General features: G+C 37.8%; 2 protein-coding genes across 6 annotated transcripts; one reads left to right on the top strand and one right to left on the bottom strand.

Moving 5' to 3' along the window:
• Positions 1 to 43,569: 43,569 nt before the first annotated feature.
• SGK1 (serum/glucocorticoid regulated kinase 1) lies at positions 43,570 to 142,497 on the bottom strand. Of its 4 annotated transcripts, XM_019732732.3 has the most exons (14): positions 142,360 to 142,497; positions 103,139 to 103,351; positions 71,740 to 71,815; positions 48,869 to 48,944; positions 48,361 to 48,436; positions 47,840 to 47,944; positions 47,650 to 47,733; positions 47,401 to 47,532; positions 47,021 to 47,133; positions 46,558 to 46,681; positions 46,007 to 46,102; positions 45,386 to 45,541; positions 45,187 to 45,276; positions 43,570 to 44,770 (listed from the first exon to the last, which is right to left on the bottom strand). In XM_019732732.3, the coding sequence occupies exons 1-14, from the start codon at positions 142,426 to 142,428 to the stop codon at positions 44,603 to 44,605; spliced, it is 1,578 nt and encodes a 525-aa protein (XP_019588291.2). In that variant the 5' UTR covers positions 142,429 to 142,497; the 3' UTR covers positions 43,570 to 44,602. The 4 variants fall into 4 exon arrangements, with proteins under 4 accessions (XP_019588291.2, XP_019588294.1, XP_019588292.3 ...); XM_019732735.3 differs by lacking the exons at positions 71,740 to 71,815; positions 103,139 to 103,351; positions 142,360 to 142,497 and adding an exon at positions 51,811 to 51,994; XM_019732733.3 differs by lacking the exons at positions 71,740 to 71,815; positions 103,139 to 103,351; positions 142,360 to 142,497 and adding an exon at positions 49,995 to 51,551.
• Positions 112,224 to 142,860, top strand: LOC148758756 (uncharacterized). 2 transcript variants are annotated; one of them, XM_088795451.1, is made up of 3 exons: positions 112,224 to 112,354; positions 141,847 to 141,959; positions 142,438 to 142,860. In XM_088795451.1, exons 2-3 carry the CDS (start codon positions 141,906 to 141,908, stop codon positions 142,858 to 142,860), a joined length of 477 nt encoding a protein of 158 aa, XP_088651577.1. In that variant the 5' UTR covers positions 112,224 to 112,354; positions 141,847 to 141,905. The 2 variants fall into 2 exon arrangements, with proteins under 2 accessions (XP_088651577.1, XP_088651576.1); XM_088795450.1 differs by lacking the exon at positions 112,224 to 112,354 and having other exon boundaries at positions 141,753 to 141,959.
• Positions 142,861 to 144,179: the final 1,319 nt, after the last annotated feature.

Here is a 144,179-nt window from a genome sequence, read left to right as displayed (position 1 = left end):
CTTCTCACCTTGTTAAAATAAATAGCATTTGCAATTTAAATAATAGGCATTTTGAGTTGATTTGTTCACAATTCAGCATTGACAAAGGAGGAGAAAGATAACATAAAGTTTAATTCTTCCTTCCCCTCGTGCATCATTGAAGATTTAGCACTGGAGCTCAGTAATTCTATGTTGACAGAAAGAAGTCTTTTTTGGAAAGATGGGACTCTGGCCAGTTATAAAATAGTCAATTCTTAATGTTCCTCTTCCGAGTAGGCCTTCTGGTGGTACAGGCAGCTGCCTGCTGAAAGATAAGTCTGACTCAATATGACTTTCAAAACAGTTCTGCTTTGAAAGGAAGAATCAAAAAACCAGATTAAACTATAACTACAAATAAACCATGACAGGCTTTTTCCCTGGGCGTGGATGAAGAAACAGGTCACCCAGATATCATTTGCCACAATCTTGTGAACACAAAGGGGAGCCAGATTTAGGTAGAATACTGAGAGAAGACATGCTGGGTTCTTAATGACATCTTTGAACTAGCAAATCAAACTAATCCTATCCTACCTCTGAAATGTTGAATTATAGAAGTGTACAAAACATCTCTCTTATTTGAACCAATAAGTAGAAAAATTTTTTAAAGGAGAGCTAATATCTTTAGCTATTTTTTCACCATGAATCTGACTTTTTAAATGATATTCAGTCCCTAGGTAGCCTTTGAAGAAATATAGCACAAAGCAGTTGTGTTTTGATAACAGGGAATGAAAGAAAAAAAAAGGAGGAGGAGGAAAAGGAGGAGGTGGAAAAGGAGAGAAATAAAAGCACAAAGTTATTTTTAAAGCCAGCCTTTGGACATGCAAATTTTTACGAGACTGAAACAAAAGGAGAAAAATAAAAACCATCCAGAGAGTTTTTCATGAAGGTAAAAATCACTCAGTTTAAAGGACTTTTCTTTATTCTGAGATTATGTTCTTCCAACTATGTCCTTCACAAAACATGAATGGTGGTGATAATAGATAATAGCTGAACTAAATTCTCCATTTGAACTAAAAATTGGGCAGCTTTATTATGCCCACCTTATTAAATAAAAAAAAAAAAAAAAGGGTTACCGGTCCAAAATTTAAGACCTACTTCACTAGAGGAAAAGTCGGAGGCCAAGGGTACATGAGCTCCACAGGATCCGTGTTGAGATAATGTCGGAGCAGGCTCGGTGTGAAAGGCAAAGGAATGAGAACACAGGAAAGCTGAGGCAAAAGGATGGCGAGGCCCATGGAAAGAGCAGAAAGGAGCTGGTAAAAGTGAGAATTCAGGAGGGCCCTTCCCATACCCTTCCTTTACGTGATCTTTGACCACTGAAGTGAAATATATGTTTCATAGTGCCTAGTGCAATGAGGACTATGTGTTTTCCGTTGTAGGATTAGTAATTAATCCATACTTATGTAAAGGAAGAAGAAGAAAACTGATATTCAATATTTGATGTTCCACTTTCTCATTGGATCCTCACACACTATCTTTTTAGCCCCACTTTATACATGAGGAACTGGGGTGTCTGAAAAATTATCTAAGTCCGTAGAGACTGTAAAGGATGAAAACCTAATTTGCATGAAGGACATGTTATTTCACCTACATCACACTGCTCAGCATTATCCTTAATGCTAAGAATATCCAAAACATAAAGCACAAAACCACTTATGTTAACATTTAGATTATATTATGATTTTAAGACTTTTACTGCAGAATATTAACCATCCCTATTGTATTTAATTCAGACCAACGGTAAAATGAATCTATCAATTCTGGGCTCATACACCTAATGTTGGTAAAATATTTAAGGGTTGTCCAGTGGGAATGGGGTGATTAAGGTTAGGATTTTCAGAATCTTGCTTGTATTTTGGAATTTAAATTTATTAGCCACAGAAGTATATAGCAGAAGATTATAAAAGAGTTTGGCTTCTCAAAACTCTTTTACAAAATTTCCTTAGAGGGGTGGGGAAGTGGGAGTAGAAGAAAGGGGTGGGATTCAATAAACAAACTATATTTCTATATTTACTAAAGTGGTACCAGGTCTTTAATTAGTAATAATATGAAAGGAATACAACATAAGTGAAGAAGCCTGAGAATTGATTTTTAGATTTTAATAGAATTCATCCTCGCTATACATTTTAAAGGAATACTAAGCACAACTCAACAAAACAATAACTTGACTCTAGAAACAGTGTCTCATTTATGAATGTTCTTTAATCCTGAACTTTGCCATAGTTCCATGTTGATAAATCTCATGATCAGATCAGAAAATTTTTGTCAAAAATTATATATTTTCGTGCAATCTATTGCTGAAACATGATGAAGCAGCAGATGCAGCACTTAGTAAGAAAATAAAACTCATTCCCCCATCCCGATTTAGAATAGATTTATATATCCTTTGGCTACTTATAAATCTGGAGATTTGCAGTTCTTATTTAAGTTCCTCGACAACAACCAAACCCAGCATCTAGCCCTTCATCTTTGCTGAAACACTTGAAAGGAATAATTTTCACCATCACAGTAATTCAGAATTTCTTTCATGAAACAAAAATATTTGGAGCTTTCGAAAACTCCATATATCCGAGGGACAGGTAAACAGAGCTTTCTGCCCTTCACTCTCTATGGAATGGAATCAGCCTTTCTCTTTTTATAAACAGAGGAATTGATTACTTCATATATTTGGAAAGGACACATTCTAGATTGTCTTTCTACTGCCAATTCTTAAACTAGGGTAAAGTTGGCTTTTTTTTTAACAAAAAAAAAATTTTCACACTGCTCAAAGGAGAGTTGTATAAGAGCTAAATTTGAAGAGTAAGTTCCAATATAGAAATAGGGACTATGTTCTCTGGAAAACCTCCTAATCAGCAACATTTTGGCCATGGTGGAAATCTGGAAATCACAGGTTAATATTCTGTGACCTGATTTCATCTGCCCTTGATCAAAATGGTAGACTGGGAATGAGAAAAGCAGCCCCTGGTTGCAGGGAGCTGGCCTGGAACTATCAATGAGGTCTTGGTTTTGTTAGCACTCACCGCTGGCACTCACAGCTAAGTTTTGTCCTTTTCTGTTGAACAAGAACAGTTTCACAGAACATTAACACCAGACAAGGCCATCTGTGACCATGATGGATCAGGACAAAAACAAATCCACTCTGTATTCATGCCTGAGAACAGACCAAAACATAAACGTTCTTCAAACTACAAAAATGACTAAACATCCGCCTCGCCTGGCTAGGAGAAGTGACTGTTTGCTTCTTTACCAGTTATAGATTTAGCCTCGTTCTATCCTCTTTCTAGATAAGATTCACTAAGATACCTGTTAGGGATAGAATTGTGCCTCCCCCATCCATATATTGAAGTCCTAGCTCCTAATATCACAGAATGTGACCTCGATTGGAAATGGTTTGTTGGAAATAGTTACATTGAGATGTGGTCACACTGAGGTAGGGTGGGCCCGTAATCCAATGTGACTGGTGTCCTTACAGAGAGGAGAAATTTGGACACAGACACAGCTACACAGGGAGAACACCATGTGGAGATTAGTATTATGCAGCCACATGCCAAGGAATTACCTGGAAGCCAAGAGAAGGGTCTGAACAGAGACTTCCCTAATACCTTCAGAGGGAGCACTGCCCTGCTGACACCGTGAATTTGAACTTCTAGTCTCCAGAACCATGAGATCATAAATTTAAGACACCCAGTTTTTGCTACATTGTTATAGCACCCCTAAGAAACTAATGAATACCAATTATAGAATGACCCTTTTTTCTGACAGCATCAAATCCAGAGTGAAACTTTACTTCTTTGAACTCTCCTCAAAATCACCTAACAGCCAAAATCCTATGTCCTTTCTCGCTTCCTCTTATCACAGTTCCCCATGCTATGTATTATCCTCGCTGCAATAAGTCAATAAAACCAACCTTGGATAACTGCAAATGTGTCCCTGATGGCCTTTGGCTGAAGGGCATTGACACAATTCAGGAAACTTTTTTTTCAATAATGGGTATTGTATAATTATTGCTTGAGCTTTTTGCAGGGAACCCTTAAATTCACGTCATGAATGTCTAATCTCGACCACCTCCTCTACATTATAAAAAGACACATACACATCACTGGTAGGACTTTATCCATTATCAAGCGTGCTCTTGATTGCTTTAAATGTGAATTTTTCATTGTTTCTGCGTTTTTAAAGATCATTTAAAATGTTTTGCTATCTTTCTACTTTCATTGTCTTAACATACTTTTTTTTTTTTAAATTCAGCTTTTTCTCTCCTTATACTTTCTGGTCTTATTTCATATAGACTATGTTATTTTGAGTCTTATTGAAAATTTTGGTCTGGCCCGGTGGCTCACGTGGTTGGAGCTCCATGGTCCTAAGTCCGAGGGCTGCTGGTTCGATTCCCACGTGGACCAGTGGGCTCTCAACCACAAGGTTGCCAGTTTGACTCCTGCAGGGGATGGTGGGCTGTGCCCCCTGCAGCTGGCAGCGACGGCTGGACCTGGAGCTGGGCTGCGCCCGCCACAGCTAAGGCTGAAAGGACAACAACTTGAAGCTGAATAGCACCCTCCACAACTAGGATTGGAGGGACAACAACTTGACTTGGGAAAAAAAAAGTCCTGGGGGTGCACACTGTTCCCCAATAAAATCCTGTTCCCCTTCCCCAATTAAAAAAAAAAATTCAAAGAGTTTTCTCAATTTTTCTTCTGGGTTCTGTAATAAATTATTTTTAGAGGTTCTCTCTTTTATTTTGAGTCTTCAATATTATAAATCTTTTCTGTTGTTTTGTAATACATTTTCAAAATCTCTGTGATTATTGTTTGTGTATATAGTAGATGAGGTTATCGCTAAAAAATATTCACTTCTATGGAGAAATATATGAGTCCAGCCTAGATCAGCCAATCCCTAGCTGACCCACAGATCCATGAAAGTATTTATTGCTATACATCACTAAGATTTTGTGGTTGTTTATTATGCATTAGTAGACAAGGAATATACCCTGTTTTTTCATTTATTTGCTTGCATATTAGCCCATTCATTGATGATGGGCTAACTATCAAGATCCGGAATTTGCCAAGTTGGATGGATAGATGCCCTTGATTTCACCTTCTGACAATTGGATGCTGGCTAAATTTTCTTTTTAGATCTGTAACTGTTTAGTATATTTGGCTCTTAACCCAAATTCTAGCAGCTGACAAATTACATCATCTAACTTTGTTCTGTGGAACCCATGGAATTTTGTTCCACCCCCTAGCAGTTTTCTGACATTGAACACAAAGAGAATATGAAAAATGATTCCCTTTAGAACTGGCACTCTCTGTATATAGCACTTTAGTTTTGGAAATTACTTATCTCCAGATTCAATGCACTCCCTCCTTGTCCAGTTGTCCTTAAGTGGACATGAAAAGAAAGGCTCATAGAAATGGTGGATAGAGGTAGGAATAGCAATGTGACAGTCTAACAAAGCAATAGCCACAGAGGAGAGAGAGAGTGGTCTGGTTTTCTTTTCCATCTAGGCCTTACATTTCTGGGCCAGGGGCAAATGGTTTGGAAGATATTAGGGTTGTTCAGTTTCCTGTCACAGCACGGGCTAGGTGTTTCAAACCAAGTCATCCACTGGAGTTAAGAAACATGTCTCTTAGAGTCTTAATTTTCAGTGTTATATGCTTTCATAGACTTCTTTTTTCCCCATATAATTCTCTTAAGAATTTTAATAAGAAGCAGAGAGAGGATGGATCCAAAGCTCCTCAGCAGATAGAATTTTAAATTAGGGAATAAATATGAATATAATGTATAATCAGAATATATGTTCCTTATGGGCAGAGACTAATTTTACATTTCATAACTCATTTATAGCATAGTGTTGGCACATGGTAGTTGTTCAATAAATTTTCTTTGGTGGATAAAATCAGGTTGATCTAAACCATATATAATTCCTAATTATTCAGTTAGCATTTCTTGAGAACTGTAAAAGAAATTTCATACCCATTTCCAAGGTGAAAATATCCTGCTGCTCAGATACTAAGCCAATTCACTATTTACTTGATATAAATTAGTATCAACCCCATAAATTTATAGTGAAGGTTTAAAGACTATTGGTTAAAGTAGTTACTATAATGTTACTATAAAAGCAAATGTGTTTTACAATTAATTTAAATGTTAGCTTTTATTACATGCCACTCAGAATATATGTTCCTTAATAGTAGTGCTTTAATAGTTTTCTTCAACCCTGTAACATTAGCACCTAGTTGCTTAATATACATTCATTGAATGAATGAGTGAATGAATGAATGAATGAATGAGCAAATAAAGTCACACCGAGTCCTAAGTTCCTGCTTTGGAAGACGAATCAATGGTTCCTATTACCTATATTAGAAACTGACAAGTCATTATATAAGTTTATCATTTGTTGACACCAACCCAGGTAATGAAAACCCCAGAATGATTAACCTCAACATAGGTACAATCAGCTAAAAAGAAATTATTCCTAAGTAAAACAAGATATTTCTTGTCTAAACTTGTTCATGATTAAAATGGTTATGACAGGCATTAACAGCAGGTGGTTCCATATAAATTCATACTTGCTCCTTATACCAAAGCTGCTTAGAGAAATTTCCTTTAATTATGGTGCAGCAACTCCCTGAAATATTCAGCATTTATAGCAATGTTGACATGGGTTCATTCCAAAGCTGATTTTAGCTACTATTAGTGGAAAACATAGGTTGAACAATGAAACCAAGTACCTTGGAGACATTAGCAAGTAAATATTTACAAAAATATTTACATTACATAAGACAAATGATTTAAGGAATTCTGTATTAAACGATTTTATTTATCTTATTTTATGGGGCTTTACCTCAGTGAATCAGCAATATAATGAAGAATTTAAAATTTAATTACCGTCTAGCTTTTAAATCTTAGGATTTTACAGTTCTTATGTCCTGTATTTTGCTTTTCAAGGAAATAAGATAAAAATGAATGTTTTAAGTTTTTGAAATGACATAAAAAGGTACTTTATTTTTATTCTCATGGATGCATTGTTTCTCTCTCATCATGTGAGTACAACCAAAATGGTATTTCAGAAATTTTGTGAATTTAAGTTTTCTATACTTTTCCTTCAGTTTAATTCTAAATTTTGTGTTTGAAGGTTAGAGAGAAATCATAAAACAATAAAGCAACAGCATCACTATGTAAACAAAAGCAAAAATCCTCTTTGAAAAAGCGGCTTGTTTCAGTGCCAGAACTTTCTATAAGGATCATTTGTAGTGCTGCCCAGGCTTTTCCCAGCCAACATTGCCATCTATTGGTAATGTTATTACAGTATCTTACAAAATGAAATTTTGGTTGATAAATGATGAAGCCTTTGTTTACGCTTTTGCTTTGTCAGTTTTGTGAATTTTATTCAAATTTGCATGGCTGGAAGGAGGTTTCTTCTACTTCTTGAACAAATGACAGAGTTTGGTGTGGTGACTAAGAACCCTGGCTTTCATGGCTGCACTCTTTCCTATCTGTGTGACCTGGCAAGTTACTTATAGCTTCCTGGGTCTTTGCTTTCTCTTCCATAAAATACTTAGAACAGTGCCTGGCACATAATATGTGCTCAATTAATATTAACTATCATTATTACTTTCTTCTTAAGGCAAACATGAACAAAACCTTGTCGATTATTTTCTGGGAACGTTCTTAATTTCTAAGCTATTTCCCATGCGTTTGTTTTAATAGCCCTACAATAGCAGAACATAACGGAATGTCTAAAATTGTACTAAAGTTTTATTTTCAACTCAGTGGCTTAAATGTATTTAATTGAGAGTCACTTCAGCTTGCAACCTCTTTTTTCTTTAATAGGCAGCACTGGTTTTATTTAGAATTTTTACATTTTTCTATAAACCCAATTTATTATGGTGACAAAATCTGAAAAAAAGATAACTATGAAAAAATGAAAAATCAACAATGCTTTAGAAATGCACCATATACTTATTAAGAATGGTTTCTAAAATACAAATATTGCAGAAGACCAACAGCTAGGCATTCCCTGCAATCTCAGATAAGAAATTCACTGAGGGCTACTGTGACCTTCCCATGCTGCTTCTTTTCTCCCATCAGCCAATGTGTCCCCTTTCTTCACTTTAAGATGTATTCAGTAGGCTCCTGCCTTTCCAATGTAAATTTGCCTCTCTTTTCTCAGCTCCTACCAACTCTCTTCATCGAGTCTCTGGATCAATATGAAAAAGGCCCAGGAACATAGCAGGTGCCTTCAGAGTCCTCCTCAGAAGGTCATGGGGAGAAGGCACGGAGACGCTTCCATCATAGTATCTGTGACTGGGTCACAGACATCTTTTATAAGTCGCAATTAACACACAGTGCAGTTTAAATAATAACCCACATTCCTTCTCACCAGAGACTTGGTAAAACTGCTACCAGCTGTTTCTGCCTCAGTCCTGTGAGGATCCAATTCTTTGGTCATTTGACTTCCTCATTGCCTCCTTTCTTGACTTGTACTCTTGTTAAATCTGAATGGTCACTTTTCTCGTATCAGGACTTTCATATTAATTGCAGAGAACTCCTGCAACACATCCAGATCTAGTGTTTGGATTACCACACAGACTCCTGTCCTACACCAACCGGCTCTGCTTTGTTCTCACCCCATCTTCATAAATGACACTCACCTTTCATCTTATTGCTCAGGTCCAAAGTCTAAGATATACGTTTCTTTTCTCTTTTTGTCTTGCATCTCAATTGCATTTCACAGATAACTCATCAGCTCAACCTTCACAATACATCTTGAATCTGACCTTTTCTAACCTCCTTCACTGCTAACACCCCCAGGTCAAGCAACCCTATTCTCTCCCTGGACTGCTGAAATGCCTTGGAATTGATCTTTTAAAATGTAAGCCAGATCATGGCCTTCTCTGCTTTCACACGTCCATGTTCTCCCATCATATTTAGGATACAATCCACTCCTTACCATGAGCTCCAGGCCCTGCAGAAATTGGCCAGGGATGACCTCACCCATTTTCTTCCAGATTTCTTCTCCCACACTCTGCCTGGGCTCACTAGTTTCTGTCTCTCTTCGAACTTTCCAAGTCCATCCCGCCTCAGAGCCTCTGCACTTGTTGTTTCATCCACCTGAAGTACTCTTCCCCCAGATGGTGCAATGATGTGCTCCCTCACGCCATTCATACCTCTGCTCAAAGGTGACTTCACTGCAAGGCCTCCACTAAACGTGCTAACTAAAGCAGCCACCCTCTTCCTTATCCCTGTGCCATTACTCTCATCCCTGAACCAGCTCTATGTTCATTTGGAGCACGAATTACTCCCTGGAATTGTGTATTTATTTATTGGTTGTGGGTCTCCATCCTAAGGTGTATACTTCTGCAAGGCAGGGTCTTTCTGTTGTTCACTGCTATGCCCCCAGTGCCTACCATATAGGAGAACTTTTTAAAAATTGAATTCATGTGAAAATTAAATTCATGTGAAAATCATTCAGTAAAGGAAACTTCAGGGTCATATTAACTATTTCTCAGACATTACATTTAATTATTAAAAATAATAAGTACCACTTAGAGAACTTACCAAGTGACAGGTACTACACTAAGCACTTCACACATGTTGTCTGATTTAATTTTCACAGTAATGTGAAAAGAATCCTGTGTATTGCAGATGGCAAACAGACACATGAAAAGGTGCTCAACTTCACTAATCATCAGGAAAATGCAGGTAAAAACCACAATGATATCACCTCATACCTATCAGAATGGCTATCATCAAAAAGTCAAGAAACAAGTGTTGGTGAGAATATGGAGAAAAGGGAACCCTTGTGCATTGTTGGTGGGATTGTAAATTGGTGCAGCCACTAGAAAACAGTATGGCGGTTCCTCAAAAAATTAAAAATATAACTACCATACAATTCAGCAATTCCAGTTCTGGGCATGTATCCTAAGAAAATGAAAAAATAATTTGAAAAGATATATGCACTCTTATGTTCACTGCAGCATTATGTACAATAGCCATGATATGGAAGCAACCTAGGTGTCCATCAATAGATGAACGAATAAAGAAGATGTGAGATATATATATATATATATATATATATATATATATATATATATATATATAATGGAATATTACTTAGACATAAAAAGAATGAAATCTTACTATTTGCAACAACATGGATGGACCAAGAGGGTATTATACTAAGTGAAATAAGTCAGGGAAAGACAAATATTTCACTTATATGTGGAATGTAAACTCAACAAATGAACAAAACAAAATAAACAGACTCATAGATACAGAGAACAAACTGATAGTTGCCAGAGGGCTGGGCAGTGGGTGGAATGGACAAAAAAGGTGAAGGGGATTAAGAGGTACAAACTTATAACATAAATAAGTCATGGGGTGTAATGTACAGCCTAGGGAATACAGTCAATAATATTGCCATAACTTTGTATAGTGACAGATGGTGGCTAGATTTCTCGTGGTGATCACCTTGTAAGGTATATAAATCTCAAATCACTATGTATGAAGCTAACATAATATTGGATGTCAACTATATATTTCTTTTTTATTACATTTATTGGGGTGACAATTGTTAGTAAAATTACATAGATTTCAGGTGTACAATTCTGTATTACATCATCTATAAATCCCATTGTGTGTTCATCACCCAGAGTCAGTTCTCCTTCCATCACCATATATTTGATCCCCCTTACCCTCATCTCCCACCCCCCACCCCCCACCCCCCTTACCCTCTGGCAACCACCAAACCATTGTCTGTGTACTATATTTTTATTAAAAAGTGCTTCACATTCTAGAATAAAACAAACAGAATCTTACGTATTTTTTTAACTGCCTGATGACCTTGGTTATATATGAATTTTCATAAATTAAGAATGTTGTTGATTAATATTGATAAGTGGCATAGATTTTCTCAGATATTGTGTAGACATGTTTCTAAAACAAGTCTTACTCCTTGATTTACGTTGCCCTAAACTAATCTGTCCATTTGAGATTCTTTTTGAGACATGTCGGTAGTGTCCAGGGACTAACAGGTAGGAAGAGAGTCAGAGGACCATTACACAACCTTACTATCAGTATATGTTACAATAAAAGCAAGACTCAGATTGAATTATGTCCTACAAACAGCTTTTAGCAAGGCAGTACAGTAACAGCTATGCAATCTAGTTTTAAAAGCTCAGTGACGGCCCCGCTCGGTGGCTCAGGCAGTTGGAGCTCCGTGCTTCTAAATCCGAAGGCTGCCGGTTGGATTCTCACACGGGCCAGTGGGCTCTCAACCACAAGGTTGCCAGTTCAATTCATTGAGTCCCACAAGGGATGGTGGGCTCCGCCCCCTGCAACTAAGATTGAACATGGCACCTTGAGCTGAGCTGCTGGTGAGCTGCCACTGAGCTCCTGGATGGTTCAGTTGGTTGGAGCGCATTCTGTCAACTACAAGGTTGCCGGTTCCACTCCCTCCAAGGGATGGTGGGCTGCGTTCCCTGTAACCAGCAACGGTAACTGGACCTGGAGCTGAGCTGCACCCTCCACAGCTAAGATCGAAAGGACAACAACTTGACTTGGAAAAAAAGTCCTGGAAGTACACACTGTTCTCCTTCCCCAAAAAAAATCTTAAAAAAAAAAAGAAGAAAAAAAAAAAGCTCAGTGACTACTTTGCACGAAAGGGTCACTACGGGTCACTACGTGTAACAATATTTCGGCAGCAGGATTTAGCTAATGTAGTCAAATCAGGTGATTTTATAAACTGGTGCCACCAGGTATTATTTGGCTTCTTAGAAAAAGAGTTCTGAAGGATACAGGCAGCCGCTGTCTTCATCAGATTCTTATAGCGCAGTTCATGCAAGGACAAATGTTCCTGTACAATATTTCTAAGCAAACCACATAACTTGAACATCATTCCTTTTATCAATACAAAATTAACTCTAACAGCTCTTCTGCTGATTAACAGTCCTTATGGTGTAGATGGAAATAGTTGAAGCCTGTAGCAATAACCTCTGGAATAAGGTCTCCTGATTAAAGTGTTTCAAATGATAACAAACTACTTAAGGAGTGTGTATTCTTGATTAGGGAAAATATACTTCAAATAGCAAGTAACCTATCCTCAAGTGTTCATACTTGATACCCACACCACACTGCCCAAGCTGAAGCATTTAAGGGGAGACTACACACCATGCAACAGTCTAAATGGGAGGGCCAATTCTAGGGCTGCCTGAATGATGGGCAGGCTGGGCAGACGGCCAGAAGCACCTCCATGACGCCTTCGTGGATAACAAGCAGACGGAATGAAGCCCTCGCAGTTGCTAAAGAAAGACTTCTCTGAAGGGGAGGGCTTTACTGCAGTCAACTGTTGGGTGAAGCTATCTCTATTTTATTCCCACGGGGCCTGTGGTACAGTGGGAAGTTAACTTGGGCTTTCATCTACTACTCTTAGCCTCCTTTGGGAGCTCTGTGAAGCAGGCACCCATTTATCTAGGAGAGCTGTTTTGGGATTGTGGAAATAAACTAGGACCAACAAAATGAAAAATACTAAAGATTATTTATTCATAGCTGTGAGGGAGTTAGCCACTGTCAAATGGGCTTTGACAGGACTTAAGGCAAGCAGAGGAGTGGAAAAGCTTTATAATGGAAAAAGAGAAGGCTTCAGATATGCCCTGATTGGGGACTATTGGAGTGGGGAAGCAGTTGGTGCGATAACTAGAAGTGGGGAGTCCCATGTGATTGATTAGGGGTACATATTTACCTTTCTCTGATAGGTCCTAAGTTGAAAGCAGGGACAAACATTAGAGAAGCTGTCAGTTGTTATTCAAGTCCTGGCCATTTGAACCCAAGCTGTTACAGAATTTATTGTTTAGCTTCCTGGATTGTTACTAGACATAGCAGTTTGACTTCCTTCAACTCTGACTTCTAGCTGACTGGCTTCCTGCGTGGGTTACTATAAGTTATGGGTCAGAATTCTATTTTTAAATATGGTCTGGCCATTGTCTTTGGTATAGTCAGTCTCTTGGGGTAGTGGGCAAGTGGGTTGAGGTGACTAGCCAGTGCCAGGTTTTTTCATGACCTGTGGCTGCACCTAAGCCTGCCCATAAGGCTGGGAGCTGTGGGTTCCACTATTAGGGAAAACTGCTCCAATCTTTGTAAATGTCTTCTCACACAGCTACATCTGTTGGCCTGTGGCTTCTCTTTACTACCGTGTTTCCCCAAAAATAAGACGGGGTCTTATATTAATTTTTGCTCCAAAAGACTCAGTAGGGCTTATGTTCAGGGGATGTCATCCTGAAAAATCATGCTAGGGCTTGTCTTCCGGTTAGGTCTTATTTTCGGGGAAATATGGTAAGTGCTTCATCAGTATAAGTGCATCTGATTTCTGTCTTTCAGGAACTCCTCTAAATTTCTGTTTCATTGATGGTACCCTTCTTTATATATCATTTTCTTATATCTTTTCTGTTGTTTTGATGGCATTTTGGTAGCAAGAGGAACTAAATTTTTTCATTGCAGGATAATCTATAGTGCTTTTTATAGCAGAATAGAAAGAAGAAACTGTATTTTTCTACCCCTATTGCCACTTTTTGGAAAAAAGTCAAGGCTCTGATTTCAGGGGACATTTTCTTTTGCACTGCCCCCCGGGTTTCAACAAACATAAAACTACTTTTAAGCTTCTTTATTTTCTAGGAATATTGCTGAAGAAAACCCTACCCCATTTTGTTTGGATAATTAGGCCATCAAAGAATTAAGTTGGAGCTGCCACAGATATAGACAGGAGGGTGGAGGTGGGAGGGTGAAGAATGAGATGATAATAATTGTAAAAATAATAATAATAATAAAGTCATTCTGTATGTTTTATGTAAATCAAGTCAATTAACATAAAATCTAAATTTAATTTGGAATATAATAAATTTATTATAAAATTATTACACATAGTCCTTTCATAGAAAGGAAATTCATTTTGATAGTTTCAACATTTACTTGCTCCAATATCTTTTTTCTGCAGAAATGGTTACTATATTAGATATTCATGTCACATTGTAGATATTATGTCATTTTTGATAAATTTAATTTTGAGAAGCCACATTCGTCATTGCTGACCAATTTTGGCAAAGTTACATATATTATGTAATATTAAAAGGAAGTTTTCAGAAATGCATCCAGGAAATTATCTCTGAAAATTTTGCTGTATTACAATAGGACTTAAAATAGATTTTAGGAAAAAAACTTATATGTTGCTACTCATCAATATCACATTCTTTACTATGGTTAGCATTTCAGTTCAACTGGAAATTTTACAGAGTTACAATAGTTCTGCACATCACTTCGGTCATCGAGCATTAGAAAGACCATAATTTTTTTTTTTTTTGATATAGTGACTCTTTCTTTTAAAAAATAGTGCTGTTATATTCTATGTAGAAAAATAATTGATTTTGAAATTTTGTTTTGGCTCATAAATGGGACAGACTCTGTGATTTACAGTTGAAATAAGTCTTCTTAATATTTCTAGTGTTTTCTATGTAGATAAGTCGGCATTAATATCAATACACTCTGTTATTTGTTTGGTCTCAATTACACATTTTGCAAAAACACAGTTTCTTTTTCTTCAAAACTTTCTTAGTGCTTTTGATGATTTCAAAAGCTTTATGTACACTGAATTTTGTTTTCTGACTTCTTTTGCTTATAACATTAATTTCATTTAAAATATTGCATCAAAGTAATAGAGATTAAATAAATTTAATAGCATTTATTTTTCAAAAGTATATTTTTGCTTGTATTCTAGAATGTATTAGTGCATCATTAATTTCTAAAAGATCATCTCATCTGTCACTGTTTTAGTTGTGTTGACTTTCCAACTGTGTTTTAGATAGTTTTCAAACATATGTTTGTTAAAAGTAGTCTTACATACATTACATTGTTTCAGTGTAGTCTAAAATTAATAATTTTAAAATATCTCTTATTGAAATCTATTGTTTTGCTTTTTACATCTCCAGCACAAATATATGTAAATTTATTTTTATATGTAAATTTATTTTAAATATAAATTTATATATATATGGAAAGAGTTAACATAGATTTGGTTGCTTACTCTTTACATGCCTTCAAGAGAACCTGGAACCATGATTGACGCCTGGCCAACCCCTGGGAATGTAACCTTTGGAATGATCTTTATGTTAGTGATTGATGATTGTTGCTTACATCTGGAGCAATGGCCCATGCTCTACCAACTTGTCAGGTTGCTTTGCACAAACATCAAGATTGATAAGCTGCACCTATTTGCATTGTTGGGAGTCTGAGTTTCAGTTACCATGGCTGGTTGAATAGCAGGATATGCCTACATGATCAGCACCCCATAGAAGCCTGCGACCCTGAGGCCTGAACAGGCTTTCCTAGGCATAGATACTCCACACACATCAGTGTAGTTCTTTGTCAAACTAGTTCCATGATCTTAAACAAGTTATTCAATGGCTTTAAGACTCACTTTCTAAATCTGTAAAACGAGGCTAAATATACCTACCTATATTTAGGTTGTAATGATTAAATGAGAGACAAACATACATAAAATAATTGTAATTATCATTATTATTGTTTTATAAAGGAAGTGTTCATATTCAAAGATGACACATTTGATTATTTTAGGTGCTGTGAATTAGGTTGTGAGTATGAAATTGCCAAGACCCAAAAATATAAAAGACTTGTAAATGTAGAATAAATGAGATAAAGTGAAGTCTTAAAAAAATTAATTAATGCAACATGAAATGGTATGGTGTGACTTTCCATCAAACAGGACCACCCTTAAGGCAAAGAGCTAAAGATTTTTTTTTTTTTTACCCATCTCCAGCTTTGAATGCTCCCTACACCAGGAATCTAACCAATAATTTCTACATGTGTCTGGCACCAAAGCTCTGCCTAGGCAAGAGTGTCTGCATTACATGGTGACACCCTCAGACAATTAGAGCCCCTCCTTTGAGGTGCCTGAATGGGAGACATTCCGAATGGACACAGTAAGTTACACAGAAGAGGAAAACACAAAGAAGTGCTGTAAGCAGAAACCAAGAGGCGTAGAATCGATGAATAAACAAGACTCGTGCTGTAGCAGAGAAGGCAGAGTTCATCATGAACCACAGGAGGAGAAGCTACCAGAGGAGGAATTTGCTGAAGCAAAACCCTGGCGCAAGAAGCAAATGACAGCAGCTTCTGTAGGGATATCACGTGGAGCTGCAGCTGGGTTCCAGAGAGACCAGGAGAGTTCTGTTGTGTGCTCAACAAGGGCCTCCTTCTCCTGGCATAGCTGTGCAGCTGTTTACAGGGCTTCCTCTCTCCCTCTCTTCTCAAAGCATCCTTACCACAAGCCCCCGAAACTGAGACATGCTGAATGTGCCTCTAGAAATATGTAGTTAACATCCTCTCCTAATTGCACCATGGAGAACTTAGGCTTGAGTGACACAAGGAAGCTCATTCCTATCAGCTAACACCTCACAGCAACTCAAGAAAACCATTTCTGCTCCCACTGACTCATGTTTTCTCTACTTTCCCTTACCAGTGTCTTTTTATTTGTGTAAATGTATCATTTTTAAACACTGTCACACTCATTATCTCATTTTATTCTCATGATGATTTGGGTGGGGGTGGGGGGGCAAAAGAGCAATGAACGGATTGCCCTTGTATGGTTGAGGTAGATTTAGAGATTTGCACAAAGTCAAGGGGTTAGTTCCAGATTTCCTAAGCTCAGAAAGTTGTTTATTACAGCAAACCTTCAAGGACGGAGGAAAGCAGTAAGAACACTGGGCCAAACTAATTTCAAGGAGACACCAACCAATGGAGGATGGGATGTCTATATGGCACTTTATGGTCAATGTAATCAGAGGCGTCCAGGTGAATTCCACTCGTAATCATGACAAGAATACATCTCGATTATCCACAAGTCTGAGGCCTCCTGTGGTCCATTCGGTCTAGCATTTGTCCCACCTCCTTTCACTCTCAAAATTGTCCCAATTTGAAGAATAGGCTACATGGTCCACTCTATGAATTTGAGGTATTGTTAGTGAACAAGTTGAGGAAAGATAAAAATACACTTTTCTTTATAACTAGGACAGAAAAGCATATTTAGAAAAAGTATCTTTTAGAAAATTGTCAATGATATATGTTTCTAAAACAAAAGATTTCTTTTAAGATTTTAATTAAAAATATAGTTAGCATAAAATATTATATTGGTTTCAGGTGCACACAATAGTTCTTCAACACTTATATACCTAAAGAAGTGATCACCATGATAAGTCCAGCAACCATCTGACACTGTACTATGCTATCACAACATTATTGACTATATTCCCTATGTTGTACATCACATCCCTATGACTTACTTGTTTTATATCTGGAAACTTGGACGACTTATTGCCCTTTGCCTTTCCCCCCTTTTAAATTTTTCAGTTACAGTTGACATTCAATATTATTTTATATTAATTTCAGGTGTATAACATATGGTTGGACACTTACATAATTTAAGAAAAGACCCTCTGACTAGTCTAGTACCCACCTGGCACTATACATAGTAATTACCATGTTATTAACTATATTCCCCATGCTTTACTTTACATCCCCATGATTATTTTGTAACTACCAATTTGTATTTTTTAATCCCTTCATCTCTTACACCCTGCCCCCAACTCCCTCCCATGTATCACCCTGATAAATCTAGTATCCATCTGACACCATACATAGCTATTACAATATTATTGACTATAATCCTTATGCTATACCCTACATTCCCATGACTACTTTGTAACAACCAATTTGTATTTCTTAATCACTTCCGCTTTTTCTATGTTTCTATGTATTAGGTGGGGCAGTTATGTCTCCCAGTCTTGCCCAGTGGACTTATGTAGTAGGTACCCTGTGGTGTCCAGTGTCACAGTCTCTGTGGTCACCTAAGCCGGGTGCTCCAGGAGTGTCCCTTGTGTGGGTTGTGTGTGCTCTCCTGTTATAGTTGAGCCTTGATTGCTGTTGGCATGTCAGTGGGTAGTATTGACCCTCAGGCTGTCTGGCTGTGAGGTTTGGCCACATCCAGAGCTCATGGGCTGATGTGCAAGGGACTTACCCCATGCAGCGGGATTACCCCCAGAGGGCTCTGGTGCCTGTGGAGACCGCTCTTTGTGTGTGCCACTTGTGAGGCTAATTGGGTGATGCTCTGCTGTAGTCTGAAGCCAACCCAGGTATGTTGCTTTTGGGGCCTCTTGGGAGGGGCCCTGGTACAGGCCCAGGTCAGCCTGTGACTGGCCAGGGACTATCTGGTAGGAGCCACAAAGTGATTCATGGTTGGTCGCTGCCTGGAGGCAGGTGGAAGAGGCCATGTGTGAACCGAGGACAGCTGCCACTAGTACTGAGTCTGGGGTAGCTCTGCAAAAAGCCAGGACATTCTGAGGCATGCTACCACCTCCAGCTCCCATAAGGTTCAGCTGCTGATAAAACCTCCTGCGGTTTGCAAGTTGGGCAAGAGTCTCAGTAAGTCAGAAGGGTGGAGTGGCAGGTCTCACCAGGCCAATCAGATTCAGATATGGCCTGTGGGGGCGGGCTCAACACAGGAAAGATGGCGCCCTCCTGCCAGCTGCATGGAAGGAAGGCTCCATACAGGGAAAATGGGGACTGTCCCGCTAGTTCTTGCCCCGAAGTTACACGACTCAGTCTCTCCTCATATGTCGCCGATGCCCCAAGAGTCACCATTCCTCCACTGGAGCCCAAGGTGAGTGTCTGCCCAAGCCCTTGGAGAGGATGTCTGGGTTTCCTGTAGCCTTCTATCCCACCCAGATGGTCGGAATCCCCACTGTTTTGTAAAGTCAGAGTTGTGGGGAATCCTCTTCCTGGCACCAGTACTCTGGGCTGGGGAGACTGGTGTGGGGTTTGGTGTCCCTCTCTCCTACATGGGGAACCTCTGTGGCTAAGATATCTCTCCTGATTTTCAACTGCCACACATGGGTATGGGACCAGCTCTTTTTGCGTCTCTGCCCCTCCTACCAGTCTCGACGTGGCTTCTTCTTTTTAGCCTTAGTTATAAAACTTCTGTGCAGCTAGACTTCAGATGGTTCTCCAGGTTGATTGCTATACTATAATTTATCTGTAATTCTGATGTGTTCACAGGATGAGGCAAGCACAGTGTTTATCTATTCCATCATCTTAGATCTCCTTTCAATATGTTTTGTTTTTATTTAAACATTTCTTGAGCATTTCAGTCCATGTTTCTGCAGGCTGAGTAAATGAATCAATTGCATTTGTGGTATGGGGTCAAGATTCTGTTCTGACCCAGTCTTTCATATGAGATTGGAACTACTTACAGTTGCTTTTTGTTATTTGGACAATATTTAATCGTGATGTCTTGAACTACTAATATATGTAGAAGGACAATTTTTCAATAGGTGGAGATAAAATAACTTCAAAGTGTGATTTTTTTAGCAGCCTAAGTTATACATAAAGGAGTGACTGAGATTGTATGATTGTAGGAGCAGATGTTGGTTATGGGCATTGTGGGGGCAGAGTCCCAGGAGAGCAGTTTCTAGGCTCTCAGTGTCACATGAAAAGGTGCCGGCTCAGTTATTAGATAGCCATCAACTGTAATCAGATGGCCATCCACTGTGGCTGGGTAGCCATCAGCTGTTACCGGTTAGCCATTAGCCACTAATACAACTGCCATGGCTCCGCTAAGGGGGTTGGTTGGTTGGCAAAGAAGCAGACGGCGGATTGCAGCTAGCAAGTGGGGTTGGTTGGCAGAAAAGTGGACGGCAGATTGTGGTTCTTGCTTCCTGTGTCTCCAACTCAGCTGCCAGCGAGAATATAGTGATATGACCCTCCTATCTGTGGCTCCGTTGGTGTTCCTTTTTGGCCTCACCGTATCCTGAATTCTTGTGTGGGGAGTGGGACTGGAGTCCCTGCAGGATAAGCACACATACTCATTTATCCATTTTTACAGAAACACATATTTTCTTCATGTGAGTCACAGAATAGAAGTCTAATATAATCACTTTTGCCAAGTTGACTGGTAATTCTACTTATTTTGGAATCAAGTCAGTCCAGAGCCTTATCATCCCAGGTGTAAATAATTACAGCATCCTAATAATTCTTTCTTCTTCAGTTCATCCTCAAACCAATACATCCTATATATTACCAGAAAGTTAATTTTCCTAGAATACTGGCTTTATTATCACTATATGCTCAAACTTTCAGAGCTTCCGCCTACCCCACATCATTAAAAGAAATTCCACTCACTCCTTTGAATGACTTTCCAAGAGTTCCATTAATCTCATCCTATCACTTCCAGCACTCCTTTGGCTGTACTATTGGTAGTTTTCATTTTTGCATTTGATTATATACCAGTCTTGTACTGACATTTCAATTTATCTTGGTGGTAGATCTCTTTTTCTTAATAGAATTGAAAGGTCCATGGTCATAATGTCGTGTTTTTTTCTGTCTCAGGCACAGATAGTTTGCAGCTGAGGTGCTAGACGCTAAGCTTCTTGAGCACAGGAATTAATCACTTTGCCCACAGAATTTAGCAAAGCATCTGATACCAAATTCATGGTCAATAAATTATTGAACTGAATACACTTAAGATAGGTTTTTAGTATACGAGTTGAATAATTCACCTTTCTCCCAGCAGATGTCACTAAACTTAAGGCATTGAACTCTTAGTTTAGCTGTCAAACTGACATTCGTATTTTCAAACTGTGAAGTTCTACTGTATGTTATTATAAATTTCTGAAATTTATTTTCACCACTTTTACGTGTAGTTCTTTGGCTAGTCTCAAATTGTGCATTTCCTGCTGATTTCTTTCCATTCATAATTTTTTGTTTGCTGTACTCACAGATGATAATAGTAATAACAATGGCTGACATTTATAGAGTGCTTACTATGTGCCAGGTGCAGGGCTGAGCACTTCACGTGTATTACCTCCTTTATAAGGCTTCTGCATCTTCTAATAACATGTGTTTAGAGCTGCCAGGAATTAAAAAAAAAATTTTTTTTTTAATGTGTAGAGAGACAGAGCAACTGGTCTACCCCAATTTCCTCAATGTAGTCATCTAAATAACAATAACAACAACCACGGCATCAGCTTTAGCAGCAAGTTATGTAATAACAATGTCATTTAAGAAGGGAATTTTCTACGTCAGTCTCTTGCTGCTCCTCTCCTGCAGACAGAGGCTGCATCCTTTCCTGGCTGGTAGAAGAGCAGTGATGGCCTAAAAGGGAAACCTAAGAGGATTAGAATGAATTTTGTGAACTCAAAATGCAAGCAGCTAAATCCTCTTAGAACACTTCATCTCATGGGAAACTTGTTAACCCACTTTGCTACTGTCGGAATACTAAAAACTTGCCAAAGAGAATGAAGAAACATTCTCAGCAGCTGCAAGTCAAGAGGAGGATCATGAAAATGCACTGGCCTATTATAGAAGGAAGCCCTGAGAACAGTAAATGGTCTCTTAAGGGACCACTTGGGAAGCACTGGAAGAATTGAATCGAATTGAACTCCCTTTGAGGTGAAGAGACCAGTTTAAAGTAAGAGTAGTAATTTTAGTTCAACGGCCCTGCGACTGTCCTCACTTGGTGACACAAAATTACCCTCAGGATCCCCTGAGGACTAGGCACTTTTTTCATCCCATAGAAGCATTTCCTTGATCATGTCCTGGTCTAATTAGGTTTCTCTTCTTCAATCTTCCTTCTTCCCCCCTCTAAACACAGAAATATGGTAGACACCCTTTCCCAGTCCCTTATAGAAAAAGTGATTGCTGATCTAAATAAATGTTTCCAAAGTTTATTCATTGACAGGTCTCCTCCTGCTCAGGACTTTTCAGGTCTCCCCAACAATCTAGTGCACTCAGTTACTGTTCCCAAGCCTATCTACTAGCCAGCCTCCTAGAGCAAATTCATCAAAGAACTGCATACATATGTTGTGTTCAGATGCAATGTGTTCACAGCTTTTGTATGTTCCTGTTATTTTATGTACATCATTCTCTCTCCAAGCACTTTTTATTTAAAGAAAACTTATCAGCAAGTTATTTAAAAATATTTGTGATTCTGACCTAATTACTGTTCTCCTGAAGAGAAAAGTATCTCCATTACGGAAAAAAAAATAATAATAATTCTACTTTTGCACTAAAAACTGGCCAGAAAAGCTATTAAATTAAGAGTTCACAAGTGATCATTAGCATAACTTAAATTAATGTCAAATCCTTCCAGTGGAACATTTAGCTACTGTAGAACGGTAGTAACAATTTCATTCTAATTTATTTTCGTAGTCATGGCAAAGATTCAAATCACTTGATATTCTTGACTAGAATTCCTTTTTTTTTTTTGCCTTTGGAAGATCATGAGGACATTATGTTGGGAATGGGGAGCTGTAGGCCACATCTGTCCTCTGAGATGTGGGTACCGCTTCAGAGAGGCCAGATGTCTTTACACCAGAGGAACATGGTGTATACCTGTTTGAGCAAATAAGATAGTCTCTCTGTGAGGAGCAAGAGGGCAACCAATATGTAATACACTGTCTCTCTATCTTATAAACTGTGAATGACTGACCCTCCCCATGAATCATGGGGATGGAGTGACTTACATTTCTCAGACACTCCATAAACCATTACAAGTGTACTTTCTGAAATACATGGCTTCACATGAATATTTTAGCAGACACAAAAGAGTTCTGGAAAACAAGCTGGGGGTGGGACACTAAGAAATACTTGGACAGGAATGTAGCCTGGGAAATGTTGGGAACAGAGCAATGTGAAAGGAGATAAAGTTACCTTCATGGGAAAACTAAATGTTTATAATAAAGACATCAGGAAGCAAGATTCCAAAAAATCCACAGTGATACAAATAGACTGAATTCTGGATTGCCAGGACTGCCTGGGACTATTGTTGCTATTACTGTTTTAGAAGGTCTATAGGTCTGAAAAAGGCACAAGAATTCATTAAATTAATTCAAAATGCCAGAGATCATTTTTAGCTGTAGCTAACTTAAATGTAGCTTTTCTCACACAACCGAGAGAGAGAGAGAGAGAGAGAGAGAGAGAGAAATTGACAGCTGAAATACTCAAACCAAAACTCACTCTTAAAATTACACACCACTCTTCCTCTTCTTTATCTGAACAATTTGGTCCAAAACCATCAGGTGAGGTGAAGCAAGGTACATGTCCACACAGGTTAGGATTGGGTGCATAGTAGGGGTGTCAGAGCCTGACCATTTATGCAGGTTGTCCACGTGAGGAGTGATAGCTTGGTGTGAGTGTTGAGCCAGTGTGAGGCTAGAAGGGTGTCCCTGTAGGAGGGGGGCCCATCTTGGGGTGTCAGTGCCTGAGGAAGGTGAGAAGGACATCCATGCAGGGAAGAGGGCAGCAGGAGCAACAGGAAATAGCTTATGTACAGGAAACTGATCAAATGAATAAATACTTGAAAGATAAAGAGAGCAGGTCTCTCACTGTTGGAGCACGCAATTACAATTATGATAGGGAGGTAACAAGGATGAAGTGAATTGAAATTAGTGATATTAGTGTAAATTTGTGTTTTAATCTAGATAGGGGAGAGAGAGAGAGAGAGAGAGAGAGAGAGAGAGAGAGAGAGAGAGAGAGAGAGAGAGAGAGAGAAACAGAGAGAGGGACAGTCTCTAGTTCTGTTTACAGACAGGTCCTGGGAGCAGTGACACCTCAAAACCTAGCAAAACACTGAGCACACCTAGCACCCATTCTAGTCTCTAAATACCATGGACTGCCCAGAAGATAAGCAGGAAAGCTTGATTAAAATAGGTTTGATCAGATCTTACAAGTTAAGTACCTGGTTTTAAAGACTCAGATCAACCTCTTCAGTGAGGACAGATTTGCTCATGCTCTGAGTTGCCTTGGGTTCCCTGCAAAGTTTCTAACCTAAAGTCTTTTCATCTCTTTACCTAATTCTATATCACACAGGTAACAATGGAACAATTTCTCTTTCCTTTATTTTGCCAAGATATGAGACCTGCTTTGCCCAGGCCAGACTGATCGGCTATGATTAGGAAGACAATTTTTCAAACTGAAAAACAAAAAGTCTCCACGTATAGTTTAATAAGATTGGTAAACTCAATGAAAGTAAATAGATTTCCACTTTTTAAGTAGCAAACACACATGAGTTGGAAAATAATAAAGATCATACTATATAAGAAGTAGAGTGTCTTGGATAAGAAAGAGCCCAGAGTCTAGAGGAAGACTTCCAGGGAACAAATCCTGATTCTGTCACTTTCTAGTTACGTGACCTGGGGACAGTTACTCACCCTTGCCATGTCTCAGTGTTTTCATCTGTAAAAATGTTTAAGATTAATACTCTCTTAATAGAGTTAATAAATGTAAAGTGCTTAGAATAGCAACTGGTAGATAGTAACTCTTCAATAAGTATTAACTATTATTAGTATTATCACTTAAAATTAAAAATATCTATACCTTATGATCTAGCAATTCTCCTCTGAGCTTCACCTCAGAGAAACAGAGGAACACCCATGTACAGGAATGTCCATTACAGCAATATTTATAATGGAGAAAAATGTAATAACTGAAATATCCATAAATCAAAGGTTAGCTAAAACTTAATAACATATTCCTACCATAATTTTTTATACTGAAATTTTAGAAAGTAATATTGATGCCATATTGTGCAGTGAAAAAGGAAGTTGGTACACACATTATGCTGTGGAAAATACACTAAATAATGCTATATATTTTTGTAGGTCTATATAAATTCATGTAATGCTTTAAAAATATCTGGAAGGATACACAAAAAATTGTTAACCATTTGTTCCCTTTTGGGGAAAGCAACTAGATTAGAGCTATGATCAAAGGGAATTTAGCTTTACCTGTAATCCTAAGTTTCTACGAAGAGAACATGTTTGTATATTATCTATGTAATTAAATATTGGTAATAAAAATCATGTTACAGTATTCCATGCCAGGGATATAAATCTTTTAAGCACATGATCAATTATTGATTAGCGTCATAAAGGGAAGGGAAAAAATACTTCACTCCAAAACATTGAGTTAGAGGAAAATTCAACATATTTTACTCTGGGAAATAATAAATGTTATTTGCTTGTCTGTGGAGGGCGCAGCTCAGCTCCAAGCCCAGTCGCCGTTTTCTATCTAGTTGTAGGGGGGCACAGCCCACCCAAGCGGCAGCTCAGTGGCAGCTTGTTGTCTTCAATCTAGTTGTGGAGGGTGCATCTCACTGGCCCGTGTAGGAATCGAACCTGCAACCCTATTGCTAAGAGCTCACCCTCTAACCAACTGAGCCATCCAGCTGCCCCTGCTTGTTTGCTTTTCCTCTAGATGATTTACAGCTCTCTGTTTTATAGAGACTAGGAATAAAAGTTGTCTTCATTTCCTAACTGAATGCAAACAGATGATCTCTAGTTCTGCTGGAAAGGGACATTGGAGGGGGTGTGTATATAAAACTGGCTGAAGCTTTAGCTGAAAGGTGACAATTTCTTTCTGGGCTTTTTTGTTTTTGTTGCTGCTGTCACAACCTAAAGTGCTGAGCTAGTAAAGCTTTTGTGTCTGGGGTGGTTGCAATGAATGACCTTCAGAAGTGAATAGGTTTGATTTTCTCAGAGAGACTTTTTCTCCCTGTGCTCTTTGTCAAGTGAGTTCGCTTTTCATTATGTGGAGCCAACTTGGGGTCATGAAGGATGAAAGCTCATACCTAGTCATATATATAGAGTACTCACACCAGCTGTCCTTGTGCAGATTCTGCACCAACAGCAAAAGTTCACTTATACCAAAGAAGAGGGGAATGACCTTATTGGTGAGAAGGAGATGGGTAGTCAACACAGACGGCCTCAGGTCCTGGCTTGACAGACTACTTGCACTTTAGCTCTAGGACACTTAACCTCTCAATTTTTCCACTTATAAAATAGGAATAATAGCACCAACAAATGTAACTCAATGCCACATTTACACAGCACTTAAGACTCTTGGATAAAAAGCAACTTAGAAAATGCCTCTGCATTACTCATTGGGATAATGGACCGGGAATACGCTTCCTTTGAAAAAGTTAAACTAATAACATTTTTACTAGTTATTTGATCTCCACATTTGTGCCAAATGCAATGGAGATAATACAATTTCTCATGCTGCTCACATTTTTATTGCTCAGCCACAGAAAAGTTCAAGATCAAACCTCTACTTATTTTTGGATATGGAGGAAAGCAAAATAAAGCAACCATCCATATATCCACAATAAAGTCAAAAACTTTGACTTAAAAGAAAATACAATGCTTATATCCATTTAGTCAAATGCCTTAATATAAGACTGTTTCAAAGGGCACGAAGTTAAGAAGTTGGCAAAAATTTGAGACAAGTAGGATGCCAGATTTCCTGATAAGCTGTAAGGAGAATATAGGATAGAAGGAGCCAGAAGCCAGAGGCTTCAGTATGAAGCAGAAACAATCCATCCACAATTAGACCTCAGAAAAACAGAGCTTGAGGGACAGCAGCCAGTCTCTTCTGTGGGTCTGGACGTCACACTGTGTCCAGGATCTTCTAGCTCTGCCTCTCCCCGACCCTAAGGAATTATCCTCGATTCCTGGGAATTTGCGTCTGGAAAATTAGCTCTAGGTTTGGACTTGGAAATTAGTTCTCATTAGCTAAGGGTCACTTACAGTTCCTTTTATTTTTTTCTATTTAGAATTTGGGTGTGATTCAGTGCAGTTGGCCTGTAATTTCAGGCAAGCCCAAGTGCCGGCATGAACTTTCTCCAGAAAGGTTATGAATTTGTCATGTACTCACATGCGAACAAAGGGGAGGCCTTGGTCTCCACCTGAAGACTCAACTGCCTCCACATTCGCATCAACACAGATTTGAACCCACAGGGACTTAGTCTATTCTAACAGGGTGATCCTAGATTTGAGTGACTTTTACCTGAGCAACCCTGATGTAGGTGCTAGTCGTAGGTGTGTCCTGGGTGCTCTGGGTGGCACAGAAGTGACCCTGCCCTCACTGACTGCTTTAAATGGCCCTGAACAAATGAGAGCCTATCCTATTTGTTTTAATTATCACTTCTAAGGAAGGATGATATTTGCAGCCCTCAGGTCTCCTTAGATTGCTTCCAAGTCAGCCTCCCTTTGTTGCCACCTAGTTCTAGTTCTGTCTCGAATACAGCACAGAAAGATAAGGCTAATTCCTCTTCTGTATGATGTATTTGTGGACAGTTATCACTCCCCTCTTAGGCTAAATACCACCCCCAAACTCCTCCTTTCCCAGCTAGACATTCACAGTTTCTGCTTATGGATCCTGCTTTCAGTACCTTTCCCATCTCATTCATTTTAACTTGAATGGTTTTCTTGGAAAATTGTTCCAGAAACAAAACCATCTTCTGCTGATATTGCCTCATCAGTAAAAAACTGGGACTGAACTGTTTTTTTTTTGGACAGTCTTTTTGTTAATCAGCACATTTGATTTTCATAAGCTTCATTTGCACTTGACTCATATTGAAATTGCAATAATTTAAACTGTCTAATTTTCACATGTACTATTGAGCCCAATTTTTTCAATTTTATAGTTGTGAACTTGATTCTTTGGACTTTTATCTGAAGATATATATATATATATATATATATATATATATTATATATATATATAATGTATATATATATATATATATATATTTTTTTTTTTTTAACCAGTTTTCATCTTGTTTGAGTCCTTCAGTAAACTTTTTGAATTCTGACTCTATTATATATCAGGTGATAGCTCCTTTTTTAGCCTCAAGTTTTAATTTCAGGCTATTGATTTTTATTCATTTATTTTGTTTATTTGTTTTGACTAATTGACCAGTTGTCATTGATCCAAATATTATCATCCTTGCTTTTCTAGCAGAGTTTTTTTAAATGTCTTGAAAGTATTATACTACCAATTATTCATTCAGTCAACAAAAACTTATTGAGTACTTATGACATAATATACTTGTATGCCAGGTATGTGGGTGCTAGGGATTTAACAGAGATCAGATAAAGTCTCTGCTCTCAGGGAGCTCATATTCTTAGAGGAGACATAAATAAATAATTGCAGAGTGTAGTGTGATGAAGAAAATAAACATATTGAAGAGACAGAATAATTTACTGAGGAGCTGCTTTAGGGAGGGTGAAGGGAGTATACTTCACCAAAGGTAGAGTAGGTGAAGCAACCTTTCAGGAAGAGGGAATAGCAAATGGAAAGCCCGAAACAGGTGAGAGCTTGACCAGTATGTCTAGCTCCCGAGATGTGTGATATGGTTTGGTTTTTGTCTGTCTGGTTCTGACTCTGACCTTGGACCCCAGCACAGAACTTCTTGGGCTTGCCATAGCTACACAGACCAGAGCATAGCCTGAGGAATGATGCTGGTCACTCAGCCTGGCCCTGACCAGCCCTCACATGGCAAATGTGGGACTCCTCTCTTATGGACTATCTCACAGGGATTGTCATTTGAAAGAGCACATGGAATCAGGAATTACAGGCTGAGCAGGCACAGAAATGATGCAAAGTACATAGTCCCTTTTGACAAATCCCATTTGCCATTAGAACGCAGTACATGTATGCATATGAGTACAAACGCTTGTGCACTATTCCTACCTTACAGTATGTGTGTGTCCTTGCAGGCATAGTCCCTCCACTAACCTACTTTCAATCTTCTAATGTCACACAGTAATGCCAACTCAGCCACAAAGTCATCTGGAAAATTAATACCCAGGTCTAGTGACACCAGCCTCTTGCCCAGATTAGCTTGGCTTCCATTTTCCTTTTTCCTGAATCATATTAAATGATGAGACCATGAGCCAAGGAGAAACCATTCAGTGGGCTCTTCTCAGACATCCATTATGCAGGGAGAAAAATTACAAAAATGTGGTCAGAATAAGCTTCAGAATATTTCCCAAAAGCAGAGACAATAAGACAACATGCACTTCATTAAACAGACCTGTCTTGATTTTAGGAATGTTCTAAGAAGGATCTTAACTTCCCTAACTTCCTCTGTAAAAACAAAGAGGTTGACGTTAGCCATCTTCAATTTCCTGATGCCACACAGAGGTTTGTGACTGCCGTTGACTGGATATCATGAAGAGTGAAATATATTCAGGTCTGAAAGGAACATGTTCTGTTTTCATTGGTCAGCCTACTGACTGGCAAGTGATGGAAATATGAGGGCCCCTGGGGTCAGCAAGACACGACACAAATTCTGTCTCTGCCATTCATGAGCTCTGTGAAAAAGTTGCTTATCCTTGCTAGCCTCAGGGTCTCCTCCTAACTCAGGGACAACAATCCTTATCCAATTAAATAAGGTAACGTAGCTCAAACTCCAAACACACATGTAGATTTCAACAGGTGTTAGCTCTTTACTCTTTCTCTCCTTTCTGAGATATTTTGAGTTGTGTGTATGCATGTGTATGTACTTAATAGGACAGTAAACTCTTAATACTGGAACAACATTTGATACCTTTCCTTTGCTCATACATAAAAGTGTATTATCTGAAAGACAATCTTCACGGCAAGACTGCCAACAATATTGGAAGTCTTTCTGTGAATAATGTTTAGAGAGTCAGAAGTATACATTCTTTTCAATGGTATCTAAAGAGACACAGCCTGAAGAGTTAGGAGTCATTGATTTTACGTCCATGTCTCCTTTTCAGTCGACATAAAACCTAAGCTAGCCAATTAAACTTTGCTTCCTCCTTCATCTGATCAATTGGTTTTATAACATCCACCTTAGTCCAATTTTCAGGGTTAGTAAATGAGAATTTATATGTAGTCACTGGATGTCTTTGAAATGTGAATAGCTTGTACTTGCATTCAAACAAAATAATGTCATACACTATAGTCTCAAAATTACTAATTTCTCTTGTTTTTTATCCACTTTTATATATTTTTTCTCATTGTTTCAAACTTTATGTATCACTTTAGTGGTCAGGGAATATGAGTGATGCATTAAAAATCATGTTACCTTTGATCACATGATGCTTTAGGCAATGTAATTATTAATTACCTATTATATATCATGCTCTGTGTCATGACTTTCCCCTTTCATGATAGGCATTTTTTTTTAAAAGATTTTTTTTTGTTGTTGGGGAAGGGGAACAGGACTTTATTGGGGAACAGTGTGTACTTCCAGACCTTTCTTTCCAAGTCAAATTGTTGTCCTTTCAATCTTAGTTGTGGAGGGTGCCGTTCAGCTTCAAGTTGTTGTCCTTTCAGTCTTAGATGTGGAGGGCGCAGCTCAGCTCCAGGTCCAATTGCCGTTTTTCTAGTTGCAGGGGGCACAGGCCACCATCCCTTGTGGGAGTCGAACCGGCAACCTTGTGGTTGAGAGTACGCATTCCAACCAACTGAGCCATCCAGGAGCTCAGCGGCAGCTCAGCTCAAGGTGCCGTGTTCAATTTTAGTTGCAGGGGGCACTGCCCACCAACCCTTGTGGTACTCAAGGAATTGAACTGGCAACCTTGTGGTTGAGAGCCCACTGGCCCATGTGGGAATCGAACCGGCAGCCTTCGGAGTTAGGAGCATGGAGCTCTAACCGCCTGAGCCACCGGGCCGGCCCCATGATATGCATTATTATTATTTCTATTTTACAGAAAATAAAACGTGAGTGACAGGGAGATAAAATTATTTGCTGAACATCACAAGACTTCGAGCATCTGAAGACAAATTAGACTCTTGGTCTTTTGCAAAAAACCAAAACAAAAACAACAACAATTAAAAAAACTCAAAGAAAAAAAACAAGGAAACAAATACTAAGTGAGGCAACGACATGTGTGTACTTACTTAATTATTGTGTATCTTTCTGACTAGATTTGCAAACTCCATAAAGGCAGGGACCACATTTCTTTTTGCTCATCATTGTATCTGAAGTATTAGGCACGATGTGTACCAGTGAAAATATGCACTAGATTTTTATTGAAGCAATGATATATGTATGAATGAGTGAGCTGTAACAAGAAAAGTTTCAGATGTGGACTCACCAATTTTAAGTACAATTTGTGGGTGAATCATGAAGGGCACAGACTCCAAAAGCACCCCCAGCTGTTCCTCCTGCGTTAAGTAACAGCTGGTTTATAAGACAAACACCTGGGTTGCTATAATGACAAGGATAACTATGTAGGGTGAAGCGTTACAGGTATTAACACGTTGCGTCCGGCGGGGTTTAAATCCCTCATGAAGATTCTCGTGATCCGTACGCAACGTGTTAATAAAATGAGTTTGTGCTCTGTAATTAGGCTTTTTTTTTTTTTTTTTTGGTCATAATTTATGAAAGTAAAATCCAGTGGCAAAACCACATATAAACAATTTTTATAAATTTAAAATCTGAAAGAAACATACTGAGTGTGAGCAAACGACCTGAGTAACAGATACGTAATACAGGTAATACTTAACCACCTGAAAACGAGAAGACAAATAAAAGTAGCCAGCATTAATTGTATCCACTGGGTGGCGCTGCAGACCGATGTTGATGTTATTCCACAAATTGTTAAAGAGTGTCAGCAAATAAAAAAGTTGGAACAGTGATTCCTTATACGGAGAAAGTCCTTCTTTCATTTGATTCTCACAACAGCTCTATGAGGAATGTAGAGTGTATATTACTACCGTGTTTCACCGAAAATAAGACCTAACTGGAAAATAAGCCATAGCATGATTTTTCAGGATGCTTATAATATAAAATAAGCCCTAATGCATCTTTTGGAACAAAAATTAATATAAGTTGACCCGGTCTTATTTTCCGGGAAATACGGTAGGGTTTATTTTATATTATGAGCATCCTGACAAATCATGCTAGGACTTATTTTCCAGTTAGATCTTATTTTTGGGGAAACGGTATCACACACAGACCTTAGACAGCATTAAACAGAAGAAACCACCTCTCAGGAGATTTGTAACAAATTTTAATGGAGCTGTAAAATGGCCCGTTCACATTTAAGCTACATATTCCAAAGTTATTTACTGGTGACTTCAGTTGCTTCCTCCAGTTTCAAGTGTCTCTCATGAAAAGGCAATCTGCATGGAAGGGAGATAAAAATTGCTGGCCTACCCACTCCTCGTGGTGGTTCTTTTGCTCACTGCTCAGTAAATATGCCAGGATGCCCAAAGGAGGCTGTGAAAAGAGTCTCTATTGTCACAAGCAGTGGTTTCAAGTTTGACTCTGCCACTTACTCCTGGGCATCTGTCTATTCATCAGAGCCTCAATTTTAGCATATGTAAAAGAGAACAGAAATGTTTTACCCCATCAGCCTCACCCTCCTGATAAGGTAAAATGAGTTAACATGGAGTAGTGCAAAGTGTTCTGTGAATGCAGCTTATTTTCTCTGGGTGCTTACTCTGCAATCATTAAAATCCTTCCCATTCCTTTAATCCTGCTCAAATCCATGATCCCCATACAGAAGACTCTCTTAGCCTCTCAAACCAAACGGTGACCACCAATTCCTCTCAACTTGATGCATCTGTTCATTAATTAGCTAATCAACAACTTGATATTCTTTAATATTTTCTATTAGCTTTTCAGTTTTACTTTTCATATTTAGGTCTTCAATCTGTTTGACATTTATTTTTAAATGTTGTGTGAAATAGAGATCCAACTTATTGTTCTTCATAATGAGCTAAAGTCCCTAACATGATTTTCTAAATAATCTAGTTTCTCCATTGATTTGTGGTGTCACCGATCTCATATTCTATATACCATCTCTTCTGTCCCATTTGGTTGTCCACAAGCCAATAACATCCTGTTCTAATACTGTTTAATGTCTTTGTAATATGTTTTAAGATCTGATAGTTCTGGTTTCCCCTCTTTACTCATCATTTTCTATTATAGTGGATCAATTCCTTCGTATATATTTTATACAAAATATTAGTGGATTTTATTCTTTTACACACAGCTTGCAATTAATTTTTCAATTCCCACTCCCCAAATAAAATCCTTTAAAGATTTTCATTGTAAATTTACTGAAAGCTATTGATACATTTTGGAAGAATCAACATCTTTGCTAAGTTATGACATCCATTCACTAACATACTCCTTTTAAAGAGTTAATTTTTTTCTCTACAAAATTCTTGTGCATTCTGTAATTAGGTTAATTAATTCCTAGATACTTTATAAATTTTGCTTTAACTATAAACAAAATCTTTTTTTCTATTTTCCTGTTATATTTTCTAACATTCATTGATGGGTAGAGGAACATAACTGAATTGTGTAAGCAGATACAGAATGTGGTATTTCATTCTGAACTCCTCAGTTAGGTCTTATAGTTTGTTGATCTCCTTGCTGTTTTTGCATAAATTATATCATCAGCATCAAAGACAACTTTGTCTTTTCTTTCCTGATACTTACACCTCTGATTTCTTTTTCTGGTCTTTTTATGTGGCTGGGACCTCATTCAGTGACAATGATTCATATTATCAAGGTATCTCTCCTTCTTCTAGCATTCTCTCTTTCTCTGTCACCTGTCTCCCTATCTCTCTATCTCTATCTCCAATGTGTGATTTTCATTTACATGCAGCTTTAAGAATAATGAAATCATGATTTGGATATTTTTTATTTAGTAATATCCTTTATACCTCATATTTTAAATTGCTTGTTCACATATAAGATTTCATCAGGTTAAGAATTAGCAAAAGGAAAACAATTTTTAATCTGCATTTGAACATTTAATTCCTTGAAAAAGCTTCCTGCTTTTAAATGGGAAAGAATTTTCAAATTCCATTAAAATAAATATATGCATTGAGATGGGTTTAAAAACTGACTTTTACTAGGTGACAAAATTCTCAATAGGGCAATCTTCTAGCTGTTTTAGAAAAGTCATAAATCATTCCTAGAGGTCTCAGGTCTTAAAATAAATGACTGTGTAAATTGGTACCCTTGAATGGATGGTGGTTTTGGGGAAGGATCTGAAACTAGTTGGTCTCTTCGTGGTCAACAAAGTCCATTCTCATACAATGTCTCTCTTGATGGAACTTTGCATCGGCCTCTGAAGAAAGTAGAATAGTTACTAACATCCCCCATTGAAAAGCGGATTTACAGAAGACAACAGAGGTAGAACCTGAACCCAAATCTTCAGGTTTATATCCAGATATGCCCCCCAAAACCTAGGTTTCTTCCACAGATTTGACCATACTGCTGTTAGCAATGATGAAAAAGTAAAGAACAAAGCTTTTGTGAGAGCATCACTCATCCCTTTTCTCTTTAAAGAAAAGGTTAACATGGTGTAATGTCAAACTATTGTAGCCCCTCTGTTTTTGTGTGAATAAAGCAGTACAAGTCACACTTATTTTATGGTGTGTGTTTAAGAAACCTAAACTTAATTTAATTTACTATGCTGCCTCCTCAACATATCTTTTCTTGGTTTCCTGTTCACTGTAACTCAGGATAGCTTGGCCAAGTTGATTCCTTATCCTTTAATGGAAGACAGAAAATTCTTCATATTATTATAAACAATGTGTGATCCATTTTCCCTTGTGAGTGAGTGAGAGTTCTGCTAAAAAGAAGGCCTCTTAAATGCTTCTAGATGATACACTGAAAAGGCTGCCTGCTTCCTTTCTAAAGCTGGTTACAAAGTTCTGATGTCCTTTGGAACCACCAGGTGTGTGAATATGATTAGACACTGGGGACAGTCTCTATCGTCCTGAAGGGCTGGGTGTTGTTATCTAATGAAAACTACTGTCCTTGTAAGCCCATTGCTTCCTCACTGTTGCATAGTTGGGAGAAGCATAGATCTCAATTCTTAATATTTGTGGTTTTGTTTTTTGTTGTATTGCTCATAGATAAGGACTGGACACGAATGAAAAAGAGAAGGCAGCTCATTAAAATTTACAGAATTGCATATGAGGTTATAGACTAGAAAATTTGCAGATGTTTCTGGCTGTAGACTCATTTTATGTGGTCAACACAGTGGGTTTTGTTCTTGATATTAATTATTATTTTAATTTCAATACTTTTAAGAGAAAATGCATTGTCTATGACTCCTATTGTCTTATTCTAACATGATTTACAAGCCTGGATCCTGAAGGCCCTGAGTTTATGACCCCTGGACGTACTAATCTTTCACACCCTGGTGTTGTTATGATTCTATGAAACTGGAAACAACAGGATAGTTGTCAGGGAGAGTCACTTAAAGGAATGTCGGAATGGTTGAAAAGGAAAGTATTATTCTCTAATCAGGTAACTTTTGTGAAAACATTCAGGTTTGCCCTAAGTATGAAACAACTAGCTAGTGACGGGAAACTCAAGATGGTTTCTAGCTGTTTTAGAAAGTATGTAGCTAGAATGACATTGCTGAGGTGTTAGGTTCTAAAGACTGGGCCAGGCAAAGAGCATACATAGTTGCAAAGGGCAACCTTGAAAGCCACTATTATGTCTCAGTGAGTCCACCTGTTTGTTCTGCAACATGAAACCAGATTGTTGTGTCTTCATTCAGCAGCAGAGGAAAAAGTTGACATTCAGTATGAGTTATGTTGCACCAAAAAACTTTAAATACCAGAGTCACACAAGTGAGATTTTAAACTTTTTAAAAATATGAACAATTAAGAATTAATTTTAAAAAATCAACCAGCAATCAAGAGACCTGTTCTGCTCTCTCCTTTAAAATTTGAATTCTGTATTATTGGGAGCCTTTATGCTTATATACACATAATAAATTTCTAAAAGAATACACAAAAAAAGCTTTCTATTGGTTATCTCCAGAGAGAGAAAAATGGAGTGGAAAGAGCTCAGTGAGGCAATTGTGAAATTATTACTCATTTTGACTTTTTATGTTTTTATTTATTTATTTTACCATGCACATGTTATTCATTTATAAATAAAAGAAAAATGTAAAGAAACATCATTACTTTTACATTCTTTCCTCCTCTCGAATTATTTCATCTTTTGTTTATGTTTTAAAAGAGTTGTCAAATATATGTTTGGTTTTAAAAATTATATCTTCCATAAATTTATCCCAAATTGTCCATTATTATTAAGTAGCATGTAATTTACTTCAAGCATCACATCATTACTGTATCTCTTTTTCATGATCTTTTAGAGGTAAACATAATCATTGTTTTCAATTTGGAACCTAAATTGTCTCATTTATCTTCAATTAATCTAATTAAATAAACTTTGATTGAATTAGTTGTGGTCAAAACAAATAGGTCTGTGCTAGCCTTTGCTAAAAGCACTGCAACACATTTGGAATCAGAGGGTCCGGTCAGGGCAGCAGTGACTTTGGCCTCTGGAATGCTACAATGTCTTGAGAAATTGCACAATCTAGAAAAAATGGATAAATTCCTAGAAACATACAATCTTTTAAGACTGACTCAGAGAAGTAAAAAAGAAAGAAAATCTGAACAGAGTAATTACTAGTAACAAAATTGAATCAGTAATAAAAATCTCCTAACAAACAAAAGTCCAGAACCAGACTTCACAGGTGAGTTCTATCAAACATTTAGAGAAGAATTAATACCTATCCTTCTTAAATTATTTCAAAAAGTTGAAGAGGAAAGAATTGTTTCCAAACTCACTCTATGAGGCCAGCATTGCCCGGATAACCAAAACGGAAGACACCGAAAAAAACAAAAATACAAAAAAAAAAAAAAATTACAGACCAATATCTCCGATGAACATAGATGCAAAAATTCTCAACAAAATATTAGCAAACAAAATTCCATGATAGATTAAAAGTATCATACACACCATGATCAAGTGGGATTTATTCCAGGAATGCAAAAATGGTTCAATATCTGTAAATTATTTAACATAATATACCCCATCAAAATAAAAGATAAAAATCATATGACAGTAGAGTCAAAAAGCATTTGACAGTAGACAACATTCATTGGATAAAAACTCTCAACAAAGTAGAAATGGAGGGAACACATCACAACATAATAAAGACCATACGTGACAAACCCACAACTAGCATCATGCTCAGTGGTGAAAAGCCAAAAACTTTTCCACTAAGAACAAGAAAAAGGTACCCACTCTACCATTTTTACTTAGCATAGTATTGTAAGTCCTAGCCACAGCAATCAGAAGACAAAAAATTTTGGAAGAGGTAAAGCTACCATTATTTGCAGTTTACATGATGCTCTATATAGAAAACCCTAAAGACTCCATGAAACAATTACTAGTATTAATAAATGAATTCAGTAAAGTTGCAGGATACAAAATTAATATATAGAAATCAATGATGTTTCTATACACTAATAATGAATTATGAGAAAGAGAAATTAAGAAAACAATCCAATTTACAATTGCATAAAAAATTAAAATATCTAGGAATAAATTGAACCAAGGAGACAAAGAACTGTACTCTGAAAACTGTAAGAACTTGATGGAAGAAATTGAAGAACATGACACAAATATATCATGCTCATTCATGGATTGGAAGAATTAACATCATTAAAATGATATTACTACCCAAAGCAAGCTACAGATTCGATGCAATCTCTATCAAAATACCAGTGTCATTTTTCACAAAACTAGAACAAATAATCCTAAAATTTATATGAAACCACAAAAGACCTCGAATAGCCAACACAATCTTGAGATAGAAGAGCAAAGCTGGAGGTATCACACTCCCTGATTTCTACAAGCTGTAATAATCAAAACAGTATGGTACTGGCACAAAAACAGAAACATAGATTAGTGGAACAGAATATAAAACCCTCAAATTAAACCAAGCTTATATGGTTAATTAGTCTGCAACAAAAGAGGCAGGAATATACAATGGGGGAAAGACAGTCTCTTCAATGTATGGCGTTGGAAAAACTGGACAGATACTTGCAAAAATATAAAGCTGGACCACTTTTTTTTACACCATATAGAAAAATAAACTCAAAATAGATTAAAGACTTAAATGTAAGACCTGAAACCATAAAATTTCTAGAGGAAAATATAGGCAGTAAACTCTTTGATACCTCTTTTAGCAACATTTTTCTGGGTGTTCGTCCTCAGGCAAGAGTAATAAAAGCAAAAATAAACAAATGGGACTACATCAAACTGAAAAACTTTTGTACAGTGAAAGAAACCATCAAAAAAAAAAAAAAAAGACAGCCTACCGAATGGAATAAGATATGCACAAATGATATACCCGATAAAAGGTTAATATCTAAAATACATATTTACATGTAACTCAATATCACAAAAAACAAACAATCTAATTTAAAAATGGGCAGAGAGTCTGAATAGACATTTCTCCAAACAAGACCTACAGATGGCCAAAAGACTTACGAAAAGATGCTCAACATCACTAATCATCAGGGAAATGCAAATCAAAATCACAATGAGTTATCACCTCATACCTGTCAGATGGCTATTATCAAAAAGACAGAAAAAAAAAGTGTTGGTAAAGATGTGGAGAAAAGGCAATCCTTGTGCACTGGTGGACTTGTGAATTGGTGCTGCTACTATGGTAAAGAGTGTGGAGACTCCTCAAAAAATTAAAAATAGAACTACTATACAATCTAGGAATTCAACTTCTGGGTATTTATCTGAAGAAAACAAAAATGCAAATGCAAAAAGACATGGGCACTCTTATGTTTATTAAAGCATTATTTGCGATAGCCAAGATAAAGAAGCAACCTAGGTGTCCATCGATGAATGAAATGAATGGGCAAAGAAGCTGAGGTATATATACATACACACAATGGAATATTATTCAGCCATAAAAAGAATAAAATCTTGCCATTTGTGACAACATGGATGAGCCTGCAGGGTATTGTGCTAGTTAAATAAGTCAGACAGGGAAATAAAACTACCATATGATTTCACTGGTATGTGGAATCTAAACACATGGAACAAAAGTAATGATCAAATAAAACAAAAGAGAAACAAACTCCTAGATATGGACAACAAACTGATTGCTGCTAGAGGGGAGATGGGTGGGGGGATGGGTTAAAAATAAATGAAGGGAATAAGATACAAACCTCTAGTTATTAAAAAAAGAAAAAAAAAGTAAGTCACGGTGATGTAACATATAGCATAGGGAAAATTGTCAGTATTATCGTAATAACTTTGTATGGTGACAGATGGTCACTACACTTATTGTGGTGATCACATTGTAAGGAATATAAATGTCGAGTCACCGTGTTGTACACCTGAAACTAATATAATATTGTATGTCAACTGTACTTTAACTAAAAAAGAGATTCTGTACTTATCCAGAGAGGCAATAAATTAAGATTGAGCAGAATTGTGTTTAAATCATCTAGGTGTCATGCCACTCATCTGTTTTATATATGGGATGTAAAGTGACACTTTGTCTTTATGTGTATGACCCTTGGTCTACTGTTCACAAGAAGTGATTGGCTGCATGTATATTTTCTTGTGAACAAGCTGTACCTTGTATATTGCTTCAGTAGCATCATCATACGTTCCATGATACCCTAGGTGGAGCACAGAACACACAACACAGAAAAGAGGAAATCAAGAACCCTGCCCATTGAAGTTCATAGTTTCCAAGATTTCCAAATATACAAATACATCTATTGGAACACAATGTTATAGGTAAACACAAATACATCTATTGGAACACAATGTTATAGGTAAACATTGCTCCTAGTCTTGATGCTAAAGTCCTCACAGAAAAGATGTGGAAAGCAGAGAAAACATATGTAGATTAAATGTGTTCTTAAATAGCAAGTATGTACTGACCAAAACAGATCCTCTGTAAGCCACAAGTGAAGTCTACACAATAGTAATTCAGTTGTTGTTTTTGGTGATTGGTTAACAATTTTCTTGTCATATTAGAAAATACAAAAACCAAAAATTTAAAAAATTTCTCAAAGTAGGCTTAATGAAATTGGAGGAGTGTGTTTTTCTTAACGGAAGTGTTGTTCTGATTAACACCATCTTAAGTTTAACATCATTATGCTCCTGTTACAAGGCTCAAGGCATATGGAATAGGATTTTAGGGGCTTTTTGATGGATGAAAGGAGAAATTTCTTAGCAGGATGGGGTAGAGATTGATTACAGTGTGTAACGTCTTGCTTTGCCAAGAACCCTGATTGATTATTGACTGGCTGTTCCGTTATATCCTGGGAATGTTGAAGAAACTGGTGCATGGTCTTTGTGCTAGATGCTATTACTACAGCTGTAACAACCACTTCAATAAATTAAGTCAGTTATTAATACAGTAAAGAAATACACTACATTAAATGTGCTTTGCTTTGGATGCTTCCTTCTTCTCCCTCCATTCCCAATAACTCACTTAACCCCATTGATCTGGGGCTTTCAAACTCTCTTTTCTCTACCCTTGTCTCACTACCACCACTGGGTGACTGTCAGAGTCTCCTAATTGGCTTGTTTTGTTTTTAAATTTCAAAGCTCTCCCCACAATGACAACTCTTGGCAAGAGCCACCAGAATACTCCCTTTGATCACTTCATTTTCTTTATGAAAAAATCTCCAAGTGCTTCTTTTTGCCACTTTGTAACATCTAAACTTCTCTGTGAGACTTTCAAGAACATCAATGACAAGGTCTATTTCCCTATTCAAAATGATTTGTCACTGCTTTTAATATATTTTTTTCTCCTGTAATCCAGTAAAGAGGAGGGGAAATTGAGAAAGGTACTGATGAGGGACAGAAGATATTAGTTAGTGTTCTTTGAATTCCAGTTCCTTCTGACCGTGTCTCATGGATAACTGTGATAAGATAAGCACATGCATTTCTCCATCCAAAAAACTGAAGTTAGGAGAGGTTTGCCCAAGTGACAACTTACCCAAAGCTAGAAAGCTAATCAGTAGAGCTCGGATTCCAACCTGGGTCTGTCTGAAGCCTTCCTTTTTCCAATATCCCCCTCACTCCCTACTTCTACCAGCCAGCACCTGGATTACCCTTCTTTCTACCCCTTTTTCACAATCCAGTTTCATTATACCCTTCATTATACCCTTGGGGTATAAACCATGGAGTGGAACTAACTGGGTAATAAGTTATATGTATGCTCATCTTCAGTAGATAGTGCCAAACCAATTTCCAAAATGGTTGTACTAACTTACACTCCCATACAATGTGTATTTCTAGCTTCTCTTCATCATCAACTAATAGTGTCTATATTATAATTGCAGATTTTTTCTCTCTCTTTCTCTAGCATGACACCTGGACTGTATCTTTAGTAAAAGTCTGATGAAATAATAAATGAATAACTAACAGCACACAATTGTTTGCTTCCATATCCTGTTGTTACCTGTTAGGCAGGATACATAATGGTTATAAGCATAGGCTTTGGGGTCAGAACGTCATGATTTGACCCCTAACTTCATATTACTTTGCTGTGCTAGTTTCTTTACTTTCATTATCACGGAGTTGTTCTGAAGATTAAATAAATTGAGTATAAAATACTTAGAACAATGCCTGGCATACAGTGAGCGCTCAATAGTCTTAGCTATTACTATTATCTAATCTTCACGGCCTGCATCCCTTTAGGCTCCCTAGAAATAGAATTGGTTAGTACAAATCTTTGGCATCTCCTCTGTGAAGCCTGCTCTAGGCAGCCAACCCCACAGAGAGCCTCTGGACTTCTGAAGTTCTCTTTGCCCCGCATTCACCACCTGTCATATACCATAGGGGAGTGCCTTGTCTCTCCAGGTAGATAGCAAATTCCCTAAGCAGAGTGATTTGACATATTCCTCATGGTAGCAGTGGTTTCAGATTCCCATTTTAATTTGTGGGGATCTTAGCTCAAATAACTTCATCTGAACCCATAGTTAAGCAGATTCACAGCTGGGGAGCTATGGAGAAAGGGATTATCCCCTTTTGCAACCACCATGCTCAAATGTAGTTTCGAATGCTGGCAAGAATGAGCACCACTCCTCTAGATAAAAAATACCTCTATGTGAATGCTATCTGACATCACTAGAATCATTTGACATCAGTGCTTAGTAAATATTTGCCCTTTTTTATTGATCACTTGTCCTTTCTTGACTTCCCTGTTCTTACCTTGTTCCCTTCCACCCGTGTTTGATGTAATCTCCTCCCATTTGTGTGACAACATTTGGGACTCCTCTGGCTCCTTTCAGTTTTCAAATAATATGAATAAGTTCTTATATAGTGATTGACTGTACCCAATAAACCAAATTCCTACCCTTAAAAAAATGAATAAGCTTTGTTCATCCATGACTGGCTCCTTTGAGTTATTTATAATCAGATTATAGATTCCCAGCCTTCAAGAACTGTGTTTAAATAAAAATGTGATTTAAGAACTTTTTGTTCAAGGGGGAATTCATAACTGTTATTGAAAACGAGAATGAGAGGGAGATATGCAAATAATCTCCCTGTCAGAGCTAGCCTCGATCTTTCCTAGGAAAATGCAGGCTTTAAATTCTCGGTCATGTAGTTGATTTTGGCATTTGGGGTTGGTAGGGGATTTAATCTGGAGCTATTGTCTGTAAGTAGAGCAGCAACTGAAATGCAGACCTTGACCAGGAAGCCACCTTCTGCAGGAAATCATTGATTCATTTTGATCCCATTCCTTCAGTGGATTATGAGGAACAAGGACTAAGTGATCTCCAAACATCGGTTCAGCCCTTAGGAACCTTGGGAGGATGGGGGCAGGATTGAGATATAAAGAGCCATGATGAAAGGGGAAGAGATGACAGCTTTCCCTGGGGAAATCCTTGTGCAAACAGAGAGGTCAGAGTACACGGAGTGCAGTAGGCTTAGAGGTTAAGGCAGCAGCCAGATCAACTGTTAGGGGACTCCTTGTTTGCTGGGAATTTGTGTGAAAAGCCTAGAAAAGTGAAAAAATCCAAACCATTTGGATGCAAGAGAATAATCTAATATCACGCCACATTTTCCTCCACTGTAAATGTTCCAGTAGGATAAGTTCTTGGAGTGGCCTCTGTACACCACACCCAGAGTGTGCTGGGTCTATGCAGTGTTGGGTGCACACGACCAGTTCCAAAGACTCGTTGCCTAAGTCAGGGATGTGCTGCTCCTTGGGGACCCTTCTCTGAGCTGACACCACTCAGTTCAGCTCTGGGTACTCTCTGAAACCAGAAGTCCCACCAGCTCAGCTTTGTGGGAATATCCATTTATGACGAACGTCCTCACCTTCTTTAGTGGTATTCTCCTACACCTGCAGACTGTTACCTTGATTTCCCTTTCAATCAACTGCTTAATTTAAAAAGTCTGCCTTTTCTATCAGGCTCTATGAAGGCAGAGATTTGTCTGCTTTGCTCACTGCTATATCCCCAGCACTCAGAATAGAGCCTCGCCCAAAGTAGGCCCTCAGATGTTGAAAGAATTACCTATTACTTCAGATGAGCTAAATGTCTGGACAAACAACAGTCAACATCAGAGGGCAGGCAATAAATATAGGGAACATTACTTCGTGCCTGTCCTTGTGAGACCAGTAAATTGAAAAGGATTTGTTTGGATAGATTTATGAATAACTGACATCACAAAATGCTGCTAAGAAGACCTGGAATATAAATAACTTGCCTTTAAGACCACCCTATACTTCTCTGGAGTCAGAAGCTGCTATTAGAAGCTGGAAATAACAGTATTTTCCTGGATTTAGATTTTAAACAGACCTCTTATTGCCCCCCTTAACCGAAATATACAAAAGAACACGCATGACACAATTTATGTAAATATTTTTCAAGGTTTTATTGCAAACCAAAATTGGTTTATCACACACAAAAAAAAGTTGTGTGGTGGGGAGGGGTAGGAATTGTACATATTATAACCATGTTAATTACAGTACATTAAAATGGTGGTTTACATTACAAATAAGCCTGTAAGTTTAAATATACTAGTGTTATAACCCAATGTACAGACTTTCTTTATACAATACATACAATTATCAGGAATGCAAAAAAAAACACCATAAATAATGCCCATTTTACAGGTGACATTTTAAACAATGAAAACATCAGGCTTGACTGACAACTGGGGCATTGGTCCATAAAAACCCTTTCTAAAAATAGAAATATTTGTAGCAGCAATGCTCTCTTTAAGCATCTGAATACAAGTCATTGCAAGACCATTTCAATAAATTTTAGTTATTAACTATATCTTACAAAAAACAGTCTACACATAAATTTATCTTCCAAATATGGAAGAAACAAACAATGTCCCACATTGTAGTGTCCTGCAAGTGTCACATTGATGCTTATAACTAAATCTATCTGTGATCAAGCATACCACACTCATACCACTGTTCGCAGTAAATCCACAAGGAAAAACAAAGAACTGAAACACTGCAATAGGAAAAGCTTTGGAGCTAACACGATCTCATCAGAAAAGGCACATTTCGTAAGATTCGTGATCACGGCCCGGACAGACCTTCAGGAGGAGTTCCTTCTTAGAAAAGCGACCTCCTTCTAATCAGACTACTGCATCTGTCTAAGGCGGCACTCTGATACGCATTTCAGAGATAGCACCACGTTGGAAGGAAGAATAAAAACGAAAACCTCATGAGCTCGTTAAGAAGAGGATGTGCTCTTTGAAAAGCTTCCAGCAAACAGTGTGCAATACGATTGCCAAGATGTGCAAGCTCCCAGAGGTGTGCAAATTCTCTTTTAAGATGTCCTGTCGCCTGGCAGCTCTGCCAAAAGGCTAACTGAAACATTTAAAAACACACATAGATTCCTTGGAAACCAACCCTAAGACTGTTCAGAGAAAAGAGTCCACAGGAGGTGCATAGGAAAAGCCTAGGAAGGCCTCGGCTGCTTCCTTGACGCTGGCCGTGAGAAGGATGCTATCCGGAGACCTGCCAATGGAGTTGGGAACTGGCTCTTCAGTAAACTCAGGATCAAAGTGCCTCAGATCGCTGGGTCCGCTCTACAGCAGGAAGGAAAAATCATACTCTGTCAAGAATTCACACTGGATACAAGGCAGGGAAATCCTCATTTGGGCTTTAAATCCTGGAGCTCAAGTCTTCAGAGCACAATATGGAAGCTCCCATAATAATCTTCCATTTCAAGCACAAAACCCAGAGGCCTCCCTGAATTTAAGTGATGAGGACGGTCCATTCTTTATCTTTTGGTACTTTCATTGATAAATGTGCTGAAATATTATGGGAGGTTTGTTGGGACAAAAATTCTACTTTTTTCTATGTAAAATAATGGTCCATGAACAAAATATCAGCTAATTTGTTCCTTGAGGGCCTTCCTTCCTCCACCACCACCACCACCAACTCTGACTTAAAGAAATGCCCTTTGGACCTCCCTATACTTAGAAGAGAAAAAGACACTCACCACATTTGGGTTAAAAGGGGGAGTAATCTTCTTATTGATAAGATCATCCCAGTTAATCACAGAGAAGAAGACATGATTCTTAATCTCCATCTGTTGAGAAGAAAAACAAGATTAATTTAGACAGGCAGAATGCAAGAAGGGCAATGAGATCCCGTGCACTTCCCGGACAACCCAGGAAAACAGGAAAAAAATGACTCACAAAGTCATCCTTGGCACCCAGCCTCTTTGTCCGGTCCTTCTGCAGGAGGCCCTCCAGGAGGTGTCTTGCAGAATTTGTAATATTTGGCTTCAGCTGGAGGGGCTTGTTTAGAATGTTGTCGTACATCTCAGCTGTGTTTCGGCTGTAAAAAGGAGGCTGAAAGAAGAGAGAAAATTGCTTAGCATTTAATTGGCAGTTTTGTACAGCATATATTACCAAGAGAAAAAGACAAACTACAATATATTAAGCTGGATTTGAGTCTTTTCCCCTTGATGGGTTTTCTTTGTCCTGGATTTTTAAGTATGTATTTTGCAACTCTTATCAGGGGTAGATACTAATAAAGCCTCTCACCCACATAGATTAAGTGTAGTCACATTTAGTAAGATGTGAATTTACAAAAGAAAAACCCACTAAGTAAGGGTTTACCCTAAAATATTTATAAAATAACCAATATTCCTCTCGATAGCATTGCCTAAGCTTATTGGTAAAGGGCAAGACACAATAACCAGGTCTGCAATGGGGCCCATCTGCTCAGAAGAGTCTGGATATTAAGAAGATTGCTTTCTAGGGAGCATTATCAAACCAGGGGCAATATTTTGTGATTCTCAATGTGCTACTCACCAGGCCATACAGCATCTCATATAAGACGGCCCCCAGGCACCACCAGTCCACCGTCCTGTCATATGGCTGCTTATGAAGCACCTCAGGTGCAAGATACTGAAAGACAGACCAAGAAAACAGAGTTAGAACCCATGAAACCAGCCAATACCAAGTCCAGGCATGCACTTTTAAAGGGTTGAGGAGAAACCATGGGTCCACTTGGAGAACATATTTCTTTAGATTACTTCCTGATAAAGCTGCTGGCCTTTGAGGCTGACTGACCACTTACATATACTGATAATCAGGAAGCTTTTGGGCACCCAATAGTATTGTCCTTAGAGATTTAGAAATCTTTTATGTCATGGATCTTACAAACAACTAGTTTCAATTAAAGCAACATAGGCCTTGGACTAGCTCATGTTGCGTCAAAGAGCAAATTTATTTTACTTGCACTGAATTGGACGAAGAAATCTTGCAGAACAGTTGACTCCTTTGGTAGTTAAAAGCATTATTGCACTTATCTCTCTGGGAAGGAGGGGGTAGAGCAGGCACCAAATCAAGAATGCTCTTACCTCTGGCGTGCCACAGAAGGTGGATGTCGTGCCGTTGTGTTCAATGTTCTCCTTGCAGAGCCCAAAGTCAGTAAGGACGATGTGTCCCTGTGAATCCAGCAGAATATTCTCTGGTTTTAAGTCTCTGTAAAAAATGAACAGAAAAATAGTTGCATAAGTTAATTTCACTTTGTAAGACGTCCTCTCTAATAATTGCTGGGGTATGAGAAGCATTTTAAATTCACTGTAGTTGTACAGTGAATACAAAAGGGAGTCCTTGTTCTGCTAATCTATTCTGGATTAGGCACAATCCTAATTGGCTAGCTCCCTAGTGGCAGGGAGTCAAGGCAGCTCGCATGCCGGGAGATCTGGTTTTAGGTGACCAACTTGTACATAAACAAAGATTATTTTAAGGCCCTGTCCAAGGCTAGGACTATGTCTCCTTCATCCCGAGGGGGGTAGCCTGAAAAACGTTTCAGCTCACCTATAGACGATGTTTAGAGAGTGAAGGTAACCCAAGGCACTGGCTATTTCAGCAGCATAGAAACGGGCCCGTGGTTCCAGGAAGCAACGCTCCCTCTGGAGATGATAGAACAACTGCAGGAGACAGAACAAAGTTAATCGGGATTGCCAAAGCCTGATAACAATGCATTTAATTAGTACTGACTTATATAGCTAAAGAGAACAATTGCAGGAAGTGGCCCTAAATAGTCTATTAGCTATTTGAAACCTGGCAGGTTAAAGGAAATGCTAATTCTGGTAACTTTTCCCCCCTAAGTGTCTTTTAAAAACTTTCTTCTCAAACTAAAACCAAGTAGGCAATGCAGACACCCCCAAGGTTTGCTCATCTTCCCTTCTGCTCACCTCTCCACCGTTAATGTAGTCAAGGACAAAGTACAATTTGTCAGCAGTCTGGAAAGAGAAGTGAAGGCCGACCAGGAAAGGGTGTTTCACATTCTTCAGTAGAACATTCCTCTCTGACATAATATGCTTTTCCTAGGAAAAGGACAATTAAGATTTAGTGGCAAACTTGAATGTGGTACCAAAATCCCAAGGTGAAACTACTGAATGAAACTCTATCTCCAACCTCAACTCGTCAAGCACATCTCATACCTCCTTCTTTTTCAGGATGGCTTTCTTCTGTAAAACTTTGACTGCATAGAATGCTTCTTCTGCTTTGTGTCTTGCTAGAAGAACCTGAAATTTCAATTGAAAAAAAATAAATTTTTGCTATTCACATCCAGGGAGAATGTAAAATGCGTGCATGAACAACTGTAAGAGAGGTATTCAGATTTAAGATTACCTTTCCAAAACTGCCTTTTCCAATCACTTTCAAGAAGTGAAAGTCAGATGGTTTAGCATGAGGATTAGATGATGGACCAAGGTTGATTTGCTGAGAAGGACTTGGCTGGAAAATAAAATGTTTTCTTTTAATACTTTTGTTTCAAAGGAAGACACCAATAATAAAATACAGCCAATGTCAAAGACGTTACATCTGCAAATGACTGAGGCAAGTCATCATATATCTATAAACACAGTCAAAACTACTTTTCATGTTAATACATGTTTATATGTCAAATTAGAGTATGAAAACTATACAGTGTTATTGTAAGCAGATAAAACTTTTATGAAACATACCTTTTAAAATATCCCACTCACTCAGTACTTAAGTGCTTATGTCATGTGTTATGCTCTGAACTAAAGAGGCATTCCTGCCTTGATACTAATTTCTAGAAATGCCATTTTAATTCATCAGTGTAGGAATACTAACTGACTCATTTACAAGATTCCTGCAGAGGTGCACCACAAATAGAGAATACTTACTGGAGGAGAAGGGTTGGCATTCATAAGCTCAGGCTCCTGAGGTTGGGAGATTTTCAAAATGGACTGAACTTCAGGACTGCAAAGAAGAAACGATTTAGAACTTCTTAATTTGCCACCAGGGGGCACATCGACACCAACAGTGAGTTTCTGGATCAACTTTTCCAGAATTTCGTATATAAACTAAAAACACCCAACTAAATTACTCAGTGAAAGAAAATAATAGCCAAAGACAATAATAAACCCAGCTAAATAAAGATGAGGGATGTTCTTTATGGAGATGGATGAATTAGACAAACATGAAAATTTTATCTTACAGCTCTAGAACACACCCAATCCGCAAATTAATTTTAATGTTTAAAATGTTTTAAATAAATTGTAACATGTAAAGGGATCTCCATCCCCGGGTAAGTCTTCGGCTTCCTGATCAACACACTGATGAGACTGTCTTTACCGCTGGTAAACTGAAACTATACTAATTTTTCTTTCCCCAAATACCCCCCAAACTTACTGTTTGCATGCATAGGAGTTATTGGCAATCTTCTGAATAAAGTCGTTCAGACCCATCCTCCTCTGCTTCATGAAAGCTGAGAATTAGAGAGGACAAATAAACGTTTAAATGCCTTCATAACATCCAATGCACTAATCTGACGCGGAACCTTCAAAAATTTTCCACTTCCCATACCCTAGAAATCCAATCTTATAAGTACACTCACCGATTAGAATTGCTACCATTCCCCTCATTCTGGAGTAGGTGAGGGTGCCTCTAGCAGCCTCGGTTTTCACTGTCATCGCCTCAGAGAGCACAGAGGAGGCACAGGCGGCAGTTATTGAAACAGACCCGCTGAGCCAACACTGCTCTAGGGCCGTGCCGCCCGTCTTATAAGTTCTGAGCCGCTGCGGGGGCGGGGCCGTGCGACAATAAGGACGTCGCGCTGCCAGGCCCCGCCCTCCTCCCTGCCCAGGCCCCACCCCCGGCTGCCGCACAGCTCCGCAGGCAGCAAAACTACTGGCGGCTGGCAGTTACTGGCCAGCCGGGGGTGGGGGGCGCGGGGACCGCCCTGGGGGACCTGGCGCGGGGCGGCAATCTACCTCTCTTGCTCTAGGGCCTGAGAGAGGGGAACCGCAGGCGGAGCGGGTGGGAGGGAAGGAAGGAGGGAGAGCCCGGAGTAATTTTCCACTTTTCTCATTTATCCTGCCCTGCGAGAAAATCAGAGTCGCAGCACCGAGGTGCTTTCCACAGGGTGCGCAGCGACCGGGTGGCTTTGTGCCTTCTCTGGTTTCTCAAACCCTGATTTCGGATTCACTCCCGGCCCCCGCGCCTATCCTCTTTCCAAATTCATACGGCAGCCTCCCCTGCCCTCGCCCGGCAGCCGCGCGCCACCAGCGGGGGTTAGCTGTCGAGAGCAGAGTGGCTGCGCCGGAGGGGGCCGGGGGAGCGCCCCGCGCGCCCTCATCTGCGGGGTCAGCGTAGGGCCAAGGCGCCCGGCCAGTCACCCCTCTCCCGCCGTCCCCTCCCCGCTACCCAGACTTCATCCGTCCACTCTCAGAACGGTCACAAACACCCAGTCCCTCTCGTCGGAGCCGAGCAACTAGTGGGGGAGTGACACAAGTACCCGCGTGCCGGTGGCGCTTACCCAGTCCGGTTAGCAGGAAGGACTCGCTCCTTTTCTGCGCCTCGGCCCTCTTTTTGTGGCGGGGCCGGAGCAGGGACTCAAGCCGGGCCCTGGCTAGCGCGCCCTGCATCTCCCCCATGGAAAGCGACGGCGGGGCGCACAGCCGGCGAGGGCGACAAGAGAACACTGACGTTTCCTTGAAGGAGCCGCCGTGACTCAGGCCGGGCAAGATTTCCTGCCCCGAGTCCCAAAACAAACAAATGGCCCTTGTGCAGTGCCGAGCCGCTTCCGAAAACGCCTTTTTTGTGCTTTTGGCCAAAGCCAAGCAAGGCTGAAAAATCCCAGAACTTGGAAGAGGAGGAAGGAAAGAAAAAGAGAAGGGGGAGGGAGAGGTCAGGAATGTGTAGGGGAGGGGGCGGAAATAAAATTCGTCTCTGCACTAAAGGGGGAAAAGTATAATCTGCATCGTACTTTTTTTACCCCTAATCTCTGAGAACATTCTGTCCTTTCCGCATGTAGTTTTTTTCCTTGCATTTTTAATCCCCGCCATACAAAAACACGTGAGGAAGTGGCAAATTAGGGGAGCAGTGGCTCCGCGCAAGGGGCCGTCCTGGCGTGACCCCACAGCCGCGACGGCGGCGCGGGATCCGCGTGTTGCGGCATCGTCCCCTCGGCCGATTCTTTCTCCCGCTATCCCACTAGAAAACTGTCCCGCTATCCGCAAGGTCATATTACATTGTCTTAAAAATCCCTTATCTTTGTCCTCTTCTTCCCTACTTCTCCCTCGGTTTATTTCAAGGACTGTCCGTGTCTTCTTACAGTTTTACCACCTGGCTCTTTCTCTCAAGTCCCAGATCATCTGTGACTCTTTAGCTCCTGAAAGATTAGCGAGGAGCCTCGACTCGAGAAAGCAGAGTAGAGAAGGGAGTTCAGCAGAGTAGCGGCTCGGTGCCTTCCCGTAACCCCGTGAGATGCCTGGAAGCTGCAATCTGACCGCTGGCGCGAGAAGTCGCGCCAGAGCTGGCGGGGAAGCTGCAAGCACCGCCACTGGGCTAGGAGCTAGCAGATGGCTGCAAGTTACTAAGATTTGCAGGGCCCGGTACCTGGCACTCCCTGGTGCTGTCGGCAGTGGTTGCCCCGCCGTGACCCCTTACTGCTAAGAGCCCTACTATTTCAGAGTTGCCTACTGACTCCGAAATACCAGCTGTCAAACCAAGAATAGCATTGAAGCGGTTTTCTTTGGTCCTGGACAAGGATTTGTTTTGCAGGAACCACCACCTCACTTGCCCTAATATGATTTGTGGCCTCAATTTTTCTTGGTTTGCTCAGTTACCACAGCCCCACAATGGGAGAAGAGAGCATGCATCATTTCTCTTGGAGACGGGCTGAGAAAGTTGGCTCAGTATCCAGTCGTAAAAAAAGCGCTTACTTTTGCCTGAAATTGATGCCCCAACCAACCTAAAGCAAGGTTTAGGAAACTCCAAATCATAGTCACTGACCCACTTCTGCTTCTTCTTGCGTGGATTCTTCATATAATGATTTGTTATTGCCAGTGCCCCCGCGTACCATTTCAACTAGCCTAGCCCAGCCCAGTCATGCTCCCACACCATTCCTTCCCCTTTTGAGAGAGCAAATTTTGCAAAGACTGCTCAGAAACACCAACTTGCACAAAGATTTCTGCTTGTTTGCTTTTAAAGCATTAAATGAAGAAATCTTCCATCAGAGACACTTACCCCCCTACATCCTGTGCCTTCCCCATGCCAAGTAACCCCAAATCCTCTGAATCATCTTTGTTTTATTCATTTCATCCAAATCATAGTAGTAAAAGCAGACACACCTTTCAAAGGGGATTTTATAGCCTCCTCTTTCATTCTTCAGGTTGCCTAGGATATGAAGGTTGGAGATTACTTCCTGGAGGCTGGAGGTAGTAGGTAGAGCTCAGTTAGGGCTGGAGCAGCCTCCTGGTCTGTGCCTGATAAGGCTAGAGGCTGAGATGACATGGGAGCACGAGTCAGAGGCGGCTGTCCCTGCTCTGTTATCAACCCCACTTTATATAAAGGCAATTTACATACAGGAAGGGAGCAAGCTGCAAAGTTCAACACTGGACCGTTTATTCCCTCCATTGCAACATCACCCAGAAAATTATAGTCATCAGCATCCTGGGTTTATTATACCCCCAGCAAGCCACACAAAAAAATGTAAGTTGACTGATTATCATCACAAATCAGTCCAGAAAATCAAACACATGCATAGAGTTCATTTTCTCAAAGAAGCTCTGCCGCTCCAGCATGCATTCCAGGAAGAACTTGGAATTCAAGTTAAAGAGCTCTAGGTGGAATAGAGAAGAGGCACAACCATATGATTTGTGGTTGGAACAGAAAAGGACTGTCTGATGTGTTTCCTCCTCCCCCTGCCCTAACGTTCAGCAATTGGAGACGAATGGTCTGCAAAACTTATCATTTAATGGAGAGAATCAAGTTGTTGAGACTGGCTTTTCTTCCAACCGGATACCTGATGGGTGGAGCAGGCGCCCCCTGTTCTGTCCCAGCAACCTACTAAGACTTCCGAACAGGAAGGTGACACACGGCGGCGGGTGTATGGGGTAGTGGGGAGGTAGGCTAGGGAACTGCGTGTGACGCGAGCCTGGTAACCGCACAGGCTTTAGGTTGCCCTGTGGCCACTATTCAAATGCTTGATCTGTTTCTTCCTTCCCGTCGCCAGCCTCTTTCTTAGGTCCGACTGTCCTCCTATGAGGAGGAATCCGTCCCCTTGTCTCTTACTTCCTGGTGGCGAAGCGGCCAGAATTGCATCACAAAACTCTGCTTGTAAATGCAGCCTAGGGGGCGATCGCGTTCTCTGGGAGAACCCCTCCGGAATGCGGGATTATCCCCCTTCTCTCCTGAGGTTTAGTCAGTTCCAGATAATTTCTCTACAACACCTTGTGCAGCCATAGAAAATACAGACAGTTTGATATGAGATAGGTTAATTGCCTCTTCACTCCGCCAAGCCAGTCCTCTCACATTTAGACCTCATACTGGGCAAACTGCAATCAAAACTCTCATATGGAAATGATTCATCAAAATGGAAAGTTTGCACTGAAACAAAACATTTTCTAGTGCATGTGTATTTTAATACTTCAGAAAATCATTTTAGCTCTTCTACTTTATTTTTCCTTAATGATGGACTATAAAAACTAAACCCTGAGACTTTTACTAAGATATGACCCTTTTCATTTAATTTAAAGGTTCAGAAAGCAAATAACTGGTATTTCTCAACATATTAGAGGAAATATTTTGAAAAATATTTTTATAAGGACTTAGCTGTATCCCCACTTGGACTATTTCTTAACTGTATCAGCTGTGTTAGTCTCCCTTCCCTAGACACAATACCAGATTGGTAATAGGGCAATACCGCATTTCCCGGAAAATAAGACCAAGCCGGACCATCAGCTCTAATGCGTCTTTTGGAGCAAAAATTAACATAAGACCCAGTATTATATTATATTACATTATATTATATTATATTATATTATATTATATTATATTATATTATATTATGTTATATTAATTTTATATAAGACCCAGTCTTATATTATATTAAAATAAGACTGGGTCTTATATTAATTTTTGCTCCAAAAGATGCATTAGAGCTGATGGTCTGGCTAGGTTTTATTTTCACGGAAACATGGTATAATTGTTTTGTATAGCTCAAAGTGTTACACATTCTAGAACAATCCTGTGTAGTTTAGTTTCCCACACTTATTGATTCATTAGTTGATGCTTATGGAATTCTTTCCCTGGCACATCACCAAAAATGTACATAGAAATGCCAGAAAATGTAATTTTACTCTAGAGAGCAACTAAATGGATGTTTTTGTTTGTTTTGTTTTTAATTTTTATTGGGGAATATTGGGGAACCGTGTGTGTTTCCAGGCCCCATTAGCTCCATGTCAAGTCATTGTTTTCACTCTAGTTGTGGAGGGCTCAGTTCACTGGCCCATGTGGGAATCGAACCGGTGACCTTGGTGTTAAGAGAACCGCGCTCTACCCATTGAGACTAAATGGATCTGTTTTTACTGAAGGTTGTCACCAAGTGCATGTTTTTTACAGTATTCATCAAACAGGAAATGATGACAGATGAGTTTATTCAGGATAGCTATTATAGAAAAGTAACTAGCAATGGTAATTAAATAAATAGCTCCTTATAGAACACAGGTTCTTTGGTGATTATTACCTTCCATATTCATAATTGTCAAAGTTGACATGCATAATAGAGATAAGAATGTGATACAGTAGGCAACTAAGAGAAGAACATGTTATCTAGAATAATAGTGTTAAGAGTTATTTAAACCCACAAAACTATATCCTTTCTATACACTGGGCTTATTTATATTTTCTAAGACAGTAGTTTTGAAAAAACAACACTATACACATAAGACTTTTGGAATAGGGTTTTGTTAGATAATGTACGAGTACATGTAGCTGTCTAGTATGGAGGCCTTGTGTTATTTTCCCTAACTGCATTTTTTAACTATTTCAAGAAATTATTATTTTTTCTGGGTTGGGCAGATGATAGGCAAAATTGTGATGTAACAAAACTTGCTTTTAGGACCAAATTTATCTTTTTATACTCCTTTTTTGTCACTTTAGTTGACTCCTGTGCCTCTCCCACCTCCCACCCAGAGCCCTGGTACACTGTGCAGTCCCCCACTCTTAACTATTGCCTCGCACCATACTTCCCACTAATGCCAACTGCCTCAAAGACACACACTCAGCTAATCACCACTGTAGACCTTGCCCAGATCTATCTTTCCTCCTTTCCTTCTTTCTTTCCTTCTTTTTTGCCCTCTTCCTTCCTTTCCTTCCTTCCTTCTTTCCTTCCTCCCTCCCTCTCTCCTTCCCTTCCTCCCTCCCTCCTTCCCTTCCTGTCTTCCTTCCTTCTTTTCTTTCTTCCTTCCTTTCTTCTCTTCTCCCTCTCACCCTCTTTCCCTCCCTCCTTCTCTTCTTTCCTCCCTTCCATTCATTCATGCAAGCATTTAATAAGCACTTTTTAAGTACAAATATTAGGATCAAGGTACATAAATATGAGTAATCCAGTTATCTCACTTCACAGATGCTCTCATTTTAAGTGGGGATACATACACGTAAATTATGTACGTATCCACAACAAGTGTTAAAACAGAAGTTCAGCCAGAGTAGAACAGAGACATTTTCTACTGGAGAGAGGCAGCAGGCATGGAATTGTTGAGGAAAGTCTCCACAAAGAAATTACATGTGGGCTGATCTTGGAAAGATCAGCTTGGTACAAAAGAGGAAAATTTTAAGCAGAGCAGTAGCATGAGTACCAAACTCTAAGGTGCTGTATGGCACCTGTGGAATAATTTGGAAATATGTTCCTTACTCAGACCTTACACACAAGCAAAGTGTATATGGCCATGTTGCCACTATTGCTGAAGTAAGAAAACAGCACTTTCAAGTGAAATTAAAAAGATTTTAGCTGGCACAAATTTGCCTCTCTCTCTTACTGCCCCCTTCCCCCCCAATAAATATGGAATTCACAATGTCTTAAATATATATCCAGGGGCGGCTGGGTGATTCAGTTGGTTAGAGCACAAGCTCTGAATGACAGGGTTGCCGGTTCGATTCCCACATGGGCCAGTGAGCTGTGCCCTCCACAACTAGACTGAAGGACAACGACTTGGAGCTGATGGGCCCTGGAGAAACACACTGTTTCCCAATATTCCCCAATAAAATGTATACACACACACACACACACACACACACACACACACACATATATGAAAGAAACAATCGCTTAACAAAGAAAGATACAGAGATTTCAAAAAGACATTTTAAAAATATATATACATCCATGTCAAGGACTGACAATTATTAGCCAGCACGGGTACCTCTGTGTCTGGTACAGCTCTAGTCATTGTTGGAGTTCATTCATCCATTCATCAACAGATTCTTCTAGAACTATGCATCAGACATTGTGCTAGATGCAGGAGATACAGCAATAAACATGAGTTCACAGGATGAGGGATAGTTGGGGAATTGCCTGTAAAGGTAGATTGAGCCCGAGCATCAAGAGATCTAAAAGCCACCTGAAGAAATCCCTCCACCAAGGCTGTTAAAGTGACACATTCCAATGTGTTTTGGGGAGTTAATTCAAACCAAAATGTGGTAGATAACTATTAATCTTTCTATTAAGGGTATTTGCTTTTTTTTTTTTACTACCCCTATCTCATTAAAAATGAACAAATTTACATACACAAACACATGAGGGAGTGTTGGAAGTTGGAATGGAGGAATTTGTGTAGTTGGAAGACGGTTGCAAGTTTAGACAAGCACAGGGATTAGCAATTTTTCTGGGGGGATAACACCATTGTTCTATACCCATCCCTTCTGGAGAATGAGGCCACAGGAAAGTGGGCAGGGTGGGTGAGGACATGGTTTGGTAGTAAACCTTTTATTTCAATCATGGGATAAATGAAAGAAGGAAGGCCAGTGACGTCTCTTGATGTGGGTGGAATGGAACTCTAGCTAGCAACAAACCAATGGGTCTGTGACGGGCTGAAAACTCACCTTATCCCCGTCTTTGGAATGTCGTCAATGTCTGATGTAGCATAATCAAATGAACAATAAATAAAAATATAACTGACAACTAGAATACAACATGAAGGGTAAGGAATAGCACATATCTGACAGCTTTGTTTGGCTCTCAGGATTGACCTGGAAAATGACATCCAGGGAACCTTCTTCGTGATTATGAAAAATAACACACAAGCAAAAATTTTTGGAAAAAAATTAAAGGTCAAAATGCAGTATTATTGGTGACTTTCTAAACACAAGAGGACAATGACCTTACTGAAAGTTTTTTATATTATTGACATAGATTTAGTGTTAGGCATTTATTGCTAGGCATTTATGTATTATGAGGCATTTGCATTTTAAAAGACCTTTCAGTTCAATTCCAAACAATCACTTTGTAATGACAAAACATCTGACATTGTAGGAAAGCCAGAGAGCTTTGGAACCAAGGATCCTCTCCCTTCACTCTGTCCAGGGCAAACCCACATGCCCACCTACTTCTTTCCCCTACTAGTCCTGTGGCCCAGCATTCAGGCAATGCAGGGCTTGGAATTTCTTCACAGGCTGAATCCCGGGGACACACATATTAAAGATGTGACCTACACAAAGACACTATAAAGAGCTCTTTCACCCTCACTTTATTTACAAAGTGCCAATAGTAAATAAGGAGCCTGGATTTCTGGCAGACATCTGTACCAAACTAAAGTGAAACCTGAAAGATTTAATTGGTTCATTGTAAATCTTTCCCCCAACTGCTCCCATTTCTGACCCTATCATCAATCTAGTAAGAAACAACAGAAGCTCAGGCCACCCCTACGGACTGTTTCCTGTAAACACTGCCTACAAATTGCAGCAACAAAATAAGGGGTAGTTGGGGAACCAGTAGTATATTAACCAGTAGTGGGAAAACAGACAGGCAGAAGGTCGATTGGCATCATTTTAATGTAAAGCAACTTAGGGAGTTTCCATTTGGTTTCAACCCTGAAGATAAGCTACGTAAATGTTTATGTCACCCCCCAAGCAAGCTCAGGAGTATCAGTAACAGGTTGAAGGTATACTTTAGTCGGCTACATCTGAGGCTCGTTACCTGAGACATAGACAAGGTATTCTCTAAACCTTAATCTATTCATCTGTATGATGGAGATACTACTACTTAATATAAATTGTGAAAAATAGTTGAAATAAAGAATTTATGTTTAAGGACCACGCTCAAGTTGGAATCTCACGTAGAAAATAAATCTATGTTCATTAACCCCACTGTACACATATTACCACTACAAGCAGAATGAATCATACAACACAAAGGCTCCAACAAGTCAAAATGATAATGGTATGTGCCGTGTTTAATGTGCATCAACACTATAGGCCACTTACTCAGCTGAGCAGGGGATGGACCAAGCAAGGATAAACCTGTATTCTTCAAACTTCCTACCTCTCCCCTGGTCTCCCTACAGACAATGCTCCAGAATGAACTGTATCAAAGAACTAAATGCCATGATAACAGAATAAAGACTTGTTTACCGTGTGTTTGAAGTAAAGGCTTAAGTTTTGGGTGAAAAAGGAGAGAGGAAGCCAAAAGCTAACCCAAAGGAATTTGCAATTGCTCATGGTGGATGGGAAACAATGGAATGTAAATATGGGCCTATTGAAAGGTCAGACTCATTGAAAGAGGGTCAGAGAAGGCCAGCTAGCACAGGAGATGCCTTTTCTAGATCATTTAGCTTATCTTTCAGTTAGGGAAAGAGGAGCAAGCTCCAAAATGATCGTGGCCTGTTACTTGTAATCATGCAGACCTCTATCGAGCACCTCTTTTGTGCCAGGCACTGTGCTACACCCTGGATCCAACAAGGAAAGCTGAGATAGGCTGCACTCAGGGAGGGCGGGGTCTATGTTTATTTTGTGAAATTGAACAGCACTTTCCCCAAAGGAAAGGGAAGCTTACAGATAGTTACTTTTCCTAAGACCCAGTTAAGCCTCAATACCATTAAAGCACAGCCTTGGGTGTGTTTAACCATTTAGAATATTCACTTTTTCAAATGAGGAATGAGTCCACCTACAGCTCTAATATTGTACAGTTCTGTGATATATGGGAAAAGAAATCTAAAAGGAACTTCTGAAAGCCCAGAACCACTTCACGTGGCTTCCTGTAATAATGCCCCACACCCAGAAAATCCTTCGGATCCCACCCTGCCTCTCTGCCTCCCCGCATTGTAACCTTTAGTCAGGGATTTTGTGCTCTCAGTTATTTAAATCTCAGGGGCCAATCTGAACCTCTAGTTCCTTGAACACCGGACAGCACATTTCATGTTTCTCACTTACCCAACATCCTCCAACTACATCCCTCTACAACTCCCTCTCTTTCCACTCGCCCCTTTGTCCCCCATGCTGGCACCATCTGGGCTCTCTGTTGCATTAGCAGATCAAGCCTGTGTCTCTGCCTTGGGGACTTTGTGGGTGCCATGCCCTCTACCTGGAAAGCTTTCCTTCTGACACTCATCCGGCTGGATCTTTCCTGACATTCAGACCTCAGAGTAAACATCACTTGCACAGTGGACCTAAAGTAATCAGCCGACCATCCTTTGTCACGCACCCTATCTCAATTATCTGCATATTAGTTTTATTATCTGACATGCTTCTTGGGTTTATTTTTTGGCTCCCAAACTAGAAAGTAGCCTCTGTGAAACAGGGATAAGATCTGTCTTATTCTCCGTAGAATCCCTGGTACTCAGAAGAGTGCGTGGCCCATAGGAAGTGCTTAACAAATGAAAAAGTTTAATATCGCCCCTATATATGTCCAGGCACATAATTGCTTCTCAACCAAATTTAGAATGCTCCCCTTCACCTAATTAATAATCAAGGGTACATTTCCTAGCAGTCACTTTACAACTCACTATAAAAAGCAAAACAAGATGAAAGCAAACAAAAAAACCCTTGGATTTAGTGATTTTATTTCATGTTACATATTATGCTACTCAATTGCTTCGGAAAACTGAGGGAGTAGATTTTATGAATGATGTACAATGACAAAATTGAAATTAAGACTGTTATTTTGGTCCAAAAGGGATTATTAAACAATCATATTGAATGACCATTTTTCAAGAAAACTAATGCTTTTTTTTACAGACAATGTTTAATGGATAGTTTGCAAGTTCAGCCTTTGTCAAGGTTTTCATTTGCTTGGTTAAAACGCCAAGTTAGCCTCTTGTTCCAAGGACCACAGATAATCTTCTAATGAGTCAGAAAAAAATGTATCCTTTATTTCTCTCCTTTTAACATTGCCCCCCAAATTCTCTTTTGCCTCAAATTCCTTGCTGTCTATAAAGATAGGATTTAAAAATGAGCAGCCCATTAGGTCCCATGATCTTTTACCTCCGTTTTCAGCTGAAGGCCCTCTGGCCTGTTCTGTTTATGAACCTCCACAGTTTTGCAGGTATGGAACGATCACGTTCACAAAGCACTGGCAGTTGACTGAGAAGAATTGCCTTTTCTTTAAAGAAAGTGACAGCAAGCTACCTTTCCAGGAGTGTCAGAGTTCAGGGAGGCAGCCTTGGTGCTTTCAATGTCTCTTCCCAGCATTCTATGATTGCCTGGCATAGTCTGTAAAAGTATCTGAAGGTAATGTCAGCAAAATGTCACACAGGATTTGCAGACACATAGGAATAAAGGGAGGGAAAACCCTCTTCATTAATGATACCATATGAGTTTGGTTGGTAGAAAAGAATGCTGCCATAACCTGTTTAACTTCTGTCATATACCAACTTTGCCCATGCGCGTCAGAACCTGTCGTCCAGCCTGAAGACACAGAGGATAACATGGCCGCTTCACAGAGTATTTTCTTTCTGTTTTGCAATCATAGAGTTCTTCCATAACTTTCATACTGTCACAAATCCTGAATAAACATTTAATACAAAACACTTCTACTTTATTTTCTTTTACAATGTCCTTCTTATACAATGACAAGAACTTGATAAAAAGAACTCTTATCGTGCAGTGCCTAATGTGTAGTTTAAAGCCATAGCAGAATGACCATTTTGTTGTCAGAAGTGGCAAGAGCCACAGCATATGTGTAGGTGCTGCAAATGCTTACTACCAAGTTGGTGGATAATTGCATTTTTATATCTGTGATTATATAAGCATGTGCATGTATTAGTCAGGGTTCTCCAGAAAAACATAACCAATAGTGTGTGTGTGTGTGTGTGTGTGTGTGTGTGTGTGTGTGTGTATAGAGAGACAGAGAGACAGGAACAGAGAGATATTGTAAGGAATTTGTTCATACAATTATGGAGGCTGTCAGGTCCAAAATCTGCAGGGTGGGCCTGAAGACTGGACACCAAAGGAAGAACCAATGTTGCAGTCCAAAGGCTATCTAAGTCCAAAGTCCAAGTCCAAAGGCTATCTGTAGGAAGAATACCTCTTGCTCACAGTAGATCAGTTTTTGTTCTATTAAGACCTTCATCTGATTGGATGAGGCCCTTCACATTATGGGGAGCAATCTGCTTTACCCAAAATTCACACATTTAAATGTCAATCTCATACAAAAAACACCCTCACGTAAACATCCAGAATCTCTGGGCACTTTGGCCCAGCCAAATTGATACATTATATTAACTATCACAAGTCCACCCCTTGTCAACTTGGCACCCATCTGCATCTTCTTCTACTTAAGCTTCATATAAAGACAACAACAAGGTCATACTTCCAACTAACATGATATAACTTCCACCTAACATGATACAACAGAAAACCTACTAACCCTTTTGCCAGAAGAGGATACAAAATTCTTGTGGGATGTTTACTTTTCTTGATATCCTATCATTTAAATACTATGATGTAAAGTTCATAAATCTTAAATACCTTTTATGTTACATGACAAGGGGGTAAGAGAGGGAAGAAAACAAAAATATTTACTTCATTCATACCCACAAATGTTCAGTAAATATTCGATGTAGTTGATGAATATTTCTCTGTGCTGGGCTCACAATAATTTTTTTCTACTTTATTTCTCAGCTTTAAAACCCTCAGATGAACATTAAAAGCCTTGGCCCTTGGCTTGTGACACATTTCAGTGGGAGATGTTTATTCTAGACTAGTTAATAGGAATAAATTAATTTTTGTATTTACGATTATATCCTGGATCGGAACTTCTATGATTAGCTGTCACTGCCTAATTTTCTAAGAGCAAGTGGTCATACCATCAGACACATATGACAGTATTATTTGCTTTTGAGTTGTGATTATAGAATCCTTTTGACAAATAAGATTAGTTATATGAAAAGAACAGTTTGGTGGTTGGGCTAAGAGTTTCAGATATATCAACAACAACTTCTGTTATTTCTTAGTGTGAGTGATAACACCAACCTTGTTTCATCATCACCATTTCACATAAGACATAAATGAAATCTAAAAGAATGAAAATAAGCTTTTGTATAAGACCACAAGAAAATTAAAGAGAGGAAATTAAACAGATGTGAATGAAAGATAGGGGTCATGAAGAATGCCTCACTTTCTAAACTAAATAAATATGGTCACTTTAAAGAAGTTACTACAATGCTGTTCATAAAACTTTATGTTTAAAATTGAAAGGAGACTAACTATCCTCAGTATCTACAATGATTCCATTTCACAATTCATAAAATGTTGCTTAAAAATCTAAAGCCTTAGATCACAAACATAAATCATCAGGATAGACCTATTTGAAATTCATTCTTCAAATCATGTTGTTTATATACATTTTTATGTACCAATATAAATCCAGTTTGCCAAGTTCTGTTTAATAAGCCTTGAATTTACCTTTTAAAAGCAAAATAATTTTCTTTTTCTCTTTACCACATTGTAAATACTGTACTTTAATGTCCACAAGCTGCTCTTGTAAGCATCACTAGGGTCCACTGCCTTCTGCCTTTTCTTTTTATAATGGGAACAAATAACCAAAGGGCAGAAATAAGTGCAACAAACATAGTTTCCATCTAAGCCCCATTTGCCACTCTCCTCTTCCCACTTCTTCCTATTTTTTCACAGTTCCCAGTTACCATTTTCTTTTCTTAGGATTTTTCATTTTCTTTAGGATTATTCGTTTTTGTAAGGATGACAGGAAACTTGTGACTTCCCAGCACTGTTATTCCTTTTCTTAAAACAGTTACAGAAAATTATAATTAATATTACACACAGTATATTATGTGCATATATACATTATATGTAATATGCATTACATATTACATATTATTAAAATATCAATATTGAAAAAACATTAGAAAGCACATTTACATAAAAATTGTCAAAGAGGAATGAATACACTAGACATAACTAGATTACTTCCAAGAATAACAGTAAAAGTGTCTAACACAAGTAGCCTTGTTAGAACATGCTACTTCTGGATCTAACATCTTATGTACCCCATATGAGACAATTATTTTTCCTTATAGAGCAATCCTTTCTGATTTTCACAGGTGGCTTTCTGACAATTTGCTTCACAAAGAGACTGAGTGAAGGCGTGTGGCTGGATCATTGTAGACTCATTGCCATTTCTAAAAATAATTCAACAACTCACTTCAGACAGTCCATAGACCGTGCATTAAATGCCCTTTTCTCTTTGTTTTAAAGCTTGAAGCTATTGTATATACATGAAAGTTGGAGGGGGTGTGTGTGGTTTTATAATAGCACTGCCAGACTTACTTCATGTGTTTCATAAAATTGTGAACAGATTCTATTAGTGTTAAAAGAACTTTAGGAACTATGAACCTCCTTACAATATTCCCGATGACCATTTATTGAGTTCTATCTTTAATTTTTACTAAAATCACCTCTACTTCCAAGGTTATCTCTAGCATTGCCAACTAGCATCAGTTGGTGATGTTCTTCCTGAGACCATATTCAAATATTCTTATGAAGTTTTTTAAGGAATAGCATTTCTGCACATTCCAAAGCCAGGCACAGTGGTGATGCTGAGAACACACTGATCAACAAAGAAGATGTGTCTCTCTGGAACAGCCACAGTTCAGTGCATCTATCATAATAGCTAGCATCCGAATAAGTGGCAGACACTATGCTTTAGTGCTTTTTATGCAATAATTTTTCTTCAGATTTTGAAAATGATGTTTATATGTGACCAAATAAAATACTTCTGTTATTAAGGGCAAAAAAATCTAAAATTCCTTTTTCATATTTAAATTTCTCATTTAATCTTCATAATTACCTTATAAAAAACTGTTACTATCTCCTTACACATTCTTAAGATCTGAGGCTTAAAAAGGTAAACAGTTGTGTGAGACAACATAGTTAGTAATGGCAAAACCAGAATGTAAATCTAGGTTTTTCCGACACCAAAACCTCTGCTTTTCACCAGTAAAATAATTTGCCTCTCCATCTGTTCCAAATGACAGTCCTTCACATATCTGTAGGCAGCAATCTTTATTTTAACTTATATTTACACTATTTTATTCATGTCTACTTGTGTTTTTCCAGTTTATCTCTCTGAGTTTTCAATGGCAAAAACTTGTCATCTCTTCCATAGAACATTGAGCAAAAAGGGACACAATATGTCTCACACCTATAAAACAAACCCTTCATTTGCCTCAATGTTCTCCTTTTTCCACCTCCCCCTGCCTAATGGCAAGACCACACCTCAATTTGAATCTCATCCTTTACTTGTTCTTTCCCTAAACAATTGTGTCCACATTCAAGCTACTTTCATTGCAAAGCTTTACTCTTAGCTTTTTGAAACTGTAGAAAGAGAACTGGAGGAGTTTCCAGGAAATCTGCCTTCAGTTCTGTGGATTAGCTTTTGTAACTCATTGTGTGGCTTTGGGCAAAGCACTTAACACTTTCGAGTATCCTGAGGGTTAACAACCATTTTGTTAATCTAAAACCCGCAGGGCATTTTGAAAAGATCAGATAAAACGAGATATGAGAGAATAATTTGAAAACTCACGTGTGTTATGTAATTAAATACCTATAAGAACAGTGCAGCTGAACTATTAATATAAAATTGTCCTCTAAAAGCCAAAATTTTGATCAGGGGGAAGAGCTAATTGCTGCATATTTCTGTAGAGGGAGGGTCCATGGTTCCCAGAGCTACACTTCTGGTAGCAGTCTGTTCCAAAGGCTTCAGCTCACCCTGAGATAATTTTTTTTTTCTAAATCCTTTTAATTTTCTTTTTACAGTCACTGAACACCTTCATAAAAAAAGCGAGTTTCGGAATAAGAATCTTAGAGTTGATTTACTTCAAGGAACTCTTATTTTACAAATGGGTTTGCTGGGGGTTCCCTGGCCTATATTCGAATTCTGTTCTGTCTCTGAGTCTCCCAGGTTTGCTAGGACCTCCATCTCCCTATGCTCCTCCTACCCTCATATGTCCCACCCCTCCATTCCTAATCCCTCACTTTCTATCCTGCCCCTGCCTCTCTCGCTGTGCCATTTCATTCTTGGGATAGCGTTTTTATTATTAATCATTGGTCTATTCTACCTATTATATAGTTTACAATTTTAAACTTGTAAAATAATTTTTTTCCCAGAATTTGAAAATTATGTTTATATGTGACCAGATAAAATACTTCTGTTATTAAGGGCAAAAATCCACAATTCTTTTTTTCATTTACTTTTCCTATGATAGACATGTAACCTCCTGAAATATTGTCTTATGTATTATGCATCATGTATTATGGGCAAAAAGAAAGCTGTCAAAGGCTGAATATTTCAGCACCTTTAAAGTAATAAAAGTACATTCTGACATTAGCTGCAACTAAAAGCCACTACGCTTAAAAAAATCTGCTGTCCTTTTAGTCTGAGGTAAACTAATAAAATGAGAAAAGATTTATTAAAATACGAGAAAAATAACTTTTTAAAAATTACGAGGTTGTGTTTAATCTATTTTCCTTGTATTTTTTTTTTTTAAGTGAGAAATTTTCCTTTTACCATTTTAACCATGATAAAATGTCCTTTAATACTCTGGAAATCAAAGATCTTAGACACGAAATGAATGATTTGGATAAAATGGGTAGAAGGAAATACTCTGAAAATATTTTAAAAGAACCCCAGGGAATCAGAAAAATCAGGCATTGTGAAACACTGTTAGTTTAGCCTTGAGTAAAACAGCAGAAATAACAAGTAATTTTGGTCATAACATAGAGAAAGAGAAATTTTTGAGTTCAACAAAGGCAGAAACAGATTTTGCTCCAACTCTAAAGTTGAACTCTGAATTTACACCATCTGAGGGAACTAGAGGGGGCTTCTCTGCGCTGAGCTAAACTGAGTCTGTAGTCACACATTCACACACTTGGGAGCCAGACAATCAGGATTGGATTTGACAAACTCTGCTGTCAAACACACTTAAATGCTACATCAGCATGACTCAGATTCTTTAAACAGAGGAGTTTTGAAATGACATTTTGCTCCTCACTGAAATAAATACCTATCCATGAAGTTGGAAACCTCTAAACCATTGTAATGGTTAAAGCCATGTAAAACTTTACGATCTTTGCTTAAGAAGGCGATATTTTGTCTATATGACTAGGCAATTTCTTAAGTTCTCTCTAGCTTGAGGATATTATGTCCAGTCATATGTCTATTTTTCAGGAAGCTTATCAGTCTTGTGTCTGGAGACTGAGACAACAGAAGACAGAGAATGATGAGCTTCATGGTTCAGAGAGAAAAAAAACAAGCTATAGATCTGGTAAAGTATGAAATAATCACAGTAATGACAAAATAAAATGTGGTATTCTTTCAACCTGTAGTTTGTAACCCTATTATAAAGCAGGGGGATCTGTTCAGGCTTGTATAAATGATATAATTCTTTCTCCAGGTAAAAAGAACTAACAAAAACTGACCACTAACTATACTCCAGATATAGTTCTAAGCACTTTTACCAGTATTATTTCCTTTAATCCTCACAAACCTCTATGACCTATTATACATATTCCATTTTTGCAGGTAAGAGAGATAGAAGCACAGAAGGGTGAAATCATTTATCCAAAGTGACACAGGTAATAAGCATTGAAGCTTGTGGCAAACTCAGGCATCCTTGACCCAAGAGTTCACAGCACTAACCACAACAGATGGTAAACTGTTGAGCACTTCCTGCTGCTCCATCCAGGACTCACTGGGAAGCATGGCCAAATGGAAGGCTGGTCAGCTGTGAGGTGAGTCCAGGTTACTGCAAAAGATGTGGTTCAGGAAACTGAGGATGATTGTGGCTACCTGATCTAAGATGGAGGGAATGAGTACCAAATTCTATTTTGAAAAGTGAGTTGGAGAGATCGGGGAAGTCAAAAGCAGCATGAATGCATTGTTCTTATGATTGTGCCCTGTCCTTTCCAAAGCCTACCTTCATTCTGGCAGCATTATGTGATCTTTGGAATTCTTCATTGTGGGTAAGGTGATTTTTATTACTGAGATAGCTATCTTTTCTTTCGGTTAGAACCTGAGTAAATGAGGCCAGTCCACTTAAAAGATTTTCATGTATCCATTGGTTTTTAATAAATGGTTTATCTCTGATAGCAAGAGGCAAAGTCTACGGTGGCCACCATATATCAGATGAAAAATTTCCATATAAGCAGATTGTGTTTACCTTTCATAAAATTTTTCTTTTTGGTTAGATAACGAGGTACTTTGTGGGATGAAGCAACTGTTTTCTAGATATAAATATGCGAGTGTTTTTGCTTTTTAAGAAAAAAAAATCTAGAAATTTTTTTTGTTCATGTAAAACAATCTATATAATGAAGTCCCTTCCTTTCCTTACATTAATTCGGTGATATAATTTTATATATTGTCTAAAGTACTAAAATATTTCTGGGGCCCATATGCTTTCAAACTGTGAATCATTTCATTTCTACATTTTGTACATAAACTATTACTGCTCTTAAATAAATATGATTCTATATTTTAATATCACTTTATATGTTTATTTAATACTTCTTTATAGTGATTTCTACATCTCCAGAAATTTTTGCTGAATTTTAAAATGTGATGAATCATTAGAAAATATGAAGAAATAATGCATAATCCTGAAAATATAAGGGGAAGGAAATTAAATTTTCTCTGTGGGAATAAATTTGCACAATAATGATTCTTTCTCTTTAATTTTTGCTCGAAAGAAATCTAGACATTTTGAACATCCCAAGGCATGGCAAAATGAGTGCCCGGTGAAAATCATGGCCCTTGCAAAAAAAAAATCTTTATTGTTTAACCACTTCATTATCTGACTTTCTTTAAGCAAAGAACACTATCTGTGTCACCAATAATAGTACTGGGGAAAACACACATTCTGAAAGCATAGGGAAACTCATCCGACTCTGAAATTCTAATTTAATAGGATGTTACAGACCACCGCAGGACCAGCAATTGAAAAATGAAGATGTGCAAAAACAACTCAAGTATCAAAGCCGGAAAGAAAAGAGAATAGAAAAGAGCCTAAACTTGTGCAGTTTTTTTGCTGATTGTCAGAACAAATGCTGGGAGTGCATGAGGGAGTCAAGTCCAGTGAAAAAATGGATGGGTGGCAGGGTTGTGGGTGATTAATTTTCTTCCCTTCTCTATTTTCATTTCTTTCCTGTGATGAACATAGGCTACTTTTATATTATGTTCAGAAAAAGCTTTTTAAAAATTACTTTCGTTCCTCCAACTGTCCATAGCTATCCAACTGAGCATGGCAGTCCTGTCCTCTGGCTGTAACGCAAAAAGACAGCAAGTATGAAAATCTAGGCATTCTCACTAGATTCAGGGCGAGCTAACCCTCAGTGATTCCTTACATCAAAACAAAACAACTTTTAAATTTAAATTCCTTTTCTATCAAGTAAAAGTGCTTAGTTACGCCTAATATTTAACTCTTCTTAAGCTTATATCAAGAGACGACATACATTAGATTAAATAAGTAAAATGCACTGAGGATGGCTGGCTTTGAATGAAAATATTCCATTCACTGAAATGTATTTTCCATGGGAAATTATGGAATAATTTTATCACAATTATTTCAGGAATTGGTAAAGGTTACCATAATAAAATTCATACTGTGACAAGAATATTGCCTTTGCAAAGAATCCATTTCCAAGCTCATAAATTTGCATGTTGCACAAGGATGCTTTAGCTTGTGTTTATGCTTAACAGAATGGAAGGCATTTAGAATAAATTTTAGTTAGAGTGCTGACATTCTGAAGAAGAAAGGGCACAGTGCAGTGCAGAAACAATTGCATCCCTCAGATTCAAATTCTAAGAAAACTACTAATAGACTAGAAGAATGTTTAACTTCCTAAACATCTTAAAGTACATAGATTCTAGTCTAGACACATCATAGTCAAACTGATAAAACCAAAGATTTTTTAAAAAATTTAAAACAACCAGTGAACAGCAACACATTACATTCAGGATAACAATAATTTAAATAATCACTGATTTCTCTTAGAAACTGTAGAGACCAGAACACCATGGACCAACATCTTTAAAGTGAAGAAAGAAAGAAAGAAAGAAAGAAAGAAAGAAAGAAAGAAAGAAAGAAAGAAAGAAAGAAAGAAAGAAAGAAAGAACAAAAAAAACCATATCTAGGAAGAATATCATTCAAGAAAGAAATAAAGATATTTTCATTCATGAAGGCATATCATGAAAATAAAAGAGAACCAAGAGATATCATTGCCAGAGAATCACTGCATTATAAGAAATGTTAAAAGAAGATTTTCCAGGCTAAAAGAAAAAATTATCCGTGAGGGAAACTTGGATCTTCAAGAAGAAATGAGGAACATCATAGATAGTAAATATCAAGGTAATCATAAAAGATGTTTTCTTCAAAATACATTGCACTTGTAGGCTTTATTTCACATGTAGAAGTAATATTTTTGACAACCATAATGTAACGGAAAGGAGGGGCAGTGTGGAAAATAGAACTATACTATTTCAAGATTTCTACACTGGCCTGTGAAAATTTAAAAGTTATTTTTTGTAATCCCTAGAGCCATCACTAGGTATCACAGATACCTAGCCATCACAGATAAATTAATATTGAATTCTAAACAACATTCAAATAATCCTAGAGAAGTCAGGAAAAGAAGAATGGGCAAAAAAAAGAAGAGAAGGCACATGAGGAAAATAAATAGCCAGGTGGTATAGTTTTATCTAATCAGATCAATAATGACATTAAGTGTAAGTGGTCTAAACATTCCAGATAAAAACCAGAGATTGTCATTTAGAATTTAAAAGGAAAACCTAACTATGTGAGGTCTGTAAGAGAAGCACTTTAACTGCAAGACACAGGTAGGTTGAAAGTAACTGGATAGAAAGATGTACCATGGGAAGAGAAGGCCTAAGAAGGCTGGCTTAGCTATATTAATATAAGAAAATAGTGACTTCAAACAAAGACTTGCACCAAGATAAAGAGGGACATTTTGTAATGATAAAGGGATCGATTCATCAGGAAATCATAACAATTATAAAAGCATATGTGCTTGATGTCAGAACTTCAAAATACATGAAACAAAAATTGACTGAATTAAAAGAAGGAAAAGAGAATTTCTCCACCACAGGTGGAGATTTTAATACTCCTGTCTCAGTAATTGATTGGACCACTAGCCCCTTATCTCACCAAAAAAAGTCACTAGACATAGACCTTACTTAGTCTAGGAGGCTCCTTATTAGATGAGCTGCTGCGGGAGGGATCCTATATCTTTGTAACCTCATTGATGACACACAAATAATTTTTAAAACATTTTTTAAATGCGTAGATCTGAAGTATTCCTGTTACTCTTTCTCTACATGTTCTGCATTAATTTTTCTTATAATTTCTCCAGCTCTGTAAAGAACCTGAGTATCACTTTCTAGACCTGTCCTGTACTGATTCCCCTCCCATTCTGTTCTCATTATGTAACTTCGAGAATCTTTTATTTTTCAATTGTAATATTTTGTGCTACATAGTCTCTTCACAATATATGAGCAGCAGGTCTTAATAGCAGTCTCAGCTTGTGGATGGCTTGTTTATTTTGTGGTTGTTTTACTAATGGACCAAAATGATAGTATAAATAGCCCAATTCACTTTCATGTTTTTTCATCTTTCTTCAAAAGACATAAAACAAGACAGAACAATTTTTTTGACAGATGAAATTGATAATAAGTTTAGACCACAAGCTTGGCCTTTGAAAACTAGGCATCAGAGAGGTTTTCACTCCCCTCCTGAACCCCTCCCGCTTCTGCTAATAGGCATGGTCTCTGACTCTCTTTTATAAAGAAAAGATTAAAGCACAGATTTAGCCCACGCTGCTGCTTCTTCCTAGGAAGTGAGATATAGAACTGGGCATGCAGTCTCTCCATCCAAGTCCCAGCCCTAGTATTTTCTGGTCGTGAGTTTTTAATACGTCAGCTAACCTCTTTCATTTTCTGATCTCATCTCTCACACAGCGAGAGGGAGAACAGGCTTCCCCGCCTGTTTCAGGGTGTTGCCACAAGCACTAAATTAGATTTTTGTGAATGCACTTTGTAAAGCCATAAGGCTTAATACAAATAGTAGGTGTCATCACTGATTCTCCATTTAATTAGAAAAGGTAAAAGCTCTAGTAGCACTCTTTTCATTTCCAATGTCTTTACTTGGTACAATTAGACCTCATGGCTCAATGTGTTTGTGGAAAAGAATGAAAAGATATCTTCTATTTTCTTTAAGAATATACCGGACCTTTTGTCTGAGTGTAATTATATAGCCCGAAGCATAATCTCTGATCTGGGAAAGTGACATTCCTCTGACTCTGATTAGATTTATATACATGGATGAATAGAAAAAAATCATACCTGCCCTCCAGGAAGCATTCTGAAGTATGTCTCGCCTTGGGTTTTTTAATCCCTTAGTTCCCCTGGAAAAGAAACTGGGGCCAGTGTACTTGCCCCCCTTATCCTGTTCCTCTGTCATCCACTCCAGAAATAGACTCATTTCTCTCTACCACCCAATACTTTCATATACTTCACAATCCAGAAAGCTGTACCTAATGGGATATATGCTTTAGTATATACACTTTAACTACTGAAAGAGAAGATATCATAAAGTGACTTGCATTATTTAAAAAAAAAAGATTGTGAAGTATATTCAAGTGTTGGACTAAGTATAAACAAGCAAAACCAAAAATTTACCCTAAACCTTGTCTTGTGTAAGGTTTTACTACAGAATGCTTTCTGGACATCACAGGGCCACAGTGCATTTTTCCAATAATACCTGAATCATCATTAGTCCAGAATGTTCTTGAATCAGGCTTGGTCAAGATGTTGGCAGGATTACATGGCTCTTTCACCTTGAAAATATAAGAAAACAAAAATAACGTGAAAGTGGCTTCACCATTTCAGCTGTTTCAGGTGTACAGTTCTCTAGGCAGGATTCCAAGGATGACACTAGCACATCTGGCACATCTGTACCCTAAGTAGGATGACCAACCATCTCAGTTTGTCCAGGATGGAAAGATTTCATAGGCCTGACTCAGTTTCACTGCCAGGGCTAATGGCTTTGTAAGTAGATGGGGTGGAGTTCAGCCCCCACTCATTCCCTCATTCCGTGCTTTTTTATGACATGCAAACTGCACAGCTATATGCAGAGGCTCTGAAGAATTAGCAAACTGATTAGTGTAAGAACACTCATCACATAAAAAAGATGTTTTGGACTTCTACTTAAGAAACATTGTACTTTTAGTATATATGCTTGAAAAAATACATATTAAGGAAGAGCTACTTTTAATTAAGTAGCACTTTAAAATGAATTCTTATTTTATAATCATAACAGGATTTATATATTTAAATATACCACATGCATATATGCAATATGTATTATTTATTCAACCTAAAGCTCTGCCTAGTGCATATCCAACTAATAGATTCCTTACAGTAAGTTCCTGGGAACAACAATGATCCTTTTTTTTGTCTTCCCCTCAATGGACAAAATACAAATCTTAGTGTTAAGGACATTCCATTTAGTGTGATAATTTAATTACTGTGAAGTCTCTAGTATTTACTATTTAATGAATGAATTCCTTTCATTGTAGTGTATAGTCAAGATACTCGAAAATGTCACTAGGTACATTGTTTAGTTCCAATGACATTTTTTTTTTTCCCATAACAAGTCTTTATTGATGAAAGAAGCAGTGCTTTGATTTACAACCTGGCACAAACTCTTTCTCTTCTGACCTAGTATCCAAGGATATGTGGAAATCAGGAAATAAAAGAGTTATTTGCAACCTCAAGTTCACTGCAACATTAGTCACAATAGCTAAGATGAAGAAACAACTTAAATGTTTCTGGACAGATGAATGGATAAGTAAAACATGGCACATATATAACAATGAAATATTATTCTGCCTTAACAAAGAAAATCTTGACATGCAAGAACATGGATGAACCTTGAGGAATTATGCTAAGTGAAATAAGCCAGACGGACAGATATTGCATGATACTACTTACAGAGGTATCTAAAGTAGTCAAACACTTAGATGCAGAGCCTGGGGAAGGAGGAAGTGGAGGGTTGCTGTTCAGTAAGTATGAAGTTTCAGTTATGCAAGACAAGTAAGTTCTAGAGATCTGCTGAACAACATTGTACCTATAGTTAGCAGTGCTGTATTGTACACTTAAAAATTTGTTAAGAGGATAAATCTCATGTTAAGTGTTCTTACCACAATTGAAAAAATCCTATGTCTGTTAAAATATTAGATACACTCATAAAATATTTCATACATAGATATATAAGTGGTCTGTATTTTATTAGTGAAATTTTCTGGTAATGTAATGTGTTTTTAATTTACAGGAAACATGATTTTAGAAGTAAAATTGTGGTTTAAAAAAATCATTTTTACCAGAGGGTAAGGGGTGTGGGGGATAGGAGATGAGGGTAAGGGGGATCAAATATATGGTGATGGAAGGAGAACTGACTCTGGGTGGTGAACACACAATGGGTGAACCTGAAATCTATGTAATTTTACTAACAATTGTCACCCCAATTTAAAAAAAATCATTAAAATGTAAATCTCGAGGAAAAAAAATACAACAGTATGTGGCCTAGCACCATTCTGTGAAGGACATTTTGAGCAGCTCTGCAAAACCTCTCTCAAACTCCACTGGATAGCCTCAGTATAAATTCTTTCAAAGGATTTTTCTATTTCACTAAAGTATTGCTCCCATCGTTAGAAAGCTCTTTGTCAGTTGAACCGAAATCTGGATCCTTGAAACTTTCCTCACTGATTTTATCTAGTTCACTCTTGAGTTACATAGACTAGATCTATTCCCTGTTTTATACTATAAAATAATATCTCTAATATTTGAAAGGAGCTATTTTGTGTCCCCTTAGCCGTCATTTCCCAGGCTAGCTGGCCCTCTTCTCTTTCATTGTTCCTTCTGAAATGGTTTTAAGTCTTTTTACTGAGATCACTGTGCCCCAGAAGACATCTTCTCTTCTTTGGCATGTGAGCTAATCCCCTGGGAGCTTCCAGGCCAGCATCAGCTAATAGTCACTGAAATAAGGAATTTGCTTTGGAGACAACTCTTGGGGAGGACTATAAGCATTATTTCCAGATGTGAGTAATTAAAATGTTTCCAAGAACCTATAAATAGTTCTCTATTATTTAGCCGCTGTTTAAATACTTTTTATTCCAAAAAGTCCTAATTGATTTTATAACTATAGACACATTTGGAAAATTGCTGTGTATGAGCATTCTTCCTGCCTTAAGCTCTAATTACCTTGTGTCTTTGTGGTGTTTGTGTCAAACAAATATTATTCCTCTAAATCTCATCTACTTATGAATGATTATCACTATTTGTTTGAAAAACTACAACAAAAATAATTTCTTCTTGCTCTTCGTGTTATTATCATTCAATAGAAAGTGCGAATTTTCATGACCCCCAAGCACCAAAGTAGCCACAGCAAATTATCTACAGAGCGCACACAGTGTATTGTTAGCACAAGTTTATACAGATCCATGAGTAACTATATATATACTGCAACAATTTGTACGCAATGCCCTAAAACCCACTCCTGTAGTTTCAGGTGCTTCACAGAAGTGAGAAAGTTCATTATCAGATGTCAGTCCTGCTGAGTCTTCATGAGACCCCTGTGGCTGAAAGGTGAGGAGCACCTTGAGTTTGACCCCTGGCTGAATCCACAATGGCCTCTGGTTCTTTCCTTCTTTCCCTGGGATAGGATAGGCAGTAGGGTATGCCCCTTGGATGTGTGACTGAAGAGGGGTGAAGAGGTTATATTACAACAAGAATAGTGGAATATTATGGAGGTTTTAAACATTTTATGATGGAAAAATTTCAAGCATACGCAGGAGTAAACAGTATCATAAACCTCTATGTACCTATCATCCAATTTTAACAGTTATCAACATTGGGCCAATCTTATGTGTCTATCCTACTTTTTTAGGCTGGAATATGTTAAAGCACATCCCAGACATCATGACATTTCATCTATAATTTCTTGAGAATGTGTTTCTAACTGATGACATTGTTTTCGTATAACCATCATGCCATTACTATCACCAACCACTTCAACAATAATTGAATTTATTAAACTTTAATGAGGGTTATTAAAGTTTATTTAATAAATGACAGCATACGCAGTCTGAAAAGCAGAATGAGTACTTGCGCTGTCTTGCATACAGAGGAATTTGTAACTGATGATTAAAAAAGAGATCGTTTAAAACTGTGATCTCTGCAGAGTCAATAGACCTTTTCACTTATTTAAATCCTTCTAGATTTTTTTTTTTTGGGGGGGGTGGAGGAGGTCATCATAAAATGACATTTTTCTAATAGAAGCAGTATTGTCTTTCAACTTATTTCCAATGCATCCCTGGGGAGAAAGGAGAGAAAATTTCCTTGACTGATGGAATTGAAAGTGTTGGAGTGTGAAGGTGAAGGGAAGAGGAAGGTCATGGCTGAATGCTTAATCCCTATAGTTTTGAAATCTAGAAGTGCTTTTGTAAGTTACTATGACATTAGGCCATTAGAAAGATAGGGGCACTTGAATGATAGAAAGTCTTGAATATTAGAAGATAGCACGGTGTATGAGGATATCACATTTAGGGAGATGTCAGATGTTCAGAAATTTGGACAAGCTCTGGGGAATGAACCTGGGAATAAATCATTACAAGTTTCACTGACATGAGCAAAGAGCCAGTCTTAATTTTATAAAATGTCTCCAATTAAAAACAAAAATGTCTCCAATTAATGGCAAGTTGGAATATTGGTAGGATTACTAGAAAAGCAACAGTTATGGTCATCTTTCTTTGTTCCCTCTCTTCCTGATTTAAAGAACATTGGTCCCAAATGAGTAAATGCATATAGTGTGCAAATAAGTATATGCATAGATGCAGAGAAAAATAATTTAAAAATTACCTGTGATGCTGATACAGGAAAAATAAATTAGAACATACAGATTTCTCCCTGATTTACTTTTGACTTATTCATAATAATTTGTATATGTCTTTCTACAAGTCATTTTAACAGTGCATGCTAAAGTCATTAGTTCTTCCTCAAATACAAACAGAAATTCTCAAAATACTTGTCTCTTATTAGCCAAGGAACTTGGTTCTCTCCCATCTCAGGTTACCCGATGTTCAAAAGTAAGCAAGCACACTTTATATCTAGGGAAATGAAATTTTGCTTCTTAAGTGGCTTCAGTGAGGCTTTAGAAAATGTCTCCTGAACCCTATTACAGAATGTAAAGCCATCCTGCAAATACTAATTTTGAATTCAGTTCTGTGTATCCAGGAGGAAGAAAAGTCTTCCTGATGCTTTCTCTTTAATGGATTTATTACGTCCAAAACAAGTATTTATGGAGCATTTGTTTAGTTTCAAGATGCTGCCCTGGTTGTTACTCAGGATTCGGGAGCAGGACACAGACATCCACAAAGCGATATGAAACCTGATGTTAAGTACCTCTAAACTCAGTCTGAAGAATGTTGCATAGCTCTTACATTTTGTAAGCATTTAAAGGAGGAAGCAATACTGTGGGCAGAGTTGTCGAGTGAGGTTTCAAGGAGGAGAGAGGAGGTGAACAGGTTTTTAACACTGACAACATTTGGCTTGGTGGGCAGGCAGGAGAAAGGTATCTGAGGTGGGCGGGACAATACAAACAAAGGCGTGGAAGCAAAATTAACAAGGCATGGTTAGGCAACTGCTGATTGAACAATTTCCTGGGAATAAAAGGCTCATGGGAGTAATGATTGGGAACTGGGTAGAAGCCAGATGGTGGAAGGCTTTGAACGTCAATGGGTCATTGTTTATTCTGAGGAATTCAAGAGCCTTGGCAGTTGGTAGGAAAGACCGGGAGTCAGAAAATACCCAAATTGAAGAGATTAGGAGGCTGCTGTACCATCAGAGGAAAGTTGATGAGAGCACGACGGGGACTGTGAAAATGGAAAGAAAGGAATGGTGTGAAGGGTAGCTGGAATGATTTGATAAGATTTGACAGATGATTGAAAATGAGGGAGATTGGAAGAGTACAAAAATTTCAGGGCTTTGAAACTAGCCGACTAGGAGGATGGTCAAATGCGGTCACAGCTGTCCATAGTCTCTGGCAGGGAAAGGGACCACCCTGTACAGTGCTTAAGCCAGCACAGCAGGCCGGTTGTGCACAGGTGGGCCTTTCTAAATGTGCTGGGTCTGCGGTTCTCCTGGGAGCCCTCGCTGCATCTCTGACCTCCCCAGACAGATCACCTTTGGGAACTTAGTGGTGAGGCTTCACTCACACACTCACAGGCAGGTGGGTTTCTCTAGCCTCTGCCTCTGGGCTACAACCTTCCACTTCACACAGGGCAGGATGAGAATCCATCCACAGTACTTCATTACAGCAAACGTCCCCCAGTTTTTGTATCTGGTATCACTAACCTCTTCCCTCAGAAAGAGGGCAGTTTGAACAAGGACAGCAGGAGTCTGATGAAGAGGTTAGTGAAAGAATCTTATCAGAGATGACAGGTCTTGTTTTGGCCCCTGCAAGCTGATGATGTACCCTCATTCACGTGCCTACCATTAATTACACCCAGATGACATGGAACAAAGGGACCATTCCTGGCCCCCGAAGAGACTGTGATCTCACGCAACTAGACACATGTTCTTCCTTTTGTGGCTTTATTTTGCTTGCATTCTTGTTCATTTTTGATATTTTTCAGTTTTGCCTTTGTGGTTGTGAATTGCTTAAGGCAATTTGCTACCCAACTACTGTACTTATTTATGTTTCTTGCCTGGCCCGGAAAGTGTTTCTGTTTCAACCTCTGGTCTACATAAAGTCATGATATTGAGGTTAAACCTTTATTAAATCAAATGTTTTCTATATTCTACACCAGTAGTGCAGTTCAGAGGATCAGAAATTTGGGGAGCTGGAGAAGATCTTTTCTCATCTCCCTGCTTGCTTTATGGATAACGAACCTGAAGACCAGAGGGTCACGTAGCTTAGAACCTGAAGACTGATTGAGGGCTAGTGTCCAAGTTTGACCCACCCATTTCAAGATGTCAGCTGAAAACTGGTATTGGTTTCTTAACACTTGGATTTATCCTCAATTTTGAAATTAATTCAGTTATATATTTCACTCAACAAATATTTGTAGATAGTTGATTGTATTGGAGGCACAGTGCTAGCTAGAATCCATAGGCATGGATGGGAATGAGGTATAGATGTGTTCCTGCCCTCATAGAACTTATTTCTAATGCTGATGGTTGAGTGGTATGGAGACAATAGAGTGACACAAGTAGGGAGTGAGGTGATATGTGGTCATTTTAGATGCATTAAAGGAGTCCATCTTCTTACACACTTTTTCAATAGTATCACCAGAATCAATGATCACACATCTGCATTTGTAAGTTAAAACACAAAGCAAAGTAAGCACACAGAGTTGGTTTGATTGGAATGCAGGTCAAACCTTTATATATTCTATAACAAAGCATATAATTAAATTCTTAAAACTTACTTTGTGGCATGGTGGTTTTAGACTGTACTTGGCTCAGAAAAGTCAATCAATATGTGTTTATTGACTACATCATTGGTTTGATGGAACTCAACAGATTAAAGTGGCCAATGTTAATACATCACAGAAGAATAGTATTTTGTGGGTAGAATGGATTTAACAGATGACTTAGTTCAGTCTCCTTGTTTAATAAATGGGAACGATTCTGAAAGAGGTAACATGACTTACAGAAGCTCACACAGAGAGTCAGAAATTATTTGTTTTTTATAATACATTCACCATGGTTAAGAGATGACTCCTTGCATTTATCTTAGAGCAAAGTTGGTAGAAATAATTAGATATAGCTCTTTAGACATAGCTTTGGGGTCAGACAGACCTGGAATAAAATATGGCAACGCCATACCTGTGTGTGGCCTTGGGCAAGTTACGTAGTAATCTTTTTTAGACTTAGCCTCCTTGTTGAAAAAATTGGCAAAGTTAGAGTTAGGGTTAAGGTTAAGGTTAGGGTCAGCTGCTCAGAGTTCAATAATTGGTAGGAGTTATTTTTATTTATAGTCATACAATCAAACAGGTTAACAGGAGTATAATGACTTAGAATGCAGGCTAGAAGAGACAGAATCTTTTGACAGAAAAGTTTGCTCTGTTAATTGAATTATCTATATACAAATAATATTGGCAAAAGTGAAAAATGACTTCTTTCCAGGCATTGTGCTTGCTGAGCACTCAGGCTGGAACTACCTTTGCTCAGATACCTGCATAACTCTTATCTCTTTCAGATATCTGCTCAAATGTCAGCTTCTCAGTGAAGCTTTTCCTGACACTCTGAAATGGAAGCGTCTTTCCCACTTCCTGCTTTAGATTTCTTCATGGCACTGAACACCTCTTCATATATAATTGTCTTATTCAATTTTTAATGGTCTCCTGTAAATTTCATGAGTCCTAAAGGGGTGTTTGGCACATATTAGGCATTCCATAAACATTTGCTGAATGATTGAATTATTAATCCCTAAGCAATTAAAAATGAAGACTATAAATCCCACTCAATTCAAGCTATTAGGACAAAAGGAGATAGTCATATGCCAAATTGCTGTGGTTTAACACATGTGTCTTCCTTTCTTCTAGTGTTTTAACCCTCCTGAATTCTTGGCATTAGGGTGATGAAGTGATTTAGAGTGGCGTTAATTTAGAGTTGTTGATGAGTCTATAAATGATTGGGAGTGAACGTCGCTACCCCCAACCAAGCAGTAAGGCTGGGACCTGGCCTGCTGTTAAGCTCCTGACATTGCCGTTCAATCTGCCCCCTGCCCTCCCTTTTTTGCATGAAGATGTAGAAAATTGTTTACATTATACTGTGATACCAAATATATGCAATAGAAACATGTATTAATGATTAGCCATTTTAATCTTTCAGACTATTGTTTATAACTATAACCCAATATGTGGCTGGAAAAAAATAATCTTTGAAACTGTTTGCATAGATTCAAGCTCAGTTCAATAAATCATTTGGATTTATCCATAACTAGTGCATGTCTAGGCCCCCCTTCTCCCCCATTTAAGATACATTGCTTTTGAGTGGTTCTCAATTATGGCTACACATTCCAATGAGGAAAGTTAAACAATAAATGCCAGTGCCAGGAGAAGGGAGAAGGGACTGGGGAATCAATATATTTTTAAGCTCCCCAGGAATCTCTTGCTTAAACCAACTGTGCTAAACAGAAGTAATATGGATTAAGTGATGTTTATCCAGTGGGTACAGAGGCAAAATGAAGTATGACCATTTCAGGGTCATTGTACTGTATAAGGGTAATATAAGAAGTGATTCCAGACCCAAGTCAGACCATCAACAAACACCCTCTCGTAGGCTTTATGGGAAAAAGAGAAATGTTCAAATATCTCTAATTGGAAATGACAATATATTCCTTAGTATTATTCTCCATGAGCTTACCTCCAACACATATTTGACAAGAGGAGAAAAAAAATAGAAATTTGAATCTGGATTTTATGTGAGGTTCTAGGAGAAGCGTTCCTACAGTTTCCCTATACAGAAGCTATGTCAGATTCAAGGCAAGTGCGTTCTCTCAATGACTCAATTGTAATAGCCATTGTAACTTAATTCGCTCTATGCTGTAATTCTTGATGTTTACTTTTCTGTTAATAAAAAGTCCGATAGTCAATCTTCCAATAACAATTTAGCTGTAAAGTCTAAATTGTCAAGTGCAATTGCCAACAAATGCATGGTTTCTTTTCTCCTTCTGTGAATGGACCTAGACATCTCCATTTAAATTCCTGTTGTTTTTCTCATGTGGTAGGCTAACTGAACAATATTTAATGGTTTACAGGTCTAAAAATATTTCTTATATTCCTTGGCTTGCACAGAGTGCTTCTGCAAAACGAGTTAATAATCTGGTCATCCCAGGAGTCCACAATGTTGAGTTAATTTTTTACAGAGGTTCCCAGATGTGCTGGAAGAATCACTCATAGCAGATCCGGCCAATATTTTTTTTAGATTTCATGTGACCTTTCTTGTATCTGATATGAAACACATGTTGAAAACAATACCTGACCATTATGAAATATATTTTTTGCATAAGCAAAACCATCATGAATATATCTTTTACAAAGTTTTCAATGGCAGAGATGGAAGGTTTTCATTGCGTAACTGTTTTAGCATTTAGCCAAGTTAATCATACAGCTTGACAATGATTCTTTATCCAACATCTCTTTGGTATTCAGTGGGTAGGTCATTAGACTCATGGAGAAATAAGTGGGAGAATGTCCAGGGAATAAAAAACATCTATATACCATGTGGCGAAGTGGATAGTTTTACTAAGTACTGAATTTCAGCTTTAAGAGATGCAGGTTCTGATCCCAGCCAAATCGCTTGAGCTCTTTGACTTCTGGGAAGTAAGCAGAATAACAATACGAGGCTATGAGTTCCGAGAAGACCCTGCATTAGTTGTTTCCCTTTACAGGTATTTTCCATATGAGGTTTTACTTTTGCCTTTTCTTTCTGTCCATGCTTTCTTTTCTATTTGTTTTTCAGTGGGCTCTGGGAAATCCTTAGATGAATGGAGTTTGTCTTTTTTCGTGTCTTACAGAGATTCTATAATATTTGTAAAATATACTGTGGATCTCGAGTTCAGTCAAGGGTCAGACAGACAGTCTAGATATTTAAAGGCAAGAGACTGCTACTGAGGAACGAATGAGCTGCTTTTAGTGATCTTAAGAAGGGAAGTAAATGTCACTGCAATCTAGTACTAAAGTTTTTCCTAGACCTACAATATTAAGCATTTCAAGTCACACTAAATTTCAGCACAACAATTACTAGTATTTTTATGGAGTGTTTACAATGAGCCAGGCACATTTATTGTATCATTAGTTAATCCTCACAACAACCTCTGGGCACTCTTGTTGTCCCTTTTTTTGGGGGAGGGGAAGTATGGAGAAATTAACCTTTAAAATCTTATCTATTAGGTGACATCAGCGAAACAGCAAAATACGCATCTCCAAGCTCTTGTCCCCAGACAGAAACATCAAAAAACAAGCAGAAGCGGTCAGAACCAAATTTGTTAAAACTCTGAAAAACAGTTGAAAGTTTACAGGAAGGCTGAATAAAAAAACCAATAAATAAATAATGGCAGGGGAAATCTAAAAATGAAAGGAAAGCTATGTGTTGTTTTTACTTGCTCTCACCCCATCCCCTCAGCTCAGTGGTAGTCTTGAAGAGTCAGTCCCCCGCCATTCTCAGTCTCTGGTCCCTGGTCCTGGAATGTATGTTTCTTTGAACTTGTTTGACCCAAGGGGCTTATTATCACTCAGCCAGACCAGAAAAGCAGAAAGCATTACTGGAAAACCTGTAATGCGATAAACACGCTGCAGCTTTCTAGGGCAAAAACTATGCCTAAAGCCAAGGAAGAAAAGCATGCTGTTCTATATGCTTCCTGTTTACTAACTCACGTTACGCTCACAACATCCCTATGAGGAAGGTATTATCATCATTATCCCCATTTCACAGATGAGGAAACTGAGGTAACTTGGAAAAGGTAAATGCAGCTAGCAAGCCCAGGCTTTTATTCTGCATCATGGTGCTTCCAAATATATACACATTTAAAGTCAAATAACTTAGATAAAAACTATTAAACATGAGTATACTAATAAAATCTTATTTGAAATTTATTCTTTTGATTTTTAGGGCTTATTTATGCCTTTATGGCTTATTTAACCTGTTTGAAAGAGAAGAACAAATGGAACTCATTCTTGATAGCTTCAGGGTTCACTTTCTTCTTAGATAGTGCAAAATGTATTACTGTTTTAAGTATTAATCTGTTGTGGAAAAATAAAGATGATAAAAATAGGATGTCTTTCACAAAGCAATGGTTAAAAATTAATTAGGGACAAATCTCCGTTTCTAGGAAATAGAAATAAAAAAGGGGAAGAGAGTAGAAAAAATACAAAAATATATACTTCCTGAATAAAACAAAACCCTTCTATTGTTGTTTATAATTTAGATATTCCTAGACTGTAAGCTCTGTGGAAGAAGAGACTGTGTCCTAAATTATCAGCAGTTAATTTCCAGTGTCTTAGCATAGCAGTATATCAGTATCAGCCGTAGTAGTTGATAAATAGATATTTTTGTCAAATGAATGAATGATAAACCATGGCTTTACTTTTATACGTATCTATATATATCTTACTATTCAGTTCTGCTCAAAATCTGGTGTCCTAAGTAAACAGATACAAGTGATTGCTTATGTTACCTTATTTTCAATGTATCCCAAGGTCTCCCAGCATCATTCTAAATACTGTTTACAAAGAATATGCATTTGTATCTTATGCCTGCTTTGGTGGTTGCTACAAATCACTGGGCTGCAGAAGGGAGCCACTAGGGAATAGATTTTGTGGCAAAGCTTTGTCTCAGTATATACTGTGCTCGTAAGTTACCTCTGGTTGGTTCCCAAACCTCCCTGACTCTTTCCTTCGAATATTTTAACCTAATAAGAATAAGCCTGGAGCATTCAAGTGCATAAAGAAAAATGAATTTGAACCATCTATTACTTAAACATCTGCTAAAGTCACTCCAACCTGTTAACATTTACTCTATAACCATACAACAGTGTCAATTTCATTTATATTGGTCACTTATGCTTAGTTTCTTAAAGGAAATGGAAGAATATCTTTTCTGAACACTCCACGAATGTTCAGAAAAGATTGGTTTTTGATTACTGAGGGGAAAGGTAATTTCTGATTGCCTGATGAAGTGCCTGGAGAAGAGAAGATCCGTCCCCAGTCTCACATACCAGTAATCACCAGCAACAGTTTCTTGTGGGTTCTTCCAGAAAATGCTCATACATATATATATATATATATATATATATATATATATATATATATATATATATATCCACAATGATTTCTTCTGTGTGCGTGTGTGTGTTTGCGTGCCTGTGCATGCTTGCACATACATCTCTGGGCTTTATTTGCTGTGGAGAATAATAAGAATGAAGCTTCAGGGGCAGGAAGAGGGAATCAGGTAAAAAGGAAAAGTCTTGCTTAGAATCTTTGTAATTTCTTTCTTGAACTCAACACTTCTTTTATCAATACCTTGCTTCCCAATTAAAGCCACTAAAAATTCTTGTGTAAAATGACATTTAGTTCAATCCATAAGAGTTTGTTGTGATAATGAACAGAACTGGACCTTGCAATACAGCTGTGGAGTAAGGCTAGAAGATTAGTAGCTCGGAACACAAGAGTTTATGTAACTCCTTGAGGTGAGATAGGCTTTAACCCTGAATGCTATGGAAAATCTGCCTCAGAGATTATCATGGCAGATCATAACTGAAGACGGTGCACTGGTTTATCACAAATAATCCAAGCTACTCATTGAAAACCGAAGTGGAAAATGCTTTGCTTATATGTTTCAAATAATGCATATTTGACTCTTTTCCCCATGTAAAAACATAAGGTTAGCAATGGTGATATTTGGTTGAAATATTCATGTTTAAAAAGAAAACGATAGTTACAGCAATATACAGAACGAATTTTTAAAATGGCAATATTCAACTCTGGCAAGGGTTCACTAAAACTGGTATTCTCGTAGATAGATCATTGCATTTTAATATTTAAAACATTTTCTGAAAGTGATTATAGTATATTTTAAGAGCTTTAAGATGTTTCAATACTTTTATCCCATTTATCTTATTTTAGGTAATTAATAAATCCTAAATAAATAATTCATAAATCTATATGCACAAAACTATCTTAACATTATTCATAAATGCAAACCACTGGAAGCAAACCAACATGGGGAAATGTGTAAAACATGGCACAACCACTATTCACATGGTACTTCTTAAGTGTTTTTAGCCGTGAGAGACATGTTACCCATATTATGTTAAATAAAAGAAATCACAGTGTAAAATCGTGTTTCAATTATATATAGAAGGACAGATAAGTCAAAGCATGAAGAAATGTTTATTGTTTACTGTAGTGAGATGATGGATGCTTTTCTTGTTTCCTATATCTTAAATTTTAATAATTTTTATATTGTCTTCATAATTAAAAAGTTATCTAGCATCTATATCATCTATACCTATCTATCTATCATCTATCATCTATCTTCTATCTATCATCTATCTACCTTGCAAACAGAGCAGCTTTGTCCATATCAAGGAAATGGAATGGGGAGGTAAATATCCTAATGATTGGAAAAGGTCCTGATGTTAAAGTACTACTATAAAAAACGATATGCATTTTGAGGCTACAATCTCATATTTCTTTTAACACAGAATTATTGACGACTTTGAATAAATGTGTACCCCACCTTCAGTCTTCTGGTGTGGTGTTTTCAAGTTTCTTTGGACTTGTGCAAAATAAGGCTTTCTAGTACTAGTCCATGCCAGGTTTATGTTATGTCACTAGGAAAAGGGGGACAGAGAGTATTCCCCTGCAAAGACTTTCCTTTTAGTCTCATGGGCCCCAATCATTATTTCCACTGCCTGGGTACCACATGGACTCGGTTCTTTCCCAAGGTAAATGAAAATCTGCATGCCAGGGCAGTACTTTGTTGAACTTCCCAAGACAATGCTGGAATGCCATACAGGGTTACCCTTTCTGAAGGCCTGGATCTTCAGAGGGATTAATGAAATTAATAAACTACAAGTTCATGCTTCCACATATTGCAATAATTTTCAGTCTGCCTCTCCCCACCCCCAAAAAAGAAAAGACAAACAAACAAACAAACAAACAAAAACAATGAACCTGGGATTCAAACATAATTTATTCAGAAATAGTCCAAAACATTCCTAAAGGCTCTAAATTTGTTCATAATCACATTGATGCCAAACTAAATTGGAATAGTTATTGTACTAGTATTATGCAACTAGTTCCTGATTCTTTTTCCTTTTTTTGGCCAGAAACTTGCTGGAAATTTTATCTAAGATTAAATACAGGAAAAATATTAGAAAAAACATTAAGTAGAGAAACAAAAAAATTATTTTAGCTATCGTTGTAATTTCTATAAATGCTTTCTGGAGAAATCTTACATGTGTATCAATGTTGCATTGAAATGTCTACTTTGTACAGACACCTGTACAAAATAGTAAATACTCTGTACAAAAATAGTAAATACTCTGTACAAAAATAGTAAAATTCATCCAAAACCAATCAGTTCCATTAAAAAATCCAAATCTAGACACAAAAAAAATATTTTTAATATTAGGAAACTTAAAAAGACCAATATAAACATAAATGTGGAATGAGAGTATGTGAGAAGGAGCTGTTAGATAATCTCAATTTAGTATTATTCTGAAATGTTTACCCCTAGAGTCCATATTTGAAGAATGATTAGAGAACTTGGAAATTATTTAGAAGGCAGCCACAAAGATGGCAAAACGATTCAAGTGTTGGAAAATAAGAACATTGAGGAGAGGGAAATGGAACTGTTAGTCGTTTTCTTGAAGAGAAGGCCAGATGGCAACTGAATGCATTCTTTGGGTGTTTGGAGAGCTTTTTATAAGAAGATGGTTGGCTATCTGCATAGAGTGAAAAACAAGGGAAAACATGCTGGGTTTGAAGTACAAAGGCTTTGGTTAGACAGAGTAAGAGTATTTAAATGTCAAAATGAGATTCAGGTTGAATTTCAATGAAAAATAATAGAGCCATGAAAAATAATTTTGTGTGGCATCTTCTTTGGGTGGTTCTGCTTAAAAATCAGGGATGTGTTATGTAAACTTTCATGTCTCTTCTAGGTCTAAGATTCAGGTTCTTGGAGAATATCTTCTTAAAGTCAGGGACTTAATATAAACTCTGAAATCATATTAACTGAAGCTAGTTAAAAAAAAAAAAAAAAGGAGAGAAAGCAAGTACGATCAAGGTGAAAAATGTAGCTCCAAATACTTTTTAGAAAAAAGACAATAAAAAATTACTTAAAAATAGTAAAATTCATCACAAAAAAGGTTTAGACACGTTTTGACAGGAAGGAAGTAGAAAAATAAACATTTTAAATAAAGAACAAGACCAAGTGTTAAAAGATAAAGTAGGTATTTCTAATCAACTCATGCCCCCCCAATCAGCATTAGGAAACATACCTTCAAAGCACAGGCAGTTTAGGTCAGCCTCAACTTGGAGGCCATATGCTCAATGTTAGCACAAGGCCACATTGTCAGTCTATCTGATTATTCCGTTAGTCTTCAACTTCTGTATGAATTTTAATGTATAGTGAAAGAGTTGTAGTACTGGCAAATTTGTCCCAAAATAGATTGTGACTCAGCTATGAAGGAGGGATTTCAGGAACTAGAATTTAATTTACATTTATATATACATATGACTCAGTTCCAACACATTTTATATACTACTGGGTACTTTCACTTCCTATCGTTGCTTCATCCCTAGAGTCTGTTCTTTCCATCAATAGCTCTAGACAAGTGATTTAAAAAAGTCATTATGAGACGACTATTTTGGGTTAAGTTGCCAGCAACTCAAATATCTGAAATAGCCTTATTCTAGGCATTGAATGTTAAAGGTTTTTTAAAAGATAATTATATTAATTGCGGAATGGAAAGGTTGGCTACCTGTTGAGTTCCAACTTTTTCCTTCTCAAAAATCGGGAGGCTATTAACACCCAAGTATTAATGGAATTCGGGTAGAAGCCACTGCTGCTATTTTCAGTTTCCCTACACCTCCCCCCAATATTACAGCTGAACAATAAGGCGTCCACAGCAAGCATCTCCAATATTACTACTATATTATTTATCAACAAATTCGTTGTTGAGTGAATACATTCCACTTGTGGAATTCATTTTCATTGACCTTATTTTTATAAAATAAACTCAATTTCATTTATATATACACATTTTTAGGTAGGTGTTTTTCCAGTTTTGCTTTTTACTGCGGTAGCTTTTTTTTTCCTGTCCTATTGCACAGTTTCAGTCTACTGAAATAGCTTGCTACCAAAATATTCTCTTCTCTCAAGCAAAGCTCTACTCAAGGGAGTAAATAAGTTATGTGTTTACAATTCCAGGGGATCTAAATGAGAATAAACTTGCCATTGAGAATGATATACTGTAAATAATTCACATGACTCACAAAATTTGGCACCAGTAAAAGTTTGAACAGAAATCTCACTCCACCATATGATAGCCTCTTCAGTTAATATGACTTAATAATCTTTTTTAGAGTATAATTGTTCTGGAGTCTATACATTTTTAAAAGAGATTATCTGTATCTCTGGGAAAGGACTGCTTTCCAGCTGGAAAAATAATGTTTCTTTCATTCTCCCACCTTTTGCATAGAAAAGTAAATAACCGACTTTCTCCCGAAGCACACCTGGATTGTTTCTCATGAGAGGAAGAAATGGGTTGATTTATAAATTAGGAAAGTGACCATAGGTCTTAGAGAATTATTGATATTAGAGATAAGAAGGATTTTGAAAATCTGCTTTAACTCCTTTATAAATGACAAGAATTAAATTAAAAACACAAAACAAAACAACAACAACAAAAACCAAAAGTCCTGCTTTTGAGAAGCCTATTAGCATCAAGAGTGAGATAAGTCTCTTTTCAGTATTAACTGCTATATAAAGAAACGGGATTCTGGCAACTATTTCCCATTTGACATAAATCCAGAACAGATCTGAAACCAAAGAAGTAGGACTGAAAGTCAAATGCACTGACATAAAAAAACTCTTTTAAAAATTGGGGCTAAAGAATATTAATTTTCTCACTTGATTCCCAAAGTCAGTCAGTTTTTTTTTTTTTAATTCTCTCAAAACTTTCATGCATCAAAAGATGGTCCTGGGATACCAGCATGGAAATAATTAGTACTTTTAATTAGTACAACTGGGAAATAAGGCAGACCAGCTTTCATAAAGGTCTTGAATCTGGAGCACATTAAAGTAAAAACATTTTTTTTCCCCCTAATATCAAAGTATATCCTATTGACGGACACACAGAATGAGTTATTTAGCAAAATGGAAAGAGTATAATTGGATTCAGAACAAGTTCAGTGTATGAAAAAAAGGAGACGCCTGGGAACTCTGGGACCTGGGAATTAGACTGTCTCAAATGTACACTAACATATTTCTAGAACATACAATTCATACAGAATGGGTTTTAACTACTTAAACTCTAAACATCTTTAAATACTACATAATGCCTATTTTGAGGATTAAAAATTAAAAATTAAAGCTATCAAATCTACTAGGAGCCTGACACACAACATATCTGAATACAGTCTCACAGCTGAACACATACTCCTTGACTGGTAAAAAGCTGACTTGTTCTACAAATTAAACTGACACAAGCTCCTTTAATAATGTACTTGCTTTGCTATCTCTAGTTCCTCTTTGAATTCTCTTTTTGCTGAACAAAAAGACACAGGACTTATACACCTGAAACTAATAAAAAGTAAAAAATAAAAAAAATAGAAAAAAGACACAGGACATAGACTTATGATTAATAAGTATCGTATCCAGTGGACACAAATTACAAGGTAAAGAGAAGTAGTAGATTTGGTACATTAAATATAGACAGTTCATAATCACCATATAATTTTCATTGTGTAGACCTATTTGATTTCTTTTAAGCTTGGGAAACTAGGGTGGCGTCTGGGGGAGGACAGAATCAGAGACAAATGAAATAAACGTCCATATACTCTCTTGTTTAAATCTTACAGCAACCCTGTTTAGTTTGTATTATTATCCATTTTATAGATGGGGAAACTCAAGTATACAGCTGGCAAGTATCAGAGCTAGGCTTTGAACGGAGATCTAACACCAAAACCATGCTTGATACATAGGTGGGCCAGTGATCATTATTACTTCTTTTACTATAGGGTAATATAAAGTAGCATTCCCAGAGACACAATGTGCAAACCAAAGTGTTCACGGGTCTTGTTGTTACTGCCCCCTTAGACCCCAATGCACAAACTCCCCTTCATTCCCTATCCCCACCCTTCCCACCCCCTCATATAGTCACCCATGACAGGGCAAACTGTTAACTGTTTTTAGAATATTTTTGTACCGTAGAGTTGAGGAAGGGGAAGAAAGTAATGTTGTTCCAGAGCAGAGGGGAAATCCCTCTTTTGATGCAACATCCTGTATGGTGACTTCGAAGCTTGGATTTCCCCAAAGTGAGGTTAAGGTAGCACGCTGCTGTTAGTCACATGGACCTAGTGCAAAGTCACATCTGCTGTGGCCTTTTGTAAAATTTACCTATATATGGCTCACACAAAGACACAAACACAAAACCCCCAATGGCATTCACCTCTGAGACACTCAACAGAAAGAAACAGCACTGTTTTTATGCATTAGGTGCATGTAAGTGCCATGAGAAGGAAAAGAATTTTATTCGCTTAAATTTGCACATCCTCTCAATACTGAAATATTACTTTTGGTGGCTAAGGTTAATAATACGACTATGAGTGTCTGGATATGAATGCGATATGACTGATTGGGAACGCAGGTGCTGGATTGATGCACCCGGCCTGAGACCCATGAGTCATGTCACTGATTTATAAACTGTTCTTACCATGAAAATGAAAGCCAGAACCAAGTCTGTGTCATACAATTTATGCCATTCACTGAAATTATAGATAATTTCAGCCTGTGCCTTTGCAAAATAGGCTGTCATTTTTTGCTTTAAACATCTTTTGTACTGGGTAGTTCTGACTCATCTAAATAAATATTATCATCCATAATAACCACTACCAATCCATTATGAGATTTCATGAAAGTACATACAGCTTTTTGACTTAACCCATGAAATAAAGCCTATAACTTCTGCTTGTGTCTTGATAAACAGTTGAGTTCTCACAGATGTTATGGTTTCAATTATGAAGAAAATTGGAACTTTTGCATTCTTCAGTGGCTAAAAATCATTCAAGAAAAACACTTCTTCAAATTCTGTTATTTTTTTTTTCTCATAGGTATCACAAATCATCAGTGTGATTAGTGTAGTTGATTTAGAGCATTGTGCAAAGAGGTCAAGGCTCTTAGTTCAAGCCCAGGAAAAGTCAGTTAGATTAACCCTCCAAGTCTATTGAAAATTTGTTCTAGTAGTCTTTGGTGAGATTAGGCAAGAGAGTATAAGCAGAGCAGTACAAATCCAGTCTTTAACGCTAGGAAACACACTAAACATTGATACAGGTTCAACAACAGCATCTTCCCACACAAAGACTGATGACATTCATACAGAGGCATTTTAGAAATATCCACTCTCCTCTGCCTTTACAGCTCTGTGCTTACTTATATACAACCAATCCTAATAGCGAGAATTCTCTGACTCTCTCAGAGGCTTGGAGATTTCTCAAGTGAAACACAAAATGGCGGATAGCCTGTGGTCATTCATATCCCAACCAAAGTGTTTCCTACCTCTTTTGCCTTGCTCCCCTCTTTCTCCCAACTGCTATTCTCTTGGTAGCTTTTCAATTCTCCCACATCTTAATCTTACCTTTTTTTCTTCAGTCACTAAATAATGACAAACTTAGCAAATGACAAAGTTTGTTTATGGTTTCAGACTCCTCTTTTGAATCATTTTCTCCCCCTCCATCTCAGTAATGAGAGCTCTTTGGTTAATGCTACTCTTTCCCAAATCTAGAATCCTTGTTTCTCATTGCACAACAAGAATGAAGCATATTATATTAAATCTCAAACATTTATCTTTAACAAGGTCAGAGCCATAAAACAATCCAAAGTCATAAATCTTTAATGGAAGAATTTCTAGAATTTGGCCCTCTCCTATCCATTCCTTAGGCCTAATGATAACGCTGTTGTGATGGAAACATTTAAATGGAACTTTGTTTCCTGGGGATAGTATATATACTATTTAAATGCCTTGTGAAAAGCCTTAATGACCTGAACTCTTGTTCCTCAGTTCAGCTTTATTTTTCTTGCTTCAAATTTACTGTCATTTCAGTCATCCAGACCTTTGGTTGTTTTTCCCATCTGCCTGGGCTTCTCTTCCCCACCTTTCCTGACCTCACTAATTTATTCACTCTTCACTTCTTAGTTTAGATTTCTATTCTGCTTCATTGACCCCAAACTATGAGGCCCTCTTATGTGCAGTTTATACCTTCCCCTATGGTAGCATGTATCATAGCGTATTATAATTACTTGGTTGCTTATCAGTATTTCCCTCTCTCCTAGGTACTTACTGTTTTGCTATCACATAAACTAGTTGAGAGAACAAACCCAGCCTCTGTGGTGGGCTGCAAGGGGCCTCAGCATTCTGATATCCCTGTTGCCATTTTGTACAGGTGGTCACCACCTGAAACATCTGCCTTCTTGCTGGTATTAGATTGCTTGTTTTAAAAGTATGTCAGTGCTGCTTATACACGCAATTCTAAGCCAGGAAGAGAACTATAATGGTCATTAATTTCTTTCTTTTCTTCTTTTGGTACAACCAAGTCAATGCACTTAACATTTTCTCTCTACAAAGACTTTTAACCTCTGATCCTTGTGTTACCTGACAAAGGAGCCACCTGTCTGCTTCTTATCTAACCCAGCCAGAAGTGCTGAATTCTTGCATTTTCCCCCAGGTAGAAATCTAGGTGAATCTTTTGAAATGATCATTTAAAATCTCAATAGGAAAACAACCTACCAGCATAAGAGGGAAGAAGGAATTGAGAATAGAATTGTGTATGTATAGTTATCAAAGCTGATGGACATTGGAAAAGTAAACTAAAATGAAGATAGCAAGCTGTGGAGTTTGGCTTGACTTCACAAGGAGTTTTAACATGTTCTTTCACTAATGTCTGCTACTCAAGGTGGATAAGGAAAGTTTAATCTTATGGAATAGAGCTGAGTCACATTGTATTGGTGGACTTCTCTGGTCCTGACGATTCCCTCAAGAGATGATGTCACTCAAACTGAGCTTCGCTAGAATCTTGCCTAGAAATAGATTAATTGATTTACTAGCTCGCGAAGACAAGGGGATCTAACATCAGTGAAAAAGTGAAAACAGAATAATTTATTTATCCTGAACACCATAGACAAAGTGTGTCTTGGCACACTTAGGTATTTTTCCAACGCTCTCTCCACAAGCAGAATGAACAAGAAGCATTTTACTCTATAGAATCGGAGATATCAAGGTGATGTTAATCATTTTTGCTCCTTTTTCTTTAGATGACTTATAAGAAGAGTCATTTCAGTTCTCCAAATCAATTTTTAGAATTAAATTATATACTGTTGTAAGAAATAATCATAAAATATTTCCCAAAATTATTCATATTTTTGTATACCTTGTTCTTTACGGAGTAGTTTACACTTTAGGAATGCTACTTAATAAATTCTATCATTTCAATAAGCAATCCAAGGAAAAATATATAACTGCAAACTTTGAGAAAAAGAAATAATGGCAAAAAATCAAATGGCGTACAATTAACTTGTTTTATACCTTAAATTCTGTTCTTGCTTGTAAATTTTTAGTAGTTAGTAAAAATTCTTCTTTTAAATTTTTCAAAGTCTCAGAACTACTAAGAAGGGATATTATTTTAGTGGAAAATAGCCATATGGTTTCTGGGAAGGACTACACTAAAAGGAATAAGTTTAATTAGAAGCAGGAAAGATTTGGTTACATACAAGAGCCAAAGAAATGTGTTCCAACCCAAGGATAAGCGTAACCACGGACTAGAGATTTCCAGGAGAAGACAGGGAGTAACTTTCCTGGAATATTTTATGTTCTAAATAGCCTGGATGGATTCCCTTATCCCTTTTCAGACTTATCGCCTAGGAAGGAGGCATACTGGTGGGATGTAACACATAGGAGAGCTTAGGTAATAAAAAATAAAGTGAACTGAGTGCAGACATAAACTTGTTTTATTCCAAAGTCTTGACTCTAAAATTTGATTTTTGTGACTTGAACCATGTCTTTTAAATACAGCAGAAGCATATGGTAAGTGGTGGATAAAGCAACCCTTTGGTAAGTTTCAAGAGGTGAGAGCAAGTGACCTGGAGTCACACTGCCTCCTCCGGTGCCCCACATTCCAGGCTGTCACCTCTGGAAGAGAAGGGCAGCCCTGAATCAAATGAAGGTGGCCTCCTGGCACTAAGAGCCCTGGAAACAGACTGGAAACATGGAACTACTCCTAGAAGAGAAGGAGCCAGTTTCCTGGTTATCAAGCTGTCTGGCCAGATACAAAAATGCATGTGGCACAGACAGAAAGCCGTAACCACTCGGGACCTGGCATTCTTTCACATGCAACCCTTCTGTTGGCAACAGGACCGTTTTGGATGGAAGACAGTGTGCTGCTTTTAGCTTTAAGCTAAGATAGATATCCTCTCTCTAATAGTACTAAAAGTAGACCTGGTTTGTTTTTGAGCATGTAATAACCAAGACTCAGATTGGGGGAAAAATCTGCCATAGAAAGGATTGAAATAGAATTTAAATCTACATAGAAATAATTCATTTAGATTGAAAAAACTAAATGCAGAATTCCAATATATAAAGAGGCAAGGATAGAACAAAACAATTCCTATGAGGAATTACATGTAATAAATTAAAAAATGGAAAATTCCTTAACTTTTTTGCTAATCAAAGAAATATCACATCACTGAAGTATCATTTAATTAAATTAACACAAATTAAAACATGTTGTGAACTTCAAGGGATGAAGTGCTAGAATAGTAGGTTTATTTATACAAGGTTGGTAACATTTTTATTGATTTGACTTTCTAAACGGGTCTTGAAAGTATTTTGGCGAGAACCATAATTATCTTCAAACTTTACTCCCCTACTGGGGATTTATACTGTTTCAATTTATTGCAAGATTATTCAAACTGAGGGAAAAAATTATTTGCAACCTCATCAAGAAGAGAAAATAATTAATAAAATGAAAGTTCTAATGATATCAATTTCATGCAATGTTAACTATAATGATAATTAGTAAATTTATGTCACAACATATAAATGTTAAGTGAAAGTTAAGTTTTCAATAAATGTTAAGTGAAAAAAAAGGCAGTTTCAATATCACATATACACTATGACAACAGTCATGTACAAAGTAAGTGCACATGAGGAAAAAACTGAAAGAATACAAAAAAATTAAAAAAACAACAAAAAAATAAAAACCAGTTGGTATGTAAAGAAAATGGCATTATTTATTTTCAAACATCTCAATAATGCCTTTATGACAATTTTTACATAATTTTTGAAAATTGTGGAGCCAGGAAGGAGGTAGATTTGTATTAAAAGACATATGAAATCTAAAAGTAGAAATTTTAGCTGACCAATAGCTCTTAGCAGGAGTTATAAGATAACAAGGTAATCTTTCCTCAACCTCTTAGCCAAAGATGATTGCTGCAATTGAAAGTTACTGAGGACATTTCAAATTACTGTAGAACAAAGGAAAGAATATTGAAAACTTCAAGAAGAAACCAGTAGAGTTTCCTCTATTTTACATACCCCTGCCTGAAATAAACATTTTTTTTTTAAATACTGTCCTTCTAGGAAAAATAATTCTAAGGTTTTTGGGGTAAAACTATCTTTTTTTCCCAATTCTGCCTCAGTATTAGAATAATAATATTCAGATAAATAATCACATAGTAATTATAGGGATTTTCACTATCCTAAAAGGGCAATTTACTACGTTATTTTTAATGTTTCCCAAGACATATTATTTTCCAGGCAGTATTATTTATTATTATTATTATTATTATTATTATTATTATTTTAATTAAGAAAGCTTGGAAATGTGATGAGTGTTTTGCTGAAGGCTGATTTACTTACTTTAAAGTCTTTTCAGCTTTTTATCCCCTTAGAGGTGTTTGACAACTAATAATATTTATGGTTATTGTTTAAAGAGCTTCCACATGTTCCCTGTCATTTGATCACCAGCCAGGTGAGGTGGTTCAGCCCTACATGCTTCATGATTTTCAGGTGAGCCCCAGATCAGATAACAGTGTGAGGTCACATGACCCACCAGCCGCTGAGCTGCGTGAAGAACCCAGGTTTTGTTCTGGGTAAGCCATCCCCTCCATCACATTCTAAAAAGAGAAGAGCATTTTCTTATCTCCCCGCCCTCTTAGTAGTCTGATCTTTCATTTTATGTAATAAGTGCTTCCTCAGTGATTGCGTGGCTTAAAATTCGGTGCAGAACAAGGAAAATTGTGGGTGATAAGCTTAGAAATCAGCAGACATCCCCCAGAGACCCTAAAACATAATGTCAAGAGCAGAAAACTGGGGGAAGAGGGTAATTTGAAGCAATATTATTTTATTCCCTATAGCTTTCATAAAAAAACATTTTTTACTATGTAAATTGAAAGGAGCCAGAAATCTATAAAGCCATCTGGCTGATTTAAGTATATTTTTTATAGCCTCTTCTTAAGAAAGATCAGAAAAACTCAAGACAATATGAAAGTAAGTCAATATGGAAACTATTCCTCAGCTGACCACTTTACAACCGAGCTTCCTGGGGTTCAAAGGACCGGCTCAACAACGTTGAGAAGAAATATGAAAGTAATGGTGCACCTCCTTCGACTGAGGGCGCCTAACAGGTGGAGGTAAGGCATTTGGAACACAATAAGCTGTGAGGGGCAGACTCTCTCCCAGAACTGTGAAGACGGCTTCAGTTACTGTCTTTGGTGATGTGCTGAGGTGGAAGAAGAGGCAGTAACCTTATATTTAATCATGTCAAAGACTCAATGTTAGTCTTTCTGTTTGTAGTAATGTGGTTACTAACCTCTTCAAGTTGGATGGCTCCGTCCAGGGGCTTGACTTCACTAGGCCTTAAAAACAGCACACAGAGCTTTGGCTTCAGCCGTGAGTCGCTGACTAAGCACCTTTTGAGCTGTCTTGAGTTGAAAGACAGAGAAGTCTGAGGAAACCCTCTCTCAGCCAAATCTATCCCATATGAGAGAGCAAACTTAATGACAATCAGGAGTGAGCCCTCGGCATGCAGAGCGGCTGGAATGCATGTGATATACAGCCAGCATGGGCTGCAGAGTTTACTGTCTCAATCTCTCCTTTTCATGTTAATTTCTTTTTTTCGTAAGAAAATTTCAATTTTAGCTAACAAAGGCAAAGAGAAAAAGAGCACATGAACTCTTATAGCGTGTATGCAAAGCCCTGGGAGGAGATAGGAAAATAAGCGCATTCGATTTAATGACTGCTGAGGCTTAGAGAATAAATGGATATGCACATGAAGAAACATCACACAGGGTGGGGCAAAATAATTGACAGACAGAGGTATGAGCAAGGTGCAGTGGGAACATACATATTGTGTTTTTTCCATATTTCTCCAGGAGCCTTTCTTTGTAGTGATGGAACGGTCTCATGGTGTGTAGCCACCTTTTGCCTAATTTTCTACCAGTAGGACTGAGTTGTAACTATTCACTTTCTGCAAGTGAGTCTCCTGGTGGGCATGGTGTTTTCCCCAAACCCACAGGTCTTAAAAAATTCAAACAATATAGACAAAGCTAAAGTCCTTCTTGACTACTCCCTCCCATCTCATAACCTTTCAATTTTAATCCCTTGAAGGTGGTAATCACCATTTCAGTTTGACGTACATGCTTCCAGATCTTTTTATTTGAATTTATACTCACACACAAACATGTGAACACACACACTCATAGATACACATACACATACCCTAACAAGGAGAGAGAAATATAAAGTTTTAAAACTATAAATATGATAAGGCCAGATACATATTCATCTTCAACTTGCTTTCCTAATTAATATATCTTGGGATATGTCAGTACATACCGACCTCATTTTTAATGAGATTCTATAGTATGAATATGCCATAATTAACAATCCCTATGAGTTTACAACTTTGTTATCCACTGATGTTACTGTTTTATCACCATCTCCAATATTGCAATGGATATCATTGTACCCATTCTCTTTATCACATAAACAACTTTGTAGGCATAGATTTGCTAAATTAAAGGTATGAGATTTAAAACATTTTTAATAGAGGAACATTGCCAAGAAACTCTTCCACCAATAGTGTTTTGGCCCATACTTTTACCAATATGACATTATTAATATTTTTGACCTTTGACAATCTGATGGATTAAAAACAAATGGCATTTCATTGTTTCAATTTGCTTTTCCTGGTGGTGATGTAAACACTTAAAATAGTTTTTAATTTCCTTTTTTTATTTTTTATGTAAGCCCAGAATTATTAAGAAGGATGTTTGTGGATTCCAGGTGGATGGATTGTCTGGGGATGGTGGTTGGCTCTTACATTGTTTTCAGTTTCTAATTTTATCAAATTGTAATCAGCTAATGCAATCTGTGTGATTTCTGCATTTTGGAATTTGATGAGATATGCTTGGTGATCTAATTCTTGGTCAGTTTTTGTAACTGTTCCATGCATGCTTAAAATAATGTGTATTCTTTGTTTATTAGATAGAAATCTCCACATCAATCATATTTAGTTAATTGTTTTATTAAAATCCTCTACCCTTACATATTTTCAGTCTGGCAATTTCTGGGAGAAGTGTGATAAAAACTTCCCTCTATGATCTGAATTTGCCAATTTTTTTTGTATTTCTATTAGTCGTTGCTGTAAAGATTTCCGTTATGTTGTTAAGTGCATAAAGGTTTGTGAATGCTTTATTGTCTTAGTGGATATCTTTCATTAGTATGAAATATTTCTTTTCTCCTTTCCATTTTTTTTTTTTTGGTTTGTTTGTTTTACGTAGTATTTTGTCTGAAATTTATATTGCTAAAACTAACTTTCTTTTTGTTAGGCCTTGCCTAAAATACCTTTATTTCCCAACTTACTGGATCCTATTGAATACATAAGCTTGCAGTGTCCCTGTCTGTTGTAGAAGTTCTTTGATGGGGTCATTTTGGACTGTGGTTTCCACATCAACCTCATAATTCTACCTGCCTTCTATTTTTCAGGGATTCTTAATTACCTCTTATCCATACAGTGGCATACTTTGTTTTCTAGCACTATTATAAATTAAAGTGTGTGTGTGTGTGTGTGTGTGTGTGTGGTCATTTAAGGCAGAAAGGAGAGTTGAAATTCTATGTTCAAGCTGCCATCTTGATCCAATTTTATGCTTTCCTTAACACTAGATTCCCTTTCCCACTTCTCTAAAACACTCTTTTCCTTCCCTTCCTACTTGGTTGATCTGGACATTTAGGTGAGGTGAGACATATGGTGCAGAACACTTTGTGAATATGTTTAATCATCCTGCACCCATTGAAAAACTACTTTGGTTTCCATCTCTTTATGGCCTAAAAGTTGATTTCAGACTGAATACTACAAGTTGAGTTCCACTAGCATGTATTATTCAGTAACAGCTTGTTGTCTTTCCATCTCATTTCCAGAAAGATCTGTTTAATTTATAAAGAGTCCATTTTAGACAGCACTACTAGTAACATCACAATATTGCTATTCTTCTGGGTAACTAATTGGCAATATGTATATTCTAGTTTCTTCCGTGGGAGCAACATGTTTAAAAGCCACTGACTAGACTATTGTCAAAGCCTGGCACAAACTATTAGGTTGGTGCAAAAGTAATTGCGGTTTAAAGGTTAAAAATTGCAAATACTGCAATTACTTTTGCACCAACCTAATAAATTCAGTATAACTTTGGGCATTAAAGGTAGCATTTAAAATGTACTATTTTTAAAGTTGGGGGGAAAAGAACCCCTACAATTATTCATAAAGGACTAGAACTTTATTTGCTTTCTTGTTTTATTTAAAACATTCTTACCTCATTTTCTATAATATGTTTTATCTTTACACATCAAATACAGAGTTTATTTTCATTTATAGGTCATCGAAATCCAACTATAGGATTCCAGACTAAAAAGCGCTTTAGAGTTAATTAGGTTAGGCCCATTATATGATGTTTGAGAGGTTTTGACTTGTTCAAGTTCACATATTGACCTTGTGGCAGAGCAGGCACCAGAATGTTGCCTGATCATCCAGCACTCTATTTACACATACATTTACATTTACAAGATTTTAACAAACACATCTCATCTGCAAATTACTAAAAATCTCCAAGAAAGAAACCGGATGGTAAGCACGAATGATCTCAATTTTCATAGGAGGAAACATTGAGAAGGTAGGATGAATTAATGACATGCTTAAAATAACCCACATCAAGAGTTGTCAAGGAACAGCTTGGAGTTTAGTACTGCATCTAACAGCCTCTGTATCTTCTCATCACACAACTCCATTTCATAAAAGGACTAAGGTGCCTTCTCAAGGAACTATTTCATGGTTTAACCCCTACAGGAACGCAAAATATAGATTTGTTTTTAAATTCTTAACACAGAAGTGTCTACTTGAATTGTGTGGTGACCTTAAGGGGAAAAGCAAAATAAACCAGCAAAGTCAGAAGCAGGTAATCCACTGTAAATTGAAAAATGATTCACCTATTATCCCAGATAAAGTAGAAGAATGAATCACAATGTTGCGTTAAATTCCTTCCAGCTGTTTGTTTATTGTTTCCTCTTGTGTGGAATTCCATTTATTCATTAATCTATCCCCAGATCCTAACAAAGGGGGTGGGCATACAGTAGGCTCTCAAGTAAATGTTTATCCTAGGTATTTGTTCTCTGTATAGGATTTGTGGAGACCTCTCTCTTTCTCTAAGTCGTAAATAGTTCTTTACACGCTAAAGAGTTGGCAAACTATTTTAGACTCAAAGTGTCTGCAAACTATGGCTGGTGGGCTGGTGGGCCAGCCACACGTTTTTGTAAATAAGTTTTATTAGAGCACAGTCAGCCCTATTCATTTGGATATTATCTATGGCTGCTTTCCATACAAGTACAGAGCTGAATAGAAGTGACAGAGATTGTATGGCCTGCAGAGTCTAAAGCATGTATTATCTGGCTCTTTACAGAAAAAACATTTGTCAATCCTTGCCTTCAGAATCTCTTTATTGCCTTTTACAGCCATCCTGGAGTTGAGCCAGTGTCTGGCTATACAATAAATGTACCATGATAGATGTTCATCAATCAGCAAAATGCTAACCTAGTCATTGAAGTCTATTATAGTGTTACAGATTGACAGGCTTAGCTAATAAGTAAATCAGCAAATGTAAGTAATAATGATTTATATTTGCATGGCACTTTATAGATTATGAACTATTTCATATGTGTTATCTCATTTGATCTTTCCAGTAACACTAGAAAGTAGGCAGGCAGGTATTAGTTTTTCACAAGGGAACAGATTCTGTGACATTGGATATCCCAGTGTAAAAAGGAATTCAGACTCAAGGGTTTTCAATCTTTTCTTTTAGCAGCTAAAGTGATTTCTTTATCTCTGGAAAACACCCATTTGAAATTGAAGGAGGGAGGGAGTTATTCATATTTATCATCTTATGATGCACTGATTTGAAATAACATATCAGAAGACCACTTGCAATTAATTCTACTTTGTAGTAACAAGTTCTGAATGTTGTCCATATATTTTAATAAGATACTAAAAATAACATAAACATGTAATTGATTGGTTTAAAAAATCAAAATAGATATGAACCTAATTGAGTTATAAGTTAAAAATACAACTGTCAATTTTTGAAATCTTAGAACTTACAAGATAAGCCAGTTATCTGGCTTTCTTTGATTAGCAAAATGAAGAGAAAACAACAAGAAAAGTTCTTGGAATAGCAGAGAAAAATAAATTTTAGTAAAAATATGGGAAGTATATATGGGAATTTATGGGAGTATATACGGGAATTTATGAAAGGTTGACACAGTGCTCTGTTATTGGTCAAATCGTTTTGAGCTAAATATTTCACTGGAAGCTACAAACCTGTAGATAACTGTTATGATATACTTCTTACATCATGCAGTAATGGATCTCTGTGTGATCAAACAACTAATGAAGGTCTCTAGCTGACCAAAACATTGCTGACTCAGTCTTGACAGCCTAAAAAATTAGTACAACATGCTATATGATTCCAACCATATGGCAACTGGAAAAGGCAAAACTAAAGGTAAAAAGATCAGTTAATGCCAGGGGTTGAGGAAAGTGAGGGATGAACAGATGGCGTAGAGAGGATTTTAGCGCAGTGAAACTGCCCTGTATGATACTTTAATGATGGATACATGTCATTATACATATCCAAACTCATAGAATGTACAACACCAAGAGTCAAGAGTGAACCCTAATGTAAACTATGGACTTTGGGTGATGATGTTTCAATGTAGATTAATTTCTTGTAACAAACGTACCACTCTTGTGGGGGCTGTCGATAGTGGAGGAAGCTATGCTAAGGGGTATACAGGAAATCTCTATACCTTTCTCTTAATTTCACTGTGGACCTGAAACTGCTCTAAAAAATAAAATCTATTTTTGTCTTTCTCTTTCTGACTTATTTCACTTAGCATGATACCCATTAGGCTTACCCATGTATTCACAAATGGTAAGATTTTATTCTTTCTTTATGGCCAAATAATATTCCATTGTGTATATGTACCACTATTTCTTTATACAATTGTCTATTGATGGGCACTTAAGTTGCTTCCATTTGTTGGCTATTGTAAATAATGCTGCGATGAACATAAGCAAATATATATCTTTTTAAATTAGTGTGGAATCTAAAGAACAAAGTGAATGAACAACACCACTACCAAAAAATACAGAAAAAGACTCATATATATGGAGAACAAACTGATGGTTGCCAGATGGGAGGGAGGTTGGGGATGCTGTGTGAAAAAGGTGAAGAGTTGGAGTGGTTGGTTAGTTCAGTTGGTTAGAGCGTGGTGCTGGTAGCACCAAGGTTGCCGGTTCAATCCCCGCATGGGCCACTGTGAGTTGTGCCCTTCTTAAAAAAAAAAAAAAAAGTGAAGGTTTTAAGAAGTACAGTTAGTAGTTACAGAATAGTCATGGGGATGTAAAGTAAAGCATAGGGAAGAAGTCAGTAATACAATAACTACATGTAGTGCCAGGTGGGTGCTAGACTAAACTGAGGGAATCACTTTGTAAATTATGTTAATGTCTAACCATTATGCCAAATACCTGAAAGTAGTATAAAATAACATTGGATGTCAACTGTAATTGAAAAATAAAATGAATTCAAAAATATATTTTAGAAAATTAGTGCAATGGGCTAACAAAGGCCACAATTCTATATCCTCCTCAGAAGCTTTATAAATGCACATTATATATAAAAAAAAAATTGCATACTATGGCATAAATACAAGAAAAACAAAGGCCTAGAATCCTTTTAGGAGAACAGATCCAAAGCACAAGTAAACTTACTTCACATCCAGATTGAGTTCCCCATGAGCACGACTCCTCATGAGGGAGAACCCCTCTTTGGAAAACATGGTCTCCCAGGCACGTCTGACACAAGGAAGCCTCAAAGTCAGGCTCCCCGGGGGGCATGTGCACAACTGAGGGACCTGAGTACTTCAGGCTGGGACTTGGATGCTTGTCCACACTGACCATTGGGCTCTTGATCCATCTTCGTACCTATGACGTGCAAAAGAAGAAAAACAAAAAACAAATGCATTTGACCTCCTTTGATGTTTAATGGGGCTTTAATGGGAAATTTGGTGGATGGATACTCATGAAGGGAGAATTCAGTCTCACAACTCCTTCTTTCAAGTCTAAACATAACCAATGACTTTCCAGGAGTATATATTTTTTGACTGGTCATTTCATCTTGCTGAGTCTGTCTCTCTATCTGTAAGATTGCAGTAATACTGTTTCCTTCCAGGTGGTTGTGAAGATTTTACAAAGTTTTTAAATGTCCAAATGTTTTGTCTGGCATATAGTGTTCAGTAGATGGTGTCTATTTTACTTTTACTATTATAATTATGCTGAGATAATGATAGTTCACAAATCTCTAATGTAGATTACTAGTTATTCTAACTAGAAAAAAATGCATGAAATTGTTTCTGGCTAAGGAATTATCTTGTTTGTTTTTAAAATTCTGTAACTCAACACTTGTCTTTCTTGCATGTAGAATGCCTGGAAGGTACAGAAAAACTATAAAACTATTCTAATATTAAAAGAAATAATATTTATATAGCACTTTAGATATAGAAGGTCCTGTTCTAAGTATTTGACCTGCATAACCAATGACTTATCCTCAGAACAGTCTTACATGATAGGTACTACTACTTATCACATTTTACAGATGAGAAAACAGAGGCACAGAGAGATGAAGCAAATTTCCATAAGATATGCTGGTATTGAGCAAAGGCAGGATCCAGGCACCTTGAATCCAGAGTTTACTCATTTACAAGCATGCAATTTAACAAGCATTAGAGTGCTATAAGACTTGTGGTCATCAAATGCTTGAAATTTATCTAGATTTAATATGTCTTTCCATTCTCTTTGAAATTCCTGAAGACTCTTTTATAGTCAACTAATTGATGAAATTAGCATATACCAGAAGGAGGAAGAAATAAAATCACAGTACTGAATTTTACTTAGTAATGCTACAATTAAATTAAAACAACAACAACAACAACACTGAGAAATAAACTAAAATGGCAATAGAGAAAGAATGGTTAAACAATTTGATAGAATAATATGCCATCATTAAAAATAAATATCGTGAGGACTCTGGCACTATGCAAAATGTTTGGAACATAAATGCAAGTATATGAAAAAATATCAAAGGCAGAATTGTTCAATCACTACAATTACAAACATAAAATATATATGTACTATCTATAGACAAAGCAAGGGAGTAACAGGGCAAATAGAAACTGTTGTATTCACGTTAAGATTATGACTGTTTTAGTTTTCCCTCTTTTTACAATGTCCTGTCCTTTAATTTTTTAAAGAATAATTTCTGTAAAAGTTTATAAGAATCTCAAGCAATTAAAATTATCATATTTCTTTTTTATGTGTTGCATATGTGTCTTTTAATTGTTTTATTTGCTTTATATGTATTATTTTCGATAGCTATTTAAAATATCTTTCTTTTTTATTTATTTTTTTATTGGGAACTATGGGGGAACAGTGTGTTTCTCCAGAGTCCATTAATCGTTGTCCTTCAATCTAATTGTGGAGCGTGCAACTCAGCTCCAAGTCCAGTCTCCGTTTTCGTTCTTAGTTGCAGGGGGCACAGCCCACCATCCCATGTGGGAATTGAACCAGCAACCTTGTTGTTATGAGCTCTAACCAACTGAGCTCTAACCAACTGAGCCATTGGGCTGCCCCTAAGTTCACTTTTCTAATATTAACATTTGAGAGGTTAACATGTGGGAGGTTTCCATCAGTATTTCTTGCACTCTAGGGCTCCATAAGCATATTAGTAGGTGCATTCAAAGTACTTGATTCATTAATGAAAGTCTAAATGAAACACTACAAGCTTGAGACTACACTAGAATCTCTCTTCCTCATGTTAGGATCATATGGGTTTCTGATCAATCTAAAAAGTGCTACATTTCATTAGTGATAGAAAATGTTTTTTATTATTTTTATTCAGAGGATTTTTAGCTTGAAGCTTGGTAATCATTCCTGATTAGTTGCCAACATTGTATTTTGAAATTAATTTTTTTATTCTGGTTTACTTTCAATATTTCTTTTGCCAAGTAGATTTAACTTAAGGGTTATTATGAATAGAATTTTAAACAGACTTCTCTTGGAATCAATTTGTGTGGCCCGATTGAATAAGAATCTTGGTATATTCAAATGTAAATCTTATATCTATGGACCACTATATTTAGAGTAAATCTCATGCAATTTCATTTTACAATTATTCAATTTATAACAGAAGAATATACCTGTGACTGAATCTAAACTTCATTAGGTTATAGACTGGTTTTATCAAAAGACAGGAATTTAGAGACATTATATCTCACTTCAAAGTATACAAATGATCTATAAACTTAAATGGTCTGTTGGATTTTAGAAACCATAGGATTAAGAATCACATAAAGAATTATCATTTAACTTGATGTCCAGCTAAGAAGTCTCAGAATAGTTCAGATGACCTTGAGCATAGGCTGTCAAACCACCAATAGATGTTATACAATTTCAGAGTCAGAGGAGACCCAAAGATGTTAGTAATTGCCCCTAGTCGCTCTGTAAATTATTATGTGGTCAAAACTACACCTATTGGTTTAAACAAATCATTGAGCTACCGTGTTTCCCTGAAAATAAGACCTAGCTGGACCATCAGCTGAGTCTTTCGGAGCAAAAATTAATATAAGAACCGGTCTTATTTTAATATAATATGAGACAGGGTCCTAATAATATAATATAAGATCGGGTCTTATGTTAATATAAGACCCGGTATAATATAATATAATTAATGTAATATAATATAATATAATATAATATAATATAATATAATATAATATAATACCAGGTCTTATATAATATAATAAAATAGAATATAAGACCGGGTCGTATATTAATATTTGCTCCAAAAGATGCATTAGAGCTGATGGTCTGGCTAGGTCTTATTTTCGGGGAAACATGGTAGTTTCTACTTGGGTATAAACTGGCAAATTCAATACCTTCAGGTGCTGGCAGGAATTTAAGTGTGTAAAGCCCTATGACCAGTGTATATATAAACATAGGGAGTGGTGAGGACAGTGGGTGGCAAACTGGGAGTGTATGCTTGCTAAGGGCATTTAAATTTAAATTAAAAAACAAAACAAACAACCAAACCAAAAAAAAAACGAAGCAAACAAATAAGATTGACCAAACAAACCCTAGTCAAGTTTGGTCAAGATTGACCAAACAAAACCCTACTCCACACCTTCAAGGGTCACCACTTGACCCTTGAAGTTATATTATCAGGTAGAATTCTATGAGGTAGAAATAAAATGACTTGACATCCTATAACTTTTTTAAAACAACAATCTAATGCTTTCAATATTGTACCTACCATCCACTCATCATTCATTATTGAAGACCAACAATATGTCAGGGATAATCTAGGCATCAAGAATATAACAGTTAACAAAACAGAGCCCTCCTGGAGCTTGAGTTATGTCTAAGGGAGTACATTTATTTATTAAGGGACTATATTATTTATTTAATAAAATAAGTAAATTATAATATGTAAGGAAGAAAATAAAGCAGAGACAAATGATCAGGATCATTGCGAGTGGGAGGGTTTGGTTTTAATTGTATGAGAAAGAAGTCCTACCTGAGAAGGTGGCTTTTCAGTAAGGACCTGAGAGGTGATAAGGCTGTAAGACATCCAACAGTGATACTGGATCCAGCAGGATCCAGTTATCCAACAGGACAATGGATAATCAGGTCTGGTTTTCAGGGGAAAGATTCAAGCTGCATATAGGAATTGAACACTTGAAACAAGTAGCAATAGTCTACTTAAGTCATCCAAGGCAAAAACCCAGTGACTTGCCTGGATCTACTTGGGAAGTATGTGTCTAGGTGTTATGCTCATATTCCTGGGGCTTTGATTATTAGAATCCATTATATTTCAGTTAAACTTACTGAACTATGTGATTTACTCATGTGTTCAAAATGTAGGTTTGTGTTTTGTGCCTTAACACATTCTCCTGGGGGCAAGGTGTCAGTGGCAGTGATATTTCATTTGAAAGACCCATGATTTGAAATTACCTTTAACAAATTAACCCTTTCTGAACCTTATGGACAGTCCCTCTCTTTCCACAGAGAATGTGGAACACTTAGAAAGAGTCTATTTCTCCAGAAGCATCAGGGAGAAAGGTGTTACAAAAACAGATGCATACATTTTGCAACGGCACTGTTGCTGGCATTAATTGCATGCTTTGTCTCGAAATGTTTTATCTCTTTTGGCTAAGTCCTCATACTAGTTTCACTACGTCCCTTCCCTGCTATTTCTTTACACATTTCACTGGCTTTGTAGCCTCCCAAGGGCTTTTTAGGCTGATTAATGACAGGGTTTATGATGTTTCCTTGATCTTGAGAGAGGCCAGGTTGTGAGTGAATACATGGGGCTCTCCCTCTGACCTTCCAGTCAGGCAAGGTGCCCTCCAAAAAACTGCTGAGTGGAGAGATGCTCCCTCTGCCCCTGAGGGAATTCAAGCTACAACTGGCTTATTGTGTTCCTTCAGGCGGTGAATTGCTCTGCTGGAGGGAGTAGCTGATTGTGAGTGGCTTTTGGAGTCCCTCAGAGACCAGTCACAATGACTGCGAAAGCTGTAGCAGCTGTGTGTGTGTGAGAAAAATGAATGCCCGGATGCAAGCCTCAGCCCTGGCTCCTCAGCCACCTGGGCCACGCTTTTATTCAGGTTTGTGGAGATCATTGTAAACAAACGTAGACTGGGGCGAGACATCCTCCTTACCCTGAACAAATCAAGAATTTTTCCCTTGGTCTCCAAACTACACAGACTTAAAAGCCACTACCTCTCTAGACATTGGAGTGAGAAAGTAAAGCCCTTCTTTTAACCATACATCTACTGTTACTAAACACTGTGTATATAAAATATTTCTCTAATTTCTTTGCTAAGCCCAGTCTGCTCTGATTTTATTAATGTATTTATTTGAAAAGAAAAAAAAAAAAAAAAAAAGATAGCCCAAAACAGTAATCCCTCAGACTAGAAAATAGCCATCCTTGATTAAACAGATTGGCCAGCTTTGGGGATTTTCCAAGTGTATTTTTTTTCTATTATGTAATAGTAAACAGATATCCCTCCTAAGATGTAATGGTTTAGCTATAATATCAACCAATGCAGAAAAATTACAGTGTTCAGGTGCTTATTTGTGAACTCATAAGGCAGTGCCTGCTCAGCTCATCGTTCTTTTTGTTTTCCGGGAGTGAGGAGCTGTCTTTTCCTTAAAATCCAAGCGAACTTGATGTTGGACACAGCTTCTTCATTTTCCAGAGGGGCATCTTTCTATCATAGAAAACTGACTTTGTGTAGATGATGCTACAGTAACTTTCAATTCGGATATAGTCAAGCCAGTTTTCCAGTGACATTATGTGGATAATTCAATGGATTATAAAAAGGGACCTCCACACCTACTCCTTTTCAGAGGGTACCTGCTAGCAGGCTGATGATGACATGAATGTAGAGTAATTCAGGAGAAGGCTCCTAGAAACCAATTCCCCTCACATGGGTGCCTGGGGCAGCTTCATAGCACGGCTCCTAAAATATAACAGTGCTGTAATACAAGGTTAGTGATATTAATCTGATCTCTTCACCCCATTGCTTATATAAAACCATGAGACTTCTGTGCTCACTGGTTGTTATTAGGTCTATGTCATTTTTCCGGCTGGACCATAATGGTAAAGACAGCTCCTTAGAATTTTTTTAATTCCCCAGGGGCTGGCATATTAGTTTTACAAATAGTAGGCAATAAAAATGGAAATTGCTTATTTTTGATGATAACTCTTATGCATTCATTTATGGATTTTAACAAGCTTTGCTATCATCACCATTCAAGGTAATAAATATGGTCAATAGTACTACTTCCCTTACATAGCAATGCTTTCCAGAGCAGGCACCTTGATAACTAAGTGTCTTTTGGAATTTCCCTTCGATCCCTGCTGTGGCCCTTGGGATTTCCAGGTCCTTTCCTGTCAGCACTGACCAAGGGTACTTGCATCCTGTTCTAGATTGTCAGGGTCTAAACTTGTGTTTCCCCAGACCCAGTCTGGGGGATTGGGTGGTGGGGAGCACTAGAGGGATGAGGAAGGAAGGAGGGAGGACACATTTCTCCTTCCTGTTCTGGTTTTGCTCACAGCGCACAGCACCTCCAACTCTGTCCCCTCACGTAGCTGTCAGCCCTCTCCCCTCCACCACTTTGTGTGGTGAAGATTAAGCAGCAGAAACAGTCCTTGCCCTGTACTTTCAGCTCTGTACCTAGAGAATCCCCTTCTTCTTCTTCCCTACTGAGGCACCCACCCCACCCCACCCAGTTTTAAATGAAAAAAGCACCATCATAGGAATTCACTGACATAAGCCTTCTTTCGGAAATGAAGGTGACGTTTTTGCAGTGCTTTATGTGTTTAAACTGATCCTTTTAGTTTGCATTTGTCTTTCCTGGATTTAGAAAATTTAAAAAGAAAGGGAAAAAAAAGAGGATGTAGGAGAGAATTCTTTCAGGTAATATCTCTAAGGGACAGTATGTGTTATTTGCTTTTGGAATGGAGAAATAAGGCTCAGGGGAAATAGCAATGCTGGGCTGGTCGCTGGGAAAGAACCTGGCCAGCGTGTCGATGGTCAATCTACCAGCACTTTGGAAACTTGCCCTCCTGTCTCCTCCAAGAAATCCCCTTTCCCATTATTTTTAACTCTCCCTCTCTTGCTATTGTCTCTTAGCACATTTAACATGTTGTTCTTGCAATCTCTCTAAAAAGTGAGCTGACTAAAAGCTTAAGACCCCCTTTTAATCCACAAGCTTCCTTGTTTCAGCAAGCCTGTTTCATCACCACCCCATCTCTTGTTCTTCTTAGCTAAGCTTCATGAAAAAATGATCCCTAATTCCTCACCTCACATTTACTCCTCAACCCATTGCAACTTACTCATTAAACAATATTAATGGATCACGAAATATTTGCTGGAACTGAAGTGAAGTACGTAACAAAAAGAGTTTCTATTCAAACTAGTTTTCACCAAGATCGCAATAAATCTCATTGCCAAATCCAACGGACACTTCTCGGTCCCTACCTGGCTTGCATAGTATACAGCTCTTAAAGTTTTCAATATAAGTTCAACCATCTACCTGGCATTATGCTGGGTGGTGGGGACACAAAGAAATATAATTTCTTCAGTGATTTTGGGTGAAGGTGCTTGCATTTCAGAGAGACTGACCCATGAGCCTGTGGTTTATCATAGCATAGTAAGTATATAAGGTAGCAAACAGTTAAAAGCTAGAACAACACTGCCTGGCTGAAAAGCCCAGCACCACTGCATGGGCAACTGACTGAGCTTTCCCAGTGCTTGTTGTCTCTACTGTAAGATGGAAATGATAATACCTCAGAAGGGTTTTGTGAGAACAAAACCAGATGATGTATGTAAGCCCGGTACTTAGTACTGGATGAACACTTGGTTAATGTTTGTTATTACAGTTATGGCTCCATATCATAAGAGAGTTTTATATCAAGTGTCATGGGAGAAAAGATGGGGGAAGAAATCAGGGAAGGTATCCTAGAGGAAGTGACAGTTAAACTTAATCTTGAAGGTTGAATTAAATGAAGCCAGACAAATTAAAATGGGAGAGAAATTTCCAGCAGAGAGGATGACAGAAGCCAAAATATAGAGGCAAGATTCTACATAGGATGTATAGACAATGAGCCCAAAGAGGAGAAGCAGATTGAAGCTGGATAGAAAGGTTGGTCATGGGGTAATAAGTGGTCACTGAAGTGTAAGCAGGAAAGTGGATTGTCAGATGTGTCTTTCCATGCAGTATGAAGAATGAATTTAAGATGGTCCAGAACAAGAGTAGCTGGCTGAGTCTGGAATTGATTACAGAAGAAATGATAAGGGCCAAGCAAGAAAAGTAGCAGTGGAAATGGGAAGGAAGAATGAATGATCAAACTTATCATTTAGGTATCAAGTCTACATCATTTTCTTTGTCCAAGTATCTCCATTTGCTGTCTTTCTTCTGGATTCCTAAAGCCATCCCCAAAATGGCCTCTCCCTTTACTCTCTTCTTACTGAAAACACACCTTTTTTTTTTTTTTTTTACCATAATCTTTTTAAATTAAAAAAATTTTTTTTTATTTCCAGGTGTACAAAACAATGCAATAGTTAAGATATTCCACCCCTCATAATCTTTTTAAATGCCAAGGTTGTCCCAGCTCTTCAGTGGTTCCCCATCGCCAGCAGCAGTGGCTTTCAAACCTGTTTGATCACAACTGATGAACCGTGAGAATTCCTGGTGCACATATATAAGTATAGAGAACTATAACTGGAACAACTTGTTCCACCCCCATATTTACCCTTTTTACATGAAATGCGCGACATTTTCTATCCTAGTCTATTCCTTTAAAATGCTGATTGCAATCCACTGACTTGATTTCATGACCCACAAACAGATGCCACACAAATTAAAGGACATCTAACTGGTAAAGTCTAAATTCCTTGGCCTGGACTTTAGACTCCTTATCTCCCATTGTGCACCGAGTGCATCCAAATTCTCCAGGATATCATTTCATTTGGCGTTGTCTTCAGTCTTTGTGTACAAACGTTTCCCTCTGACCCACCTTGCCCAGCTGGGAACGCCTGCTAAGAGTCACAGAGTTAGCACAGTCCTCCCTTGTCTCACCACCTCTTGACCCATGGTGGTGTTTATTTATTTAAACAGAACCACATTCGTTCTTCTTTACTTGTCTATTTCCCCTATTAGAATGTGAGTTGCGCAGGGACAAAGACACTATTTTCTCTCACATATTCATTAATGGGACATGTACAAAGTATCTTCTGTGTGTTCCCTCTTCCCAGCCTATCCCCTCCCTGTTTCCTGTCTGCCTTCACGTTCAGTTGCGGCTCCCAAGGAAAGAAGACCACTGTTATATCCCCAGAGCTTATTTAGCACAGCTCCCGGAATATAGTAAGTGATGAAGAAATTCTCGTTGATTGTTTTAAAGCTAGTATGAATTCATCTTTGGGGATAAGTAGGATCAGGCTGAGCTGAGGGTGGGTTTTGGGTAGAGAGGATAGCATGTTAAAGGCACGCTCACAGAGAGGGTTGACTGGAGTCACCCTTGGGGCAAGCCAGAAAGGCAAAGAGATAAAGGGGTCAGATAATCAAAGGGACTTGAATGCTTGAATGCTGAAATGTTATCCTTAACTCAGAGGGAGGGAAACCTTAAGAATTTTAAACTTTCGATCGATCCAATCAGATTTGCTGTGCTCTAGGATAAAACACAGTATGTCCAGGGGAAAGGCATTCTAGACTAGAGGAAGGAGCAGTGTGCACAGAGGGGGTTTCAAGAATGCGTATCTTCTCCAGATGTTTCTAAACCCAGGGTAGCTTCTGAAACATGAAGCCTTACCAGACGCTTTTAAAGTTTTTAAATTTTATTTTCAAGCTCTATGTGACCTGGATGACAGTCAGAGAAAGTTGAAAGGAACCTGAAATGGAGTCTTGGAGGAAGGATGAGTAGGAAGTCCCTGGCAGACCTAGGAAAGGGCACTGGGAGGGGGTCATCCTGTATATAATAACAGATTGAAAGGGCCATTCTTTACCCCCTGGTGGGGCTCTGCGGTCAGGTCCTTCAAAGACCTCCTCCTTCCTGTCTCCATTCTCCCTCACTCCCCAAATCTAATATAGTGTCAGAGCTTTGTTATTTCATATAGCTGTTATGTTCTGTAATAATCTATGTATATAATAAATTTAATAGATTTTTGTAGTTAAGGGTAGGGTCGGGTGTTGTGCATGATAGATTACTAAGCTGTAGTATATTGTTTTTATGTTATTCTGATGTTAAGCAGTTACTCTACAAGTGGTTTAGATTTCCTTACAATCACTAAGCCAAAAAACACACATTTAAAATAGAATAATGATTTTCTACAGAAATGAGTAATGAGCTAGATTAAGAGAATTGAATTCTAGTTCTAGCTTCTACCTTGATTGAGCAAGTCACTTAACCCATTTGAATTTCAGTGTCCTTATCTGTAAAATGAAGGGCTTGGAACAGGTAAGGCTTGCAGTCTTTTCTCTCCATGTCACAGATTCAGGGCTATTTATTCACTGGAGTTCTGCTAATATGATTTGGATGCTTCTACTTCTACAGTGGGCAGCCCTCAACACAGGTTTGTTGAATGAACAAATGATTGATAACATTTGCTTTACCCAGTACATTTTCTCTCTGCTTGTTATTCCAGTTATATTTTCCCATAACTTTATATTACTTCCATTAGATAAACTGAAAAAAAGAAAAAGAAAAGACCCACAGGGCCCTTAAAATCATCTTATGGTCTTAAAGGCAGTGGTTAGAAAATCCGTTCAAATTGTAATGATAAAAACTGAATGCAAGTCTTATTATCTGAACTATGTACATTACTTAATTAAAATGAAAGTGCTAAATGAAAGGTAAGGTGATCCAAAATGGGGGCTTATTACGACTCTCTGGTGTTTCTGCTCCTTTGTTGAGTTCTCTTATACAAGAAGCTGCACAGCACACTCAGTTTCAATTTTATGCAAAACCAATTTTCCTCCAAATGATGCTTGTGCTGTTTTGGTAATGGTTTCTAACTTGGTATTCTATTTTTTTCTCACTTCATATTTTATAAAGAAACTGGTAAGATAATTCATTCCCTGAAAACAAGAAGAGAGTCAAAGCTACAGATATTTACTAAATAGCCACTGTGTCCAAGGATTGTGTGAGATTCTAGAAAATGTGGAAGATAGGAGAGTGGATTGAGAATGAATTGCACATGTTTGATGAACCCAAGGAAAATGCTGAAATTGCAAAATTCACTGTGACCTCAGCATAATTGAGACAGAGGGAATTGACTGTTAACATGAGTCTAAGTAGAGAAGGAAAAACAAGATATTTTTCAGTACAGATGAATTTTTTGTAATATGCAAGATAACAGCAACAATAATCATATTAAAGCTAAAGGGTCAGAAACAGAGAAGGATCCTGGCAGCATAATCCTTGGTGACCTCACCCTCTCCAGAAATGGTGTAACCTGCAATGGATATCAACACTGAGCAGCATGAGCTGACTTGTTAAAGAAAAAACAAAAAGAAAAGTGGAAATGGGGTACATAATCCAGAAATACGCATTTATTGCATTATATTAATGCAATCCTCATTAAACCCCAAAAGGAAATAGCAAACCTTTCAGCTTTATGGGGAGAGCTTCATACATAACATTTTGCATGAAAAAGTGGTTTGCAGAAACTTCTCATCATCATGCTGTGCCAATCTTTTACTTTAAAACCAACATTCAAACAAGTCAGGGATTGAGTTTACATACAAACTTGGAATCAACAGAGAGATGTTAAGTTATGTACTCTACCACAATCTAGTAAGCAAAAATGTAATTGGCCTTGCTTAAAAAGTCTAGTCTTGGATACATTCATTATTTTTGTCATCCTGGTACCCTATGCCTCTTTTTATGGTAAAAGCAGCCCCACTCCTGCCCCCACCTCCACTTTCTCATTTGGGAACTACTCATTTCAAAAATTATGATTTGGGGGACCTGCCAAGGACAGTACCTGGACACCTGAACAGGATAGGTTTGTGATTCAGGCAAAGACAAGTATAAAACCCCTTGCCTCTTCCAAGTGGCCTCTCTCTGCATAAAGATGTCTCTACCCTATACACTATACTTCCTATTACAGTTTCATTACCTATATCTTATTCATGGCTGTCTTGAAGGCACATGAAAATTTCTAAGTATTTGTTGAATGAAAAGATGGGTAAAGGAATGGATAGATGCCTTGTGGTGATAATTCAACTTCTTCATTTGTGTCCTTTATTAGATTAGATTGTAAATTCTTTCTAGTTCTAGCTTCTTTATTGATAAAGATTTCACTTTCCAGATTTTTGTGGCACTTGTCACCCTAAGCAATGTTGTGCATGGGTCAAGTTCAGTAAATATTGGTTGTATTAGTTGCTAAGTGTGTACCTTTCAGCCCATGGGGTCTGAATGAAGTAGCAGACCTAACCTTTGGAAATTTCACAGCCTCGTTTTCCTTTCCAGCTTCCTTGAATCTAGACCATAACCACATTTGAAAGTCCCTGATCCAACTTTTTCATCCACCTTCCCACTCATAGTTTTAGCTTTTGTCCATTTTGGTGTTTATCTAAGTATCTTAGTAGTGTTAGAAGATGTGATTTCAACTGTTGTTTCTATAATTTATTAGATGTGGGACTTTGAGCAACTAACTTAACCTCTGAGTGTTTCCTCATTCAGGAAGAGGTAATGATCGTATCTAACAAATGATGAGGATTAGAAGCTGATTCGATGGTAGATTAGAAGATTTGAGCCCTCTGTAAATATGTAAAATCAATATACATATATAAGGGTAATTCATTTTGAATTATTCATGGTTAGCTTTCCAAAGATGAAATTGGCTATCAGAAGAGAGAAAGTTTTTAGTCACTAAACTTATTTTAGAAAAAATTCCGGGCACTTGGTAAGTATGGGCAGAGGGAAGTGAAGATCTTTATGATCTTGTTCAATTCTTTTTTTTTTTTTTTTTAACTTTTATTTATTTTAAGTTATTTTTTCTGGGACCCATCAGCTCCAAGTCAAATGCTTGTTTCAATTTGTGGAAGGCGCAGCTCACAGTGGCCCATGCGGGGATCGAACCGCCAACCTTGTTGTTAAGAGCGCAGCGCTCTAAGCAACTGAGCTAACCAGCCACCCCGATCTTGTTCAATTCTGACGTACTATAATTCCACATAGAACTTATATTAGGAAAGTCACTCACATGCTAATAAAGTTTACCTATGTACTTGAGCTTTTTACACTTGAACTATGACAGATCAACTTACTAGTTTCCTCCTAACTGCAGAATAAGAGAGACTGAATTAAAAGCAGTTCAAGTAGAAAAAGTCTCATAAATTTTAGTTCACTCTAAGCCCTATTGGAAAAGTCTAATCCGTTTTATGAACTACTTGAATGAGGCTATATCAGTAGAAACACTGAGGCCAAAACAAGGGAGGTAGTATTTGGACCCCTGTCCTGTTAAATTAAATCTGGGGTACGGGTTTGAGACTTGTTCTGATCTTAATAGGGGTATTGACAAACTAAGGAACACCCAGATAAGAGCAGGTAGAATGGGGAACAAGATTGTGATGCTTAGATATATGTATCAACTTGGCTAGGCTATAGTACCTGGTTATTAAATTAAACACTAATCTATGTGTCGCTGTGAGGGAGTTTTGTAGAGGTGATCAATATCTACAATCAGTTGTCTTTAACTAAAAGAGCTACCTTCAATAACCTGGGTGAGACTCATCCAATCCGTTGAAAGGACTTACAAAAAAACTGACATTTCCCTGAGAAGAAGAAAGTCTGCCTCAAGATTGCAGCCTCAACCATCTGGTCTACTCTATGCACTTTAGACTTTGCCATTCCCACAATCACAGGAGCCAACTAATTGAAATAAGTCTCTTCATAGAAATATCTCCTAAAGGTTCTGTATCTCTGGAGCACTCTAACTGATACCGACATCAAACAAGAAATAATGGAGATGCAGAACTTTGGAAGGCCATGACAACAGTTTTCCAGGATTTGAATAACTATTATCTGAAAGAGGAACCAATGGATGGAGGTACAGCAAGGCGTATTTGGGCCTCCCACATACAAAAGTTAAATGGGACTTTCTTTTAAAGAAGGCAGCTGCACTTCAGAGAGCACATCAAAGACAAAATCTGACCAATCTTTCACTCCATGAAGGGAAGTACCAAAGTAATGCATTTTTTGGTTCTAGGCATTAAATGAGTCCCTTCCTTATAGCCCTTTAGGTTTTTATTTGCCTTATAACTGTTCTTCCCAGAACTTCGCTATGGCTCATATAAACACTATGCCTAGTTTGTGGACTATTGTATTAGGCCTGAAGCTCCTAGACACATATCGTCAGCATTCATGCTCTCATACAGTTTTCATTTTATGAAAGATAAAGCTGATGCTTTTCTGGTATCACCCAAGCATTCTGTAACAAATCGGGACTCGGATAAGGTTAGCAAGTTTATGAACTTTCAGCCATTGTTTTTCTTACCAAACTAGGTAACATCTCTTAGCCCAATGACTTTAGCAGTGTAAAATTGCCACACATTTTTCTGCAAGATTGTAGCCAGTAACACAAATTCTGTGCTAGATAAGCAGTGAATCAAGAACTGAATATTTTAAAAAGACTATCTTTGAAATGCAATACTATATTGTAATGCCTAATGCTATTGTCTGCATCTCTCAAAACTACTGAGGGAATCTTATGAAAGTTACTTCAAAGCCAGCAAGTGACTTAGAAATCAGACAACCAGGCCCTTGAAATATATACTTTGTGTGCCTGATGCACCCAATTCCAGGTGCCAACATGTAAGCACATACTCATGAAGGGCTTCTCCTTTGAATTTTACCTTCCCTCATGTACATTTCATGCAATTGCTTCCTATAATTATTTTTTTACTCTTCAGCAACTTTGGCTGAAATATGGAGCCAATATAAAATATAATTACAATATAATAATCATCTCTTGCCACTAGAGATAAATATAATGGATTTCCTCATTTGAAGCGAGACACCTTTTAACTCTAATCATTAGTTCTTAGATGGAAATTATACCTGCTGTAAGTCCCTATGTCTCGTTACCTTGAAGGATATTGTATGTGTTTTAATACTGGTTAACATAATCTTGTTTCTGCTTTCTTTTATTTCATTAAAATGTATACAATTATGTTAGTTCAGTAGGACATAGATATTGACATAATTTTTTAAAAAAAGAATTTTTCAAAGGAGAAAGGTATTATTTTATATCAATTTGAGAAGAAACAATAAACCTTAGAATTGAATATATTTTTCACTACTTGCAAGTTCCTAAAATCTCCATGGTGCTCTTAATTATTTGCTCTTTCTTATTTTCCTGGAAATGAAGAAATTTTTCACTAATAGATTTAAAAATCTCCAGAGCTGGCGTGTGGTGAAAAAAAAAAGTTTTAGCTATTTACTAGAAGAAAAGTTCATTCATTTAGAATTTGAAGTTATTCTAAAATTGAAGTTCAATTGATATTAATTTTCTAGTTAACCTAGGTTCTCAAACCTTAGTTCATAATTATATGTATATATATAGGCCTGGTTTTAAAAAAAACATATTTCACAATGGTAATTAAATGACCAATTCAGTTTATAGCATATAAACAGGCAACCAGAAGGATATTAACTGTTCTTTTTAAAGTACATCAAAGTCAATTTTCATAGAATTTCTTGCTTTGTTCTCAAAAAGTAGGAGATTTCTGAGAAAAAAAAATGACGGTCTTATTTTTTTTCAGCAGGCCAGTAATTTGAACTGGATTCACCTAGGTTGCCTCTAGATAAAACTGTGAGCAGGCGATTTGTCCTGAACATACCTGTAGATGTCAGAGATAGCGCTGGGGGCTGCCTGCGGCACCAGTCAGGCCATCTAACTCCACCCCACTGCCAGGGGCCCCAGCTCCAACTCCAACCCTGCCCCCAAACAGCACCCAGAGGTCAACCCTAGAAGAGTTGTGTAAGAGGGCCTGGGGCCATTTGTACGGGAAACCCCAGGTGGGCGCTGGAGGCGGTCTGCAGGAGCTGTAGTCTGTAGGGGATCTGTGTCTGGTGGGTGTGGGCCTGGGCTCCATACACCCTGTTTCCTGCTGGTGGTCAGCTGCTGTTCCAGGGACCCCACTTTTAAGAACCACTGCTGTAGGCCTTGCATTGTTCTTGTTTTCCGCCTAGTGACTCTCCTTCTCTTCTCTCAAATCAAGGAGTGTTTTTTTGCAGCCCTGGTATCCTGTTTCCTCACAATGAAAACATTTTCTTTTTCTCTTTCCCAGGGGCTAAGTTGCTAGTATACTTTCTAAAGTGACTATTAACTAATCTGATTAGTCCATTTGAATATGTCCCAGCCCTCAAGAGCCTAATGGTGTAAACAAGGTCAGTTTAAAGATAACAGCCAAATTATGTGTCTTAGTGATGGACTCCCCTCAAAGTGTCCCAGAAAGAAATCCAATTGTGTGTATGTTCTTTCACCTCATCTGTGCTTCTAGCCCTGCCTGCGGTTTCTTGGCCCCTCACAGCCACCTTTGCTGGTGACTATCAGGCATCCTTGTGATGCCTTCGCTGCTCTGTGTCGATGTTGGCATGAAAGGGCATGGTGAGGACAGGTGGGGGTGGGGGTAGGAAGCACCCCTCTGCCCAGCTATCTGTCTCATTTGGTCGTCAATAGAGAACACCACCCTTCAGTGTCTTGTACTGATATCCTCTTGTCCACCTCTGTGCAAATACATTTCTTGACGTGGACAGGGAAATAGGAGCTATGCAGTTTTCTCCCAACTCTTCACCCTCTCCACTCTCAAGAGTCTGTGCCCCCTTATTACACTCTCACTCCTGTAGAGTGACTTCTTCCTTCAATTAAAACAACCAAAACACATGCATGTCATTTTATGTAGATGCTTACCGGGCACCCCTCCCCCAATTCTAGAGATGGTTGGAGATTTACATTTTGGAGTTCATCTGGGACATTGTGCTATACTATCAATGTAAATTCATTCCTTTGTATGTTCAAACGTTCTTGAAGCCTGTTATTTGTTAAGGGCTTGTGAAAGCATAAAACATATACAGTTATAGTGAAACAATCATATAGTTATATGATTGTTGGGAATGGTCAGGTTGTTGGGAATGAGACTGAATTCTGGCTGGAACATTTGCAGAAACCTTAGTCATGTTACTAATCTTCCTGAAACTCAAGGTCCTTATTTACTAAACGGAAATATTGCCTAACTGACAGGGCTATTGTAAGGACCAAATAAAATCTCTGACAGTTAATATGCCTGACATTTATATTAGTTTCTTACTTCCTTTCTTTTATCCAGATTGAGGATTAGAACCAAGAACTTCTGCCCCTTGGCTTGCACTTTCTTGTATCTGCAACCTCTCTTCCACCTGGTGATATTACCGTTTTTTTTTTTTCTCTAATCATTATTATTATCATCATGATCATTATCATCCTCAGACAGCTATCTCCAGAGCAGAATAGTTATTGTGAGGATTAATTAAGATAATGTTTGTGATAGCACTTTGTAATAAGGTTTATACAAATGTACATTATTACTAAAGACTATACTGCTTGGCCACAAGACTGTTGGCTACCAAATCTACTAAAATCCAAATGATTGACTAGGAGGTTCTTTTGTTTTGTTTCCCTTTGATATTTGGTGCCATGTATAATCAATGACTGTGTACAATGTAATAAATTTCTGCATGATGTAATTTCTGAGGTTATAGAACCTGGGTTTGATGTTTCTCCTCTATTCCAGACTCATAAAGTGTCAGTTCTCCATGAAATAAGGACTCTTATTTCATTAACCATGAAGTCAAATTTCTACCACTGATTCCGACAATAATGTCCCAATATGTTAAACGCAGTCTCTATTAGTGAAGGACTATTGTGTCCCAGGCACTGTGCAATTATCACCTCTTATGCATAATACCCCACAAGATCAACATTATCACCATTACATAGATGAAAAATACTAAGGTCCAGAGAAGTCGCTTGACTTTCCTAAAGTCACATGGCAAGTAAGATGCAGAATCCAGGTCTGATTCCTTTCAGAGTCCTATCTATTATACTAATTCCTGCTATCTTTCCAAAAAATGTGCTGGACCTCAACAACCAATTTTCAAACACATTTATATCCCAGTGTGCTTGATGTAATTAAACAAATCATTTCTAAAAACAGTTCTCTGGGTTTAAGAATAAACAAAACAACATTACATAAATAGGTATGACATGTGCTGTGTTAGATAGGAGTTCTGGGTGTCTGCCACTCCCTCTGCTCCTTCTGAGGAAAAACCAATGATGTGACTTTGTCATTCTGGTCACAATTAATTGAATCCAAACAAGGCACCTGGCATGGGAGCAAGCTGCTGTAGGCTGCTGTGGCCCTTTGAGATGGACCAGTATGAGACTGTTTTCCATACTTAATCTGCAGTAGCAATCTGACGACCTTCTGAGGGGAGTTTGACTGTGAGACATTTACAGAGAACCCTTGGTCAGTAGCAGGATGGAGGTTGAGATGAACATAGATAAGCAGCAGGCATTTCAAAGATCAGTAAGGGGACAGGTTTGTTTGAAACAGAAGGCGCCTATGGGAGAGTGACAGAAAATGACCCTGAAGAGACGTTTAAAACTAAACATTTTTTCTAGCTATAAGACACAATATCCTTGGAATCAGGTTTTCTAATTGGCAAAGATGTGTCCCCAGCCATCTTATGTTTAGAAATACATTTGTTCATCCTCAACGGTCCCTTAACAAAAAGGAGTCTTTACTATGGACAAGCTAGTGTGTTTCTTAGTTAGGGGGATAAACATGTATAACTAAATAAACATTCATTATTCAGGAAGCCTATAGATTAAAGAGTACTTCCAATAGAAATATAGAATTTTAAATGTTCTACTAGGCACGTTAAATAAAGTAAAAAGAAAGATGAAATTAATTTTAATAATACAATTTATTTAACCCAATATATCTAAAATACTTTTATTTCAACATGTAAATCAATACAAAATTTTCAGTGAGGTATTTTATATATATATATATATATATATATATATATATATATATTTGGACTAGGTCTTTAATCTCTGGTATGTACTTTATACTTATAGCACATCTCAATGCAGACTAGCCACATTTCGGTCAATAATGTAGCTTGTGACTATCATATTGGGCCCTCACATTTAGTACTTAAAAAGGATAAGGACATAAAATGGCTGAAATAAATGCTCCATTCGGTTTAGGGAGAGAGGAGATGTTCCATGAAAGAGATAGGATTTGAAATTAGTGTTCTGAAAAATGGTGATGAGTTGGAGAGATGGAGAAAGATGGTAGTTCATGCCAAAGGAACTGTAGAAGCAACAAATTTGGGGAGGAAAATTATAGGGAATTACAGCTCCAGTCAATAAGTGTGGCTTCTCATTGTGCTTCAGATAATGAATGACACATCTCCTTAAGGAGGTCTATGAGTTCTATTGAGTTTTTCTGCTTCATCTGTTAAACTTATCCCCTGCTTTCAGGCTCTCTGCTTGAGCCATGTGGTCTGTATGCCGTCTTTCATAAACTCCCTTCTTCCCTTCTGGGTCTTGACACAAGCAGTGCCCTGCCTGGAACTTAATCTGGTTTGGCTCATCATTGCTTCCAGCAAGTAACATAGTGCTTAGCAGATAGTCCTCAGTAAGTATATCTGAATGAACAAATGAATGATTGCAGGGAACATGCAGGGAAAAAGAAGATGGGAAGGTGGGAAAGGTCCGATTAAGGTCCTGTTGCTAGGGCCTCAAATGCTAGCTTAAAGGTTTGCAATGAATTCTGTGAGCTAGCCAGTTGCACACCTGTCACTGCATATTAAATGTTTATCTGTAGCTCAGCTTATGGGGGATGGTTTGGAGTGAGGAGAGATAGGTGGTGAAGAGCTCTGTTAGGGGCCTTTTGACAGAGTCCAGATGAGAATTTATTGGGTCCTGTACTGTAGGAGAGTGGTGGGTGTATGCATTAGTTGCAAATTATAGCAGGAGAGCAAATAATTCCACAGAAATTGTAAACTCTTAGAAAAGAGCTTTTGCTATTTTACAGATGAGGAAAGTGAGACTCAGACAAGTAACTTAAAAAAAAAAATAAGACTTAAAGAGTTCATTGCCCTGCACAAATGGATTTCATTATGAAACAGGAATAGGTTCCATGAAGAAGGGATCATTTTTACAAACATATTAAATAGTAAAGACAGAAAAGTTGGGGGAAAAAAAAGATGAAAAGGATCCAAACTGCATTTGAATCATGAAAGAAATGGGTTTGAAAATTCAATGTTAGACATAACTCACCTTAAAACACAAAAGCTGGTTACATAGTATTCAGTCAAGGGCTCTGATTTAGCAGTCACTTAAATATTTCAATTTTCTAAGAATGTTAGGATTACTACCAATACATCTTCACAATGATCAAAAAGCCAAAGAGTTCCCATTTGACAGAATAAAAAAAGACCAAAATAGGGAAATTAAATGGCACCACGATGATCAAGAAAGCTTCTTCTCTAAATTATAGTTCGTCTTCATAGTTAGATAACTCACTTGTTTCTAGGATGTGTTTTCAGCTAAATTCCATGGTTTTTTTGTTTTGTTTTTGTTTTTGTCTCAGAAGGTGAGAAGGAGAGATATTTTTAATTTTTGAAGAATTAAGCTCTAGCAATCTATGCTTTAAGATCTACACAATGTAAGATGGCTTATAATTTGCCAGTTTCTAATAAGCTGTAAAAGTCTTACTATTTCACTGAGAAAGATTTGTAAACTTTTAAAATCTTAAATTGTTATAATTAACTAAGATAACATTACAAAGGAGTATTATGCTTAATATTTCATAAGGCTTTGCTGGTTATAGTGTCCCTAAATGGTGGCGCCTTTAACTTAGAGGGAAAGAAGAGCATTAGAAGATCTGCGTTTACTTATTGGCCATACGACCTTTTAAAAAAAAAAATTCAGTTGGACTGTACAGTTGACATTGTAAAGCCAAAACAGAGTTGAATGGATAGAAGTTGCACTTTATAACCAGTTGTTTTGATATTATATAGATCAAACTTTAAATCTCCAGATTTGTTAACATTTGCTTTAATAAAAATTTGCATTAAAATGTCAAAAACACAGAAGTCAGACCACTTACTAAAGGATTACAATTAGACTTGGAATCCATATTGACGATCTTTTGTGAGTTAAGAAAAATACATAGTATAAATTCAGACTCTAGAAAGCATGGATATTAAGGTGATTTATAGAGACATTAGAGACATAGATCAGATATCATTATCTGATTTTCAAAAACTCATCATCTTGACCTCAAATGGTCTCATAATTCTTTGATGACGCACGGCAGGGAAGTGCTTATATCAAACCGAAATGTGGACAAGGAAAGACAAATGGTAGGTCCGAGTAACAATGTGAGATACCAATGTTTTTCTTGAGGATTTCCCTCATTGATGGTATGCTTTTTCAAGGAAGTGCTGGGAGAATGACAGGCATCTAGTTCTCAGGAATTTAGCAAGGCGCATGCCCAAAGCTCCACTTTCGTACTCACTGATCATCAGATGGAAGATTTAGGTCTTTCTAAATCTTCTTCCAGACACATGATTGTGCATGTAAGTCAGGCCCTGAGCAAAAACAAGTAAGACATCTCATAGCAGTGAGGCCTCTCCCAGCCACCTACCTCTCAGCCCTACCTCTCCCTGCTTCCCATCTCTGTTTTCCTCTAGCACGTTCCCTGTCTCATATAGTGTGTTTTACTTCTTAAAATTGCGATGAAATATATATAACATAAAATGTACCATTTTGACCATTTTCAAATGTGTGGTTCAGTACTTTCACATTTTTGTACCACCATCACCAACATCCATTCCAGAACTTTTTTCATCTTCCCCAACTGAAACTTCGTACCCATTAAACACTAACTCCTCATTCCCCACTCCCTTCCAGCCCCTGCAACTACCATTCTACTTTCTGTCTCTATGAATGTGACAACGCTAGGTAACTTATGTAAGTGGAATCACACAGTATTTGTCCCTTTGTGACTGGAGTGTTTTACTTTGCAAATTTTGTTTATTGATTAGCTTACTTCTTGAGAATATAAGCATCTAGGGCAGGTATTTCTATCTGTATTATTCTCTGTTCCAAGAAAGTCCCTGGGACCTAGTAACTTCTCCAAAAATATTTGTATGAATGAATAGTTCAGCATGAGCCATACTACCGCAGTGGAGTGCAAATCAGTCCACATTGAACAGAGGCCTATTGAGCACTCACTATGTGTTGGGCACTGTGGCTATAACAGGGGTAAGCCACAGTGCTAGGCTCAAAGAGCTTGTGTCTGTGCTGGAGTCCCATGAGTGAAAGGTAAACATACCATAGTGAAATCCATGCCGTAACTGAGGAAAGTTCACTGCTAAAGAAACTGACAGGAGGTCTTTCCAGTCTTGGTAGATCAGGGAACAGGACTTTCAAGGGTGTACCTTTAAACCAAGCCCCGAGGGATGAGTGAGTGTTGGTTAGGTCAAGAGTGCGGAGTTTGAGGTCAGAAGAACATTCTAAGGGAGAAAAATGACCACAGGGGCTCTTGACTTTTTCAAGCCTTGAACCCTTCTGACTGTCTGGTGAAGCCTAGGGATCCTGTCCTGGAACAAGTTTCTCATGAACAAAGTAAAATACATTGGATGACAAAGTCATTCAATTATATTAAAGTACAGTTAGCAAAATACCTTTTAAAATGTTTTTAGTACTATATAAATAGTACTATATGTGATTCTTTGTTAATGCATTCAATACCAATGTCTAGATGAGAGCTAATTACTGTAAATATCTCAGTAATGATAAATATACATGATATATCCTGGTACCTTCAACAATTGATATGAAAATATCTGTGATTTCTATTAGTGATAGAAAGGCCCTAGTAATACTACCGAAGTTCCTTGGCTACCTTCATAATTGGAAGTTCGAAATTTCAGCTGGAGGTTAATGAAAATAAACATGCAATTGTTTTGCCATCTAGGTTCCTGAATTCCACCCAGAGACGTCTCTCTTCCCTCAAGGGATCTGTAAACCCCAGGTCAAGAGCCCCTAAACTGGCGGCAGGACAGTGCAGTTGGGGAGGAGTAAACTATTCAGCATGTTTGGAGAACAGAGTTCAGTGGATGAGGAAGGGGAAGAAGGAGAAAGGGAAGAGATGAGGGGTGAGAGAGGTAAGCAAGGGCCTTGTCTTGGTAAGCTTTATATACAATGCTAAGGAGTTAGGACTTTACTTTGAGAGCTGTGATGAGCCATTGAAATGTTTTAAAAAGCCCTTTTAGATTGCAGGTTGATAGGTTCCATGGGGCAAGACTGGCAGCAGGAGGTCAGTTAGGAGGTGGTGGCAGTTGTCCAGAGAAGGAGGAAGTTCGCCTGAGCCAGGGAAATGGCAATGCAGACCGTAAGTAAGTAGGTGGAAGTTAGAGCAGAAGCTATTAAGGAGATAGACGTGACGAAAGTGGATTCCCTTTTACTCCTAAACCAAAGGCTCTGACAATGCTAGCATGAGAACAAGGAACTTCATTTCAATTTTCAGAATTTCCCACAGCAATAGACCATAAGCATAGAGTGCCTGATGAGAAAACACAACAGTTGCTGGAGAAGCGATGTGAAGTAATGGAAAGAAAATCTCAAATGTCATCAGTTGCCGTGGGCCTTCTTATCTGTGTGGCCATGGGGAAGTTACTTAACCTTTCTGATGCCTAGTATCCCTGTTTGTAAAGTAAGGTTAAGGACACCTACATTCCTGAGTTGTGAAACACAAGGGAGAACAAAAAGTCATTGAACAGTTTCTAAATTACGTGCTATGAAAATGCTACTCGTGCTAGTATGTTATAATGAAATAAAGGGTAATTATTACTGTAAGTCAGTATTTACTAAAGGTTGAAGAGGCATTTGAAGGAAGCAGTCTGTGTGATTCATAGTAGCTGGATGAATGTTGTGGATCACATGGAATTACAACTGGCTCTGGAAACAAATAGAAGTGAGCTAAGTGTGAGCAAAAGGAGGACTTTTCAGGGAGAACAATAAGAATGAAGCGATGGAGGCCGGGGGTATCCCAGAGATGACAGAGGTGTGGAGTTATGCCAAGGAGTGTAGAGGATACGGTTAAGTATGCTGGATATGTGCAGAATGTTGAAGGCTTTGAAAACTCTTCAAAGAAGTTGGTTGACACACAATAAAGCCCAGAAAAAGTATGGTTCCTAACATTATTATTATACTATGGCTTAATAAACCACTTAAAAAAAAAGATTCCTAATCTGGAAAAAAGATTTCCAATCTGGAAATACTCAATGTTTGGGTATGTCTTGTTTATTCTACGTTCAAAGAAAGAATTAGGCCATTTCCTCTGGCAGGGTTGTGGAGCCTCTGGTAGCTTTTCCAATCTCTGTGACTTTTTATTTTTTTTCTCTGAGGTAGGTGGGGATGAATAAAGCAATTTAAATGAAAGCATGGCATTAACTATTCTCAAGAGGGCCCAAATACCTCAGTTCTTCACAAAATAAAGTGCTTCTTTTATGCAGAAGAAGAAAGTAAATCAAGAAGAAGGGTAAAACAAAACAGTCGCTATCTTGAGAGAATAAAAGAGTTTATTGCCACAAAGAAGGAACCTGGCTTCTAAGTCACGTCTGCCACTTCTCTGAATAATTCTGAAGAAGCTCCTTCCTGTTTTGTGGCCTTGTTTCCTCTGGAAGACCTCACTAGTATGGGAAAGCTGTTCATCTGTCTAAAGTGCTGTGATTTCTTCATGGGAAAATCAAGGATATGAAAAGCAGGGAAGAGTAGATGTGGAGAGAGGGGTAAAGGGATTCCATTATAAAAAATTCAGCCAAAAGGCAATAACAACTTGCACCAAAGCCCTGGATTTTAAAAAAGGGGATTAAAAAAAATAAAATCTATATTGGAAGTAAACTCAATAAGATGTGTCAAAGAATTGCATGAATTGGAAGAAAAGAAAGAGGACTATTTGTAGATTTCTGGCTCTAGCAAATTAGTAAATGACAGTCTCATTTACTGAGCTGGGGAAAATTGGAGAAGGAACAAAATTAGGGAGGAAGGAAAATCAGTGTTCAATTTTGGACATGATTAGTTCCAGGTGTCTGTGAGACAGTTGAATGGGAATATTAAGTAGACAACTGGAAACAGGCATCTGGCATTCAGAGAACTGATAAATTTATGGAAGATAACATGGGTTGTACTTAAAGGACAAGAATGAATGAACTTGCTGTTGCTGAGGAGGGGGAAGAGAGAGGAAGGCAGAGTGTATGGGACAGTGAGAAAAGGTGGAGAACCAGAGTGAGAGGGAAAAGAAAGAAAGAGATGGGGAGAGGCAAAGGAGCTAGTTAGCCAAGGTTTGAACCTAAGCCACTCACATATCAGAGGTGAATAGAGCAGGAGCCTGTACGGAAACTAAGAAATAGCCCAGAGGTAGGAGGAGAACCTGGAGAGCCATGTGCCAAAGAAGTAATGACTGAGTTTTCGTAGGGGCAGTGGTCCACAGGGAAGCATGCCAAGAAAGAGAAAGTTAAAATGAGGATGGATAAGTGTCCATTAAACAAAAGTGATACAAAACAAAAGAGCTTGATCTTGGAATGAAAGAAAACAGAAGAATGAAATACAAGTTTTTGAGCCTTTAAGTAGAAATATTTTCATGAAAGAGGAGCAGTAAAAGGATTTTAGAGATCATTTCAGAGTGTTTATGAGTTACACGGATTGTGATTTAGAATTTCTAATAGATTTCAAGTCTTGACAGTACAAGACAAATTAGGAAACCAAACTTGGCATTAAATTCAGATAGAATCTCATCAATATCTCATCAATAACTGATTACACGTTGGACATAAGGGTTTGGGTATCTGTTAATTCTCTCAGTGCCTTATACACATGTAACTAAAAAAAGCAGAGTAATTTGTTGTCATTTGATTTAATGAGATCCTGTGCAAATGAAATACTATTTCAGCAATGAAGCCAGACCATTGCAGTTGTTCTAGGGACAAGTATCTATAGAAGATAAATTAATTTGTTCACTAGTCCCTAATCCTCTGGAAACAATGAAATAACTCAGTAAAAGTGTGAACTTGCTGACCATACAGAGGTCTTTTGAGAAATGACTCTTAAAAAATAAAATCCAAAAGCATAAAAGTTTTATAGCACTATGTCTACAAATAGACTCATGAGTAAAATCACAGTTTAAAGCATAACAAAAAGGGGAGAAAAGTAGGCTAGAAAGGTAGGTCATAATTTTAAGGTCTGTCTTGATAATAGTTAACCTGTTTTGAGTGCTAAGTATGTACTAGGCATTGGGGCTAAATGCTTTACATGTGTTAGGTCATTTAATCCAAAAGTTCTATGAGGTAAGTGTTGTTATTAAACCCATTTCACAGATAAATCAATAGGCTTAGAACATTAAATAGCTTACCCAATGTTACAAAGCTTATAAGTAATATAGTTAAGAGTCCAGCTGGATTTGTCTGATTCCATATTTGGAGTCCTCAATATCTTTCTCCTATATGACTGTCGGTCTTTTTTCTTCTGATTTTTGATTATAACTAAAAATATTTTGATTAAAAAAGGTTATAGATAAATTCAGCACAGTTGGGTACCATTTGGAAAATTGTGCTGTTTTAGTGGAACAACTAGAAACATTCAATAGTTTCACTTTGCCACTCTTCCCATTGACAGGTGAAGTTTATCCCTCCTCGTTATCATCTCCCCCTTAGATGATATTAATGAATCAAATTCAATGGAAGTAACACTGTATAGCCTTCAAAGCTGGGTCTTACCAGATCTGCAGCTTCCCCTGCTCTCTTGAAGCACATTCTCTTAGAAGCCAGCAACCTTCTAAGAAGTTTATCTTAAGACCATGACATGGTGCATGGAAAGAGAAAGAGGCCAATAGAGAAGCAATGAGGCACCAGATACAAGAGGGAAGTTTTCTTGGGCTTTCTGGCCCAGCTTAGCCGAGGCATGGCCCAGCCAACATCACCAGAAGACCATCCTAATGAATCAACCCAAATTCCTAATTCACAGAATCATGAGGAGAGAGAGAGAGAGAGAGAGAGAGAGAGAGAGAGAGAGAGAGAAAGAGAGAGAGAGAGGTTGTTTTGATCACTAAGTTTGGGTTGGTAACATAAATTTAATACTGTTGATACAATTTGGGGAAAAAATACTGTTGATATGGTTTGGTGGGACAAACAGAAAAAGTTTTACTTTGAGTCTAGTGGGCTTATGCTGTATATCTGAGATAATAAACCTACAGTTTAAAAGTTAGCTCTGGTTCAATGGTTAATTTCTTCTGGTCTGAAGCAAACATTTTAAAGAAGAAAAGCTAGTAGAGAAGCTCTTCATATTTTAGAATTGCATTTCTTCCATTTGTGCTATTTATTATCATAGTAATGCATTAGTATAATAATAATCTACTTTTAGAATTTGGAACTAGAACTTGATAGTTGCTCTTCGCTTTGTTGTTTAATTAAATGCCTCCTATATTACTTTTTAAAATATCTGAGGCCGTTTACAATGAGATACAGATTAACAAGAGAGTTAAAATAAAACAAGATTAAAGTCACATTCAGTAACTGAGAAAGTTCTAAAGATTTGTCTAATTTGTTCACTGAAATTTACCTTTAAATTTAGCTTTGAGTTTCCTGGCAACTGAGGCAAATGTGTGGGATTATATCATGCTAAATGTGATTTCTTTCAGAAAAGAAAAGTCTTTAGTTTACTGCTAAATTACAGGTATTTTAGAGGAGTTTATAGAGGAATTTATTCTATGGATCTCTTCACAGGGAACAGTAAATGATAGAAAACAATGTCTTCAAAAAATGGTGTAATTTAGAATACAAATGTTCCTCAGACATGGAGTCTTAACATATGTCCCTGTTTAAAACAAAACAGAATAAAATTTAAAGAACTTTCAATTTCTATGTGTATTTTCAGATTACCTCCTTTTCCTTATCCCCCGTAGATGAGAATCCCACATTTTCCTATATTTTTATTTGTTTCACCAAAGACTGATTGATAATCCCCAGGAGCCACACCCTGAGGGTGTAGTTGTAAGCAAAAGAGAGAGAAGACGGTCCCTGCCCTCACAGGGATCAGAGTCCAGGAGGATATTAATAAACGTTAAGGACATTAATTAAATAGCTATAACAATATGTGAGTACAATTTGACGGGTGTCATAAAAAAAAGTACAAGGAGCTATAAAGAATATATAACGGATGGATGTGATCCAAGTTCCTGGGGATGGCGAGGATGGGGAGAGGGAAAATTAGGTAATTTTTCATATCCCCATTCCTACCATAATGCCTGACACATATAGGTGCTTAATTCATGTTGGTTATTGATGATGAGAATAGGAAAAAAAAAAGGGAGGGGGTGTTTCAAAACCAATTCTGAACCTACTGTTCGAACGATAGTGTCTTTAGAAAGGAAGGTACTGTTAGACATTTTCATTGCTCTAATTTTTGGAAAAGAATAAAGTGTATCACGTAAAAGCTAACTGTCAACATATAAGATGAGAAAAAATTACACATTCTGAAATTCCATCTGATTGAGGTCAGGCCTGAAGGGTTACTCTCAAAGGCCCAATTTAAGGTGTGGGCCCTTTTACGTAAAAGCTGACTAATAGACAAATAAATTAGCTATGACTACTTCACCAAAGCTGATAACTAAGGCCCTGAATACAGTAAGTGCCAGGTCCTAGTTCTTACATTTACTGTTTGAGTTCAAGTAGAAAGAGAAAGCAATTTTATTGATGTTCTTTAGAGAAATTCATTTACAGATCGTTATTAGTTAGTTGTAAGCTCTTAAGTGCTATGTTAGACATCTTATCATCCTTCTAGCTCCTAAAGCTTTGTTATATAACATTTAGCAGCAATTCTTTTCCTAATTACTATTCACTTCCCACTTCTACCACATTACCTACCATACTTTTTTCTTTAAATTAACTTTTTTAAAAAACAATTATTTGTTTTTTTCAGTAACAGTTGACACTCAATATTATTTTATATTAGTTTCAGGTGTACAGCATCGTGGTTAGACATTTACATAATTTATGCAGTGATTGCCCTGATCAGTGTAGTATCCACCTGGCACTATACATAGTTATTGCAATATTATTGATTATCTTCTCTGTACTGTACTTTACATCCTGTAACTATTTTGTAACTACCAATTTGTATTTCTTAATCCCTTCACCTATTTTGCCCAGCCCCGTTCCTCACTGGCAACCATCAGTTTGTTCTCTGTATCTGTGAATCTGTTTCTGTTCTGTTTTTTCCATTTGTTTCGTTTTTTAGATTCTACATATAAGTGAGATCATATGGTATTTGTCTTTCTCAGTCTGACTTATTTCACTCAGTATAATGCCCTCTAGGTCTATCCATGTTGTCGCAAATGGTAAGATTTCATTCTTTTTTATGGCCAAGTAATGCTTCACTGTATATATGTACCATATTTTCTTTATCCAGTCGTCTGTTGATGGGCACTTAGGTTGCTTCTATATCTTGGCTATTGTAAATAGTGTTGCAGTGAACGTAAGGGTACATACATCTTTTCGAATTAGTGTTTTGGGTTTCTTCAGATAAATACCCAGAAGTGGAATTGCTGGGTCATAAGGTAGTTCTATTTTTAATTTTTTGAGGAACCTCCAAACTTTTTTTTCATAATAGCTAAACCACTTTGCAATCCCACTGACAGTGCACAAGGGTTCCCTTTTCTCCACATCCTTCATCATTTTTTTCTTTTTAAATATATTCCTGCCTGCCAAACCTTTCTGTCTTACTTGATATCTTCCAGTGTTACATATTGTCTGCAGTAATGTTTTCCAGAACGTAACTAAGAATTTTAACAAAGTAAAAAATTCTACCTTAGAGAACATCCTATTTGAGAAGCTCCATTTTCAGATATAAATAAGGCTTCAATGGTAAGGAAAAAAACTCTGATATGGATTGAATTGTGTCCCCCACCCCAAATTCATACACATTTAACCCTTAAACAATGTAGGGGTGTGGGCACCAATTCCCATGCAGTCAAAAAATCTGCAAATAACTTTTGATTCCCCTAAAACTTAATTATGAATAGCGTACTGTTGACCGGAAGTCTTATCAATAACATAACAACACATATTTTGTACATTATATGTATTAAATACTGTATTCTTACAATACACTAGAGGAAAGAATGTTATTAAGAAAAATCATAAAGAATAGAAAATAGGTTAACAGTACTGTACATATTTATTTTAAAAAATCTGCATAAAAATGGACTTGTGCAGTTCAAGCCCATATTGTTCAAGGGTCAACTATATTACAGTCCTAACCCCAGAACCTCAGCATGTGAACTTATTTTGAGATTGGGTCTTTATAAAGGTAATCAAGTTAACATGAGGTATGCTCTCATCTAATATGACTGGTGCTCTTATAAAAAGGGGAAATTTGGACAGATATATAGAGAAGAGAGATAGTGTGAAGATATAGGGAGAAGACAACCATCTACAAGCCAAGGAGAGACGTTTGGGACAGATCCTTCTCTCACAGATCTCAGAAGGAGCCAACCCTGCTGACACCTTGATCTCAGACGTCCAGCCTCCAGAACTGTGAGACAAACAGTTTCTGTCATTTATGTCGCCTAGTTTGTGGTAGTTTGTTATGGCAGCCCTAACAAACTAGCACAGCCTCTATTGCCCTATAAAAACCAAAAATAGTTTTTGGAAGCTTTTTCCACCTCTCATCCAAAGATAGATGAGATGTTCTGTAATTCTCCTCCATGAGTTAAGTGCCATAGATGTCTTTGATATCTTTTAATTCCTTAAGCTTTCTAAATCCATTAAACATATTGTCCAGTAAACCAATATTTTCATTAATCTTTTCTTGTTGATCATAATAAAATTGATGTAAAAGGTATAAGTATTTCACAAATCAAGCTCTTCAACTTGTTATAGGATTTACAAAAAGAAATTCATATCCAGTGTTATAAAAATGCCAAACTAATCATCAGAATAGATTCCAGTTTAGAGTTTATTGCTCAAATCTAGTTTCTACAAAGCCTGAGCAAGCAAAAATGTCATTTCATGACCTGTTTTAGAGTACATTAATTCATTAAGGCATTTGTTTCTAATTCTTCCTCACTTTTATTTGTTGGAATGCCAGACAACACTACTGTACTTAGAAGCCGTAGAAATCATGCCAAGATTTTCTTTAAATTCTTACTTCCTCTCTTTATCAATTCCTTCTCTATTTAACCAAGTAATTATTAGGTTGGTGCAAAAGTAATTGTAGTTTAAAAGGTTAAAAATAATTGCAAAAACAACAATTACATTTACACCACGGAATTGCACATGACACCTCCTCCCCCAACCCCAGGATTAAAATGTTTTGATTGACTCATTAAACATGTATGATTGAGTGTTTATTATGTATAAGGCTCTCAAACAGAGCTGTGAACAAGGCAGGCAAGATCTCTGTCGTCCGGGAGTTTATATTCGAGGTTTCAGAGAAGCTATATGAGACTGTAAAGGGAGTTCACTTTTAATGTCTGTACTTTCCCACTGTATGTCCACTGTTTTACTACCTAACCTTGCTCCGATCTTTTCAACCAACCTGGATGCCATATACTCATAGTTTTCTTTCCCGTAAGTTTTTCTACATGGTAACCCAAATGAATACGGGTCCAAACAGATTCTGGCTTCAAAGGAAATATGGTCAATTTTCAAGATCATTCTATGGAAAATCTTATATTTGTGGCTAATAAACATTGAAAATACATATTCTTCCCTAATTAACTTTATATATATTTTTTCTCCTCAGTCCTATAAAGACTTGAGTCTTAAAATGTTTCAACTGTTTTGGGAACATTTTCAACTTGCTATTTTTAGAAACTAAAATCTTTGAGTGGTCAAGGTGTTCTATATTGGACGATTTCACTCTAACCGACTCAGGGATACCAAGATATTCCTGAAGCCACCGGGTTAGAAAAACATGAGTTCTCTGTTTTTTCATGGAGCATGAGTTTAGGGGTATTTTGCTTCAGACTTTTCTCTCTTTTGCCTTGATGTGAGATTATCCTCCAGAAACAGGAGAGAGAGAGAGAGAGAGAGAGAGAGAGAGAGAGAGAGAGAGAGAGAGAGAGAGAGAGAAATAGAAGGAGGAGGAATAGGAGGGAGGAGGGGGAGGAAAAAGAGGAGGAGGAGAATAGAGGAAGAGAGAGAAGAAGAGAAAAGAGGAAGAACCACACACCCAGTTATTCCCCAACCAAATGGAATTTTGGGTGAATGCCCTGAGGTAGGAAGGGAAAAGAGACCAAGGTGACCCCAATGCTATAAAAATAGCTAAGTAGACTCTTCCCAGAAAAACGTCACAGCAGACTCTGGAAAGCAATTAAAGTAATATTTTGGCATCTTTCACTACCAAGGGGAAGATTCTCCTACTGCCCTAGTTACAGCCTTGATTTTTATTTCCCTTTGTTTTAAATACTTATGAAATCATTATCGAATGTTACGAAGAAATAGGTGTGAGAGTAAACAAACGCTGATAGTAATCCTTTCTCCAAATGCCAGAGCAGAAGGAAGACCAGACAGTCCCTCACGTACCTTGCTGTGTGCTTCGTCCTCTTCCCACCTCCTTCTCTGCTTCCTTCCACATCATCTTTACAATTTGCCAGCTTCACTGTGCGATCTGCCAGAGAAACCTGGGCACTTGCTGGTACACCTGCCCTTAGAACAAGGACCAGGTTAGGTCCCTGCAACTGCCCTTCATATTTCTGGGCCAGGGGGATACACTGAGGCTAAGGGCCAAAGCAGTTTGCTTTCCCAGTAGGAAAGACTTGGATCTCCTAGAGGTTGCGCATACTCTACAGTTGAAATACTTTGGGGAAACCTTTTGCATTGTGAACTTAACTTTCTTAAACCCCATGGAAAGGACAAAAGTCCTTATCCCATGGTGGTGAGGACCCAATAATTCCACACTCGGATAAGTTGATAAACTAGGAACTAAGGCTTTAGGTAACAGGCAGGAAATAGGATGCCACTTGTAAGGCTGGAATCTTTTTATCTGCCAATGTTAAGAATGTTATTTTTACTATTTAATATTTTGGACTTTTAAAAAAAATTAACTGGTATGAATTTAAATATACCTCCACTTTAAAATATACCTCCACATTATTTCCACTATTGTACTGTCTTTAGCTTGATCTAAATTTCTAATTAAACTTTTCTATTGCTCCAGCTCCCATTACAATTCTTACCCTTATGCTTTTATAATCAGACATGTTCAATAGGGGACATGCATTTCAATGGTTCCCCCTGCCCCATTTTAGATTTGCTTTATCTTACAGATCATAAAATATGAGTGAGCTCAGACTATTTCTTACTCTAGTGTTATATATGGCTTCAACACTTCAGCACCACTTCTTCAAATAACAAACAAACAAATAAACAAACCCCAAACCCAGAAATTTCCAAGAAGTCTGCAGTACCTTACATTCAAAATATTTCCTAAGCACAGTAGCAGAGTGAGAGTGGAAGTATTGTAGGGTTTTCCTGAAGGCTGCTGGGGTGACGAAATATTTACTACATGAGAATGGCTTCTCACTTGCATTTGTGGTGCTAACGTGTAACCCACCAGCACAGACAAACCTACCCAGATAAACTCAGCCCCACTCCAGTACAGACTCTCTGAGACATAGTGGTTGAGTAGAAAAAGCATCTTGAGTTCAAACTTTTTTTTTTTTTTACACTCAGTGGCTCCTAAGACCATGTTGAAAATGAGGAAAAACAACAATCAAAAAGATGTTTTTAGAATTTGAGGTGGGAAAATACATAATACAAGACTGTATAGTACGGATGTCAGTGATTTGTACTAATATAAAATAGAAAGAGATTAATGAATCATTACTACATCTGTTTTATTTGGCCTAACAGGAAATTCATTATGGAAAAGAAGTTGTGGTGTGGGCATTGGCTCAGCAAACAAACTGAGGTCAAAGTTCCCTAAGTACCAGCCAGCTCTCAAGGGTAGCAACACCTGTCTGTGAACCAGATTTAAGTTATTTTTCAAAGTCTTCATTTACATATTATCCACATACAAACATAAGGAGAACTAAAATACATTACAGTCCTGTGATATTAATCTGTTTCACAAAGGAAGAGCGGGAGGAAGTGGACTAGCCAACGACTTAGGGGCAAGTTACTACAAGGATTCATTCATCCATACTTTACTCATACTTTCACTTAACAAACGTGGTTTGACCAGTAGGGGACATCGTGAACAGGGTAGGGGGTTCTGTGTCCTTAAGGACTCTTCAGCACAGCACATGGCCCCAGTCACACTGCACTGTAAATTAGGACTGCTTGCTCACCTGTAGTACCCAGGGGTGTGCTGTGCTCTTGGTGCATACACAGGAGGGACTCAAACAGCTCAGATTTTAGCTACTTCTGAAGAAAGCACAGCAGAAGCCATTAGAGTCTCCATCAAAGAAGAATGATCAAATATATCTTGGAGAAATCTGAGATAGACCTCTGATTTGTTGGAAAGCATTCCTATTGCCCTCAGGAGTCACTTGGGAAATGTATCTCTCCATAGCTATAGTCATCCCCCCCCCCACCCCCCAACCCCCCCCCACACACACACACACAATCCTTTCTGGATCATCTTCACCGGTAGTTTCCAGTGGGGAGAGTCAACCCTGCAGCTGTGTTAGCAGAATCGCAGTTCACTCCAGTGATACAAATGTGAAAACTGGTGGTGCTAAAGCTGACTGCCTGAGTTTGAATTAGCACCTCTTTCTAGCACTATGACCTTGGACCAGTTACTTAAGCTCTCTGACCTCAGTTTCCTTGGCTGTAAGATGGGCATAATGGAGTGACTATGAGGATTAGACAGGTAAAGTGTTTTGAACAGTGTCTGACCCTTAGTAAACACTCAATAAATGCTAGAGCCCTCTGAAAAGACATCGAAGATTTCACATAAAGAAAGGACTTTTGTTATCATTCCAATTCAGATACTTTAAGCAAATATAATAGAACAGTAAAGGGAAATAACTGTAAAGGGATGCTGTTCGTGGAACAGTTGTGGAGATTAACCACTTGAGAGGAACTTAATTTCATTTCTCAGCTCTGTTAGAATAAACGTCATAACCAGGCTGAAAACCTTTGCTTGGTTCCCCATCATTGTTAGAGAAAGGAGGAAGCTAGGGCAGTCATACCTTTTCACTTCTCCTCTGAGCACCCTGGATTGTTGAATATCAACAGGCATGATGTACAGTGGATACGAATATGGACTCTGGGGCCAGGATGTTTGATCAAAACCCTGACTCTGCCACTAACTAGCTGTGTGATTTAGGCCTAGGTCCTCCACCTCAGTTTCTTCATCTGTGAAATCTAGTATCTACCTTCAGTTTTTCATGTGTGAGAATTTAAATATAGAATATACTTAAGCCTCTTAGAACAGTGTCCAGTGATATTAGTTCGATATAGGTGATAGTTGTTATAAAAATTGTTGTTAGTAAAGAATCATACAAGGAGTTGTTCACAAAATCATGAAATACTGACTCAACGCAGAAGTGTCTTATCAAAGTTGTGGTCACTAGGCAGTTAGCTCTATGAAGACAAGAACTGTATTTTGTTCCTACTGTACTAGGTAAAAAAAAGAAAGAATGTATGAGGCATGAAGCACTCGACTAGATTGAGAGCAGAATGAAGAGGAAAGCTCATTAGATCTGGAAGTGAAAACCTTATGCGTGAGGGGTGGCTTAGCTCCATTCTAATTTGAGTAGACACGTAATTGCATCTTTAAAACAGAAAGGTCAATGAGAGAATTTCTAAGGTTCAATCCAAATCCAAAATTCTATATGGCTAGATATTCTTTAAATTTTTACAAAAGGTACTGACATTATGACGGTAGAAAGAAGTCTTTTTTACCTACCTAGTGTTGTTCCAAAATGGGTTATCAAGTTGAAGATAATGGCATTTGTTTGTGTTTTCTGTGACGAAATACAAGAATCTGAATCATGAACAAATCTTTAAATCCATGAAAATAGATTATCTTGAGCACAATTGACTCTTGGATTGTGAGAATAAACTGGTAAGGACATTTTCCCATTCATCTTAAATGAATTTTTAGAGATTCTAAGAATAAAACATAATCCATAGGTATCTAATGCTAACTTATTAACGCAGAGAATGAAAGTAGAACTCTTCCAGAGTTTAGTTTAGCAATTCTCAACTAAATGAAAATAATCTGGTGTTTGAGCTTTTAAAGACATGGGGGTGGAAAGCATAAGTCCAAAGGATTTGAGGGAACCACCACCAGGCTGCTTTTCTTCAGATTGTGTTCCTAGAAGCTGGGTTCCCCCGAGCTGCCTCTGCCAGTGTCATTACTCAGGGCTAGAACGGAACTGTGAGAGGCCTGTTGGCCATCACAGTTCTAATAAATTGGGTAGTGGCATAAGGATTTTACATGGGAAAGCAGATTCTGTTGTGGGGAAAAAGGAAGACAAGGTGCTTTGAAGTAAACGTCTGAATTAAAAATATGGGCTTTGGGTCAAACAAAGTTTAAATTGTAGCTCTGCTAATTTTTAGCTATGTGAGCTTGGGCTGGTTGTTTACTGTCTCTAAGCCACACTTTGCACATTTAATAATTTTTGTTACTTCGGAGGGTTACTGTGAGGATTAAATGAGATAACACATGCAAAGCACTTGGCCCATAATGTCCAAAACATAGTAAACACGCAATAAATAGATGGTGGCTGTACTTTCCTAAATGAATGGCAGAGGCAGATGATCTATCTATATTCTCTTTTGGCGAGCTTCTTACGCTCCTGTTGGAATGTCTCAGAGATACAGGAAGCACTATTGAAGCCTTCTTCGTTCCAAACCTCAGTCTTCTTAGTAAGCCCTAAAAAACTATGGGTTTTTTCCTAAGATTTACTCATGGTTTCATGTGTGCACTGGACAAATGTTCTCTTTATACGACTGTCCAGTTAGGTTAAAAATAAAATATGCATTAATGTGTGGAACTTCAACAATAGAATACAGGAAAAATGGATTATTCTTAGCTGAAAACAAAGGATTTCTAGTATATGACTATATATGTAAATGCATAGAAAAGGTCTGGAAAGTATGGACACCAACATGGTCTTAACTGTTACCTCTGGGGAAGGGAGGAAGATTGGGGAGGAAGATCAGTTATTTTCTTAATGTTTTACACGTTTATTTACATATTAGTTGTGTAAATAAAAACAAACAAACCCCCCCAAATAAACAAAAAAGCAAAACCTAATACAAAGCCATGGTACAAACTGAAATGAACTTTCAGGACTGAGAACTTGAACTCTTAGACAAGAATCAAGGGATTTATCCCTGGGGTTATCCATGACTTGACACAAAGTCATATTCTACTTAGTCTGCTGTCCTTGATGAGTAAAGCAGGAGGGGGTTTTTCTGATAGACCCAGGTTCAAAGCATATGAAGCAGCCTGCCAGACAGCTTGATGTAAACTTCTTTTCTCTTGGCATTTACTCAGATAAGACATCAGTACCCTGGCTAGTTCTTTGCAAAATTCAAGGTCTACAGAGGCATCAACTGAAGGTTATTGGTAAATTATGCTTTTAAACAAAAAGAAATCAGATGGTAAACTAGTGTATCTATTAGTACATTTCGATAGCAAAGAAAAAAAGAGACAACTTAAAAAAAAAATCTGCTTGACAGCTACTTGGTTGATTAAAGATACCTGACTGAGGAATGTTAAATGATCACCACCCCTCCCACCAATACCACACAATTAATTAATTAATTAGTTAATTAATTAATTAATTAAAAGAGAGTAAAGAGTTTAAGTGTTGAAGTATGGGCTACGGCAGTTTTTAGAAGCAAATATTTGCTTGCTGTTGGAACTCAGTTTTCACAAAAAGCCCTTTCCTTGGAAAGAAATATTTTGGCTGCAGGGAAAACAGGAACAGTGTGGAGCTCTGAGAAGTTGCACTGACTTGCTTTGATTCAGCTTGCTGTCTCCACTAGAGAGGAAGCCCTCCTGGCTCTTGGGCTCCAGGAGTACTAGCCAGGACAGGGTGGGTTTGCTTTGGTTTTAATGCTTATGTTGCGGCCCCTGACGTAAGGGAAGATTTTGCTTTCCTGAGAACTCAACCAAATATGTGTAGGAGCTTATAAACTGGCCCTCTGGCTGGGCCTGACCTGCTGTTTCCAGCCCTGCCCCCCCAGCTTGCCTGCCCATTTAGTGCAGGGAGGTGGTCCAGCCAAGACTGTAATTCACTGTGTTCTGCTGGTGAGTTAGTGAAGGGCTGCATCAGGAGCAGCACAGAAAGGACCTCAATGAAGTAAGAATGAATGGAGAAAGCCATTTTGATGGAATTGCCCTAGGGTATTAAACAGGACCAGGCAGCTGGAGGTTGGAGGACACTTCGGTTGCTTAAGAAACTCTCCATAAGACTGTCAGTCATCAGTCCCTTCACAATTATTAATTTCCTACCTCTCACTTGTGTATAAATTTGCAGATTTATATAGACCATCAGTGTGACCATGACAATGAACCGAGTTTATTATGAAACACACAAAAAAAGCAAAAAAATATGTGCTCATTTATAATCAATGTAACATTAATACTGTGAATGGAGGAGCAAGGGATTTAAGACATAAATGTATACAGCAGCATAACCTCATCTTATCACTCGAATTCAGACCACCCACTGCTCCCTCTAAAATAGAGAGACGGTCGTATGAAGCAAAATTAAAGAGATTTGAAATAGAGGTTTTAAAATGCTGGATTCCGTCATTTCTGTAAAAGGTCATTCCAGTCCTTGGCTATTTTTACCATGGATAGAGACTCAGCAAGTTATCGGCTGAATGGATTTGGGGAGCCAGGAGCTGCTGCATCTGACAAATGAAGATGATATCGCAGTGAGTAAATGTAAGGGGTGGAAAAAGTTGAAGCCTTCAAAGATAAAACAGAAAGCTACCGCATCACTCCCTGACTGCAATTGCTAGCATAACTGTACCCAGGCCAACTTGCTTTGAAACTGCCTGTAATCTTGAGGCTTTGATTGAGAAATTCCCATTCCCGACTCAAACCCTCCTTAAGGCAGCCCAGCCCAACGCCCTCCTCCCAAAACAACTCTTCCTAGGCTCCCCCACCTCCACATTTGTATCAAGGCAGGTATGTTTCCCAGCTGGACCGCTGCCACCAGAAGCACAGCTTTGCTTCAGGGTTGGGCAGCAAAACCTTAGGCTTACCTCAGGCAAGCAATCAAAAGCATTTAAGAGAAGAGCAGAAAACAAAAGAAACAAAACCTGTCCTTACCCGCTTCTTAAAAAATTGGAAGGCTGAGCATTTCTTGACTGGGAATCCATTCATGTCTTTGTTTACCATTTTCCACAGTGGGAAGTTCACAGTTATAGATCCAGGGTGGCACCCGCCTGGTTAGTGAATCTGGTTCCCGGTTTCCCTCCTGGAGACAGTTTAATAAAGACGGAGCGGGATGGAGAACCTAGCGGGGTGCGGGTCCTCACTCACACATTCTGCAGCAGCGGCTACTGCAGCAACCTCTCTCCACTTTCAGTTGCCACGGGCAGTGGCTCTTGTCTTCCCATCACTGCTCCGAAACACAGGCATCACCGCTATGGGACCCCAGGATGCAGCGGATTCCGGCGAGATGCTGCTGCTGCCCAGCGAGAGAAGGGCCCCCCCCTGCGCACCCCCCCAGCTACCTGGCTGTTCTGCGGAGGGTGCGGGGAGCTAGTGAGTCGCTCTGCTCTAGGTGATGCGCTTCTGGAGGCTGCTGGAGAGGAGAGCTGCTTTTGATTGTGCAAGTTCCAGTGGGAGCTGTAGTTAAGCAGCTGAGAGAAGGAACAAGAAATCGCAGAAGCCAGAGGGAGGGAGGGAGAGCTGTGCCAGAAAGGCAGGGGAAGAGCGAAAGCGATGCTGGAAGACGCGAGGATTCATGAATATCTGAGCAGCTGATGGAGAGAGGGCACCAGCTCAGGAAGCGCTGAAAAGCAGTTTACTCCCCAGGGGAGGGCAACTTTAATAGCTTTTCTCTTTTCTTTTTGTGGTGAGGACCATTTTTAAATCTGTCTCGTACAAAATGCAGACCGTTTTTATTTTATGCTCATTGAAATTCTTTTGATACGTATTTCTGAACAAAAGCCTCTCAATGGAAATTTAATCAAATTTATTCCTGATCTGTCCAAATGTGGAGAAAAATGAAAGAAAGTGCAAGCATAGGCACGACAGTGGATGATCTGTCACTATGCAGAACCTCTTCTAGCATTCTCTTCCTACTTGTCATAACACAGTAGCAACAGTGAAGGTAATTGTGTCTTTTTCACTAAAGAAGCCTGTTGAAAAGAACACAATAGACATATATGAATTGTTTTATGAAGAAACACAAACAGCATTACCAAAAGGTATTATGAATTAATTTAATGGAGAGGGAGGACTGGTGAATAAGAGAGTAAAGCATTCTTAACCAAGTGAAAATCTACCTTCCAAATCCTTACTCATGTTATCTTTGTACATTAAATTCAACTTAAAAAGCCATTTAATTTTTGTGTGGTCTATTTTTTCCACTTTTACTCTTTAATGCTGGTATTTTATGGAGACTTAAAAATGAGAGTTGATAAATGAAGAGAGCAAAGAAAATAAATGTGGCATCTGATCGGGCAGTGCTACAACATCAGTGTGTGGCTTTCTGCCAGTCACCTGACCACAGGATGCCTCTCAGAGGGTGCCTCATCCATGAAATGGAGGCAACCATTCATTCACTCATTCATTCATTCATTCATTCATTCATTCATTCATTCATTCACTTCTTTCCTGTGTCATTCCATTTATCCATCAAATCAAATCTAAATATAGCAAGTGTCCCCAGGATGTAGAGCATTTTCAGTCATCATAAGGGAATATAATCGATAAATGAGGGAAAGGCACGATGCCCACTTGATAAAACCAAAGACCAGCTCGTTAAAAACAAGATACCTAACGTTGTTAAAATATTGATATGATATTCTCTGGTAGGAAGAGAAACATATAAGTTAACTAGGGACGGGATGCATTAATTTCATTGAATTGGAATATAAATCTCTATAGTTGGACCAGGTTTTTTGGAAAAAATACAAAAC

This window comes from Rhinolophus sinicus, chromosome 2, assembly GCF_057876585.1.
Source record: "Rhinolophus sinicus isolate RSI-liver-muscle chromosome 2, RSI-T2T, whole genome shotgun sequence".
Taxonomy (NCBI): Eukaryota; Metazoa; Chordata; class Mammalia; order Chiroptera; family Rhinolophidae; genus Rhinolophus; species Rhinolophus sinicus.
The sequence above is the reverse complement of the archived record's forward strand: the minus strand, read 5'-3'. Positions and strand labels throughout refer to the sequence as shown.

Bases quoted from the DNA above. Each gene is read 5' to 3' on its own strand.
- SGK1 (XM_019732732.3), bottom strand. From the start codon at position 142,428: ATGGTAAACAAAGACATGAATGGATTCCCAGTCAAGAAATGCTCAGCC. The intron at 47,945-48,360 runs GTAAGTATTCTC...TTTATTTTCCAG, and splicing joins ATGCCAACCCTTCTCCTCCA to CCAAGTCCTTCTCAGCAAAT. The intron at 44,771-45,186 runs GTGAGTGTCTTT...TTCCTGCTGTAG, and splicing joins CCCCTTTTAACCCAAATGTG to AGCGGACCCAGCGATCTGAG.
- LOC148758756 (XM_088795451.1), top strand. From the start codon at position 141,906: ATGGATTTGGGGAGCCAGGAGCTGCTGCATCTGACAAATGAAGATGAT. The intron at 141,960-142,437 runs GTGAGTAAATGT...CATTTTCCACAG, and splicing joins CAAATGAAGATGATATCGCA to TGGGAAGTTCACAGTTATAG.